Raw genomic sequence first — 144,179 nt, 5'->3', positions numbered from 1 at the left:
TTCCAGTCCTGTGGCTAGTGCTGAGTTTTCCAAATTTGCTGACATACTGAGTATAGCATTTTAATAACATAATATTTTAGGATTTTATATAGCTCATCTGGAATTCTGTCATCTACAATAGCTTTGTTTATAGTCATGCTTTTGAAGGCTCACTTTACTTCACACTCCAGGATGTCTGGCTCTAGATCAGTGACCACACCATCATGGTTATCCAGGAGTTAAGATCGTTTTTGTATAGTTCTTCCACATATTCTTGACAATTCTTCTTAATCTCTTCTGCTTCTGTTAGGTCTTTACAATTTCTGTCCTTCATCCTGCCCATCCTTGCATGAAATGTTCCCTTGATAGCCTCAATTTTTGTGAAGAGATATCTCATCTCTCCCATTCTATTGTTTTCCTCTATTTCTTTGCATTGTTCACTTAGGAAAGCCTTCTTCTCTCTCTTTGGTATTATTTGGAACTCTACATTCAATGGGATATATCTTTCCCTTTCTCTCTTGCCTTTTGCTTCACTTCTTTTCTCAGCTAATTGTAAAGCCTCCTCAGACAACTGCTTTGACTTATTGCATTTCTTTTTCTTTGGGATGGTTTTGGTCTCAACCTCCTGTACAATGTTACAAACCTCTGTCCATAGTTCTTCAAGGCAATTTGCCTACCAGATCTATCCTTTGAATCTATTTGTCACCTCCACCATATAATCATAAGGGATTTGCTTTAGGTCATATCTGAATGGCCTAGTAGCTTTCCCTGCTTTCTTCAATTTAAGCCTCAATTTTGCAATAAGGAGCTGAGCCACAATCAGATATAGGTCTTATTATTGCTGACTACATAGAGCTTCTTCATGTTCGACTATGAAGAATATAATCAATCTGATTTCAGGATTGACCACCTGGTGACGTCCATGTGTAGAATTGTCTCTTGTGTTGTTGGAAGAGGGCGCTTGCTGTGACCAGTGTGTTCTCTTGACAAAACTCTGTTAGCCTTTCCCTTGCTTCGCTTTGTACTCCAAGCCCAAACCTGCCTGTTAATCCAGGTATCTCTTGACTTTCTACTTTTGCTTTCCAGTCCCCTATCATGAAAAGGAAATCTTTTTTTTTTTTTTTATGTTTATTTCTGGAAGGTCTTGTAGGTCTTCATAGAACCAGTAAACTTCAGCTTCTTCAGCATTAGTGGTTGGGGCATAGACTTGGATTACTATCATGGTGAACGGTTTGCCTTGGAAACGAACTGAGAGCATAGTGTCATTCTTAAAATTGCACCCAAGTATGCATTTCAACTCTTTTGTTGACTATGAGGGCTACTCCATTTCTTCTAAGGGATTTTTGCCCACAGTAATGGATATAATGGTCATCTGAATTAAATCGCCCATTCCCATCCATTTTAGTTTAGTGATTCCTAAGATGTTGATGTTTGCTCTTACCATCTACTGCTTGCATATGAGTACTAAGTTGCTTCAGTCATGTTTGACCCTCTGCAACCTCATGGACTATAGCCCACCAGTCTCCTATGTCCATGGTATTCTCCAGGTAAGAATATTGTACATTCCTTCTCCAGGGGATCTTCCCACCCCAGGGATCAAATCCATGTCTCTTATGTCTCCTGAATTGGCAGCTGGGTTCTTTAGCATGAGGGAAGCTCATCTGCTGCTTGACCATGTCCAATTTACCTTGATTCATGGACCTAATAGTCCACGTTCTTATACAATATTGTTCTTTATAGCAGCAGACTTTACTTTCACCACCAGACACATTCACAACTGAGCATTTCCATTTTGGCCCAGCTGTTTCATTCTTTCTGAAGGTATTAGTAACTGCCTTCTACTCTTCCCCAGTAACATACTGGACACCTTCTGACCTGGGGGGCTCATCTTCTGGTGTTATATCTTTTTGCCTTTTCATATTGTTCATGGGAGTTCTCATGGCAAACATACTGGAATGTTTGCCATTCTCTCCTCCAGAGGACCACGTCTTGTCAGGACCCTTCCCTATGACCTGTCCGTCTTGGGTGGCCCTGCATGGCATGGCTCATAACTTCATTGGGTCATGCAAGGCCCTTCACCATAACAGGGTAGTGATCCATGAATGGGATGAATGAGAGTAATGCTCACTAAAATGCTACCCTCTCTGTGGCTTTGTGCTCAGATGTGCTTGGATCAGAACCTATCCTGATAGCTAAACACGGTGTGGAGAAGACATCTGTAAGCCTCAATCTCCATATCTGTAAGGTGGCACCGAGAACAACTGCCCTCTTCAGGTTTTTTTGAAAGTTAAATAGTGGTTGAAAATCACTTACCATAATATCTCATTTTTTAAGCAGTTTGTATAGATCTGACTTTCAGGCAGAGAAGAATCTGCATGGAGGTTCACCTACACCTATGTTTCAGAAATACTAAATCATTCCAACAGCAGGACCAAAGATGTTCTCAACAGGTAACAACTTGCTTCCTTAAAGTCAAGTGTTTGGTTTTATTAAAACAAGCAAAACAAAGGAAACAAGGTCTTGCTTTTAGCTGAGCATTGATGGGAACCTAATTATAACCAAGCTCCATGAATCTGACTGCCAATTTCAAGCTAGATTTTATGGAAGTGTATGCACATCCTGCTGTCCTGTTTGGAACACAAATAACATACAAATGCAGCAGCACTAAAATTCAGAGATCCACCCAGAGGCCCACATAACAAAAGCAACTTCAGGATACAGACTATAAGCCCGGAATCCCCACAACCTTGATGTTTGGCTTTGGTCATGCTGGGCAGGGCCGTCTCTGCTTTCTGATCTAATCAACTTCAGAAAGATTGTGAAGCTGACAGCTGTATCACAGCAAGTGAAAAAACGGATTCAGAACAAAGGGGAGATCCATCCCTCTAGGGTAGCGCCCTCTGGAACATAAGCTAAGCTTCAAGGGAACACATAAATATTTCATTCACTATTTTGTACGACAACCCTCCATGATTTATATACGTCCGAGCCATTACTTTAAAATGTACACTAATGTCCCCTGTCAGTGGTGTCTCCTCTGTCTGCCCGTCTCCCATTTATTGAGCCAGGGGAATCAGAACCTTATGCAGACTCTGTGCCTGTCCTGTATAACATCACAGGGTACCGAGCAGGACCCCGAGGGGCTCCTGGGCACAAAGGCCTTCCTGTGTTCCCCATTTCTTGACTACAGGAAATGGGCTTCATTCAGCCTCCAGGACCTTTCCAGTGTCAGGACCTTCCAACTGACAGATCTGAATAGTTCCTAAGCAGGGAAGAGAGACGTTGCAGAGACAAGGGGGGAGCAGTCATGAAAGAGCAGTGAGGCCTTGGGTCCAGGTCCTGGTCCCCCCTCAAAGGATATGAGTAGGAACAATATAGTTGGGTTGTTTTGCAGGTACTGGAACCCCCGCCAGGTGGAAGAAGTAACTGTATGCAGCCCACGAGCCCTGGGACCCCAGACCAGTCAAAACCAGAAGGTGGATGATGCTGACTCCCGATTACCTCAACACCAGCCATTCAGAAGAGTGTCCATGAGCTGATCACACCCCCTTGAACCATTCCTGTAAAACTCTTTCCTGCCCCCTCCAAGTCAGGACACACAGTTCTGGGGGCATGAGCCTGCTGTGGCACCCTTTGCCTGGCAAAGCGATAAAGCTATTCATTTCTGCTTCACCCAAAACTCTCTCACTCTGAGATTTAATTCAGTGTCAGGGTACAGAGGCTAGATTCAGTTTTAGTGCCAAAATAGAAACTCATGTATTTTCTTTTTGTATAAGTGTACCTTGCCTTGGGGGCTTTCCTGGTGGCTCAGCTGGTAAAGAATCCACCTGCAATGCTGGAGACCTCAGTTCAATCCCTGCTTGGGAGATCCCCTGCAGAAGGGAATGGCTACCGACTCCAGTATTCTGGCCTGGAGAATTCCATGGACAGAGGAGCCTGGCAGGCTACAGTCTATGGGGTTGCAAAGAGTCGGACACAACTGAGCAACTTTCACTTTCACCTTGCCTTGAAACAGCTGCTTCTTCGAGATGTTTTCTGTATTTTGCTTTCTTTCATGATATTTAAGAGGGATGAGATTAGCTTCTGGAAAGATGGCACAGGGAGGAAATGAGATCCTGAATTTTCTATTTTTGTTGGCATCTGAAAAGGAACAGTGAGAATTGGTGGGGGTGGGGCAGGGAGGCAGGTGTGGAGGGAAGAGGAGAGCTGGTGTGAAGTTCTTAGAAGGAGTTGAGCCTCCACTGGCTTTAGTCCCTTCCCATCTCACAGCTGGGCCAGGGGCTTCAAGGACATGAAACAGACAGGATCCACATGGCCTCCAATTACTGACTTTTGTCCTTGTAAATTATAATAAAAACAAATTCTAGTGTTCAAGTGGATTGGAATAAATGCAATATATGATTAAGTATAATCCCCGCCTGGTGATTTTCACTTGCTAATGATGACCCTACTTAGATTTAGAAAGATGTGGAACAAAACACTACAGGGTACCCAACAAGTCAGGCAACGCAGAATTTAAAATATGTTACATTTCTTTAATAAGATGATAACTATGATTTTGGTTAACCTCTAGATATCTTCTCAGGAAAGTAGCTCAAAATTTAAAACAATGGGGGACTTCTCTGGTGGTCCAGTAGCTAAGACTTCACATTCCCAATGCAGGGGACCTGGGTTCAATTCCTGCTCAGGGGACTAGATCCCACGTGTGGCAAGTAAGAGCTCACATGCCAAAACTAAAAAAAAATCCTACATGACACAACTAAAGATTATTCTGCATGCTGCAACTAACAATAAAAAAAAAAAAAAAAATCCTGCATGTTGCAACAAAAATCAAAGATCCCATGTGCCTCAACTATCACTGGGTGCAGTCTGTGTTTGGCTGTATGTATCTATATATACACACACATATATACATAAATAAATAAATGTTTAAAAATAAATAAAGGAAGCATTTAAAAAATCTAAAAAAAAAAAAAAAAAAAAAAGCAATGGGGTCAATTGCTCATCTGGAAAAGACACAATAGATATATCATTTTCCCCAGTACCAGGTATTTTGGAAACTCTCAAGCGAGCCTGGCCCCTCCACTGTTAATGTGAAAAGAGCTGCGCTGATGGAGAACAAATGCTCCTGAGTTTGATGTGTTTCTACTCATTCAGTGAAAGGTTCCCACGCAGGTAGGTCCCCTACCAGGCCGCTCTCCTTTTGGTCCCTTGCTGGCCCTTGGCCCCCAAAAGAGGAGTGCCTTGGCGCACAGACTCTGTTTCCCAGGTTTCTGGGCCTGCTGGCTTCTGCCTGGCTTCCATGTGGCTGCAGACGGGACAGCAAGGAGGAGAAAGACATCAGTCCCTCCCTCTTCCTCACTTTTGGAGACTTTTCGATCAGCAAGGAGCTTCTCTGGTGTTTCAGCTCCTACAACTTGGCACTGGCACTGGTGCGGGGCCACAGCAGTTAAGTTTTCCCATCTGCCTCGGCCAGGGGGATGGTGATGTCCTCATGTTGACAGTCTCACAGAGTCACGTTTGGTTCCTTGGTTCTCTCATTGTCTATATGGTCAATTCTCTATGCCATGATTTTTGTTTTCGTTTTTTTTTTAGCATAGATTCTGGACTCACAGATAGAGCTCCGTATTATCTACAGAGCACTCATTTTTCTTTAATTCATTCATTATTTCTTGAGAACTTGCATGGGGCAGGTATCATTTTAGTTACTAAAGACTTTGCAGTGGCTTTTCGTTTGTTTGTTTTGTATTTTTTTTTTTTTAAATAAAAAAAAATTTAAGTTTTTTTTTTTTTTTTTGGCTGCACCAAACCACGCATAGGATCCTGGTTCCTTAACCAGGGATCAAACCTGAGCCTCGACTGCTGGAAGAATGGAGTCTTAACCAGTGGACCACCAGGGAAGTTCCAAGTACTTGACAGCTTTAGAAAATCACTGTGACCGCATTTTGGGGAGCAGGTTAAGGGAGGGCAGGGTGAGAGTGGAGAGAGGAGTCACCTTTGTTGCCAGGCGACCGTGCTGGTGATGGCTGGATAGGGTGGAGAGGAAGGGCATTCAAACACCGTCAGAAGGGGCAGCACATGGGATGCTGATGGAAAGGATAAGAGAAGAATGAAATGAAACATTCTTTTCCAACATGGTTTATCATAGGATACTGAATACGGTTTTCTGTGCTATATAGTGCATGCATTCATGCATGCTCCTTCACTCAGTCATGCCTGACTCTTTGCAACCCCATGGATTGTAGCCTGCCAGGCTCCTCTGTTCATGGAATTTTTGCAGGCAAGAATACTGGAATGGGTTACTGTGTCCTTCTCCAGGGGCTCTTCCCCACCCAAGGATCAAACCCACATCTCCTCTATCTCCTGCATTGACAGGCAGATTCTTTACCACTAAGCCACCTGGGAAGCCCTATGCTATATAGTAGGACCTCATTTATTCATTCTATGTATAAAATCTCAAAATGACTGTGACGTTTGATTGAATAGTTAGATGGATACTGAACCACACTCCACTCTCCATCATATTTCTGTGACCTTACTTGAGTTAGCGTTCTTTTCTGGAGAAGCATCCATACATGAATAGTAACCAATATAAAATATAAACAAATATTTGTTTCATTCCCCAATGTGTTAGTTTGAAAACTTTCAAATCTCTGGGAATGTTACAAGGACAGTTCTATAAACATCCACATTTTACTTTTCCTAGATTCACCCTTTTTAATATTTTGCTACATCTACTTTGTCTTACCTCACTTTCTCTCTCTGAACTCCCACACATGTACATACACAGATTTTTACTGAAACATTTAAAAGAGGCAGCAAATGCCACTTACCCTCTTGATTATTCAGCATAGATCTCTAAAGAACAAGGACCTTCTGCAGAGCTGTACGATTCACTCCTAAGAATTTTTACTTTCATGTGGCATTCCAATCTAACATACAGCCCCTATTCAAACTCCCTGATATTCCTCCAAAAAGAAAAGACTGTTCCCTGTAGCCCTTGTTGTTGTTTAGTCACTAAGTGTGACCCTTTTTTTTGACCCCATGGACTATAGCCCATCAGACTCTCTGTCCATGGGATTTACTCAGGCAAGAATACTGCAGTAGGTTGCCATTTCCTTTTCCAGGGGATCTTCCCGACCGGGGGATCAAACCAGTCTCCTGCATTGGCAGGCAGATTCTTTACCACTGAACCACCAGGGAAACACTCCCTTGCATGCATGTGTGCTAAGTCACTTCAGATGTGTCTGAATCTTTGTGATGCTATGGACTGTAGCCCGCCAGGCTTCTCTGTCCATGGGATTCTCCAGGCAAGAATACTGGAGTGGGTTGCCACTTCCTTCTTCAGGGGATCTTCCTGACCCAGGGACCAAACCCATTTCTCTTATGTCTCTTGCACTGGCAGACAGGTTCTTTACCACTAGCTCCACCTGGGAAGCCCTTAGGGCACTTAAAAAAAAAAAGGAAACTGAACATCCAGTAGTGAAGGATTACTTGGTCCTCATGTATCTGTAGCCTCCTTTAATTGAACATTAAACTTTATTTTTTTTTTTGTTTTGAACAGTCCAAACCCATTAAAAGCTCCTCATAGGGATTTGTTTGATTGTTTCCTCATGATTGGGTTGAAAGCAAACTTTGTTTGGCAGGATTACTGCTGCTACTGCTGCTAAGTCACTTCAGTCGTGTCCGACTCTGTGCGGCCCCATAGACAGCAGCCCACCAGGCTCCGCCGCCCCTGGGATTCTCCAGGCAAGAATACTGGAGTGGGTTGCCATTTCCTTCTCCAATGCATGAAAGTGAAAAATGAAAGTGAAATCGCTCAGTCATGTCTGACTCTTAGTGACCCCATGGACTGCAGCCTACCAGGCTCCTCCATCCATGGGATTCTCCAGGCAAGAGGACTGGAGTGGGGTGCCATTGCCTTCTCCGGCAGGATTACTACCTAGGTGATATCCTGCCCTTCCTAGAGTATCAGTCAAGAGGCACCTGGATCCGATTATAGGTGATGCGAAGTTTGATCACTTAGTTAAGAAAGTGGCTTTTGGTTTTAACCAACACAATTCTTTTTGCTGTTGTTGTTGAATATTTACTTATTTATTTGGCTACACCAGGTCTTGGTTGGAGCATGTGGGATCTTTAATTACTGCATGGGAATGCTTAGTATGGCATGTGTGATCTAGTTCCCTAACGGGCTCTCTGTGCAGGGAGGTTTGACTCTTAGCTACTAGACTCCAACACTTAACAGCCTTTGCCAGCCTCTTCCAACTTTAACTCTTCTTTAAATTAATCTCTTATTGCTATTTAAAATGTGGGAGTCGCCACTCTACAGAATGTGCAGAAAAAAGGTCCACTCCTTTAAGAACTTTATATTCAAGGTGGATAGCTATTTGGAATTATGAGGAAATCAGTCACAGTGACAATGAAAGATGACAGTCTGTGTGTGTGTCACTCATCTTAAACAGCTGTTTCCATCAGTTGGAATGGAGCCAGTTTCCATCAGTGAGAATTCCTTGGGAGAAGACTAAGACACAGTGTGAGCAGAAAATGACATAAAGACCTGCATTTCCATGATCACAGAAAGTGGATTCTTCCATGCCTAGTGTCAACCATTTGCTTGAAATAAATGCCCCTAGCTAATTTGGGGAAAGAAAACTTACATGTAGTGAGCAAATATTGATGCCAGACAAAATACTGGACATTCTTGTACTTGTTTTCTCAATTAACTCTCAAGAAAATCTTGTTATTTTGTAAGGAGCAATGAAGACTCGGGGATATCCTTTAAGTCTCAGTAGTCCAAATTCTCAAATGTAATTCTCAGTATTAATTCTCAAATACTCAAGGTTAATATGAACCAACTTAGCATTTGAATCTATGTCTTAAATGCATGTACTTTCCAGCCATGCTAGGCAGCTCCACGTAACACATCCTTTAGTGACAATATTTAGAGTCATCACACTTTTCCTTGATTATAATCATGAAAGGGGATGGAAATAAATTAAGAAGTGAATTAGAATACAGAAATAGTTTGCTTTTATTTCATACTTTAAAGAAAGGTGAGAAAAGAAGTTTTTTTTTTTTTTTTTCCTTTCAACTATAATGCCTTCTGAAAAATTATAAATATTACTCAGTGAGAACTGGAATTATAACACTGTGGCTAAAATCTCAATGTATGTTAAAGTATGTTTTATAATGAATGCAAGTGCTACTTAAATTTTTTTCATAGTTTTCTCTGTAAAATTCTTTCCTATAATTTTTAATTCCTACAAACAATCTGTGATAGTTGGTCAGTATTGTTAAATCCATTTAAAGGTTTAGTATTTAAATCCAAAGTCATTGAGTGGTCTATGGAAAATTGGTCCATACAATTGAGGGCAGCGGAAAAACTGTCAGGACTAGTACTTTCTCATTCTTTCCAATTACTACAACTGAAATGTGGGCCAATGATAACTGAGGATAACAGTAACTGTTGAACGTTCTCTGTAAAAATCCAGAGACTAAATGGAATTAAATAAGATGTGGCTCTTATCCTCAAGAGGTTCATGATCTATTTAGCTCTTAATTTCTTGATCCAGGAATAATAGCAAGAACTATTTCAACAACATTTCTTTCAACATATTATGTTAGGACTTAGAAATGACATCATGTCATTTCTTCAATCTTCCTCAACTTTCTCAGGAACTGTGCCTTTTAAGACAAATTTTAAGCAAGTGGTGAAAGTAGAAGACCTAAATGATAAAAGTAAGTTGCATATTTTCTTAGTGCAATCAGTTTGTTTTTTGATATCACTTTCTAACATGTTTGGAATATTACAGCTTCACGGGTAATACAACAATAATAGGAAGTTTTAAGCAAAGGAAAAAAAAAAATAACCCTCACTCTTCAAGTTCCCTTGCCTTTCAATTGTAGAAAATCATGCTTTGCAGTCCTTTGATTTTGCTTGTTTTGACTGTTTGTCTTCCTTAGAGCATTAAGATCAGCAAACAGATAAAGTGTTTATAAAATATTAAATTTTTAATTTAAAAATACAGGAATTTTCCCTCAAGGATTTCCAATTCTTTAAAAAATCAGCTCTCTGGTTATCATAATATCTTTATTTGATAAGCAAAAGGCCAGGGGTTTTGATATTTGGGAGGAATAAAACCTAGATATGCAGACTATTTGAATAAAACTTCCCAGAGTGACACAATAGTCAGAATGACAGCAGGAGAGAATAGGACAAGAGATCAAGACTAGAGAAAGACAGATGGATTCCTGGATTTCATTCTGGACTTTGAGTTCCTGAAATGCCACCCTTTCTAGCCCCTTATAAAAACATTAGCACTAGTTGAAAACTGAATAAATACAAGAAAAGTGAACAGACATGTTTTAAAGAGGAGAAGATATTTGAGCTACATTCCAGCTCAGAAATTATTCAGGTTCTCAGAACTTGGAAAATTCTCTGCTGACCATTATGCCTCTATAAACGAGGGGATTAGACTAACCTGTCTTCGGCTCTAAGGTGTCACTGCTCCAAAGCTAGAAGCTGAAAGAAATTCCTAGTAGCCCATTGCTACTCAGTATAGCATATCTCCAGGGCCTAGGAAGAACCTGAGATTCTATGTGCTTACTTCCTAAGCAGTATGTGTGTGTGTGCAGCTTTATGTAGAAAATATCAAAACTTCATCATCTCTTATCCTGCAATAAATTTAATTTTGACATAAGACTATTGGCAATTGATTCTTGGATCTTAAAACTCCCCATCAGGGACTTCCCTGGTGGTCCAGAGGTTAAGAATCTGCCTTAAAATGCAGGGGACATGGATTTGATCCCTGGCTGGTAAAGCAGGATCCCACATTCCGAGGAGCAACTAAGCCTGAACACAACTCCTGAGCCTTCACGCCACAACTAGAGAAGAATTCCACCCACAACTAAGACACAACGCAGCCAAACAAACAAGCAACTCCCCGTCAGCCAGCCGAGCCAGTTCATCCCAAGCATCCCCGGTCACCCCCAAGCTCTCAATAATACAAGCAAATGTTTTACGCGTTTGAATTTTTGGTTATCACTTAACAATGCCTCGTTAGGATTTTACTAATACGTCTGAGTATGTGTATATATGTATCTCAGCAAATATACCATTAAGCGTGGTCACTTTTCTTCTTTTAGTGTGAAAAGATTCTGAACTGTCAGTAGAGGGGTAAGGAGACAGGTTGTCATTTCAAAGATTTCACTGAATTTTCTGGATGCTTCCAGATCCTTCCTGCTGCAGGAATAGTTCCTGATCAATGGTTTCACACCCGCAGGACATGGGCCAGACAGTCCCCAGAGAGCCATCGTTGCAAAGCCATTAAAGAAAGAAACATAGTCAGATGAAATCAATACATTCTAAAACCTAACTATTAGAAATTCTCACAGACACAATGCAAATGGGCTCTCTGCATTCTCCATCCTAGTTTCTTTCTCAGCATTTTTACAGACAGGATTTTTTTTTCCTCTCCCCAGTTGAACAAGAAAGAACAAAAGTAGATTCCCCAAAGGAGGAATCATTCGTACTAAGTTTCTTTATGTAGGTCACCTCTGATGTGTTCTTGGTTGCATTTCAACTGCTGAATTCCCCATGTCAAACTTTCAGTTCTGATGGCTCTGCACATAAATTCTATTGCTTTCCAAAAGAATAATTAAGTTCCCTGTTTGAAAGTTGAAGGATACTACATGTTCCACAGATGCTCAGTACATTATTATGTTAGTAGTATGATACAAAATGTTGGAACACTTTACATGGAGGTGTCTCTGGGTATGTATGATATGTTAACAGGAAAAAAATATTGTTCATTAAGCTAATTTAAGGAGAGTTACTATCACCTATATTCAAATAGATTGTAGAAGTACCTTCTTTGTTGTGGCCAGTATACCATATACCAGGCCAGCTTCCCTCTTCCCTTTTCCAGATTTATATCTTGCAGATATCTCTTAAGCCCAGGTCCTCTGCTCTATTTCAAATGTCATTGTTTCAGTTCAAATTTTTGGCAACCTATTCTACACTTTCCATCCTCAGATCCATTTTCTGTTTTACCATCAAATGTTTCTTAAAAATCCTGCTGCTGCTAAGTCACTTCAGTCATGTCTGACTCTTGGTGACCCCATGGACTGTAGCCCACCAGGCTCTACTGTCCATGGGATTCTCCAGGCAAGAATACTGGAGTAGGTTGCCATGCCCTCTTCCAGGGGATCTTCCTGACCCAGGGATCAAACCCACGTCTCTTATGTCTCCTGAATTGGCAGGTGGTTTCTTTACCACTAATGCCACCTGGGAAGCCCTTCTAAAAAACAGATCTTGTCAATTTACCTCTGCATAAACAATTTCCCTGTTTCCTTAACCATGAAAAAAGATGTAAACACCCTGACATGGCATTCAGAATCTCTGATATCTCATCTTATTATTTCATTTAAGCCCGCCAACACTCTTAAGAGGTAGGTGCGTGCTAAGTTGCCTCAGTCATGTCTGACTCTTTGCAACACCCTGGACTGTAGCCCGCTAGGCTCCTCTGTCCTTGGGATTCTCAAGGCGAAACACTGGAGTGGGTTGCCATGCCCTCCTCCAGGCATCTTCCCAACCCAGGGATGCAACCTGGGTCTCTTATGTCTCCTGCATTCACAGGCAGGTTCCTTACCACTAGCGCCACCTCTGATAATTACTGTTAATTTATTTACTCAGTCTCATCTATTTGTGTGTTCATAACATCAGTCAGCAATAGGATGAAAGTGCCCTCACTAAAATACTTTGTGCCTGGTAGAATGTAAGCTCCACAAGGGTATGGATTCTGCTTATCTATTTCACTAATATCTACTGAACATCTAGAATCATATGTAAATGAAAAATATTACTGGCCATATCAGTAAACAAAGGGCGCTGCAGCCATCAAGGCCTCACGTTACAGCCACCCCAAAGGTGAGACCTGAGGGAACTCAAGGGAGAAACATAGAGTTGCCATCAAGCCATCACACACTGCAGCCACCCCAACCCCATGGGGAACCCGAGAAAGAGCAGAATAGGACAGCACAGCATACTGGCCCCAGAGAGCCACAGTGCATATCAAAGGAATGATCTCAGCGAGCCCAGACTCGTGCATCTTCCCATACATGGAAAAACGCTAGATTCCTTACCTTGGGATGTCTGATTTTCTTTAATTAATGGTAATCTTTTGACATTCTGACTACCTGATCTTTGTTTATATCTTAGCCCCTCCCTGCCTTCCCCCAGGCCCCCACTCTTCACCTTGCCTCTTTGGAGCAGACTCTCAGAGTGATTACGATCTGAGATGCTATGTCCAAGGCTTAAGTCCTCAGTTTTGTCCACCGAATAAAAAATCTCTCAACTTTTAGGCTGTACATTTTTTTAGTTGACACATATTTGGCATTATGTAAATGCATAATCTATATTTTTAGAATTAATAAATTCAGCAATACTTGCTGAGTGCTTATTATGTGTGACATAGACAGCCTGGAATTAGGGATCTGTGATGAAAGCCACTGTCTCTGTCTTTAAGAAGGTTGGCCAAGGAAATTGACATTTATAGTGAATTCAGTGTGTATCTGTAAGCATCACTCTGGTTTCTGGCTCCTCGCACCTAGGAAGGAGTGAGAATGTACTCATCTGTATACACATTGTTGCGAACTCAAGGTTCGTTCAGTGTCTCCCAGATAAACTGAGGTAAGAACGCAATTAGGCAGAGTGTCCGAGGGTTTGGTAGGGAAATAATGTGCCCCCACCCTCCCCACGTATGTTGTCGCTGTTGTTCAGTCACTTTGCGACCTCATGATCAGCAGCACACTCGGCTTCCCTGTCCTTCACTGTCTGTCTCCTGGAGTTTGCTCAAACTCAGTCCACTGAGCTGGTGATGCCATCCAACCATCGCATCCTCTGTTGCCCCTCTCCTTTTGCCTCTAATCTTTCCCAGCATCAGGGTCTTTTCCAGTGAGTCAGCTCTTTGCATCAGGTGCAAAGTACTGGAGCTTCAGCTTCAGTATCAGTCCTTCCAATGAATATTCAGGGTCGATTTCCTTCAGAATTGACTGGTTGGATCTCCTTGCTGCCCAAGGGCCTCTCAGAAGTCTTCTCCAATACCACGGTATGAAAGCATGAATTCTTCAGCACTCAGCCTTCCAACTCTCACATCCATACACGACTACTGGTAGCTTTGACTACACACACCTTTGTCGGCAAAGTGATGTCTCTACTTTTTAATATGCCGTCTAGGTTTGTCTTACCTTTCCTTCCAAGGAGGAAGCATCTTCTAATTTCATGGCTAGAGTCACCATCCACAGTGATTTTGGAACCCAAGAAAAGAAAGCCTGTCACTGTTTCCATTGTTTCCCCATCTACTTGCCATGAAGTAATGGAACCAGATGCCATTTTCTTAATTTTCTGAATGTCGACCTTTAAGCCAGCTTTTCCACTCTCCTCTTCCACTTTAATCAAGAGGTTCTTTAGTATCTCTTTGATTTCTGCCATGAAGGGTGGTGTCATTTGCAAATCTGAGGTTACTGATATTTCTCCTGGCAGTCTTGATTCCAGCTTGTGCTTCATCCAGCCCAGCATTTTGCACAATATACTGTGCATATCAAACTAGTACAGCCACAATGGAAAACAGTGTGGAGATTTCTTAAAAAACTGGAAACAGAACTGCCATATGACCCAGCAATCCCACTTCTGGGCATACACACTGAGGAAACCAGATCTGAAAGAGACACGTGCACCCCAATGTTCATCGCAGCACTGTTTATAATAGCCAGAACATGGAAGCAACCTAGATGCCCATCAGCAGATGAATGGATAAGGAAGCTGTGGTACATATACACCATGGACTATTACTCATCCGTTAAAAAGAATTCATTTGAACCAGTTCTAATGAAATGGATGAAACTGGAGCCCATTATACAGAGTGAAGTAAGTCAGAAAGATAAAGAACATTACAGCATACTAACACATATATATGGAATTTAGAAAGATGGTAACGATAACCCTATATGCAAAACAGAAAAAGAGACACAGAAGTACAGAACAGACTTTTGAACTCTGTGGGAGAAGGTGAGGGTGGGATGTTTCAAAAGAACAGCATGTATATTATCTATGGTGAAACAGATCACCAGCCCAGGTGGGATGCATGAGACAAGTGCTCGGGCCTGGTGCACTGGGAAGACCCAGAGGAATCGGGTGGAGAGGGAGGTGGGAGGGGGGATCGGGATGGGGAATACGTGTAAATCTATGGCTGATTCATATCAATGTATGACAAAACCCACTGAAAAAAAAATATACTGTGCATATAAGTTAAGTAAGCAGGGTGACAATATACAGCCGTGATGTACTCCTTTCCCAATTTGGAACCAGTCTGTTGTTCCATGTCTCATTCTAATTGTTGCTTCTTGACCTGCATACAGGTTTCTCAGGAGGCAGGTAAGGTGGTCTGGTATTTCCATCTCTTTAAGAATTTTCCAAAGTTTGTTGTCCCTTACATATATCCAGATCCTAATTACAGGTACCACTGAATATGTGCATGCATGCCTAGTCACTCAGTTGTGTCCAATTCTTTTGTGACCCCTTGGACTGCAGTATGCCAGGCTCTTCTGTCCATGGGATTCTCCAGGCAGGAATGCTGGACAGGTTGCCATTTCCTCCTCTTGGGGATCTTCCTGCCCAGGGATCAAACCTGTGTCTCCTCATTGGCAGGTAGATTCTTTACTACTGAGCCACCTGGGAAGCCCCAGTGAAAATGTCCCATTAGATGACAAAGGTGAAAAATTGGCAGATGTGATTACAGCTAAGAAGCTGGAGAGGAGGAAATTCACTAGATTATCCAGGGGAGCATGTTATAGTCACATGAGGCTTTAAAAGCAGAAGAAGAGGGGAAAGCTGGAGTCACAGAAATAGGGCTTGAGAAGGACTCAGTTTGCTATCAGCGGCTTTGAAGAAGGAGACATGGGGAAAGAGCCGAGGAATGTGAAGATTTCTAGAACCTGGGGACAGCTCTGAGCTGAGCTAACAAGGAAACAGTTTCTACAACTAACTGTAAGGAACTGAGTCCTGCAAGCAGCTGCTCAAATGAGCAGGAGCTGGAGCCTCCATGAAGGAACAGAGCCATGCCAATTCCTTGCCTTCAGCCTGGTGAGATGCTCCTCAGATTTCGGACCTACAAGGTTTGTGTTGCTTTAAGCCATTGAGTTCGAGGCAACTTGTTGTGGGCAGCAACAGAAGACACAGAACTCACAATATCCTTGTAAGGCTGGCCAAACTGACTTCCCCTTGGGTTCCCACGACCCAAAAGAAAATGACTATTCTCAAAATTCTGACAGCAAAACCTCAACGGTTTTTGCAAGGGACATACACAGATAGAAAATCAGCTGCATTTACAGATAAACAAAAATGTTCTTTCAGAATGGAACTTAGATAAAACCATTTTCCAAAATGATGATGGCTTATTGAATCTTAGGACATTGAGTGTCCTAGGACAACAAGTTGTACTATAAAAATCTATACATCTGTAGCATTTGAAATGTGTTTCAAATGTTTACGCCCTTGAAGACCAACTGTGACTTCAGGGAGATTTCTGAGTTCCAGTTTTCCTCTCAGTCAGAGATTAGCAGAAAAGTACAACAAGCAATGGCCCAAGAATGACATTTTATAGATGGACCTAGAGATTATGACACCAAGTGAAAAAAGTCAGACAGAAAGAGACAAATATCACAGGCTATCACCCACATGAGGAATTGAAAACATGATACAACTAAACTTATTCACAAAGCCAGAAACAGATTCACAGACATAGAAAACAAATTTATGGTTACCAATTAGGGTTTCCCTGGTGACTCAGATGGTAAAGAATCTCCCTGAAATGCACGAGACCTGGGTTTGATCATTGGGTCCAGAAGATCCCCTGGAGAACAGAATGACAACCCCCTAAGTATTCTTGCCTGGAGAATCCACGACAGAAGAGCCTGTTGGGCCACAGCCCATGGGGTCACAAAGAGTCAGACACTATTGAGTGACTAAGCACAAAGGGGAAAGGTGGATAGGGATAAATTAAGAGTTTGGATGAACAGATACACACTATTACATAAAAAATAGATAATAAAGAAAGACCTACTGTATAGAATAAGGAATTATATTCAATATTTTATAGTTACCTATAATGGCAAAGAATCTGAATATATATTCACAAAGTCAACAGCATCACCTAGAGATGTGCTCTGCAGTGACCCTAAACATAGTTTTGTAGTTTGATTGCCTACAATCCTCCATGCAGACCATCTTCCCTAAGAGGTGGTGTTTTCTAATTCTTACAGTGGCAACAAATATGTTAACAGTGGCTCTGGTTCAGTCTGACAGAGGATAGTGTTGACTTTTTATGTTATCGTAGTCAGATACAAAAAAATGGACTCTAAATCTGGGTTTGCAAATGGTTATGCAATGAAATGAAAGTGGCTTCTGTATACCAATCTCACAAAACCTTACGCAGGTCTTAAGTCTCTGTCCCAAATAGAAGCTAAATAAAATTTCAGGAGTTTCAGGCACCCTTCATGGTGTATCATACAGTCTTCCTCAAGCTAGAAGGTAAGAAAATGGAAAGTCCCATCAGAACAATTCCATTATTCTAAGGATGGAATCCCCTCCAGAATTTTTCTGGTTTGGGTCTTTGTTCAATGCTTTCTTCCTTTTTTTTTTTTTTTTTTTTAATATTTATTTACTTGTGTATTTGCTGCATGGGGTCTCAGTTGCGGCACAAAGGATCTTTGTTGTGTCATGCCTTGTGTGCATGGATTCTCTAGTTGTGGTGTGCTGCCTTAGTTGCTCTGAGGAAAGTGGGATTTTATTTTCCTAACCAGGGATCAAACCTGAGTCCCCTGTATTGCAGGGCAGATTCTTAATCATTGGACCACCAGGAAAGTCCCTTCTGTTCAGGGCTTTCTGTTAGTTGTGCTTTACATTTTGCCCAGAGGCAAAGAAGTGAAGTGAACTGTTAGTCGTTCAGTCACGTCTGACTCTCTGTGACCCATGGACTGTGGCCTACCAGGCTTCTCTGTCCATGGAATTCTCCAGGCAAGAATACCAGAGTGGGTTGCCATTCCCTTTTCCATGGGATCTTCCTGACCCAAAGATCAAACCCAGACCTCCTGCAGTGTTAGCAATATAAAGATTGCCTAATACAAGCTGCTCTACCACACTGGAAGCAGAAATCATTCCTAGCTTCACTATTGGCAAATGTGTCCAAGTGTCACCTGAGGAACCAGATGGAAGCCTTTTTCCTGGCATATGATCCAATCTAGCATTTTCCTGAATAGTACTGAGCTTTCAGGTTTCAAGAATTTAAAAAAATATATATATACGGTCACCCTACTCATAAGAAACATTAGCAAGAAAACTGCATCTTCCAGAAGACAAAACAAGAATAAGGACTCAGGATATTGCAGAAGAGCTTGCTTCCATCCACCTTCTACCACCTTCTACTTCTAGTTATGACCAACCTAGACAGCATATTAAAAAGCAGAGACATTACTTTGCCAACAAAGGTTTGTCTAGTCACACACACTAAGTCGCTTCAGTTGTGTCCGACTCTGAGCGACCCTATGGATAGCAGCCCACCAGGCTCCGCCATCCACAGGATTCTCTAAACAAGAATACTGGAGTGGGTTTGCCAGTTCCTTCTCCATAATGCTATATTAGTAAGTAAAAGTAAAAAGTCGCTCAGTCATGCCCAACTCTTTGTGACCCCACGGACTGTAGCCTACCAGGCTCCTCAGTCCATGGAATTTTCCAGGCAAGAGAACTGGAGTGGGTTGCCATTTCCTTCTCCACCTTCTAGTCAAAGCTATGGTTTTTCCAAGAGTCATGTATGGATGTGAGAGTTGGGCTATAACGAAAGCTGAGCACCGAAGAATTGATGCTTTTGAACTGTGGTGTTAGAGAAGACTCTTGAGAGTCCCTTGGACTGCAAGGAGATCTAACCAGTCAATCCTAAAAGAAATCAGTCCTGAATATTCATTGGAAGGATTGATACTGAAGCTGAAACTCCAATACTTTGGCCACCTGATACAAAGAACTGACTCATCTGAAAAGACCCTGATGCTGGGAAAAATTGAAGGCGGGAAGAGAAGGGGACGATAGAGGATGAGATGGTTGGATGGCATCACCAACTCAATGGATTTGAGTCTGAGCAAACTCCGGGAGTTGGTGATGGACATGGAAGCCTGGCATGCTGCAGTCCATGGGGTCGCAAAGAGTCGGAGGCGACTGAGCAACTGAATTGAACTGACCTTCTACCCTAGGAGAGAGCATTCAGTTTGAAGACACCCTGGAGACAGTAACCTAGTTCTATGTTAATTATGATAATACTCTGCGCAAGAACTCTTTTGCTGAAACGTAATCCCATTCTCTTTCTTATTGTACTTTATGTAAATTGATAGTGTGTTCCCTTCTCCCTTAAAATTACCCTTTATATACTTCAGGAAAATTAGGAAATCTCTTAGTCACATCTTCTAGACTGAATAACCTTAGTTCCTCTTCCTCCAATCAAAAGTACTATTTCACTTCATTTTAATTATTTGCTTTGCTGTCCTTCATGCTGAACTGCATTCCAAATCATTTTTTTGACAGTGTAAATCTGACCCTGTAAACCCAAAATGCCACTCCTAGGTACACACTCAAGACAAGTGAGTGCCTGTGTCCTCACAAAGACTCTGGCAAGAATGTGCTTAGTGGCTTTAATCAAAGTATCCATCCACAGAAAAATGGATAAAGAGACTGGAAGAGATTCAGATGATGAACCACTGCAAAGCTATGAAAATGAAAAGCAAATAAATAATAAATGAAAAAGATCATGGGTGAATTTCAAAATCATGTTGAGTGAAAGAAGCCCCATTTAAAAAATGCGTTCCACATAATTCCACTTTCACCAAGTAAAACATGGCAAACTCATACATGTGGATAGAAGTGAAGAGACTGGGTCACCTCTAAACATGTCCATGTGTGATGTGGGGGCTCAGGGTGGGATGGGTCTCTTTAGACTAGAGAAGGGGTGAAGGAGCTTCCTGGGGAGGGAAAGATGTTTATTTAGCTATTTGGCTGTTACAGGTCTTAGTTGCAGCACATTGTAACTAAGAGTTTGGCATGTAAACTCTTAGTTATGACGTGTAGGATCTAGTTCCCCCACCAGGGATTGAACGTGGGCCCTCTGCATTGGGAGCTGGGATCTTAGCCACTGGACCACCAGGGAAGTCCGTGGAAAGTTCAATATCTGGATGTGGGTGTTGGTAACATGGGTGTACCCAGTCATGTATGTATGGATATGTGTGTGGACCCAGGTGTGTATGCAAGTTTGTCTATGGATGCAAATTAAAGCCAGACACTGTTCAACAAAGAAAGCCCTCCTCAATGATGAAAGACCTCTGAACTTAAATCCGCAGCCTCTGATCTTCCCAGCAGCTCTTTGTACCACTTCCTAACAGAAATGAACACAGAAGAAACAGCCTCAGGGACTCTTATGAAAATAGAGATTGTTTAATAGCAGATCCATGAAAACATCAGCAAGACACTTCCAGCTGGGAAAGTTCATCTGATGGAGCAATCTGTCCACAGATGTTTTATAACAGGTCTGCAAGTGACTTAAAAATCCTCAAAAAATGGTAATTAAATACACCAATGTGACTAATGCAATATCTCCAGGTTTCTGACTTAAAATGCCAAGTTGTCAAGTTGGAAGAGTTGTTATAAGCCTAGAGAAAGAGACAGGGTCTTTGAGGTAGGACAGCCCTGAACAAAGGCCAAGTCTTATCTCTATGTTACCTCATGAAATCCTATTAACCTCAGGGGGATTCATTTGCCTTTTCAGGAAAAATGGGATATTCAGGAAGATGTCATAGCATTCTCTGAGAATTAGGTGAAGTGGTATATAAAGACGGTTTAGTAGAATGCTGGTAGACAAAAGAAAAATTAGTAATACCTTAAATTTTTTGACATAGGAGGCAAGAGTATACACCACGGGGAAAGGGAAGTCTCTTCAATATGTGGTGCTGGGAAAATATGACAACAAAGCATGAGACTGAACCACTGCCTTACACCAAAAACGGAAATAAACTCAAAATGAATGAAAGACTTTAATGGAAGCCTGGAAACCATAGAACTCCTGGAAGAAAACACAGACCATGAATTCCATGACATCAATCTTGGCAAATTTTTGGATTTGACACCAAACACAAGGCAATGAAGGCAAAAATAACCAAGTAGGACTATTTGAAACTAAAAAGCTTCTGTCAAGAACAAAATAAAAAGCAACTTACATTTTATGGGAGGAATAGGAGCAAATATTTTCAAATTATATGTGTGATAAAGGGTTGATATTCAAAATATGTAAACAACTTACACAATAGCAAGCAAAGAAAGAAAGAAAAAAAAAATTAAAAAAGGGCAGAAGATTTGAATAGACATTTTCACCAAGAAGATATGCAGATGGCCAACAGGTACATGAAAAGATGTTCACTAACCATCAGGAAAATGCACACCAAAACCACAATGAGATATCACCTTACACTGTAATAAGGTCTATTTGTCAAAGACAAGAAATAATAAGTGTTGAGGAGGATGTGGAGGAAAATGAACACTTGTGAACTGTTGGTGGGAATATAAATTTGTATAGCTATTATGGAAAACAGTACAGAGTTTCCTCAGAAAATTAAAAATAGAACTACCATATGATCCAACAATTCTGTATAATTATTTGAAGAAAACAAAACACCTACATAGAAAGATACATGCACACCATGTTCACTGCAGCATTATCTACAGAGGGGCATGGGAAGTTGGGGGGTGACAATGATTACATCACTGTGTACACTTGTCAAAACTCATGGCTCTGTGCATCTGCTCAGTCACGTCCAACTCTTTGTGACCCCATGGACTTTAGCCTGCCAGGCTCCTCTGTCCACATGATCTTCCAGACAAGAATACTGGAGTAGTTGCCATTTTCTTCTCCAAGGGATCTTCCTGATCCAGAGATTGAACCTGCATCTCCTGCACTGGCAGCTGGATTCTTTACCACTGAGCCACTTCAAAACTCACGGAACTGGACACTAAAAGGGATGGTATTTACTACATGTAGATTATGCCCTCATAAAAAATAGAAATAAATTACTATTTATATTTCAAAACTTTGCCTTTCTATGAATTTGTTCAAGCATATGAATATAACAAATCTGCTAGGAAAATTATTCTTCTAAAAACAGAAGCAGTGTTTTTAAAATAACATTCTGAGCAATTCTAGGAGTAAAATTTAGGAAGCGAATGCTAGGGAGTTTGGAAAGATAAAGAAAAGAATATAAATACAAAGTATAGTAAGAGCTAGCCTTTGTTACTGTCTTTTTTTAATTTTATTGAAGTATAGCCAATTTACAATGTTGTGTTTAATTTCAGCTGTACAGAAAAATGACTGTTATACATACATACTGTCTTTTTCATATTCTTTTCCTTTCTGGTTTATCACAGGATACTGAGTATAGTTATCTGTGCTATATAGTAAAACCTCGCTTTTTTTTTGTTTTTTGGCCATGAGTTCTCCAACTGGAGAGCAAACTTGTGCCTTCTGCATTGGAAGCTAAATTTTTAACCACTGGACTGCCAGAGAAGTCCCAAGACCTTGTTTATCCATCCGATACATGCTAGTTAGAGCTAGACTTTGAAAGTCATCTCAAAGAAAATAAGGAATGCAAGTGTCCCTATAAATCAATTGACTCTAAGTCTTGGAAATGTATTTAGATAATTCAGTGAAAATGATTCCATTCTTTAATTCATGGCATATACATAAATAGATAATAATGTCTGTGCCATTAAAATATATCACTGTAGTATATTAGCTGCAGGTTTCATGTTGGCTTTGAAAGCGGGAGAATGTGTAGTAACAGAAGTACAGTGAGAAGATAAGGATAATGGAGGGAAACGCTGCATGTTAGGCCAGGACTATCTGAGGTGCCCTCTTCCTTATCTGGTCCCTTCCCTGACACCACCCTACCCAGGCCTCATTACACAGAGCATCAGCGCAAACAGAAGGTCAGGGCCAAGGATAGCAGACAACATATTCCTAAATAGGGAAAGGCAACCCTGCGTAATCAAAAAGCTTCATCTCCACCTAGAAAGGAACCATTATCCTGCCAGCCTCTCCCACTTTTATTGGCATTTCCAAGTCACTTATAAGAATGGATTATTCAGAGTTTTCAAAAGAACAATGCACAAAAAACTATCCTCTGGGTGCAATATAAAAACTACTCATACATAAGCAAAAAAACAAGATCCAGAATTATATCCGCTGTTCATGTTGAGAAATCAGGATGTAATATTTTACAGAGTCAAGAACTCATTGGAGAAAGAAAAAGAACTATGAGGAAATAAGTCAAGAGGCTCTTCTTTCTAAGGCACACTATTTATTATGTTCTTAAAGACTTTGGTATATTGCATAACCATGAGGCCTGAAATCAGAATTTGCCAGCAGCTCTACAGTTAAAGAAGAAAATCTGGTGTTTCCCTAGCTCATGTTCAATTAATGGAAAAAAATTTTTATAGTGATTGGAATATTTTTCTACCAGATTCTTTTACTTGAAGACTTACTTTTTCCAGCAAAGTGTCAGCCAACACTCTGATCAAGCAAGCATAACTCTCTGAATGACAGGCCATGGTGTTTGCTGGAACAAGCTCAGATGGTAGGCTTTTTACATCACCAACAGCAGTTCAAGTCCTCTGCCTCACCTACCTTGGAGCTACCCACTAAATCTCCTTCAACTGATGCCCTGTGAAGGTGATTCGAAAATAGTAAATTTTCACACGAAGTTTCAATCAAGTATCTTCTTGAAAAAAAATAGAATTTACTTATGTGGTGAAAGCACAATTTAGACATTCATCATTCACTCATTAATTCATTTAATTAATATTTATCTTGAGGACCTAATAATATATTCCAGGCACTATTCTAGGAACTGAAGAGAAGCAAACACAGGCCATGCCCTCTAGCAGGTGAGACAGACAAGAAAGAACACAAAATGAACAAAATACAAAAGTATCTACAGGGAAGATAAAGACAACCAGTGGGAAAAAAAAAAAAAAGACAACCAGTGAAAGCTCAGAGCATCTTGGAGCAGCCCACTAGAAGTTCTCTGCCGATGTAGAGCTTTATTTTTCATGCTGCCAGTAAAAGACACGCAGGGCTAACCAAAGATATTCTGCTTACACCTCTTCCTACAGTCACTGTGGAATTCAAATGAGATTCAAATGTGCTGACCTGTCGCATAGTTTACAACAAATCACTCTGAATTATTTTAATATTTCATCTGGAACTGCTAAAAATTCTGCTCTCTCCCATGCTTTCACATTCATACAGGAAATAAATTAGATGATTCCCAGTGTGTTCTTCTCGCTGTTTGGATTTAGCAGTGTGTGTCTGTCCTACCACACCCTCTAACCCGTCTTCTTTAAACAAGAGAACCCCTAGCAAAGCAGCCTGCTCTCAGAGCCTCATTGTTTCAGAACAGCAGGATTACAAGAGGATTAGATAACCGGAGCTGATCAATACACACCCCAGTTCTGGCAACATCAAACGACCTGATGTGTTCACCCTTTTACTCCCCGCCTAGGTCCAATTCCACAAGCCAACCTTATCAAAGACGGGAGGTGACAGGAAGGTTGCTGGCTTTAAATCAGACACCCAATTTGTGGCAGCTTCTTAAGGCAGTCACAGGAATGCACGAGTTGACCAGGTCAAATTTCATTTGTCTTGCACTTTTATCACTCTCAAAGCTGATGCAATGTGTTTGCCATTGAAATAAAGAAAACAAAAATGAACTGCCCCATTGCCTTTTCAGATTAAAAAAAAAAACTAAAGTGGATTGATTTTATACCTTTGAAATAACCAGCTGACTTGAAGACTTTCCTACTTCCTCTGTTTTGAGATTCTTGTACTCTTTGGACTCAAAGAGAAGTATTAGGTTGGACAAATGTAGGACATAATTCTGTTTATGATTATGACAGAGGCTAACATTTACTGATCACCATGTACTAACTAGGTGGTGGGGTGATACTACATGATTTGTGCTCATTATCTCATTTAATACTGTGTGTGCACTCAGTCGTATCAGACTCTCTGAGACAATTTGGACTGTAGCCCATCAGGCTTCTCTGTCCAAGCGATTTTCCAGGCAAAAATACTGGAGTGGGTTGTCATTTCCTCCTCCAGGGATCGAACCCAAGTCTCCTGTGTCTTCTGCATCGCAAGCAGATTCTTTACTGGCTGAGCCATCAGGGAAGTCCATTTAAATAGTTGCTTTAATATTAAAAACAGCTATTATTAAGATTTTTCCTTCCTGTTTGCTTATTAAACTGCTCTCACCCTCCTGAATCCTTCATTCCCCGCCCCCAATCTACTGCTTTCTTCATTATTTTTAAAACTACACTTGGTGAGCTATAACGTCCACTTGCTGCTTACCTAGAAAATCAAGTAATTAACACAAGTGATACACCTGAGAACTAAACTTAGCTGCTTTCCCACAGAAAGAAAGTCAGGTTCCATTGAGGGTATACCATCACCAAATTCAAATAGGAGCACACAATTGATAGGCAACTGTAGTCCACTTCTTAACCAACTCAACTTCTCATCCTCTGCAAGAAACTTCAACCTTTTCTATTCTTCTCAAAGATCCACTCCTAATCCTTCCACTCCCCCTTTCTCCCTTAATCTCAAAAGATGACTCTGTCTTACTTTGGTGAAAATAGTTGTAGTGACCAGATGGAAAAGCCTTCCCTACTTTCTACTAAAATTGTAGATGCTACAGCTTTCTTTGTCTTTGACCTTCATGATTCCTCATGTTACTGCAGTGGGAGGCTCTTCCCATCATCTGAGCCCATTCTTCCTTTCCTTTCCTATCACCCTCTTCCTTCTCATTAACAGTTATGCTTCTTATTTCCTGTAAATTCAATCAATTCTTCTTAACCAAATCATGCCCATCAAAATTTAAATATGCTCACATCTCTCCCCCTTTGAAAGGGTCCTTTCATCCATCACCCCAAACTCCTTCATTCTCTCTTTCATTTCATAGACAAACTATTTGAAACAACTAACTCCAAATTCAATATTTATATCTTCCTTCCATGGGACTTGGTGGTCCACTGTCTAAGGCTTGGTGCTCCTATTCAGGAGATCCAGGTTTGATCCCTGGTCAGGGAACTAGATTCCACATGTCACAACTAAAGATGCCACATGTCAGAATGAAGATCAAAGATCCTGTATGCCCCAATTAAGATCTGGTGCAGTCAAATAAATTTTAAAAAAACTATCCACAATCCACTTAGTACTGGATTCTAATTCCAACTGAACGGCCAAAGCTCCAGCTGGGGCACTGTGAAGCACCTAGAAATGCTCATGTTATAGCCATAGCAGCAGTGAACCTGGGATCTGAACCCACATCAGTTTGATTCTAGCACCAGGATCTTGACTAAAAAATTAGACAACCTTAAAAATATTTCATTCCATTCCATTCACTCAGTCGTGTCCAATTCTTTGTGACCTCATGAACCGCAGCACGCCAGGCCTCCCTGTCAATCACCAAACCTGGAGTCTACCCAAACTCATGACCATTGAGTCGGTGATGCCATCCAACAATCTCATCCTCTGTCGTCCCGTTCTCCTCCAGCATTCAATCTTTCTAAGCATCAGGGTCTTTTCCAATAAGTCACCTCTTTGCATCAGGACACCAAAGTATTGGAGTTTCAGCTTCAAAATCAGTCCTTCCAATGAAAATTCAGGACTGATCTCCTTTAGGATGGACTGGTTGGATCTTCTTGCAGTGCAAGGGGCTCTCAAGAGTCTTCTACAACAACACATTTAAAAAGCATCAATTCTTTGGCGCTCAGCTTTCTGTATAGTCGAACTCTCACATCCATAAATTACTACTGGAAAAACCACAGCCTTGAATACACGGACCTTGCTGACAAATAATGTCTCTGCTTTTTAATATGCTATCTAGGTTGGTCATCACTTTCCTTCCAAGGAGTAAGCGTCTTTTAATTTCATGGTTACAGTCACCATCTGCAGTGATTTTGGAGCCCCCCAAAAATAAACCTAGCCACTGTTTCCCAATCTATTTGCCATGAAGTGATGGGACCGGATGCCATGATCTTACTTTTCTGAATGCTGAGCTTTAAGCCAACTTTTTCACTCTCCTCTTTCACTTTCAACAAGAGGCTTTTTAGTTCTTCTTCACTTTCTGCCATAAGGATGGTGTCATCTGCATATCTGAGGTTACTGATATTTCTCCTGGCAATCTTGATTCCAGCTTGTGCTTCATCCAGCCCAGCGTTCCTCATGATGTACTCTGCATATAAATTAAATAAGCAGGGTGACAATATACAGTCTTTTCCGATTCGGAACCAGTCTGTTGTTCCATGTCCAGTGCTAACTGTTGCTTCCTGACCTGCATACAGATTTCTCAAGAGACAGGTCAGGTGGTCTGGTATTCCCATCTCTTTCAGAATTTTCCACAGGTTATTGTGATTCACACAGTCAAAGGCTTTGTCTTAGTCAATAAAGCAGAAATAGATGTTTTTGTGGAACTCTCTTGCTTTTGCAATGATCCAGTGGATGTTGGCAATTTGATCTCTGGTTCCTCTGCCTTTACTAAAACCAGCTTGAACATCTGGAAGTTCACGGATCACATATTGCTGAAGCCTGGCTTGGAGAATTTTGAGCATTACTTTACTAGCATGTGAGATGTGTGCAATTGTGCAGTAGTTTGAGCATTCTTTGGAATTGCCTTTCTTTGGGATTGGAATGAAAACTGACTTTTTCCAGTCCTGTGGCCACTGCTGAGTTTTCCAAATTTGCTGGCATATCGAGTGCAGCACTTTCACAGCATCATCTTTCAGGATTTGAAATAGCTCAACTGGAATTCCATCACCTCCACTGGCTTTGTTCATAGTGATGCTTCCTAAGGCCCACTTGACTTCACATTCCAGGATGTCTGGCTCTAGCATGGTGATCACACCATTGTGATTATCTGGATCATGAAGATATTTTTTGTATAATTCTTCTGTGTATTCTTGCCACCTCTTCTTAATATCTTCTGCTTCTCTTAGGTCCATACCATTTCTGTCCTTTATTGTGCCCATCTTTGCATGAAATGTTCCCTGGGTATCTCTCATTTTCTTGAAGAGATCTCTGTCTTTCCCATTCTGTTGTTTTCCTCTACTTCTTTGCATTGATTGCTGAGGAAGGCTTTCTTATCTCTCCTTGCTATTCTTTGGAACTCTGCATTCAAATGGGAATATCTTTCCTTTTCTTCTTTGCTTTTCGCTTCTCTTCTTTTCACAGCTATTTGTAAGGCCTCCTCAGGCAGTCATTTTGCTTTTTTGCATTTCTTTTCCATCAGGATGATCTTGATCCCTGTCTCCTGTACAATGTCAGGAACCTCCCTCCATAGTTCATCAGCCACTCTGTCTATCAGATCTAGTCCCTTAAATCTCTTTCTCACTTCCACTGTATAATCATAAGGGATTTGATTTAGGTCATACCTGAATGGTCCAGTGGTTTTCCCTACTCTCTTCAATTTAAGTCTGAATTTGGCAATAAGGAGTTCATGATCTGAGCCACAGTCAGCTCCCGGTCTTGTTTTTGCTGACTGTATAGAGCTTCTCCATCTTTGGCTGCAAAGAATATAATCAATCTGATTTCAGTGTTGACCATCTGGTGATGTCCACATATAGAGTCTTCTCTTGTGTTGTTGGAAGTGGGTGTTTGCTATGACCAGTGCGTTCTCTTGACAAAACTCTATTAGCCTTTGCCCTGCTTCATTCTGTACTCCAAGGCCAAATTTGCCCATTACTCCAGGTGTTTCTTGACTTCCTACTTCTGCATTCCTGTCCCCTATAATGAAAAGGACATCTTTTTTGGGTGTTAGTTCTAAAAGGTCTTGTAGGTCTTCAAAGAACCATTCAACTTCAGCTTCTTCAGCATTTCTGGTCGGGGCATAGGCTTGGATTACCATGATATTGAATGGTTTGCCTTGGAAACAAACAGAGATCATTCTGTCGTTATTGAGATTGCATCCAAGTACTGCATTTCAAACTCTTTTGTTGACCATGATGGCTCCTCCACTTCTTCTAAGGGATACCTGCCCACAGTACTGCCCTCAGATAATGATTATCTGAGTTAAATTCACCCATTCCAGTCCATTTTAATTTGCTCAGTCCTAGAATGTCAACGTTCTCTCTTGCCATCTCCTGTTTGACCACTTCCAATTTGCCTTGATTCATAAACCTAACATTCCAAGTTCCTATGCAATATTGCTCTTCATAGCATTGGACCTTGCTTCTATCACCAGTCACATCCACAACTGGGTATTGTTTTTGCTTTGGCTCCATCTCTTCATTCTTTCTGCAGTTATTTCTCCACTGATCTCCAGTAGCATATTGGGCACCTACCGACCAGGGGAGTTCCTCTTTCAGTGTCCTATCATTTTGCCTTTTCATACAGTTCATGGGGTTCTCAAGGCAAGAATACTGAAGTGGTTTGCCATTCCCTTCTCCAGTGGACCACATTCTGTCAGACCTGTCCACCATGACCCGTCCATCTTGGGTGGCCCCACACAGCATGGCTTAGTTTCATTGAGTTAGACAAGACTGTGGTCCTGTGGTCAGATTGACTAGTTTTCTGTGGTTATGGTTTTAGTGTGTCTGCCCTCTGATGCCCTCTGGCAATACCTACTGTCTTACTTAGGTCTCTCTTACCTTGAACGTGGGGTATCTCTTTACAGCTGCTCCAGCAAAGCGCAGCCGCTGCTCCTACCTTGGACGAGGCGTGACTAAGCATAGTATACTACAATAAGGGATGTCACAGGCTGGGAGAGTCACTTCCGACAAATCCAGTTATAAGCATTAAATATGATAACATTTTTAATTTGCACCTATGAAGCAGGTGCTCACAGTACTTTACAGATAAGAACACTGAGACACAGAGAGGCATGCAGTTTGCCAACGTGACATAGTTAGCAGAACAGAGTGGTTGAGGCAGGTATCATAGCATTCATGTACCTAAAATATTTAATGTCTGTCCCTTTAAACAATAAGTTTCCTCATCTCTTACGTCACAATGCAAACTGTATTTGTGACTCCACGTCAGAAAATATCCCACCCTATGATATACAGAGCCAAGACATTCTTTTTCCTGACTCAATAATGTTACAGCAACTGTCCCTACAAGCCATCCATGGTATCTGTGCTTTTAAATGATTTTGTGCTTGCTTTGTTAAATCATGAAATGCACGTTATATTTTCAAACTGCTCAGAGTCTTCCTCATGTCTGGGGATACTTTGAAATTTAAGAGTAAAAATACTTGATTCTGAAACATGACTGTTATCTGGGGACAGAATGCCAGGAAACTTCAACACAATATTCTGATGAATATTTACAAGCATCCACCTGGCCTTCCTGTTTCCCATGCTTCTTCATTGTCAATGTATTTGTGTCTTCCTGGAGTGTGTGTTTGTGTGTGTGTGTGCTAGGAAGGTGGAGGTGAGGGAGGACCATTCTGAACCCACCTCTTGCAGAATGACCAAGTATGCTAAGTTCAAACTTTTACGTCCTTCCTCCCTTTTATGAACCCTGACTGTGGCTCATCTTTGGACCTTGACAATAGAACACTTTTCTGGATCTTACATATGCACTAGGTCTTCATTCACCCCTTTTTCCTGACATAATTTTTTTCCATTTTTGTTCAGTCATTTCCACCAGCACACAAGCAGGCTGTTTTGACTCCCTCCAGTTTACACTCTTTACAAGAACCCTAATTGAAAGACCTTTCTACATTTGCCCTCTGTGATGACTCTCTTCCATTCTCTCTTGAATCTATTCCAGTCAGGCTATTTGGCCCTGGCTGCCCAACCCACTGAAACTGCTGTTTTCAAGTCACTGGCAAATTCGACATTCAGTTCTCAATGCTTACTCTACTCTACCTTCCAGCAAAATTTCTGGATGTCTATCAATACCTTCTCTTTGTAACACTTCCTTTGACTAATTACTGGGTACTCAATCTCTTCTGGTTTTCCTCCTAGATCTTTGTGTATTTCCTCTCAGCACCTCTAAGTGGTCCAGCCCCATCTCTGACATCTAAACATTAGAGGTAAACATTTACTTTTATTCAACAGACTTCTTATCTTTCTACCTATTTTCTTCTTCTACACTCACTTTCTAGGTGAGTTGATCTAGTCTTATGATTTTATTCTATTTATTTTATTGTATTTATTTTTTCATAAAATACTGGCTTGCAGGATCTTAGTTCCCTGACCAGGAATTGAACCCAGGCCCTTTGCAGCAGAAGGGTGGAATCCCTAGCCCACCAGGGAATTCTCATAGAGTATTTCTTAAAGACAGAAATAAAAGAAAATCATCCTGCTGGAGAAAATTTAAGCAGAGCACTCTGTTGTCTCCTTCTCTAGATTCAGAGATAGCTCAAGAAAAGCCTCTACCTGGATTCATCCTCAGTGGCTTAGAGTCTGACTGAATGCTCAGCGACTTGGAAGGGACAGAACTGGAAGACCGGTGACCAGGAAATCTGGGAAGAAGGTCTGAATAAAGCTCTGTGAGAAAGGTGCATGCAAAGATACTATTGTCCTCTATGAATTATAACCAAATGCCGTCCCCAGCGGAGGAGGCCCTTGGTGATCAGAAGGCGGTGGAGATGCACTCAGTGGACGCCAATCAGTCTCCTTCTCTAGCTGTTCTAGCACTTGCTGGTGTGTTTGTTTAAAAAGCAACCAAGGCAGCAGAGACTGAAGGCACTCGTTTGATCAAAAGCACAGAGTGTCCTCTCCTAAGCTGACATGGCTGTTACCACCACTGAGCAATAACCTGTGAGCATTAGTCACCACACGGAGCCTCTGACAGGATGCCAACTGCAGGGAGACCAAGCAGCCATGTGGCAGAAGCCAACAACTCATTTAGTTGTTTCCAAGAGACAAAATGGTCAAGGTGATGCAACAAGAGGCTCACTGGATTGGAAACTGGATCCTCCCATCCCAATGGAGGCAGCCCTGTGTCTTCATAAACACTTGTAATATTGATATGCATTTCCACTCTGCAATGCTTCTGACAATAGGACCGCCTCACACAACATCACTTCTGACTAAAGAACTCATTTTGCAGCAAAAGTCCAGCCATGGCTTTGGACCCGTGGACTCCAAACTTACCACAAATGTGTGTTAGTCACTCAGTTGTTTCTGACTCTTCGCAACCCCATGGCCTGTAGCCCACCAAGCTCCTCTGTCCATGGAATTCTCCAGGCAAGAATATTGGAGTGGGCTGCCATTTCCTTCTCCAGGGGATCTTCCCAACCCAGGGATCAAACTTGGGTCTCTCATATTGCTGGCAGATGCTTTACCATCTCAGCTACTAGGGACGCCCTTCCACATATACCTTTACCTAGAAGGAGCTGATCCAGCAGATCAGTAGAATCCTCTATTGAAGGCTCAGATATGACACATGTTGGCCATGACACCCGGAAAACTCAGAGTATTTACCTACAGGATGAAGTAGAGCTTTGAAACCAGGGACGTGCTGTTTCTCTCATAGTCAGAATACTATGGTGAAAGGAAGTGTGTGTCCAGTCACTGTTACACCTAATATTCCACTCATAAGGTACTGGCTTTCTGGTCCTTCACATGTTACTCTGCTTATTTAGTTGTTTCAGTTCCTAAGGGAAGAAATGGTCGAGGAGATGCAAGTGGTCCACTGGATAGGAAGCCGACACCATCACCTGCCCATGTGGGGCCACTGGTGACACTGAAGCAGTAGGTGAAGGTGATGGAAATGTTGTTTAGGTAACCGATGTCATTTGCCCAGAGGAAGTCAAGTTGATGTTATATAATGGGGGCAGGGAGGAGTGCGTATAGAACCAAGGAGATTTTCTGAAATATCTCTTAGTCATTTCACATCCAATAGTATAACTTATTGGAAAACTATAGGAAAACATGCAAGCACAGACGTTGATCACTCAAAGGTTTCAAACCTTTCAGAGATGAAGGCCTAACTTAACCCAGCAACTGAGAAACTGTTGAGATGAAGGACTGGCTGATGAAATAAGAAATTGCAATGAGTAGCAGAAGGAGGGTGACAGATGTCAACAACAGCCTTGCTTCAAATGAAAGGCAAAGTCTGCACCTTGGCTTCACAGTCTCTACAAGCTCTGCATTCCAGAAACATCTCAGACCCCATGTCTGACCACTCTCCTCAGGCTCACTTTGCTGGGGCCAGCAGCTCTTGGGACACCCATCCCTACCCAGGGCCATTGCACATGCTCTGACCGCGGCTTGACCCACTCTTGCATTGCAATGTCCTCTTAATTTAAACATGCCTGATCAGAGGGTCTTTTCTGACCACTCACTCTAAATATCCCACGTCACTTCTCCATAATACTTACCTCTCTATATATCTTCTGATCACATACCAGCACCACATGACAGCTCAAATATTTATTACCTATTTATCTATCTAATGAATTGATGCTTTTGAACTGCGGTGTTGAAGAAGACTCTTGAGAGTCCCTTGGACTGCAAGGAGATCCAACCAGTCCATTCTAAAGGAAATCAGTCCTGGGTGTTCATTGGAAGGACTGATGTTGAAGCTGAAACTCCAATACTTTGGCCACCTGATACAAAGAGCTGACTCATTTAAAAAGACCCTGATGCTGGGAAAGATTGAGGCCAGGAGGTGAAGGGGACGACAGAGGATAAGATGGTTGGATGGCCTCACTGACTCAATGGACATGGGTTTGGGTGGACTCTGGGAGTTGCTGATGGACAGGGAGGCCTGGCATGCTGTGGTTCATGGAGTCACAAAGAGTTGGACCAGACTGAGCGACTGAACTAAACTGAATATTATTTTTTAATATTTTTGTTTTACTTAAATATTACTATTATTCATTTGTTACACTTGCTGCTATAATATTATTTAATAACATTATTTATTTGTTTTTCTTCCCTCTCCAGAATGTAAGATCCACAATGGCAAAGTTGTTCTTTTTGCTCACAACTGTACCTCTTTCTACTGCTAAATATAATGTCTAGTATATAGCACCACAATCAGGACACTTTTTATCTAGCGCTACCTATCTACCCAATATTCACTTTTGAAGCAATCAAAGGATTTAATGCTATCATATGTTCAGTTCCTCCAAATATCTGACCTTGGTAAATGAACACATTATTAATTATAGCTCTGGATTCATCACTTGGTTAGTGACACACAACTGCTCTCCCACAGTGCCAAATTTAGCCCCTGAAAACTTTCTTTTGCCCTTCAAAGGATTTATTTATTTTATTTATTAGTTCTTGGATCAGAACCCAATGGAAAGGAATGAGCAACTATGTCCGATCAGCGCTGAAAGGCCAAAGACGTCCTCTCAATATTGTCAGGTTGTCAAGTTCTGGTCTATATTTTATCTCCTTGAGAACACAGTCATCCTGCACTTCTGTTCCTAACTTGAGCAAAATCATGGGCTAGTCCTTGCCAGGGAATGAGGCTATATCTGTAGGCACAGTTGGCACATCTGCTCTCTTGTGATGCTGTTTCCAACACAAAAGATGCCCATACACTGATTAAAGGTCTCACTCTAATGATTCCACATGTCTGTGTTCTGCAGAGATGAGACAAGGATGCATCTGCTATCTCTGAGGACTACTGACACTATTCTCCAACTCAAGTATCATGAAAAGGTAGAGAAGGAATGGACCTTGAACACATTTAAGGATAAATAAGAAGAGTTAATGATCTTTAGCACAGGTTGCTGCTCCCAACAGCTGTTCTCTTTTAACATGCCATTTGAATTGTGTTGATACATGATCATCAGGATAAAACTTCATTTTTCAGCCTGTCTTTGTAAGAAAATACTGCCATATGACCACCTTCTAGCCAAAAGATGTGAGATGAGATGTGTCAACTTGTGACTTATTCTTAGGCCTTTATATGTGATGAAGTATATTTATAAATTACTTACAGTGTTATTATTTGGATGTCTCTTACAACTTTTGAATTGATATCCCATATGCCAAGAGTGATATCAGAGGAAACACAGCATTCTGTGCTCACTTCATGTGTGATACAGTATAATCTTCAAGAGCACAGGCTCAGATCAACTTCTGAATGTGAGTCCTAGTCCATCAGTTATTAGCTGAGGACTTGTGCTTTCAGTAAAATTGGACCAGCGCTAGTGCTACCACTCAAACTTGCTAAATGCCGTGAACTATTATTTCTAACAGGCTCAGAATATAACCTGGCAATCAATAGGCATTACCTAACTTATTTATTTAGGACTGCCCCAAGCCCATTCATTCATTCATCCAAGTTCTTACCATGCAGTGAAGCTTTCTTTTAGTCACACAAGGTTCATTCTCTTTGCAGCTGGTGTGGCAATTCTTGCTGAAAGGAGAACTAAGAAAATGTCTCTATAAGCTCAGTTGAGCTAGGTGAGTTCTGTGAGCGTGGAAAAAAAGGATGCTGCTGCCAAAATTAAAACAAAAAAGACCCTTGATTACACTGAAGAGAGCCAGAGGGATGGTTTTTGGATGCCAGGAACAAAGAAAGAGGGAAGAAGAGAGGAAGGAGAAAAACAAATGAAGATGTAGCAAACTAGAAAGATGGCAGAAGGCTGTGAATACTCAGTGAACTTAAACATGGTCAGAGAGACTGAAGCCATTGATTAAACATTTTTAGTAAAGTTATGATGGAGGTGAATTTCCAATTCCAGTTAATATGAAATAAAACAGAACCTGAGCAAGTAAGAGCATAGTTGAAGATGGAAGTTATTTGTATGGATGTAAAATCTTAGAAATTTGTTAAAAATTCAGGATAAATCTTTAAGTACTCACAATGCTGGGGCCTGGGCAACTGAGTCAATTTCAGGTCCCCCCCTCCAGTGTCTGTCCCAGGGAAGCTGACTCTACATTCTCCCTGGAGTATCCATCGTACCACATACACACCTATTCCCTATCCATTATGTTGTATTGAGTGTTGCTATCTTTTTCTTAATATACCTTTCTCGCCTACTAGAATGTGAATTCCTAGTTCAGTTGCTCTGTCATGTCCGACTCTTTGTGACCCCACGTACTGTAGCAGGCCAGGCTTCCCTGTCCATCGTGAACTACTGGAGCTTGCTCAAACGCAGGGCCGTCCAGTCAGTGATGCCATCCAACCATCTTGTCCTCAGTCATCCCCTTCTCCTCCTGCCTTCAGTCTTTCCCAGCACCAGAGTCTTTTCCACTAAGTCAGTTCTTTGCATCAGGTGGTCAAAGTTTTGGAGTTTTAGCTTTAGCATCAGTCCTTCCAATGAATATTCAGGACCAATTTCCTTTAGGATTGACAGGTTTGATCTCCTTGCAGTCCAAGGGACTATCAAGAGTCTTATCCAACACCACAGTTCAAAACCATCAATTCTTCAGTGCTCAGCTTTCTTTATAGTCCAACTCTCACATCCATACATGACTACTGGAAAAACCATAGCTTTGACTAGATGGACCTTTGTTGGCAAAGTAATGTGTTTGCTTTTTAATTTACTGTCTAGGTTTGTCAGAGCTTTTCTTCCAAGAAGCAAGTGTCTTTTAATTTCACGCCTGTAGTCATCATCTGCAGTTGTTTTAGAGTCCAAGAAAATAAAGTCTGTCACTGTTTCCGTTGTTCCCTCATCTATTTGCGATGAAGTAATGGGACTGGACACCATGATCTTCACTTTTTTGTTGAGTTTTAAGACAACTTTTTCACTCTCTTCTTTCACTTTCGACAAGAGACTATTTAGTTCTTCTTCAGTTTCTGCCATAAGGGTGGTGTCATCTGCATATCTGAGGTTATTGATTTTTCTCCTGGCAATCTTGATTCCAACTTGTGCTTCATCTAGTCCAGTATTTCTCATGATGTACTCTGCATATAAGTTAAATAATCAGGGTGACAATATATAGCCTTGATGTACCCCTTTCCCAATTTGGAATATACAGTTTTCTCAAGAGGCAGGTAAGGTGGTCTGGTATTCCCACCTCTTGAAGAATTTTCCACAGTTTGTTGTAATCCACACAGTCAAAGGCTTTGGTGTAGTCAATAAAACAGAAATAGATGTTTTTCTGGAACTCTCTTACTTTTTCGATGATCCAGTGGATGTTGGCAATTTGATCTTAGCTTCTTCTGCCTTTTCTAAATCCAGCTTGAACATCTGGAAGTTCACGGTTCACGTAGTGTTGAAGCCTGAGTAGGAGAACTTTGAGCATTACTTTACTAGCGTGTGAGATGAGTGCAATTGTGTGGTAGTTTGAACATTCTTTGGCATTGCCTTTCTTTGGGATTGGAATGAAAACTGACCTTTTCCAGTCCTGTGGACACTACTGAGTTTTCCAAATTTGCTGGCATATTGAGTGCAGCACTTTAACAACATCATCTTTTAGGAGTTGAAATAGCTCAGCTGGGTTTTCATCACTTCCACGAGCTTTGTTCATAGAGATGCTTCCTAAGGTCCACTTGACTTCACACTAGGATGTCTGGCTTTAGATGATTGATCTCCTAGAGCCAAAATTCTTGTAGCAGGTGTTATGTTTATGTCTATACCTTTAGCTTGCAAAAAAAATGAAGTACTTAATGAATAAATGAGATAAAGTAACACCTTGATATCCACTTTTCTATTGATACTCATAGATAAAAGAAAAAAAGGTACTGGATTCAGTACCTATGATGAGGAAAGGTCTTGAAAGAAGAAAAACTACAGCTATTTCATCACATGCCTATTATGATGATCACAGTAGCTTATCTACATGTTATATTCTGTCAAGCAAAACTTTCAGTGGCTAGTCATTTTTATCAAGGCAGGATTATTTTACAGAGAAGGGCACAGAATTTACACAAAACATCTACTATTTATGTACTTAGAGTAGCATCTTTCCTTGCACTGATCAATAGAAGCAGGTTATACCTTAGAACCCTATGGGGGTGGGGAGAATCTTTTGCGTTATTCTAATTCATTCCCTACATAGATCATGACTTTTCTACTTCCAAAAGCTTCCAGGTTCTCTTTATTTATTCAGTATTTTAAGATCAGTGAAATCATACTTTTAAAAAAACACAGCAACACATGTTAGTCATCTGGGAATGAGAAAAGTGGTGGGAGACATTTGGAGGGAACATTTAAAGGATGTACAGGTAATAAGAGCAGCCATCCTTCAGCAATATTGATACTATTACCCATAGTTCAGGGAATAAGAATTTTGGAGAGATTAGAGTTTGATTAACATTTTGTGTTTCCAATTTTATCACTGATACATATGTATGAGGATTAATCTGTTAGATTACATGTAAGTGGTGGGAATGCACACAAAAAAGAAAACAATAGGAAGAATTAACAGCATTCTAGAGATTTGAGTTCTTCTGTGAATGAAGCTGGATTTCTTTTGACTTGCTGGGTCCCTGCCTCTGACAAATCCAAGTGAAATCGGTGGAATCTGTTAATTCAATAATTATCCAATGCATTAAACATGATTTTTTGCATTATTCTCATTTTGAAGTATTGCATTTTATTTTTTGAGTTTTAATATTCTTCACACAGGGAGTCCATCTGGGGCTTTTGATTTTAAAATCTGATAGAGTTCATGTATGGCAGAGTGAATGCAAATAAAATTCAACCCAACTTGGGAAGGACAGTATGTGTGGCTTATGAGCAACGTATGGTGGAAGCAGGAAGCCCCAGTGTATTATGCACAGAAGAATCTCATTACTTTGTATTGATGGATTGCATTTCTTGGCAAAACTATTTTGCTCTTTAATAAAATGAGCAGAAGTACCTCAAATCCGAAAAATTTAAGATGGCAGAGAAGGAGACTTGGGAGGCTACATGGTAAATGGATGGGAAATTGCAGTGGACCAAGATGAAGGAGGTGGACAGAGCTACATGAAGAACACAGATACCTGTTCATTTAGCGTGTATAGATCAAGTTTTAATTCACAGTGCAGCTTTTCATTTCTGTCACTCTTGTGCCTTGGAATTATAGCACTTTTAGGGTTGGCTTTAAAAACCACTTAGCCTTATTGACTCCATAGACCCCGCCCCAATGACTATCAGTTACATTTAGAATCATTAAAGATTTGCAAGACATTTCAAGGGCAGTAAGTAGGGGGGAAATGACACGAACAGAAGCTGAAGTGGAGGCAAGTTGGACACAAAGGCTTGGAGGAGCAGGCTTAGCAGGGAGCTTGGGGGGCGTGGTGAAAGCAGCTCATGCCATGGGAAAAGGGCTTCTGCAAAGACACGGGCACCAGAAGGAAACCGGCTTAGCTGAGATCCACACAGACGTTTGCTTAGGTTCCTTGATACACAAATCCTAAACTAGAACTATCAACTCATTGGATTTGTGAAGCCCCACAAATTTTTTTAACAGCTCAGTGCTTAAAGCAGTATCAAAACCTACCCAAAGGATTAAGCTATATAACACAGAATCTTAATCTGATGAGTTACTTTTAATCTTAATTATATTTGTCCAACAGTAACTCAAAGGATTAGAAGTGGGCTTTTACAAAATCCCAGTTAACCAGGCATTTGTTCTTGTTTTCCAATTCAGCTAGATCCTTCTCGTGACACAGTCTATTCGTAAAAACCATACCATGTGATGCTATCTTTCATATATGTCAGTTTCAGGACACTTTGTTATCTTCTAGTCTTTAAACCTAGGTTTCCTCATCTATAAAATGCTGATAACAGCCTCTATCTCATTGCCAATAAATAGAATTAAAGTCACGTTGAAAAAGTTTTGTTCATTGACAAACATAATTAGCACTAAATAAATGCTAGCTGTTGCTCCAACTATTATTATCAGGTTCATGTCAGACACTATGAGTCCAAAGAGACAATGTTCCCACTTGGAAATAAATAGTAAAGAATGAGAAAATCTGTTCAAATGCCACACCACAGAAGACAGAATTCCACACCCCTCCCTCACCACACACACAAAAGCAAAAATAATCAAAAAACTATCAACTAATATTTACTTAATTCCTTTTCCCCAAATCCTGGGTCATCTAAGGCAAGCCATTTAAACCTCTTGTTACTTTCTATCTGTCATTTTTCAGACTGTAACACTGTGTACTTCATGGCATTGTCTTGATAATTATGAAGTAAAGACTTTAAATGGATTACAGAATACTAAGTATTTTTGCCAGACTAAACGATATTAACCAAGAAACATACTTGGCAATTATGAATAGCTTGGATAAAATGGAGGATTATTTAGCACCATACTGCTAAAGATTTTCAGATTACAGCCTACTGATTTTGATTAGTTTTATTATCTCTATCTAAAAGTGATAAAGAGATTAAAAAATATGCTTTCAAATGTTACACTGACACTAACAAAATATGTGAAATAAACAGTGCAATAAATGCCAAGCACCTGTTTTAATGTAATAGGTTTTCATGTGGTCTTTCATAAAATCGTCTGCCTTTCTTTGACTCTTTGGGAATTGAAGACATAAATTTTAACATGTGCTAACAACAGATACTATTACGCATTTCTTTTTTGAAATATACACAAATGAAAAAGTTTTAAAGGAATAGCCCTAGTTTTCTTTAAACTTGATTTGTAGGAAATGCTAACACCTTCTCTCTAACCATCAAAGAAAAAGAACTCCAGGGGAGCCAAAAGGAAATCCATTTTTCAGCCTCAAACAAGGGAGAAACCATCTGTGCTAAATCATAAAACAAATGTACTGAGAGTTTATATCAATATACACATGGGAAAGAGGTTATTTACTCTGTGGAGAAAAAAATCCTCATTATATTTAATCATTATAATTCCACGAGCAAGTAGACTCCTGGAACATTTTTATGCTTAAAGAAAAAACTTAAAATTTTCATCTTAAAGAAATACATTCATTCCACTGTCAATTAAACTCCTCAAATAGAGCCAAGCTCAGAAACGTCCTTATCTCTATCCCAAAATGTTCAGGATTTAAATTCTGGAAAGGAGTATTAGAGAATGAGTCATTCAGTGAGTCAAGTCTTTTCATGTTCTTTCTCTCTAGCAATCTCTCACAGTGCTTTTTTTTCTCATTAACTGATTCTGCCTGTGGATTCTCAAAGGTCTAACACCAGATTAGCCAAAGAAAAAAATGCAAAACACTGAAGTAAGAAAGTGGTAATTCTGGAGAGTATAATTGCTGCTGTTTTAAAATCAGGTTACTAATAAAACATATTATAAATAGATTTGGGTATTCAAGCAATATTCAAATAACAAAAACATTTCTATAGTAGAGTTTGGAATGATGCTTGTCTTGAACCCATACAAAGGAATTGATGCCTGGAAGTGATAAAGGGACCTCATTATAGCTCTATCTCATAGCAGGAGGTCTACATTAGATCCCTGTGAAATTCTAAACTTGGGATAGAAAAAGAAAATAAGAGACTTCCTGAAAAGAAATTGCAATAGAATCCCAAATATTTTGCTATATCTTGAAGATGAAGAGGCTGACTTTATAATTAATAAGCACTTAAGTTGAAGTTTTTACTATCAATATTTTTATCTACAAAAGTGAAAGTGTTAGTCACTAAGTCATGTCTGAATCTTTTGTGACTCCATGCACTGTAGCCCACTAGGCTCCTCTGTCCATCGAAATCTGCAGGCAAGAAAACTGGAGTGGGTTGCCATTTCTTCCTCTAGGGGATCTTCCCAACCCAGGAATTGAACCTGGGTGCCCTGCATTCAAGCAGATTCTTTACCATTAGCTTAAATAGAAGTTTTGTTGCCCTGGTGAGGGCAAAAATGGGTCTCTAACTTGAAAAGATTGTGGAGTTTGCCTGGAAAGGAGCACTTCCTAGAATTGAAATATTTCTCTAAACAATTTAAGGAATAACAGAATTTCTCTCAAAGTTACTCCCAACAATAAGAATAGCCCATCTTGTATAAATAGGCTAAGAGAAAAATGGAAAGACAGAGGCACAAAAGAAAATTGTAAATTTTGGTGTTTTTATTAAACATGGGCTAAATGTATTTTAAGAATTCTAATGCACTGTACCATAAGAATCTGCATAAATGAAGTCCATACCTGCGGTCTACACTGTATTCATCAAAATCTGTTACACATGGAGATAAGTCTATAAAATATATTCATTCTTTGCATTTAAAACTTCACTTCATCTGAATAACTTTCTATTTCTCTACTGGTCTTTATGAATACTTTAATATTCATGTCCATTGTGTAAATTAAAGGCCAGCTTGTCATTTGCTTATGTGCAAGATTCACAAAGCTTGATTTCTAAAATAGCATCACTTCTGAACTTCCCTTCCTCATGCATTGCTGGCTCCAGTCAAGTATCTGGTGTTCTATCTCATCAAGTTTATGATCTTCAGATGAGAACCTTCTCTATCTACCTTGACAGCTGAAAAGTTACTCAAATTATCCAGAGAACTTTTCCCTTTTCACTCAACTCTCAGGCAGAGTTACATATTGATTATCACCTGTGTGACCTCCTAGACTATAGCAGCTAGAATACACACTCAACATTCTGACTCAGCGGTTCCTTCCCTCTAAGAATATACATTATAATAAGGACTGCCGTGCTGCAGTCCATGGGGTCATAAAGAGCTAGCCACAACTGAGCAGATGGAGAACAACCTGATGGACTAGAGGCTATTAGAACATTTGAAGTCTAGTTCATCCACTTGTCCAAGGTACTTTAAAATGAGCTTCCTTTTTGCATACTCCAAATCACTTCTATTGTCTTACAGACATCAGTCTGGCTGTTAAAAAGACAAACCATCAAAGTTAAGGATTTTGCTTTAATGATGTGGATACCCATAAAATGGGTATGTGATGGAATTCCTGTAGAACTATTCAAAATCCTAAAGGATGATGCCATCAGGGTGTTGCATTCAATTTGTCAGCAAATCTGGAAGACCCAGCAGTGACCACAGGACTGGAAAAGGTCAATTTTCATCCCATTTCCCAAGAAGGGTAGTACTAAAGAATGGCCTAACCATCAGACAATTGCACTCTCCCATGCCAGTAAGGTCATGCTTAAAATCTTGCATGCTAGGCTTCAGCATTATATCAACCAAGAACTTCCAGATGTCCAAGCTGGGTTTAGAAAAGGAAGAGGAATCAGAGATCTCTATGTTCGCTGGATCATGAAGAAAGGTAGGGAATTCCAGGAAAACATCTACCTCTGTTGCATTCACTATGCCAAAGCCTTTGACTGTGTGGATCATAAACTGTGGAAAGCTCTTAAAGAAATAGGATACCAGACCATCTTAGCTGTCTTCTGAGAAACCTGTATGTGGACCAAGAAGCAACAGTTAGAAACCTGTATCAAACAACTGATTGGTTCAAGATTGAGAAAGAAGTATGACAGGGCTGTCTGCTGTCACCCTGTTTATTAAATTTATACACAGAGCACATCATGAGGGATGTCCAGCTGGATGAGTTACAAGCTGGAATCAAGATAGGTGGCAGAAACATCGACAACCTCAGATATGCAGATCTAATGGCAGAAATCAAAAAGAAACTAAAGAGACTGCTGATGAGGGTGAAGGAGGACAGTGAAAGAGCTGGCTTAACATTAAATATTGAAAAAACCAATATCATGGCATATGGCCCCATTACCTCATGGCAAATAGAGGGTGAAAAGGTGGGAGCAGTTTTCCTCTTCCCGGGCTCTAAAATCACTGTGGATGGTGACTGCAGCCATGAAATCAGATGTTTGCTTTTTTGCAGGAAAGATATTGCAAACTTAGACAGTGTGTTGAAAAGCAGAAACATCACTCTGCTGACAAAGGTCTGTATAGTCAAGGCTATGGTCTTCCCAGTGGGCATGTACAGTTGTGAGAGCTGGACTATAAAGAAGGCAGAGTGCCAAAGAATTGATGCCTTTGAACTATGGTGGTGGAGAAGACTCCTGAGAGTCCTCCCTTGGACAGCAAGGAGATCAAGCCAGTCAATCTTAAGGGAAATCAACTCTGAATACTGGTTGGACTGACTGGTGCTGAAGCTGAAACTCCAGTATTTTGGTCATCTGATACGAACAGCTGACTCATTCGAAAAGTCCCTGATGCTGGGAAGAACTGAGGGGAGAAGGAGAAGAGGGTGTCAGAGGATGAGATAGCTGGATGGCATCAATGAGGTAATGGATATGAACTTGGGCAAACTTTGGGAGATGGTGAGGGACAGGGCAGCCTGGTGTACTGCAGTCCATGGTACCGCAAAGAGTTAGACAGAATTGGGCAACTAAACAACAGCCACACCCATAAAATGGTGCTCGGGTTTTCAGAGTGCGTTCTTTTTTAATATGTATAATTTTTATCTATTTATTCATCTTTGTCTGTGCTGGGTCTTTGCTGCTGCGTGGGGTTTTCTCCAGCTGTGGCGAGTGGGCTGCTCTCGTTGCAGCGCTCGGGCTTCTCCTTGCCGTGGCTCCTCCTGCTGCGGAGCACGGGCTCCCGGCAGGCGGGCATCGGCAGCTGTGGCTCCAGGCTCCACAGTCCGGTGCGCGGGATCAGCTGCTCCAGGCCAGGTGGGATCTTCCCTGACCGGAAACCAAACCTGTCTCCTCTGCACTGGCAGGCGGACTGTTTACCACTGAGCCACCCGGGGAGCCCTCAGAGTGCTTTAAACAAACAAACAAACAAAGAAACTTCATTCTTTAACTCTTTAATAAGGTTTTTGGTAATTACTAAACTAAACGCAGCCTCTCTAAAGGAAGGGAGATGATGCACTTTCCCTTCCGGATGCCTTTCTCCCCCTCAGCAAGGCTCTCACTGTAAGGACTCTCTCGACACAGCACCGCAAGCACTGCCGTCAACTGGCTAGCTGAAGAAATGAGACCTCTCTGCCATGTTTCACAAACGGGTAAGTTCCCTTCAGTTGAGCTGACACAATTTTCTCTTTCTCCACAGAGACCAGCACATTGCTTTACATGGAAAAGATGCTCAAAAGACCACAGAAATAGAAATCCATAGAAGTCCTAGGAGCATGGGACTTGGAAAGAGACATGAAAACTCCTCTAATCCTAAGACCTTGAGTTATGAAGTTGGGCCCAAGGGGATGGGGATTTCATTAAAAATAACAGGCCTTTGCCTTGCTGTCCTGTTTGTTTTTCATGATGTCTCCCACACCTAGAAACATCTAACTCTTAACTTCCCAGGATTCCATCAAAGGGCCCTTTCTTTTGTATGGTCAGCCCTAGTAGAAAGCAATGGCAGTTATCAGACTTGGTGCTTCCGTGGCACCTTTCAGACCTTTGCGCTTGTCTTGTGATTCTAATGATCTGCCAGTGTCTCTTATTCCTTTAAACAATGAGCTTCTTATGTGATTACATCTTACTCATCTCTGCGCTTTAAGCATCTAGGCCAACACACGGCACATGGCAGATCTCAACAAATAGTAGTCGAAAGAGTGAACACATGAATGAATGAATATATAAGCCATTTTATTTTCTTCTATTAAAAAGATTGTCTGCTTTATTAACTATGCCAAAGCCTTTGACTGTGTGGATCACAATAAGCTGTGGAAAATTCTGAAAGAGGTGGGAATACCAGACCACCTGACCTGTCTCTTGAGAAACCTGTATGCAGGTCAGGAAGCAACAGTTAGAACTGGACATGGAACAACAGAAAAAGGAGTACGTCAAGGCTGTATATTGTCACCCTGCTTATTTAACTTATATGCAGAGTACATCATGAGAAACGCTGGGCTGGATGAAGCACAAGCTGGAATCAAGATTGCTGGGAAAAATATCAATAACCTTAGATATGCAGATGACACCACCCTTATGGCAGAAAGTGAAGAGGAACTAAAAAGCCTCTTGATGAAAGTGAAAGAGGAGAGTGGAAAAGTTAGCTTAAAGCTCCACATTCAGAAAACTAAGATCATGGCAGCTGGTTCCATCACCTCATGGGAAATAGATGGGGAAACAGTGGAAACAGTGGCTGACTCTATTTTGGGGGGCTCCAAAATCACTGCAGATGGTGATTGCAGCCATGAAATTAAAAGACGCTTACTCCTTGGAAGGAAAGTGATGACCAACCTAGATAGCATATTAAAAAGCAGAGACATTACTTTGCCAACAAAGGTTTGTCTAGTCAAGGCTATGGTTTTTCCAGTAGTCATGTATGGATATGAGAGTTGGACTGTGAAGAAAACTGAACACCAAAGAATTGATGCTTTTGAACTGTGGTGTTGGAGAAGACTCTTTGAGAGTCCCTTGGACTGCAAGGAGATCCAACCAGTCCATCCTAAGGAGATCAGTCCTGGGTGTTCATTGGAAGGACTGATGTTGAAGCTGAAACTCCAATACTTTGGCCGCCTATTGCGAAGCGTTGACTCATTGGAAAAGACCCTGATGCCGGGAGGGATTGGGGGCAGGAGGAGAAGGGGATGACAGAGGATGAGATGGCCAGATGGCATCACCAACTCGATGGACATGAGTTTGAGTAAACTCTAGGAGTTGGAGATGGACAGGGAGGCCTGGCGTGCTGCGATTCATGGGGTCGCATAGAGTCAGATACGAGTGAGCAACTGAACTGAACTGAACTGAATGTCAAGGTGCTAGACTGAATCAGAAATATGTGATTCTACTGATGCTAACATTTTACTGTTAATGTAACATTAAACATATAATGTTATAATATTTAATGCTTACTAAATATTATATTTTGAACATGTTTAAATATAAATTATAAATATAATTTTAAATGTAATAACCTTGTAAGTTAAATGTTATAATGTTATAACATTTAGTGCTTTCACCTATGTTATCATAGTTGGCAGAGAATAACAAGTCAAAATTTACAAATGATTTTCCCAGAATAAGGAAACAAGTAAATAGCAGTCCAGACACACATTAGGTCTTCTGATACTATATTCTCTGCCCCTGGTACAGCGTCAACCTTACAAAACATAATAGAAAAGCTGGATGTTAAAGAGGAAATAGCAGTATGTCAGTAGAGAGTACCTGGTCTAAATGCCTTATGTTTTCTTCTAAAAAAATCACTCAGTTTCTTCTTTCAGACATATGAAGTGTTTATATCTGTTTAATCTCCCCTGAAAATAATTACAGAATTCTACCTACCCTGAAAAGAAAAAAAAAATCATCACTTTTCTTTTTTAATCTTTTAAATCATTAATGTATTAGTAGAATGAGGAAGAACACAATTTGCTACCCTGAGATGCGCATGTCATGTGACAATTGCAAAGTTCCACCAACTCAGTTTCCCAAGTCGAGGTTTTCTACACAGAGCAGCTCACTGTAGGACCCTTATTCTTAGTAATCTCACATTACTTATGGAAGACACATCAGTGGCCAACTTCTCTACCTGCACATCTCATGTTGAATTCCTTTCATTTCCCAGGTTTCAAGATTGAGTTTGTGTCTGTCCTCTTAGACAGACAGAAGATGCCATGAGTATAAAATAAAATGAAAGGAACAGGAAGGCATTGAAAAAAAATTGAATGACAGGGTTAGGACAGGAATCTGTGTGATCTTTCATCCTTAATTGGCTGGGGATTTCCAGTGGCCTAGGTTTTAAGGAAAAGATAGATTCACAGTGATTTAACTTATTAATGTAGGCTTCAGAGCACTTAGCTCAACTTAAGGAAAGTTAGATGCCAAGAAAATAGAACAAAAATAGGGGCACTTTGGACAAATATAAATGCTAAAAATAGTACTCTGGATAGCAGGACAAAGGAACGAAGCATGGAGCACTGGATGATCATATGACAAGTTTGGGATAAGGTTGCCATACATTTTAGGAGAGGAGAATATTTGTGAGTAATATTTCTATATTAAATAGTTTGAACTAAGGTCCATAAGTTTTCTTGCATCACAGTAATTGTCATTATTATCATTATCATTATTGATAATTATATTGATAATTATCTGTATTGATAATTAGATATGACTAAAGTTCTTAATGTAAGCACAAAACATACTAAAGAAAATTTAAATTAAGAATATTATGTGTCTTTGTTAAATATGCATTGGTTTAGGAACCATCTCAGTGGTTTTGATTTATCTGAAATTTTAAGAAGGCAGAACACACTGTTCCACATCATTTCAAGCATGAACTAGGAAAAAAGTCCTCAGTGTTGACCAAGAACTTGGAGATGTGGTTTTGGAGCCAGGCTCTGGGATAAATCTGACTCTTCTTCAATGGCTCCTGGACTCTGCAGGGGGTATCTGAACTCCGTGAGGCTGCATTTCCCTGCTTTTTATAGAGAGAACAATAAAATTCACCTACCAGACTTGTAGAAATGATTAAATGAGAGAATGTATCCAGAATGCTTAGCAAAGTCCTCTGTTCTCAGAATCAGGGAAGACCTCCAGGCTCTGTGTGAGGTGGTCCCCTGCCTTCCCTTTCTCCATAGCCTCACCCCCAGTATCTGTCCACAAGTTTCAGCCAGAGCCTCTGTCTTTTCCTGAGCTTCAAACACACTTAGCCTGTCCTGACTCTGCCATTTGCTTTCTGTTTGGACAGCTCTTCCTTAAGCTTTTGCATCACTGACTCTTCCCCTACATTCAGGTTTCAGAATTTTCTCTCAAGAGAAATTCTTTCTCTCATTGTGCTCCTTAGCAGAGATGCCTTCCCTTGGTTGCTTATCCTGAACCCCATCTCCTTTGGTCTTCTCTGCACTGAATTTACCACTGTCTGCAATTCTTACCCACATGCCCACAAACATATCTGCCATCTGTGTGCTGAACCTGAATGAATGCTCCAGACAAGTGAGAACCTCACCTGTCTGGTCTAACATTGAGCACTTCTGGCAAAGACTGGTCTCATGGTCAATCACGTATTTTCTTTTTTTCAAGAAACGTGGCCACATTTCCCAGCTTTCCTCACGGCAGCATGACCCCATGACTGAGTGTCCAACAAATGGGTTGGGGTGACAGTGACCTTTGCCCTTCCAGGCTAGATCCACAAAGACCTCCCAGCTGCAATTCTCTGTTCGCTCCTTAATTCTTGGTGAGCTGGATGCAGAGGGTCCTGGAGCAATTAGGTATAATTAGGTCATGAGGGTGGTGCCCTCATAATGGGATTGGTACTCTTATAGTCAGGACCCGGAAGCAACCTGAGTGCCCATCAACAAAGGAACGGATAAAGAAGATGTGGACTATACACACAACTCGGCCATTAAAAGGAATGAAACTGGGCCATTTGTAGAGGCTCGGGTGAACCTAGAATCTGTCACACAGAGTGAAGTTAGTCAGAAAGAGAAAAAACACCATATATGTGGAATCTAGAAAAATGGTAGAGATGAACCCAGTTCCAGTGCAGGAACAGAGACGCAGACGTGAGGACAAACACGTGGACAGGGCAGGGAAGGAAAGAGTAGGGCAGACTGGGAGACTAGGACTGACAACGTATAAACCATCATGCGTAAGACAGACACCCAGCAGGAAGCTCTGCCCAGCACAGCGAACTCAGCCTGGTGCTCTGTGAAGACCTAGAGGGTAGGGTGAGGGAGAGGGGAGGGAGAGAGCCTCGAGAGGGAGGGGGTGCACGTGTACACATAGCTGATTCACCTCACGGTACAGCAGAAATGACACAACAGTGTCAATCAATTATACTTCAACATAAAAGCAGAGAAAGATCTCTCCCCTCCCTTCCCTCTCTCGTCTCTCCCTGCAGCCCTCACTCCCTCTTTCTCCTCTGTTTCTCAGCAATCATTAAGAAAAAGCCCAGTGACCACACAAGAGGAGAAGCTGGTTGTCTGCAAGCAAGCCTGGAAGACAGCTCTGACCAGAATCCGAAAAGCTGGCACCCTGATCTCAGACTTCCAACTCCAGCTTCCTGAGTGAAACGTAAGCACCTGTGGTTCAAACCACCCAGCCTATGGTATTTTGTTATAGCAGCCCAAGCCGACTAAGACAGTAGGTACATGATAAGTGGGTCACAAGTATCAGGTAAACAAGAAAAATAATTACATTAGTGAAATTCTGTGCCATCCTGTAGGGTCTCTGTGCCTGCCTATGTTGTCTCAAAATGGGCTGAAGAAAACATCACTCTGCCATTAAAAGTTCAATTCAGATGAAGCTAGAAGCTCTCGGAGGGGTGTGCAACCTTAGTGGCTAAGGAAACGACACCTCCCGGGCTTAGCGGTTTAGTGAATATTAACATAAAAAAGCAGCTAAAAGAGGTTTTGGTGTGCAGTGTTGCTCATCTCCTGCACGGACATTTCCTGTTTGGTGTCATAAAGGGAATATGAAGGTCCCATAAAAACCTAAATGAATTGCGCAGTAAATGTTAACTGCCCTGACAGCAGCGCGGAGGCGGCTCTCACGTAGGGTTCCACGGGGGCGTCTCTGCTGAGAGCAGCGAAGCCCAGTGTCAGGGCCAAGGGTGGGCGTTAAACACAGACCCCCCCCCCCAACCCCCACCAGAGGCTACACTCTCCTTCCTGCCACCAGCAGGTTGCTTGGCCAACTAAAGCTGTATTTTTTGAAACGAAATAGAGCTCCCCACCATGAAAAGACTGCTTTGTGAAATATTCCTGTGCATTTTCATTACTCCAAGTGCCGATTATCAGCCTTTAAGCTATTATCTTCCCAAGTGAGTCAGAGGTTCGAATGTGTGACCACACAAAGCCCATGAAGCTTACCTATAGGGCTTGATAACAAATACATTGGGGGAGATTTAAGAAACTCATCATCTCAATTTAAGTAAAAGGTGTGAGCTTCAGATCTATATTATAATAGATGCAAACTCTCAATGAAGGAGAAAAACAAGCTGGTTACATATTTAAAAAACGTCTTACCAGTGGGGTTTGAGGGTAGATTTGTTGAGTCATGAACCATTTCCGTTTTTCATTCTTTTGTGCAGATGCCTTTAAGAACTCTTATTACCTGTGGGGCCACGAGAACTAGAAGAATTCTAGTAATTGCTGTCACTGGCGTGCTGGTCTCTGCCAGGCTGAGCAGCGCCATCCAGGCCACTCAGAGTCGGCACCTTGGCTCCAAGTCCCTGCACACGACGACTGCCAAATATCCTGGCATGCGAAACCCCTCAGATGTGATCATTAAGCTTTAGAGCGGTAATCCTTTTTTATGTGCCACTATAGAGCTGGGAAAAGGCAAGTACTAAGCTTTTAATTTTTAAGAAATATTTTTAAAATATGAGAAATGCCGTATATGCAAATACCGATATCCACATCGCCCAGCTTCAGAAATAGGTATTACCAGGAGAGTTGAAGTCCCATGTATCTTCCCAAATGCCCCTCATATTCTAAATTTTGTAATTTTCCTGGGTTTATTTATGCTTTTCTATGATTCTATCATTCACATTTATAAGTATTTTTTACTAAAAGCTTGATTTATGAAACAGAGCTTACAATCCTGAATATATAATGCCTGTTGAAAAACTTTTGCAGTACTAAATTAGTAAGTATTTTGCTGTGTTTTGCTTTGTTTCATTTATGTCTGCTGATTTTAAAATGTTTAACATTTGACAAATCAGATAAGATAATACTGGTGAAAGAGTTTTGCAAATCTCTTCTTATCTTAAAACACTAAAAGCTCTCAGGCAACAAACCCAAGCAAATGCATAAGTTTTTAGCATTGTTAAGTGATGTTTCAGTTTAGGTGCAAACAGCTACAAAAAAATACCAATTTGCAGGAGATATAAATATAATTCTATTGCTTTTATGATGAAAATACAATGCAGTAAAATGGCAAATATCTCTTCAGTTACTCTGGTTTATAGTATCATTCTGTTTTTATTTAGGGAAGGAGCTAACTTCATTATAGAATTATAAATGGTTGATAAACACTTCAAAAGATATTTGGCCTCTCCAGTGATGAAAGAAATGCAACAAAAAAATAGCATATTATTTTCACTTAGATTAACAAGAGTCTGATGGGCAGTATTGGCTAGAGTGTGGTAGGAAGGCAACCTTGCAGTCAACATAGTAAAAGAAAATATCATTAGTCACAGCAACTGTGTTTCTCTGAACAATACTCAGGAAGCAATCTTGCAAATATATAGGGATATATGTACACACGCACCTATGTACATGTGTGTGTGTACACACACTCACATATTCACTCTGAGGATAATAAAGAACAATGGGGATACCCTAAATGACCCATAATAGGCAAGATTTAGATACTTCATATAAAGTCATGTTATTATATTTTATGCAACAATGAAAAGGAGACAGATTTCCTCTTCTATGCCTTTCCTATCTTTCCTTTTCTATTTCTAGCAAGGAAAGGATGGTCATGATACACTGCTAAGTGGGAAGTTAAGAACTGTAAGCATAACAAGCGTCCATTTCTGTTAAGTTTATTTTGACCTCAAGATAATTCTTGCAGGGATAACAGCACATGTGTTCCAAAGAAATTCCTTTATGGACTTGTCTGGGATAGAATTTGACGTCTCAAGGGGACCTGAGTAAATGCATACTTGTTCTTTCCAAGAGAACTTGTTGGTGGCTCCATAGCTCATTCAGAGAAAGGCTGAGAAAAGAAGCTACCAGAGTGGGGTACACAGCAACCCATTGCACTGAATGTGTGACCCTTCTCAACCATCCTTCAAAAGCCCAATGAAAAAATCCTAAAATAAATAAAATAAAATTTGACTTATTTGTTCCAATTATCGTAGAAGAGGGATGGGGAAGAGAAGAGACAGCCATTGTCTGGCTTTTGGTAAAGAAGAATTTCTCAAACAACACAAAAAAAGTACTACCCATTTTTTTTAAAAAAAAAAGATTAATTAATTTTGCCACATTCAAATTAAGAACAGCGTTCAGCAAAAGATACCATAAAAAATGAAATAGAAGCATCAAACAGAGAAGAAGCTATTTACACAATTATCAAAAGATTATCATCTAGCTGTAGAAAGATATTCCACACATAATGAGGGAAAAAAATCTCAATAAAAAGTAAAGTAAAGGCAGCACAGTTTTTCACACAAGAGGAAATAGGAAAGATTCATGTTCCAATGTAAGTTGGGGTACAGCCGCCATCTGGTATTGCCTATGCAGCTTGAATACATCACACCCGACAATCCAACAACTCTACGCCCTGGTATAGCAACAGGTGTGCTAGGAGACAGGAATTCGGCAGCATTGCTCATTGTGTAAAAACAAGAAAGAGCCCGTGCATTCATCAACATGAAAAAGGATAATGGAGTTGTATATTCAAACGATTTCATAATATATTTCATGAAAGTGAATGAACTCTAGCAAATGACATTAAATCAATCTCAAAAACATAGTGTCACACAAAAATCAAAACAAATTGCAAAACACACGCAGTACATTTCACATTTATATAAAGTTCAAAATTAGGCAACGATATGTTTAAGTACCTAATGGTACTTAATGGGCAAAGCTATGAAGAAAGCAAGGAAATACTTAAAATCCTAGATTATGGTTACTTCCAGGGTTACGAAGAAGATGAATTAAAGGAGCTTCAAAAATATTGGTTTAACATTCTGTTCCTGAAGCTAGCTGTTGGATTTAGAAGTGCGCATTTTGTTACATGTTTTGTGATTATTTCTCCACTAATATTTAAATACACATCTATGTTTGTAGAGTTACTGAAGGAGAGAGAGCATTCACAACCAAAAAGTGTCTGAAAGAACAAATGACTATCTTCTAGGCTTAGGAAAGAAAAAAGTTGGAATTTTCACTTTAAGACACATCCCAAAAGTTTGAATATTTATCCCCATGGTAGCTGTGCTAATCTTGTCATTGAAAAAAAAAGACCCAGCCTTAATGGGTCTTCATACATAAATGATGAGGGAGCTGCTCCAAGAAGCTGGGCTAATAACGCTGAAGCCATCCAAGTTCACTGCCTGTGATCAGGGCAAAGCTTGGCCTTAAGATCTAGTCTGGAACGTCCCTTCATAAAATGATTGATAACATTTGCATTTCCTAAAAGGGTGAGGGGAGCTCATCAGAGCATTTTGTTTTTAAGCTTAAAATCATTATTATTTGTCTTTTCCAGGGGGATTCATTACAGTGGAAGCCTATTTTGCCTTTGTGTCTTTCAAGGACTCAGTTGAACATGTTTATGTTTTAGGTGGCTCAGATGGTAAAGCGTCTGCCTGCAATGCAGGAGACCCGGGTTCAATCGCTGGGTCGGGAAGATCCCCTGGAGAATGAAAAGGGCAACCTACTCCAGTACTCTTGCCTGGAAAATCCCATGGACAGAGGAGCCTGGTAGGTTATGGTCCATGGGGTCGCGAAGAGTTGGACACAACTGAGCAACTTCACTTTCCTTTGCTCACATGAATAACAGAAAACAGACAAGTCTGGTGATTCCTCATCCCCAGCACTTAAAATGTAAACCAAAACCCTTCCATCTCCTGTTCTTTTTTGTACCAATGGCATCACCTTTTTTCCCAATACAATATTTAAATTTGTGTGTCCTATTCCTTGTTATAAAGAGTTTAATCTCACTCCAGTGCTCACAATCAAATCTGAAAGAGGCCGTGTTGCCAACTAGAGTCTTCAAATGGGGTTTTTTTCTATACCAATTGATTTGTTGATGATTTTAAATTTTACTATTTACTGTGATACTATATTGCATTTAATCAATTTCAATGTTAATTTTAAAACATTATCAAATCAGGGAATTGTTTTAAAAAAAAATCAAACACACAAACCTGAGAGATGCTAGAGGTAAGTTTGGGCCTGAGATCACCCAGAGTCCACCCAGAGCCCCTACAGTGTCTGAGGAATTCCAAGCTCTGCTGCAGGAGATACGGACCGAGCCCAGATGCATGGCTGAATCGATTCCCCAGAATGTCTGTTCTGGATGCTCAGAACTAAGTGGTGTCAAGCTGTGTGTTATGAAGGTGGGGTAAGGGGGTTAGAAGAGAGGTGTGGCCATGGGAAAGGAGACCATGGCAGCTGGGACAGGTTGGGAACTGAATAAAGGGCATAAAATACACCAGATGAAACCTCAGCTCAGGGATATATCATGAGAGAAAATAAAGATCAGGATAGAGAAACAGGAAGATCAGGATGCTCAGCTTTACCTGGAAAACACTGTCTTTGGGGAGAAAACTCCATGAAACAGATGACATTTAGGTCTTTGTGTCACTAGAAATGACAGACCCTGGGCAAAGTTATGATGCTGTCCTGGTCTTGATTTACTAAAGCAGGATATTCAACAGCCAAGGACGGAGAAAGGTTGAGATCTCCAGGCAGACACATGTACCAGAGAGGCTCTCTCTGATTCAAACCTTGAGCCCCAAGGTCTTAAAGAAGCAGCCATCCAAATAGTGCAAACTGGGAGCCTGGAAGCCCTCTATGATGCCCCAAAGTAAATTGATTTCTTTCCTATTTTAATATAGCTTCTATTTATTAAGTGATTTATAAGGGATAAGCCTGCACTAAACAGCTATGTATGCATCTCATTAAATTCTCACAATGATCTCATGAAGTAGGTGAAAAGCTTCCTAGTCTATAGAGAAGGAAGTTGATTTAGAGGCTCAATAAGCTTGCCTGAGGTCATCAGCTACTAAGTGATAGAGCTGGGGTATGAACCCAGCTAGTTGGATTCCTGATCCAAACATTTAGCTGTTTCCTCAACCTACTGTGTTACAAGGATCCACATGTAGTATTAATATTTGAGAACCACTGGTTTAGAACTATGCTACCATTATCTAAGATCAGTCTGTTTCCTCGGATCTCTTCCCCACTAGCTTTTAAGCATCTTGAAAATATAGACACTTTGTATTCTTCCTCCTTTTCTACCCTTCCTTCTATCACTATCCCATTCACCACAATGTCTAGTTTACAGAATGTGCTCAATCCATGTTTGTTGAATGAAAAGATGATCTCATTCAACGCTTAAGATGTTGAGAGGTCAAGGATGAGACACAGCTTCTCTAGGTAGCATGCACAAATACCAGGCAACCAACACTATGCAGTCAGGAAGCAAGCTCACTGAGCCCCTGAAGGATTATGCACAAGGAGGAAAGCTTAGTAAGACCAAGAATACATTCCAAGAGCCATGTGCAAATGGCAGTCGTCCACCAGCCTCACAGTGAAGCAGAAGCAGCACGGCTGATTTACGCTTGGCTTTATACATTGTGATAAAGGCAGGAGTTGACTTTCGGTGTATGATTTTTAGAGCTGTGTCCTAAGGAAACTTAATCTTCCAGGGAGGTGCCTCAGGGCATGCCAGGGGAGGCAAGATAACCTGAGTCTGGGCCTCTGTAGCAGACACTGTTGACTGCTTTCCCAGCAGTCATTTGCCTTTTTCTCTGCAACAGAACCTTGACTTTGTTTAGCCCCAGGGGGTGATATGCCTAGCCTCAGGGGATAAATTATAGCTTGTTTAAATAGGTGCTTTTCAAACTTCTGTGTACATATAAAGTAGGGATGTAAATAAAATACATATTCTTATTTCATAGGTGGAAACTAAAGCTGCCACGTGTTGCTTTACCATTGGTTCCCAGACCTAAGTAGTCAGGTTCCAAGCCAATGATTCTCAACTATGATTGCAGTCACGTGGGTAGGTTGGGAGTTAAGCTTGGGATTAGTTATTTTTTTGAAAAAAAAAAAAAGATTCCCAGACGACTTGAGAATGCTCATGGTTCCCATGTTCCCATGTTGGGAAGTCTGTATTCCTTTGCCCTTACTAGTCTAAAATTGAATAGGAAGACCAGTTCTGGTCAATGAGATGCAAGGGCAAATCTACCAAAGGAATTCTAGGGAAGAGTTTCCTCCTCAACAAAACTGGTGCAAGATGAAAGTCCCTCTTGTGGTGACCCAAGGATGAAAGAGCAGATTGAACCGAGGAGGGTCTTAGAAGGCAGGAAGGGAAAAATCAGACCGGATCGTCCTTCCCTCCCCCACATTGTAACTATTAATGGAGCAGTGTAACCTGTCTCCCCTCCTACCCCATAGGGAGAAGGTATTTTGCTTTATTCTTCCACCCACCCAGTATGTGTGCCTCATCCAATCACCAAATGACCTGCAAGACCCCTACCCCACTCCTTGTACCCTGCGTATAAAAGTGGACTAAGGACTCCTGTTCAACGTCAGTTCTCCCTTGAGCTGGCCCGCTGTTCCAACAGCGTCTCCCATTCTAGTAAGCTTTATTTCCCTCTCCTTCAGTCTCATGTCTAGAAATTCTTTTCCAACCTGCACCCGGACCACGACATTTTTGGTGGCCTGTACGGGGACTTGGGGTTCTTCCCCACCTCTTGCTTCTCCTTTCTCATAGGGACCCTCTGTGAACAGGCAAGTGCTGTGGAAGGAACTGAGGAACTCTGGCCAGGGTCACCCTCTGGTGTGTTCCAAAGGCCACTGCTCACCGCGCCCGGTAGCTGCTGGGTGAGGGTGCTGGAACGAGGGTCTCTCCTTTGTGTCGTTCCAGCTGAGGACTAGGCCCAGCGACACTGTGCGGGCACGGGTCAGGGCGCCTGCCACATGAAGACTCCCTTGTGAGGACAGGGGGACTCGGAATGGATCAGGCCCCAGGGCCATCCGCCCCCAGCAAGACAGCTTCCGTGCCCGTGTCAGGCACATAGTGGCTGGAGCCAAACAGACCATCCTCCCCCGGCCACTGCCTCCCCATAGGATTGTAAGGCTGGTTCTGAGCCTTCTTCCCTGTCACTTCCACTTCTTTCCCTTTCGGTCTGGATTGATTTAGAGGAGCCTGGGTGTTGCCTCTGAGCCATCCCAAGAGTGCCCTCCACGTTTCAGGGAATCTCCAAACGGTGAGTCACCCCGTTGCTCCCGAGAATCTTTCTCTGCCCGGGTCACAGGCGCCCTGGCCGCACGGCCCTCAGGGGTCGCCTCTCACTGTCGGACGTGGCTGTTGGGATGGTCGGCCATTTTTGTGCCGGTGGCCGCAGGGAACGATCACGGGGACCAAAGGGACGCCTTACTGTCAATGGCGACTCTCAGTGCCCCCATTCTATGGCGGCAGGCTAAGACTGGTTCTGGTACGTCCTGGGAGCCTCTCTCAGACCCACCCCTTGGCTACATTCTCAGAAAATGGAAATTTTTGACCCTGCAAAAGGCCTGGCCCCAGTACAAACTGGGGGACCAAAAAAAAGCCTCTGAATGGCACCCTGTCTTTTGCCAAAAGCAGTCCTTACGTTCAGTCCTTCACGGCCCTCAGTCAGTCTTTCAGTTGCCTCCCTGTCTCCTGTCCCCCTCTGACTCTCTCCATCAGATTTCCTAGATGACCCCTACTGGCCCTTTCATATCCACATGCTCTCTAGGAAAGGATTCTGGGGTTCCCTTTGGTCCGGGTCTTTCTCCTATATTCAAAAGCCTGAAGGATCAAAAACTCTCCTAACATTCTAAAGAATCCCCTTCTAGCTACACTTATCTCTCAAGTGGGGAGGGAACCAAACTTTTCTCACTCCTGAACATCCTAAAGAATTTCCTTCTAACTACTCCTGCTCCTCAGAGAGGGGAAGGACCCAGCTTCTCCGACTCCTGCAAATCCCCGTAACCCTTCAGATTCTTCTGATGGGACAAAGACCTCACTTCCCACCAGAGGGGCAATCCAAGATTTTTATCAGCTGATCTACCCCTGATATTAGAGTTAATTTGAGCACTATTTGGTCTATATTTTAGCTATAAAACTATTACTGCAGAAAGGAAAGATGACTTTTTGACAGAGGATGACCATGATACTCCTTAGACTTCAGAGAAAACTGGTTAAAACGAAATTTTTTTTTCTTGGAAATTGCAAAACTGGTTCTTTTTACATATGCAATTAAAAACAACTTGCTTGTTTAAAGACCTGCCTAGGGAAAAGCTTGAAGTTAACCCTTTCCATGTCCTTGAAGTACACTGTCCACTTTGTCTGAGATATCAGCCTTGGGCAAACTAGAACTTCAAGCAGGAAAAAAAAAAAAAAAAGGGTCAAAGGGACATTTTAAATCTCAAGCAGAAAACTATGAGATCTCTGTCCATCTGTCTGGATTTATATATGTCTCAGTGTGTGTCGTTTGGTCTTTTTGATAATATGGCTGAAGTTGCAAATGAGTTCTACTTTGATTGGCCTAAAGAAAAGTAAGCGCTTACAAATCAGACAATTCTAAATACAAGAGAAATTAACCTAAATGAATTTCAGATTCATGTGAACTGGGAAATATTCAATATTAAATATCGAGTATTAATGTTTGCTTGCTAATCTAGCAGAAACATGTCTAACAGTCATTAACATTAAGCATAATATTTTCATTGTGCCAAGGTTTATTATAAGTTCAATATTGCTATATTATTATATCTGTTACAAGTTTGTCAGCAAGTACCTCAAGTGAAATAACTTCAAAAAAATGTAAATGAGATATGAGTTTTTATATAAACTCTATTAAGAATAATTATACTTTAGAAATGGTCTGTCTAAAATAGTTTCTCCAGATTTTGGTAACCTGAATTTCTATGGTTGTGGTAAACTAAGTGATGGAAGTTAATTGAATAGCTAGGTCATTTCCAAATAAAATAAGATTGTGAAACATTCATTACTGAACACTAACTTCCTCTTACAGAGAAACTAGAGATTTTGGACTATTAATGAATAATGTTTGATGTTATCCTGAGATGTTCTCTAGAATTATTTTAAGAAATTATCACTGGTATTTATGTTCACCAATCTATAGAATGCTAATATAAAGGTCAGTTCTTGGTTGCTTAAGGAAAGTAGGATGTGTGTTTTCAGTAAAGAAGGTATGAGGAATGAAATTACATTTTATGAAGGGAAAAGAAAGTAGGTCTGACTTACAGGTGGCTGTTTCAGGATGGGAGAACAAAGTAATGGGTGAAGAAAGTGATAAGATTTTATGCAAACTGGACCCCAAGGGAAGAGTTTTGTGCATAAATACAAGTTTTTTTAGATGTTGAACTGGCTTTGATAATGGATTTTAAGTTTCTTTACCTCTGAAGTGATCTGTTCTATGTTTACCTTTGAAATCTTTTAACTTTGGCTAAGTGAATGAATAACTATTGTTTCACAGTGACTTACATGATTCTATCTGACTGAGTGTTATAAATCCTTTTGATATTTATTGAAAACACTTCCTAAATTATCTGACTTCTAGCTAACTTTGGGATGCTTCAGAGGGCCCCTGAAACATCCCAAAGAGAGATATTAAACTACCTGAGTTCATTTGACATGTTAAGTTACGAAATATTGTTGGAGGAGTGATGAATCTTCTCAGGTTATAGTATATGGCTAATGTTACTTATATAGATATCCCGGAAATTACAAATAAATAAATAAATAAATAAATCCTCATCGTTAGACTTCTGCTATCCTGATGTCCTTAAAACATGACAACAGTCTACTCCTAAAAACATGACAACAGTCTGCTCCTAAAAACTTGACAACAGTCTGCTCCTAAATTGGGGAATTAAAAATGGGTGAACAATAGCTGTAAAGCAGAGTCAGGGCCATGGGAAATCCAAGACAGCTGCTTGGGATTTTCCCAGCTCTCTGACAATCCTCATTTTTTTTTAGATGAGTTAAAGCCTTCCCTGGCTACAGGGTTAATGCTCTCATAATGAAAAAAATCATGTTTCACTAAACATTCAGTTCGATTCAGTTCAGTTGCTCAGTCGTGTCCGACTCTTTGCAACCCCATGAATCACAGCACGCCAGGCCTCCCTGTCCATTACCAACTTCTGGAGTTTACCCAAACCCATGCCCATCAAGTCAGTGATACCATCCAGCCATCCCATCCTCTGTCGTCTCCTTCTCCTCCTGCCCCCAATCCCTCCCAGCATCAGGGTCTTTTCCAATGAGTCTACTCTCTGCATGAGGTGGCCAAAGTACTGGAGTTTCAGCTTCAACATCAGTTCTTCCAATGAACACCCAGGACTGATTTCCTTTAGGATGGACTGGTTGGATCTCCTTGCAGTCCAAAGGACTCTGAAGAGTCTTCTCCAACACCACAGTGCAAAAGCATCAATTTTTCGGTGCTCAGCTTTCTTCACAGTCCAACTCTCACATCCATACATGACCAATGGAAAAACCATAGCCTTGACCAGACGGACCTTTGTTGGCAAAGTAACGTCTCTGCTTTTTAATATACTGTCTAGGTTGGTCATAACTTTCCTTCCAAGGAGTAAGTGTCTTTTAATTTCATGGCTACAATCACCATCTGCAGTGATTTTGGAGCCCAGAAGTATAAAGTCTAACACTGTTTCCACTGTCTCCCCATCTATTTGCCATGAAGTGATGGGACCAGATGCCATGATCTTAGTTTTCTGAATGTTAAGCTTTAAGCCAGCATTTTTCCCTCTCATTTTTCACTTTCATCAAGAGGCTCTTTAGTTCCTCTTCACTTTCTGCCATAAGGGTGGTGTCATCTGCATATCTAAGGTTATTGATATTTTTCCCAGCAATCTTGATTCCAGCTTGTGCTTCATCCAGCCCAGCGTTTCTCATGATGTACTCTGCGTATAAGTTAAATAAGCAGGGTGACAATATACAGCCTTGACATACTCCTTTTCCTATTTGGAACCAGTCTGTTGTTCCATGTCTAGTTCTAACTGTTGCTTCCTGACCTGCATACAGGTTTCTCAAGAGGCAGGTCAGGTGGTCTAGTATTCTAGTCTCTTTCAGAATTTTCCACAGTTTATTGTGATCCACACCGTCGAAGGCTTAGGCATAGTCAATAAAGCAGAAATAGATGTTTTTCTGGAACTCTCTTGCTTTTTCGATGATCCAGCGGATATTGGCAATTTGATCTCTGGTTCCTCTGCCTTCTCTAAAACCAGCTTAATATTAAGTTTTGTTAATTGTTAAGCTAAGTTTCTAATTTCGTTAATTAAGGGCCAGTGTTTACTAAGACTCCTTTCTGACACAGTTCCTTGTTGTTATGTTCTATTGCTAAAAGATTTAATTAAATTATTAAAAAAGATACTCTAAGTTTGTTTCTAAAGTTTATCTCAGTAACCAATTTTCAGATAAAGATCAGATGTTCCATGATGTACAACCGGGAGATTAATACCAGGTGATAGGCATTTAACAAGTGAAGTCAAATGACCTGCTGCATAGTGGGCTCTACTTAATGAAGGTTTTTAACTTATAAGTCTTGCTTATGACCTTCCTAATAACTGCTTGCTATACTATTTTCTATGTCATTTGCTTGAGAAGATTGTTTCTTACATTACCAAATGTGTGACTGAGCCTGTGATAAAAGGCTGATATGCAGTTCCATATGCGATCAATGATTGTGATAATATAACTCTAGATATGGGAAGAAGCAACAAGAGGGAATATTTTCCTGGACCAAAAGGCTAGTAACACAGCGATGGTCCAGAGACTCTTGCTACTCACGATGCTTGGTCCAATAACAGCACAGCGAATGGCCCTCAATGGGATCTTCATTAAACCTGGGAATGAGCCTTCCCAGCCCTGCGGGACACAGTGGCCATGAAATGCCCCCAAAGCACAGTCAAATATGTGGCTATGAAGGGACCCTGATCACTGGAAGTCGGCACTCGCCAGCGGCCTCTACAAAGATTACATCATGACCACTGCAAGCTGCTGACCTTCAGCACCCCCTGAAAGGAGCTCAGGGTGGAGATCAGAAATAAGGCACCCTGTACTCTGGGAAAAACCCAGAAGAACCAGCCTTCGGATAGTCAGATGATTTCAGGTAAAGATTTTATGAGTCCAGATTCTTACATCTTCTCGTACCTAGAGAAACACTAATGTCACAAACCAGTGTCTGGTCCTGGTTCTCCTGGCTAGCCCCTGAGCAGCTTTTCTATTTCTATTCATCTTTGGCCATATATCTTTAACTTTCTTGTCAAGTTTGTTTCTTCTAGAATACAACACATCTCCAAGTGATAGTTTGACAAGAATATTTCCTGGCCAACACCCAGACAATGCTGAAACAAGCCACCCTATCATTCCATGGGCTCTCATCTCCCTCCGTAAATGCATCCTGACAGAGAACAGGCAAAGGGAACCCAGAGCCCCACGACATCCTGTACAGCCTGAAGAAGCCAGAGTGGTCTTCGCCCCTTTTCCTTTGAGACTGGGTTCCCAAATGCCGGAGAAGGGAAATATTTAGATAGTTAGACATGAGCAGGGTATCAAAAGGGGCCAGAGAATTGGAATGCGGTGACCCAAGGACGAAAGAGCAGATTGAACCAAGGAGCGTCTTGGAAAAACCAGACCCTTAATGTCCTTCCCTTTCCTACGTTGTAACTATTAATGGAACAGTGTAACCTGTCTCCCCTCCTACCCCATAGGGAGGAGTATTTGCCCTACTCTTCCCCCACCCAGTATACGTGCCTCATCCCATCACCAAATGACCTGCAAGACCCCATCCCACTCCTTGTACCCTGTGTATAAAAGTGGACAAAGGACCCCTGTTCAACATCAGTTCTCCCTTGAGCTGGCCCGCTGTACTAACAGCGTCTCCCACTCTAATAAACTTTATTTCCCTCTCATTCAGTCTCATGTCTGGAAATTCTTTTCCAATCACCCCCCACCAGACCATGACACCTCCTTTCTGAGATGCTGCTGTATTAAGTGACCTGTTTGGAATTGTGGGTGCTGTCTTGTGCCCAAGGGTGAAAGAGAAGAAAGAAAAAGCCTGTGTCATCTTAATGGTGCTCACTGACTGCTGTGCCAACTTAGAAACGCCTCCTGTTCCAGCTGCTATTTCTGAGCAACAAGCCATTCAAGCTTCAGCGATGTAAGACTGCAGCCATCTTGTTTTATGTGAACTGAAAGCTTCCAGATGTATAGTTGAATTTAGAAAAGGCAGAAAAACCAGAGATCAAATCACCAAAATCTGCTGAATCACAGAAAAAGCAAGGGAATTCCATAAAAACATCTACTTCTGTTTCATTGACTATGGTAAAGCCTTTGTTGTGTGGACCACAGCAACCTGTGGAAAATTCTTAAAGATGGGAATACCAGGGAATTCCCTGGTAAGGGAATACCACCTTACCTGCCTCCTGAGAAACCTGTATGTGGGTCAAGAAGCAACAGTTAGAACCGGACATGGAACAACTGACTGATTCAAAATTGGGAAAGGAGTACAACAAGGCTGTGTATTGCCTTCCTGCTTAGTTAACTTATGTGTAGAGTACATCATGCAAAATGACAGGCTGGATGAATGAAAAATCTAATCAAGATTGCCAAGAGAAATATCAACAACCTCAGATATGCAGATGATTCCACTCTAATGGCAGAAAGCAAAGAGGAACTGAAGAGCTTCTTGATGAGGGTGAAAAAGGAGAGTTAAAAAAAGCCAGCTTAAAACTCAACATTCAAAACTAAGATCATGGCATCTGGTCCCATCACTTAATGTCAAATAGATAGAGAAAAAGTGGAAACAGTGGCAGGTTTTATATTCTTGGGTTCCAAAATCACTGTGGACAGTGAATGCAGCCACAAAATTAAAAGACATTTGCTTCTTAGAAGAAAAATTATGACAAACCTAGACAGTGAATTAAAAAGCAGAGAAATAATTTTGCCAACAAAGGTACAAAATAGTTAAAGCTATGAATTTTCCAAAAGTTGTGTATGGATGTGTGAGTTGGACCATAAACTAGGCTGAGCACCAAATAATGAATACTTTCAAACTGTGGTGCTGGAGAAGACTCTTGAGAGTCCCTGGGACTGCAAGGAGATCAAACCAGTCAGTCCTAAAGGATATCAACCCTGAATATTCACTGGAAGGACTGATGCTGAAGCTGAAGCTCCAGTACTTTGGCTGTCTGATGTGAAGAGCAGACTCATTAGAAAAGACCCTGATGCTGGAAAGATTGAAGGCAGGAGAAGGGGACAACAGAGGATGAGATGGTTGGATGACATCAACAACTCAACAGAAATGAGTTTGAACAAACTCTGGGAGATGAAGGACAGGGAAGCCTGTGTGCTGTTGTTCATGGGGTTGCAGAGCCAGACAGAAAGGGTGTGCTGAGAGAGGGCATTCAGAAAGCAAGCTTTTTAAGGGAGCTAGGTGAAAGCGCATGCCCTTCTCTTTCCCAGCTGTATGCACATAACCCTGGGCTGAAGGAGAAGAATAGTCATCTGGAAGGAGGCAACTTGATCTGGAAGTCACTGCAGCATCACTTCTGCCATGTTCTGTTGAGTAAAAGTGAGTCACACAGGCCAGGTTCAGAGAGGGCACTTAGGCCCCACTTCTTGGTAAGAGAATTGGCAGTGTCACATTGAATAAAAGCATGCGAGGTGGAAGTGTTATTGCAGCCATCTTGGTGCACAGAAGCACACACGTCTACTTCCAGACTTTGTGCTAAGACAGTCAATATGCACCTTTCTCTTTGAATTCCCTGCCACTTGGCTTCTCTGTTATCTACAGCAGGAGTGTTCTAGCTGATAAAGATCTTTACCCCAACATCAATGAAGGTAACCATGTTATTATATGCTTTGTATATTTAGTCTTATAGCAGATTTTATGAGTGTGGGGAGACTGATAGCCTTAGAAGTGATATAATATGAAAACAAAACAGATGTGTAGGGATAGGCAATCTTTCGGCCTTTAGAACAACTGAACAAAAAATTTAAAAAAAGAACAACTGAACAAGGCTGAGGGCTGAGTCCTGAGCTGTGAATAGCTTTGCTCACTATGAACAACCTCCATGATATGGGGGGAAAAAAAATTAGTATTGAGTAGAACTCTTTAAACTCTGGTGACACGTTCCGAGAAGAATTTTGAAAATTTCTGTACTCTTTTTCCCATTTTTAAGTTACCTAGAAGTTTCATTATGAGTTTAAATAAAATAGCACAGAGACACATACACAGCTGGGAAATACTAGAAGACCCCCTGCTTTAAGAAGATTGATTAATTATCACATGAGGAGTCTCCTTCATGGGCACCCTCCTGGGAAGTTTTCACATCCTGAGGGAACAGACCAAAGTAAGATTTATGTGCAAGGAATATGCTTTTTTTAGGCTGTGGTGGGGAGACCATAGAAAATATCTTCTCAACTTGAACATTTTTGAAAGCAAAAGGGAACACTAGTTAATAACAACTCTTAAGAAATAAACATAAACCAGGAAAATCAGGCTAGATGGTGACCCAGATATTGGAATAAGGGTAATTTATAGGGCAATCTGTTTACAAAAGAAAAGTCATGGAAGCTGAAGATCTGGTCCTTATTTCACTGAAAACTTCTCAGTTTTCAGTCTCCTTGAAATGTTTTCCATTTATTTCCAAAGTTGCTGGGTTGCCTTGAACACAAAGTCCTTGTGTAGGGGAAAGGAGACTTGGCACATTTTCTAACGTCTTCTGTACAACTCCAAAGAAATGCTTGTCTCTGTCAAGGGTGGGTCTGGGTTCAAGGAGCAACTATTAAGACAACTGGGTGTCATGGACATAGACAGAAAATAAATGCCTTCAATGTGAGCTAATGTCTTCTCTGATAGGTTTGTGAAACCCTCATTTTATTTGACAACTTAATTCTTAATGGAAGGCAGTTGTTCCTGTATTTAGAAACAAAGTTTCCAGACAGGGAATCTCCTGGAACCCTATTCATAACTAAAAGAGAGAGTCCTCTAGCAGGCAGTGTTGTGGTCTCCACCCTTTTCCCGGCAGAATTTTTTTAGAAAGAGAACTCTAGGCCTAGGCTGCCCACATTTCCTCTCCTACCTGTCTGGTATTCTCTTGAAAGAGAGACAGGACCTCAGCAGAAACCTTCACGACTTCCAGGCAGCATCAGCCTCTGAGCACACAGCTATCACTTTTTAATTTACTTTATCTCTTTTTTTCTTTAGCCTCTTTGCTTTGTCTCCATGACTAATAGCTCAGTTGTACCTGGTCATACTGCCTTGTGGTTGACACAAAGAATAATACACAGGCCTCTGGGCTCAGCAGTGAGGATCAGATACATCTCGTCTACTTTTTATCTTTTCCCACTTCCCTTCTCCTTCTCTCCATGTCCCCAGCATCACCCAAATGACACCACTCCAGCTGTGGGAAAAGAAAGGTGCAGGTGAGGAACAGAGGTGGGGTCCTAGAGAGAGAGTGTGAAGGGCAGCCCAGTGAACCCCCTTCTTTTACCATGAACGTGATCCCCAGTCACTTCATGGCTCTCAGGTCATAGGAAGTTGCTGGAAATTTGATGTAGTTCCCTGTGGCAAATCATAAAGCAAACAGGGTTATCACTCAGCTGCTGATGAAAAGCATCAAATGAAAGATCAAAACCAGCACCTGAGTCAATATACTATTTGAATATTATTGGAGTAAGTTTACAAATGAAATACAGTAGAAATATTAAGATTAAGTAAGAAATGTACATGATATATCATCAACATCTGTAGTCAATAAAAAGAGTATGGTATATTTCATACAATTGTCAATTATATTATTACACTAGTTGAACATTTTGAATATTATTTTTTGCCACTTTATATCTCAAGTTGAAGTGGCCACTCTATATATCTGGATAGTTTTTATTCATTTGCCTGATTTTTTCACTAGTGCTATGGATTACATGTTAGTAGAGTTTTAATCATCTTGTCTTCACATTTTCTTTTAAGATATATATTAGAGTCATTATCATCTCATTTTATAAGAAGAAAAACAGTGGATTCAGAACAAATATATGCCAGTGAGTGTCAATAATTTTATTTTATTTATTTATTTTTTTTATTAGTTGGAGGCTAATTACTTCACAACATTTCAGTGGGTTTTGTCATACATTGATATGAATCAGCCATAGATTTACACGTATTCCCCATCCCGATCCCCGCTCCCACCTCCCTCTCCACCCGATTCCCCCGGGTCCTCCCAGTGCACCACGCCCGAGCACTTGTCTCATGCATCCCACCTGGGCTGGTGATCTGTTTCACCATAGATAGTATACATGCTGTTCTTTTGAAATATCCCACCCTCACATTCTCCCACAGAGTTCAAAAGTCTGTTCTGTATTTCTGTGTCTCTTTTTCTGTTTTGCATATACGGTTATCGTTACCATCTTTCTAAATTCCATATATATATGTGTTAGTATGCTGTAATGTTCTTTATCTTTCTGGCTTACTTCACTCTGTATAAGGGGCTCCAGTTTCATCCATCTCATTAGGACTGATTCAAATGAATTCTTTTTAACGGCTGTGTAATATTCCATGGTGTATATGTACCACAGCTTCCTTATCCATTCATCTGCTGATGGGCATCTAGGTTGCTTCCATGTCCTGGCTATTATAAACAGTGCTGCGATGAACATTGGGGTGCACGTGTCAATAATTATAAATTGTCATAGATTATGACAATTTTAGAAGTTTATTATAAAAAAGGTCTTCACGACCCAGACAATCATGATGATGTGATCACTCACACTCACCTAGAGCCAGACATCCTGGAATGTGAAGTCAAGTGGGCCTTAGGAAGCATCACTATGAACAAAGCTACTGGAGGTGATGGAATTCCAGTTGAGCTATTTCAAAGCCTAAATGATGATGCTGTGAAAGTGCTGCACTCAATATGCCAGCAAATTTGGAAAACTCAGCAGTAGCCACAAGACTGGAAAAGGTCAGTTATTATTCCATTCCCAAAGAAAGGCAATGCCAAAGAATGGTCAAACTACCGCACAATTGCACTCATCTCACAAGCTAGCAAAGTAATGCTCAAAATTCTCCAAGCCAGGCTTCAGCAATACGTAAACCGTGAACTGCCAGATGCTCAAGCTGGTTTTAGAAAAGGCAGAGGAACCAGAGATCAAATTGCCAGCATCTGATGGATCATCAAAAATGCAAGAGAGTTCCAGAAAAACATCTATTTCTGTTTTATTGACTATGCCAAAGCCTTTGACTGTGTGGATCACAATAAATTGTGGAAAATTCTGAAAGAGATGGGGAATACCAGACCACCTGACCTGCCTCTTAAGAAATCTGTATGCAGGTCAGGAAGCAATAGTTAGAGCTAGACATGGAACAACAGACTGGTTCCAAATAGGAAAAGGAGTACATCAAGGCTGTATATTGTCACCCTACTTATATAACTTAAATGCAGAGTACATCATGGGAAATGCTGGGCTGGATGAAGCACAAACTGGAATCAAGATTGCCAGGAGAAATATCAATAACCTCAGATATGCAGATGACACCACCCTTATGGCAGAAAGTGAAGAACTGAAGAGCCTCTTGATGAAAGTGAAAGAGGAGAGTGAAAAAGTTAGCTTAAAGCTCAACATTCAGCAAAGTAAGATCATAGCGTCCAGTCCCATCACTACATGGCAGATAGATGGGGAGACAGTGGAAACAGTGGCTGAGTTTATATTTCTGGGCTCCAAAATCACTGCAGATGGTGATTGTAGCCATGAAATTAAAAGACGCTTACTCCTTGGAAGGAAAGTTATGACCAACATAGGCAGCATATTAAAAAGCAAAGACATTACTTTGCCAACAAAGGTCCATCTAGTCAAGGCTATGGTTTTTCCAGTGATCATGTACGGATGTGAGAGTTGGACTAGAAAGAAAGCTGAGCACCGAAAAATTGATGCTTTTGAACTGTGGTGTTGGAGAAGACTCTTGAGAGTCCCTTGGACTCCAAGGAGATCCAACCAGTCCATCCTAAAGGAAATCAGTCCTGGGTGTTCATTGGAAGAACTGATGTTGAAGCTGAAACTCCAATACTTTGGCCGCCTGATGCAAAGAGCTGACTCATTGGAAAAGACCCTGATGCTGGGAAACATTGAGGGCAGGAGGAGAAGGGGACGACAGAGGATGAGATGGCTAGATGGCATCACCGACTCAATGGACATGGGTTTGGGTGAACTCCAGGAGTTGGTGATGGACAGGGAGGCCTGGCGTGCTGCAGCTCATGGGGTCGCAGAGTCAGACATGACTGAGCGACTGAACTGAACTGATCCCTAAAAAATCCCCTCTCACATTATATCTCTCAGTGAAAAGTCTCATAAATTTCAGGAAGCCCTGATTAATTACCTAATAGCTCAGAATTAGCCACTGAGTCACTGAGGAGTATTATTGTGGTAGTTGAATAATTAGTCCATCCACATGTTCAAAACCTGATTCCTGGAAGATGTGTTACCTTAGGTGGCAAAAGAACTTTGCAGATGTCATTAAGTTAATGATCTTTGGGTGAGGAGATTATTGCATTATTTGGGTGGGCCCTGAAGTGTAATCACAAGTATCTTTGTGAAATAGAAGCAGAGAGAGATTTGACTACAGAAAAGGCAGAGTGAAGATAAAAGAGACATAGATGAAGATAAAAAAGACAAAGATGCTATGATGCTGACCTTAAAAATGAAAGAATAACTCAAGAGCCAAGGTATACAAGGAACATATTGCTAGAAGTTGGAAAAGGCAAGGGATAGATTTGCCTCTAGAAGCCCCAGAGGGAGTGCAGCCTTGCTAATACCTGATTTCAGCTCAGGAAAACCCACTGTGGACTCACAACCTCCAGAAGTGTAAGGGAATAATCCTGTGTTGTTTAAAGCCCTCACGCTTATGGTAATTAATTACAGCAGCCATAGGAAAGGTGTACAGTGTACAGAGGGTTTACTCAGTCAGGAAGAGACCTGGCTGTATTCTGAGATTTCTATGGGCTAATGATAGCAAGTTAACTAACCAGGCACTCGGAGGGTATCAGCATTCCTCAGTAGCAGGGGAGTGAAGCAACTACTGACTACACAAACATTGCATTGGCTGACACCCTCCTAACCCCAGGAAACTGAAGAGCTGGAAATCTTCAATCAAACCAGAAACTTAGGAAAAAGGGCCAAACTCTCACAAGGCAGGCAGAACATTTACAGCTTCATTAAAGACTACTAAATTATATGATTCAAGAAAATCATGGGCAGTCTCTTCAGACTGGAATTCCGTTTCTGTGGTTTGAACCACAAAACCCATGTGGATCTTACACTGCGTGGCAGCGGCGGCATATGCTGCCACATTTTGGAGCCCAAATGATTTCTCTAGTATTTTGATTGCAATAGGGACCCGAGTTAAAGTTAGGAGGCTGTCAATGTTTTTGTATGTTGTCATCATAAGCTAGCTTTCCAAGTCTCCCTATATTGGCCATCTCGTTTATTATCAGATAACATCATTTCTTTTATACAGCAGTGGCAGAATTAAATGGGCACTGATCTTGGAGTCAAGAATTCAATGCCATTTGATTAGGGAGAGGAGGAAAATGCAAAAGAAAAGTTTAACTGTGGAAATAACAGGAGAATGTCAAGTAGGCTTTAAAACTGATCCTTAGAGTATCCTTGAAATCAGAAGTACAATACCTATGACTATTTTTTAAAGTATATTCTAATCTTTTGCTTCTACTTTCCATATTTGACTCACTTTACTCCCAGTGGTGTAACAAAAGATAGTATCAGTTTCTGGATTTTGAAGCACAAAAAAGTGGCTAGATATCCTGTAATTATCCCAGTGGTTTCCAAGACAGAATAACACCTATTTTCTTTATTCCAAACTCCAGACCTACAATGCAATATCTTACAAATACAAGTATATCTCTAAGGGGTATTGAGAGGTACATGCATATTTAAATTAAATGACTAAAAAGAGTTGTATCTGAGGTACAGTCACAGAGTCATTCTCAACATGTAAATAAAGACACAGGGACTCAATGACAAGGAATATAATACACATAAAATACAGGATAAGAATGCAGATTGGAAACCTGACTGCCTCAAATTTCACTACTAGTTATGTAACTCTGAGCAAGATATTAGTTTTCCTAGGCTCTATTTCGCTAATCCTTAAAACAATGATAATACTAGTAATTACATCCTGGGTCTATTTTGAATACATGTATGTATATAATATGCATAAAGGTGCTCAGTTCAGAGTTTGAAAAATATTAAGTGCGCAGTGTCAGCTACTTACAGATGGCCTTGAGGCCAATAAGAGTATGACTTGAAATGCTGCATTAAATTATAATTTGTTATAATTTGGCTTGACAAATAATGACTGAAGGGAAAAGCTAAAGAGACAATTTAGATAGGCAACCATTTACTAAAAAAATTTATGTAATATTGTCTTTTGTTACTATGAAAACAAGTTGCAAACGTTTTTGAAGATCCAACAAGTCAAAGTATATCTAAGAAAAAGTCATCCTCTTACTACAGGTCTTCAGTTCCGTTTTACAGAAGTAAACTCACACACGTGTACACAGATATATACATGTGCTTTTCTATGTGTGTGTATGTAATATTAGCCTAATCTGACTTCCTGATTTCCCTCTTTTTCTGTTACCAGAAATTCTTCACTCAGCAGCCGAACTCAGTCCTAAAACATACTAAATCATGTAATTTAATTTCCTTGCTTCCAACACTCCAAAGGTTTTCCACCAGACTTAAATAAAATACAAACTCCCTCTGCATTACAAAGAGCCGCGGACTCTGGTCACCGCCTTTCCCTCAGACCTGACCTCCTTCCATCCTCCCCAGACCAAACTCAGGGCACACGCTCCCTCTGGGTGGAGGACACTCAGGCTCAGTCCTGCCTCAGGCCCTCCACTCTGCTTTCCCTGTTTGGCGTGCTCTGTGCTCTTCCTGGTGACCTCTGCATAGTTAGACCTCTTTCTTTCTAGCTTTTGCCAATAAATTTAATTAATACTAGGCACTTCATTTCATTTCGATACACAGGCAGACAGCAACTCTATTTTTATTACTTCAAGGAATTACCATACTGCTTCCCATTATGACTGGACCAATTTACCTTTCCACCAACAGTGTACAAAGTTTCCCTTTCCCCCATATTCTTGCCAACATGTACCTTTTCTCTTTTTGATAACAACCATTCTAAGGGGTGTGAAGTACCACCCCACTGTGATTCTGACTTTCCTTTCCCTGGTGACTGATGATGCTGAGTACCTTCTTCCTTTGGGTCTGTGTGTGTGCTCAGTTGCTCAGTCTTGCGCGGCTCTTTGTGGCACCACAGGCTATAACCCACCAGGCTCCTCCGTCCATGGAAATTTCCAAGCAGTGCTGGAGCGGGTTGCCATTTCCTTCTCCAGAGGATCGTCCTTGACTCAAGGATCAAACCCTCATCTCTTGTGTCTCCTTCATTGGCAGGCGGATCCTTTATCACTAGTGCCACCTGGGAAGCCCCAACTTTTCCTCTGTCTGTTGGTTACTTTTATGTCTTCTTTGGGGAAATGTCTATTCAGATCATTGTTCATTTTTTAACCAGGGTTATTCAAGTTGTTTGAGTTCCTTATATATTCTGGACATTAACCCCTCATTAGATTATAGTTTGAAAATATTCCCTAATTTATTATGCTGTTTCTTCATTCTATTGATTGTTTTTTTTTCAGGGTTTTGTTTGTTTTTCTATTTGTTTTTTCTTGCTTTGCAGAAGCAGTTCAATTTGGGAAACCCCAGTTGTTTGTTTTAGCTTTGGTTGCCTGTGCTTTTGATGTCATATCCATGAAAGCAATGCCAAGACTAAAGTTAAATTTTATCAGGATCTCAGAGGAAACCTGGCTCCCAACTGATGACATGCTGAAAATACAACTCATGGAGACACCTTGTTCTTCTCCATCATTTCAGCCTATTTTGAATTTCCACATAGCACTGAACCTTGCTGTATTATTTTCTGGTTTGCTTCCTTTTATTAATTCATATGTCTATTTATGTAGTTGCCAGCTTCCCTATTCCCTAGAATGGAAGCCCCCTGAGATTAAGATTTTTTCTTTCACTTCTGAGCCTCATTCAGCTAGAAGAATGATGGAATACAATGACTACATAATCAGGCTTCACGCATTTTTGAAAGCATGGATAAATAAAAGTGAATGAAGCTTGTTCAGGTTCCTTTTCCAAGTACTTGTAAAAAATATTGCAAGCATCATCCTTAGGAATACATCTTGTATATATCCAGTGAAATGCCAAAAATTTAATTATTGAGTCAAAACTATGTGCAATTTAAATTTTGATATTTTTTTCCAAATCATCTTATAACAAAGTTACACCAATTTACATAATGAGTGAATTCATTGTGTCTTCCCTTAAGTGACTTTATGTCATGATATTGGAGACAAATTATCTCAATTTAGAATCTTGGGACACTTCATGATTCCATAACCTTGAAAAGCAAAACGAAGAGCCAAAATGCAGAAGTCACCATTGCCCTTCTGAACACTGAAGAATCCACGTTTACATTTACTGATGATTAAAGGAGTTACTGTGAGAAGCATATAGGGTCTTTAATTTTTTTTAATTGGAGTATAATTAATTTACAATATTATATAAGTTTCAGGTATACAACATCGTGATTCAATACTATACTCCAAATAGCGCTTTCCTGTTAGCTCACTTGGTAAAGAATCTGCCTGCAGTGCAGGAGACCCTGGTTCAATTCCTGGGTTGGGAAGATCCTCTGGAGAAGAGATAGCCTACCCACTCCAGTATTCCTGGGCTTCCCTTGTGGCTCAGCGAGTGAAGAATCCACCTGCAAGGCAGGAGACCTGGGTTTGATCCCCGGGTTGGGAAGATAACCTGGAGAAGGGAACGGCTACCCACTCCAGTATTCTGACCCAGAGAATTCTATGGACTGTAGAGTCAGACATGACTGACTTTCACTTCACTTCATACTCCAAGTAAAGTAATTACAAAATGTTGTCAACATTCCTTGCTCTGTGTACCACATCTTGTAGCGTTTCTTGCATACCTAGCAGTCTGTACCTCTTAATGCCCTTAAACCATCTTGCCTCTCCCCTAATCCCTCTCGTCTCATAGCCACTAGGTTTCTTCTCTGTATCTGTGAGCTTGTTTCCGTTTTATTTTTTAATTCCACATATAAGCAAAAACATACAGTATTTGTCTTTCTCTGACCTGTTTCACTAAGCATGACACTCTGCCCGTCTACCTGTGTTGTCACAAAGACAAAGTTTCATTTTTTACGGATGAGTGATAGTCCATGATGGATATGTGTGAGTGTACCTATCTCACAGCTTATGTTAGTGAACAGTTGCATTGTTTCCATATCTTAGCTATCGTAAATAAGGTTGATATGAACATTAGGGTGCATATGTATTTTTCAAATTAACATTTTCCTTTTCTTTAAATAAATACCCAGGTATGATATGGCTGAATCATGCGACAGTTTTATTTTTACTTTTTTGAAGAAACTTCACACAGTTTTCCATAGTGGTTGCAGCAATTTACACTCTGACCAACAGTGCACAAGATTTATTTTTCTCTACATCTTTATCAACACTTGTTATTTTTGATGATGGCTATTCTGACAGGTGTGAGGTGATAGCTCATTGCAGTCTTCAATTGCATTTATCTGACTATCTGTGATACTGAAATGTTAACGATTCATGTTAACTATTAACCATCTGTATGTATTCTTTTTTTCCCCCCCTTTGGTCACACTATGCAGCATGTGAGATCTTAGTTCCCCAACAGAGAAGGAAACTGTGCCCCCTGTGATGGAAGTACAGAACCCTAACCACAGAACCTCCAGAGAATTCCATCTGCAAGTGTTCTTTAGAAAAATGCCTATTCAGGTCCTCTGCCAAATTTTAAATCATGTTATTTTTGCATTGAGCAGTATGAGTTCTTTACATATTTTGGGTATTAACCCATACCAGACATATACTTTGCAAACATCTCTCGTTCGGTAGGCTGTCTTTTCATTTTGCTGATAATTTCTTCACTATGCAAAAGCGTTTTAGTTTCATGTAGTTCCATTTACTTAGTTTTACTTCTGTTTCATTTGACTAAGTAGACACATACACAAAATATTGTTAAGACCCATGTCAAAGAGCATACCACCTAGGTTTTCTTCTAGGATTTTTACAGTTTCAGGCCTTACATTTATGTCTTTCATTTCCTTTGAGTTTATTTTTGTATACAATGTGAGAAAGAAGTGCAATTTGATTCTTTTGCATGTAGTTGTCCAGTTTTCCTAGCACCACTTGTTAAAGAGATTCTTTTCCCCCATTGTATATTCTTGCTTCCTTTGTCATACAGTAATTGAGCAGATGCGTGTGGGTTTATTCTGAATTCTTTATTCTGTTCCATTGATCAATGCATTGTTTTTCATGCCAAAACCATACTATTTTGATGACTGGAGCTTTGTAGTATAATCTGTTACAGAACGGGATATCTGTAGCTTTGTGTTTTTTTTTCAAGATTACTTTGGCTCTTTGGGGTCCTTTATGATTCCATAGAAATTTTAGGATTATTAGTTATAATAATATGAAAAGTTTCATGGGTATTTTGTTAGGGATTATATTAATTCTGTAGTTGCTTTGGGTAGTATAGACATGTTAACAGTATTAATACTTCTAATGCATGAACACAGGGTATCTTTTCATTTATTTGCATTGTTTTCAATTTCCTTCATCAATGTTTTAAAGTTTTCACAGTACAAGTCTTTTACTTTCTTGGTTAAATGCATTCCTAGGTATTTATTTATTTTTTTTTTGATGCATTTGTAAATGTGATTGTTTTCTTGATTTCTCTTTCTGATTGTTCATTATTAGCATATACAAATGCAAGCAATTTCTGTATAGTAATCATGTATCCTGCAACTTTACTGAATTCATAAATAGTACTACTAGATTTTGGTGGCAACTTTAGGGTTTTTTACATATTTGTCATCTGCAAATAGTGCAAGTTTTCCTTCTTCTCTTCCAATTTAGATGCCTTTTATTTCTTTTTCTTGTCTGAATGATGTGGCTAGAACTTCCAATACTATGTTAAATAGAAATGGCAAGAGTGGACATCCTTTTCTTGTTCCTAATTCTAGAGGAAAATCCTTGAAACTTTTCACCATTGAGTAAAATGTTAACTGTGACTTTGTCATGACTGGTCTTTATTATGATGAGGTATGTTCCCTCTACAATAATTTTGTTGAGAGCTTTTATCATAACAGATGTTGAATTCCATCAAATGCTTTTTCTGTATCTATGGAAATAGTCATGGGATTTTTACTCTTAGTTTTGTTAATGTGGCATATCTTATTGACTGATTTGCAGATAGTGAACTATCCTTACATCTCTGGAATACATCCCATTCGATCATGATATATGATAATTTTTATAGATTGTTGAATTTGGTTTGCTAATATTTTGCTGAGGACTTTTATGTCTATGTGCATCAGGGATACTGGCTTCTAACTTTATTTTTTTTAGGTGCTTTTGTTGAGTTTTCATTTCAGAGTAACACTGACCTTGTAGAATGAGTTTGGAAATATTTAATCTTCTTCCATTTTTGGCACAATTTGAGAAAAAAAGATATTAACCCTTCTTTTAATTGTTTAGTAGAATTCCCCTGTGAAGCTGTTCAGTCCCGGACTTTGGTTTGTTGGAAGCTTTTTGATTACTGAATCAGCGTCAAAACTAGTAAACAGTCTATTCTGTTTTTCTGTTGCTTTCAGAATCAGTTTTAGAATACTTTGGCTACCTGATGTGAGAGCTGACTCATTGGAAAAGACATGATGCTGGGAAAGATTGAAGGTAAAAGGAGAAGGGGGTGGCAGAGAATCAGATGACTATATATAGCCTCAGGAACTCAATGGACATGAACTTGAGGAAACTCTGAAAGATAGTGAAGGACAGGGAACACTGGCATGCCGTAGTCTATGGGGTCACAGAGTCAGACACGACATAGTGACTGAACAACAGTCTAGGAAAACTGTATATTTCTAGGAATTTATCCATTTTCCTAGGTCGTCCGATATGGTAGAATATAACTGCTTATAATATTCTCTTATGATTGTTTGTATTTCTGTAAGTATGTTAAAACTATCACACAATTGCTCTCATTTCACACGCTAGCAAAGTAATGCTCAAAATTCTCCAAGCCAGGCTTCAGCAATATGTGAACCATGAACTGCCAGATGTTCAAGCTGGATTTAGAAAAGACAGAGGAATCAGAGATCAAATTGCCAACATCCACTGGATCATAGAAAAAGTAAAAGAATTCCAGAAAAATATCTACTTCTGCTTGATCGACTGTGCTAAAGCCTTTGATTGTGTGGATCACAACAAACTATGAAAAATTCTTCAAGAGATGGGAATACCAGACCACCTCACCTGCCTCTTGAGAAACCTGTATGCAGGTCAAGAAGCAACAGTTAGCACTGGACATGGAACAACAGACTGGTTCCAAATTGGGAAAAGAGTATATCAAGGCTGTATATTGTCACCCTGCTTATTAACTACTATGCAGAGTACATCATATGAAATGCCAGGACAGGTGAAGCACAAGCTGGAAACAAGACTGCCGGGAGAAATATCAATAACCTCAGGTATGCAGATGACACCATCCTTATGGTCAAAAGCAAAGAGGAACTATAGAGCCTCTTGATAAATGTGAAAGAGGAGAGTGAAAAAGTTGGCTTGAAACTCAACATTCAAAAAACTAAGATCATGGCATCTGGCCCCATGACTTCATGGCAAGTAGATGGGGAAACAATGGAAACACTGACAGACTTTATTTTCTTGGGCTCCAAAATCACTGCAGATGGTGACTGCAGCCATGAAATTAAAAGACACTTGCCATTTGAAAGAAAAGCTATGACCAACCTAGACAGCATATTAAAAAGCAGAGGCATCACTTTGCCAACAAAGGTCTGTATATAGCCAAAGCTATGGTTTTTTTCAATAGTCATGTATGGTTGTGAGAACTGGACCATAAAGAAGACTGAGAGCCTAAGAATTTATACTTTTGAACTGTGGTGTTGGAGAAGACTCTTGAGAATCCCTTGGGCCATGAGGAGATCCAACCAGTCAATCCCAAAGGAAATTAATCCTGAATATTCATTGGAAGGACTGATGCTGAAGCTGAAGTTCCAATACTTTGTCCAGCTGATGCAAAGAGCTGATTCATTAGAAACAGCCTGATTCTGGGAAAGACTGAAGGCAGGAAGAGAAAGGGACAATCCAATGAGATGGTTGGATGACATCACTGATTAAATGGACATAAGTTTGAGCGGACTTAGGGAGATGGTGAAGGACATGGAGGCCTGGCATGCTGCAGTCCATGGGGTTGCAGAGCCGGACACAACTGAGCAACTGAACAACAATGTTGCCTGTAAATTCTCTTCTTTCATATTTAATTTTATTTGGGCACTCACACATTTTTTCTTAATGAACCTGGATCATCAATTCTGTTTATTTTTTCAAAAGACAGCTATTAGTTTAATTGATCTTTGCTTATTATTTTTGTCACTATTTTACTTGCTTCCTCTCTGATCTTTATTATTTTCTTATTTCTTTTGAATTTGTGCTCTGGTTGTTTTTTGCTAATTTCTTTAGATGGAAAGTTCAGTTGTTTGCTTTGCATTTTTCTTATTTCTTGGGAATAGGTCTGTTTTGTTATAACCTTTATGTCTTACAACTGCTTTTCTGCATCCCATAGATTTTAGGAAGTTATGTTGTTATTGTCATTCATCTCAAGGTACATTTTGATTTCCTCTTTGATTTCTCCATGGCTCCATTGTTCTTAATTGCAAGACTCTTAGCCTCCACATGTCTGTGCTTTTTTTTTTTTTCCTCACTCTTCTTCCTGTATTTGATTTCTGGTTTCCTACCCTTGTTTTTGGAAACAATGCTTGACATAATTTCAATCTTAAATTTATTGTGAATTATTGTGTCTTAGCATGTAATCTATCCTGAAGAACATTCCACTTACACTTGAAAAGAATGTATATTCTGCTGTTTGGGGATAGAATATCCAATAGATATCTATTAAGTTTGCCTTGTCTAATGTGTTACTGAAAGCCACCATTTCCTTATTGACTTTGTGTTTAGATGATCTATCCATTCATGTAAACTGGATGTTAAAGTTCTTTACTATTATTGTGTTACAGACAAATTTTCCCTTTATGTCTGGTAATATTTGCTTTATATATTTTGTTTCTCCTGTATTAGGTGCAAACATATTTGTGAATGTGATAAGACTCTTCTTGGATGGACCCCCAACTTTTCATTATACAATGCCCTTTTGGTGTCTTCTTACACACTTTGCTTTAAATTGTACTTGGTCTGATATGAGTGTTGTTACCCTAACTTTATTTCATTTTCCATTTTATGGAATATCTTTTTCATACCTTCACTTTCAGTCTCTATGTGTCTTTAGCTCTGAAGTGAGCTTTTTTTTTTCTTTTTTTCTTGTAGGCAACATATAGATGGGGCTCAGGTCTTCTCTGTGTTTGTGTGTTTCTAGCCAATAAGCCACTCATGTCTTTTTTTTTGGATTATTTAGTACACTGACATTTAAAGTGATTATTGACAGGTATGTGTTTATTATGGTATTATTTCTTATTTTCTGGTGTTTTTGCAGTTCTTTTCTGTTCTTTTCTTCTTTTAGTTTCTCCCCTTCTGATTTGATGATTTTCTTCAGTTTTAGTTTGGGTTCTTTTTATTTAGTTTTATATGCATCTATTGTAGATTTTTGACTTGTAGTTACCATAAAATTCATATATATTGGCCTATCAGTATACTTGTTTTAAACAGATATGACTTATTTTTAAAGGTCTCTCATTCATGAAGAGTCTTGTACTTATATTTTTAGCAGAAAACAGATGTGTTCCTAATCAGCATTCAACATAATTTTTCCAAGCATGTAAGTATAATTTACAACAACAAAAATCTTAGTGTATGAGAACTGGACTGAGACACAGAAAACAATGGCAAAAACAGGTACTCTGTTCTAAAAGGTTCTCAAATTCCATGAGCTTATTTCTTGTCACTGAATGTTTCTTTCCCTTGCCCTTTGAGTCATTTATGCCAAGAACCTCAGAGTTCTGTGGAAAATATCCTACTAATGAATTTACATATGTTAGTATTTGTTTATACTAACAAGGCGAATGATGGAATTGTCACTTTGAAAGACACCCTCGCCAGTGCAAAAACAACAAACTAAATTCATAAGAAAAGCCAGGAGGAAGTCAGAAAATAAAACCAGAGACCTTCGTACTCAGCCTTCACACCAACACCATTCTGAAAATTCTGCCAACCAATTTCACCTAGAAATAACTTTAAATAAGACACCAATTCTCAGCAAAGGTACATCATTTAAATGCTTAAGACAGTCCCCATTTCTCACTGCTTCACTCAGCAGTAGCATATTCTTATTACAGAAGAGTTGTAACAGTGGAAAGAGTGCTCACTTAATAGAGAGATGCCAACTCTGGATTCAAAATGTACCTGCTTAAGCATCCAATTCACTAGATACAGAAAAGTGGAGTACTTACAGCAGGGTGTCCGGTACAGTAGGCATAGCTGGCGTGGGACTGATAGTGCAAGCTTGCTCTTGGAAAGGAGTATGCATTCCAGGCTGGCTGGCTGCTGTTCCATTGGGAGCTGAAGCCAGGGCTCATGGTCACTCGAGATTTACTGGTTTGATAGGCTCTCACCGTGGAGCTGGACTATCAAAAAGAAAGAAATGCAATGTAAAGACAGCTCCATATAGAACCTAAGCCAGCAGTGTATAGCACTGTGCATTCCCATGCATAATCATGGCACAGAATTTGGCTGCTTAAAGGCAATGCCTGATTTCTTAAGGGGAGGCATAAAATAGTATTCTGACTGGGATAGAAGTAATTTCTCACTATTAGAATTTTGACTGGATCGCAAAGCACAAAGGCTCATTGAAATTAATCTTATTGAAAACAGTTTTTCCTAGTCGTAACATGTAACTCCATCTTTCAAAACTAAGATCCACTCTACTGGTGACAGCAATGGTAATATTTTCAATTACATAAATGTCCTTTCATCACAAGGTTCACCTTGGAAATTCACCATTAGTTTTATATGAATGTGGTAAACAAATATCTTAGTTTACAAAGGTTGGAACAAGACACAGGCTGGTTCCTGACTCCAAATGGCCTTTAAATTCCATGAGTCTATTGCTCTCCTATGGGAGACGTCAGCAGAAATCAGGACACATTCCAGCACATCGCTATTACACTACCTAATGACAGCAAAATGATTAAGGATTTGAAATCATCATTTACCCCCAACTGGTCCAATGTAATTAAAAGTAAAGGAACAGGAAAATATCAATCAAATTGCCAAATGTTAAATATATCCAACTGTTCATAATTGTATACGGGATAGAATGGACTCACTTGTGTCTTCTGTCCATCTTCGTCCTCAGATGGCCATGGCATATAAAGCATATAATAGGTCCTTTTCACAGAACACTTTCTATCATCAAATTGCAATAGCTACTTACCCAAATAGCACAGTAACTTTAACAATAAATTCTATTTATAAATCTATGGGCACATGCCAACTCAGTCACTGGGAAACGTGCTAACCTCACTGCCATTATATTCAGGAAACCTAGTGGGGAAGAAATTTTTATCCAAGATTGTGTTTCCCATTGGATGAGGTTGTTATGCCATTAGATACTTAGAGGAGCAACTTTTTTGAAGACAGGCTTGAGCATCTTAAAATAATAATAATAAAAAAAAAATTAAGGACCTCAGCAATTTAAGGGCAGTAGTCAGAATTATTTCACAATGGCTTTAAAATGTCTGGCAAGGAAAAAGAAAATTTAAAGAAATGATCTACTTATAGATGACTTAAAATACTTAAAGCAAAAATTGGAGAACCAGTTAGTTTTTTTAAGATAGACACAAATTTGCCTCTCTGTCCCCAGTCCCATCCCAACCATCAGCCTAACTATGTGCACTACCCAAGTGTTCAAAATGTTAACAGGGAAGAACAAATCTGGCTCCCTATCAGACCTGTTTCTTGTCATACTGGCCCTGCACTTTTTGTGAAAGAATGTTGCCCACAGCCTGAAATATACAGGAGAGCCCATTCTCAGGGTTCCAATCTTTACGATTTCATTCATGTAGAGATTAAAAAGTTACAGAATAGAGAATAACATTTGTCTTCTCAGAGATTTACTGGAACATCATGGCCTGAGCTATGTGGACATCTGTAAGAACAAAGGGTTCCTACACCAAGAAATCTGCAACAACCAGCCATGCCCTCCCTCATCTTGCCTTTAAAAGTGTTTTGCTGAAAACCTTTGAGGGTTTGGTGCTTTTGAAGTATGGACCATCTGTCATCTTGCATGGCCCTGCAATAAAATTTCTCTGCTCCAACTTCTGGCCTTTTGGTTTGTTTGGCCTTGAAAGACGGCAGAGAAGTAGCTGATTTGGAGTACATCTCTCTCCATGGATACATCAAGACTACACCTACAGATGCAACAGTCCTCACAGAACCCTGGCCGCTAGACTGGCAGAAAAGATGAAAGAGATCCATGCATCACTAGGTAGATCAAAAAGAAAGAAGGGAAAAGGAGGAAAGCAAGTGGGACCGGTTTGTTTAGCCTCACTATGCAAGGGGCATACAAACCTGCAGTCCAGTAACAGATAGCTCAATGAGATGGCTGGGTTCCAGAAGCACAGAAGCATAGTCTAACGCACACCTCCTTAGAAGGAAGCTTTACAGGAGCAGTAGTACTGGAAGTTTGCAAAATTAAGACAGTTGTGCTTGGTTCTAGGTACAGAAGCTCCATATTTACATAAAAATTCCCTATTATTTTTACCACATATACAGTCACTTCAATGACTGAGTGAACCCACCAACAAAACTACCTTTGACCTGAAAATGTCTTGGTTTCTGCTCCATATCTGTGGACACTAGGATTAATCACTTTCACTGGCTCATTTGATTCTATAGGTAGCTCCTTCAAGACTAGACATGTTTAGTTACTTTATCTGTTTTCACATTTAGATTAGTTCCTGGATTTTTAAATTAAGAGGAGCAGGCAATATATGCATATGTAAGTGTGTAAATACCCTCATCTCTCAGTTTAATTAAACTCCCAAATAGCATAAGTCTCTACCCAGTGATTTTTATGCATGGGGTCTTCCTCCTACATATTCATTTCTCTCTTTTGCAAAGCTCACGCTCGGTTACACCTGGACTTGGTCAAGCTGCTAATGCCTGCGTCTTTTGCTGACCCCTTGTTTTCCTGCTCTCACGTAGCCATCACAGTGTGGCTCAAACACTGAGGTGGTTATGTTGTTTTGCATTGTTTCCTTTCTCTGTAAATTTCAGCTCTCCCACCTGGCTGATAGCCTAATGAAGTCAAGACCATGTGTTACCTTTTCTCTAGCTCCGAGGACTTCTCATCCTCCTTGAAGCCTCTAACCCATTTGATCTTTGAAGCCTCTAATCATGTTTATCTCCTCATCACTGCAATCATCTTTCCCTTTGACTTCACAACCCTTCACAACACTTCGAGCTGTGCCTCGTCTCAACCCTGCTTCTCTTTCTCTTTGCCCTGAATGTGGTCTTTTGCCGGGGCTTAATTCTTCACTCTATTAGCTTCCTTCCTTTGTGATCTCGTATATGGTCAACAGTTTAAAAAGAGGATTCTCAGATGTCATTTAACAGTACCAACTCTCTACTAAATTCTAGCTCCAGATCTTAAAATATTTGTTAGATACAAAGGTATAACTATTAAAAAAAATCACCACAAAGGGACTTGAAAGTTGAAATTACAGTGTTTAAATGAACTTATTGTTTTACTCTAAGATTTTTTATAATTTCTTAAATTTTGTTAATATTCTGGCAATACTTTGAAACCAACTGCCTTGAAGATTAAAAACAACATTGACTCATTTATCTATTTCCCAAGTTCCATCATCAGTGTCACCAAATCCTATTGAATCTTTACAGTAGTTCTTGAATTGATATTGCCCTTTCCATTCCCGTAAGCATTACACATATTGGGAGTTTTATCAGTTTATATCTGAATCACTAAAACTCCATCAAGAACCTTCTGCTTTTAGCCTTGATTAACTATTCAGAACAACACTGGTTTTGTTTTGTTTTTTTCCTAGAAACCTACTTTATTGTGTTACTTCCTGCTGAAAAAAGTGTTCAATGACTCTCTATGAGACAAAGTCCAAAATCGCTAGTGTTTCCTTTGAAACTCTTTCTAATTTGATCATAATCAACACTGCAAATCTTATTTTTGTCCCTTTTCATATACACTCAGGCTCCAAGTAGATTATAAATCCAAATATGATTTGTACAACCATGCCATTGTTGTAACACACCTCCTTCCTAGAATGTCTTCCTCTCCTTTCAGCTCACATTTCCATGACCCTATCAGATTCTACCTTTTCTAGAAAACCTATTCCAACCCTCAGTCACCAGCCTATAGGGACTTTTGCTTCTACTAGGAACTGACATGACTGACTTTCTGTCATATTCATCTGGTCCTTTCACTTGGGTGGCTACCCATTAAATCAGTGTCATAACTTCTTAAGCACATCATCAACCCTTTTAGTCTGACATATAATTCTTATGTCCTAATATGCATCTTTGGGGAAACTTGTCTCAGCTGTGTTTCCCTAGAAGAGATCACAATCCAAGAACTTGAGTACAAGTAGTTCATTTTGGAAATGATCCTAGAGAAACTAAGTCAGAGAATGGGAAATGTGACAGAGAAAGGAGGAGCTGATAAGTTATTGTCATTGCATAAGTGATTGCTATAGAGAACTAAGGCTCGATTTCATTGAGAGGCCCTAGGAAACAGTGTAGACCACACTTCAGAGTTATTTTACCCAAAGTGCAAGGAAGATGATATATTTAACCTGCAATTCTAATTTGTCATTGAGTGAGGATTGTTCTTGGAGACATTAATCCCCTGGCATTTCGGGCCTGACTCACACATAGGCCAAAAGAAAGTTCTCATGTATAGAGCTCCAGGATGTTGTTGACATGCTTTTGGAAAGTAAGCAATAAGAAAGCAGGCAGACCAGCAGCAGCGTTTGCTGCTGGGTACAGCACCCCATGAATTCCTCTCTATCTGCCTGAGAACCCCAGACACTCATTTTCCTTTCACACAACTGAGAGCAGGACACCAAAGATATTGGTCAAATTGGTTGGACTAAATTATTATTAAATACTTGAAAGAAGAGTGCACAAACATATGTTGGGGTAATGCGTAAGCATGGTAGATGATGCTCCAAATCATTAATCATCAGGAAAATATAAAAATAAAGCTGCAATATGATAACAGTTCATACCTACTAGAGTAGCTGAAACTAACAAAGGCTGACAACTCTAAATGTTGGTGAGGTTATTGATGATCTAGAATTTTCATACTTTGTCAGTGGCAGGGTAAAATGGTATAGCTATTGATTGCTAGTTTTTCTTTAATACAATTAAATGCACTTCTAATACTTTATGACTCAGCAATTCAACACCCAGTTATTTACTCCCAAGAAAATATTTTAACACAAAAATGCTTTTGTAAGGGTGACCCTGGGGACTTCCCTGGAGGTCCAGTGGTTAAGATTCCAGGCTTTCACTACAACAGATGGTGCAGGTTAGATCCCTGGTCAGGGATGATTCTGCATGCCATGCTGCATAGCATGCCCCCCCCCCCCAAAAAAAAAGTGACCATGGCAGCTATGTTCAAAATAGCCCTGAGATGGAATTTACTCAAGTGTCTATCAACAGGTAAATGGATTTTTTAATGGTATAGTTATAAAGTAGAATACTACCCAGTGATAAAAACAAATAATCTTCCAATCCACACAACTACATGAATGATTTTCAAGATCATGCTAAATAAAGAAAAGTTACTTGTGATTTTGTGTATGTGAAGTCCAAGATAAGGAAAATATATATAGTAACAGAAATAAGAAATTGGCTTAAAAGAACAGTGGGGTACCACCTCACACAGGTCAGATTAGCCATCATTAAAAGTCCCAAGTAACAGATGCTGGAGAGGGTGTGGAGAAAAGGGAACCATCCTACACTGGTGGGGATGTAAATTGGTACAGCCACTATGGAGAACTCAGAATTACCTTATGATCCAACAATCCCACTTCTGGGCATATATCCAGACAAAACTGTAATTCAAAAAGGTCCCTGCACACTTATGTTCATAGTAACACTATTCACAATAGCCAAGACATGGAAACAACCACTGATAAATGTCCACTGATAGATGGATGGTACATATATACAATGGAATACTACTCAGCCTTAAAAAGAATAAACTATTGCCATCTGCAGCAACATGGATGCAACTAGAGATTACCATACTAAGTGAAGTAAGTTAGAAAGAGAAAGACAAATACCATATAATATCACTCATACATGGAATCTAAAATATGGCACAAATGAACTTACCTATGAAACAAAAACAGACTCACAGATAAACAGAACAGATGTGTGGCTGCCAAGGGTTGGGGGGGGGCGCTGCGTAGGGTAGAAATGGATTGGGCGTTTGGAATTAGCAGACGCAAACTAGTATATACAGGATGGATAAACAATGAGGCCCTACTATGTAGTACTTGGAACTATATTCAATACCCTGTGATAATCCATAATGGAAAAGAATATTAAAAATTATGTATATAAGTGTATGACTGAATCACTTTACTGTACAGCAGAAATTAATACAACATTACAAAGCAATGATGCTGTGATTTAAAAAATAAATAAGAAAGTGGCTAGTTGGGGAGTGATGGGGAATTGATTAAAAAGGGGAGTAAGGTAATTTTCCAGGGTGATAGAAAGGCTTGCCATCTTATTTTGGAGGGTCATTATATGAAAGCATACGTTTGCCAAAACTCATCAAATTGAACACTTGATATCTGTGCATTTTATTATGTCCCAATTAGATCTTAATCAATGAAAAATACACTGCTATTGCATAAGGCTGATTCTGAATTTTCTATGGTAATGGAAGGCAGAGATGGCCCAGAAAACTAAAGCCCAGTGATCCCCAAATCCTAATTCTTTAGATCCCATAATTGGCTAATCTGAGTTCTGCTATCTTTTCCCTCTTTGGCGCGCCCTCTGAGAGCAATGCCAGGGAACATCTGACAGCCAAAAGGCAGGCAGCCAGAAAGAGGAGCAAAGAGTCTGGATGAAGAGACTCTGACTAACTGGGAGCTGGCAGAATCATCTGGTGTCTGCAGCAGATCAGGGGGCTCGGCACAAAAGAAGGGCTCTCTGACATGCTTGCAGAAAGCACAGAACTCTGGGGAACACTTGCTCTTCTATGTATTCTGCACTAGCAAACAAAAGGAAGAGAAAGAGAGGAGCAGAAGGAGGTTGCACTATGAAAAATGCAGTGAGAAGGTATGGAATAAGCAACACTAAGATTTACAGACATAACTGAATGAGTGCTGTGTATGGAGATAGTAAGACTCAATGTTTACATGCAATGTCTCTCCTATGAGACATGTTTTCAGTGTTTAGTATTTCTACTGCTATAGCTCATGTATTACTGATAGGAGACAGTTTCTACTATTATCTGCATTTTATAGGTGAGGAAACTGAGGCAGAAAGAAATAAGGTAAGTTAAAAACATAAGGTAACAGAACTACTAAGCAGTTGGGTTGAGATTCAAAATCCAGACAAGCGACTCCATAACCCATGCTCTCAACTACTTGACCATTACACTGCCTTAGTTTGGGTTTTCTCTGAAACAGATTCTAAGGCAAGGATTGTTTGCTTATTTGTTTGGAGGGTTATAAAGAATTGGGAGGAAAGAAGAAGTGAGACTGAGTCAGAAAATGAGAATAAAAAATCTGCATGAATGTGTGTTGCTGAGATGAATATTATAAAGTAAAAGGCACTGGATTCTGCTGAAACCACTGGGAAGGGTTCAGAATGCTCCTGAGAATCACCCACAGAAAGATTCTGGAGAGTTTGTGGACTGGCCTCTGTGCTGTGCTGGAAGTCAGCACCCCCAGGATCTTCAAGCTGTGTTAGGGCATAGGAGGCTGAGCTCTCTGGGCAGCAGAGAAGCATCTGGGGCAGAAGGTGGAGAGACCCACAGGTAAATAAGGTAAATAAAATAAATAAGGTAAATAAGACAGATGGGATACTGTCAGTACTTGGTGAGTAAACTGTCCATCACAATTGCAGCTGAAATCAGAGATGAGCCAGGGATGGGTCTGTGGGGATCTGATTGGTCCTCAGAGGAAGCTGCTATAACCACATCTCTAAGAATTTTAAGTACAAGGGAAATGATCACAATAGCAATGTTTATTGACACCTGCTGTTGTATGTCTTTGATGTACTGTCTCTCTAAATCCTCAGCACAATCCAGTGACAAAGGTGTTGTTATCCCCACTTTACTGATGAAGAAACTGGGATATACAGTGGTTAAACAACTTCCCTAAGGACACATTGCTAGTAAGGATACAGAGCTATGGGTGAAAAGTTTGAAGAATACAGAATTAGGGTTGGTTAAGTGATTAACAACTTGTCATCTCCAAAGAATAAGGCTTAGGTCTGAACCACATACTCCATCTGAAAGTGAGACTAAGATAAACCATCATAGGTATAAGTTAATTTAAATATATATAGACAGTCAACAATCCAAAAGTGCATGAAACTGTAGAAGATGCAGGCGCGAGCACTACCCACTCTTTGGAATAACATCATCTTTCCCTGTTGGTGACATCATCATCATGTTAACTCAAGGTTCAAGTTCCATGGTGACACAATAGCCAACTCAAACTGCCCACATTTAAAAGCTGCACAGTCTCCATCAATGAATGTGCTTCTCAGCTGGAAGAAACTGCAAGGTAATTCTAGGAATACCATCAATAAATTTACCCTGAAATTACTTTTGGTATATTCCCATGGTAACCTGAAATACAGCTCAAGTTAGTCTGAAGGAGAATGTGTCCTTTATAACAAGTACTACTAAAATATCTGGAATATTCTGCACGAACTAATGGATCAGAGAGGCCTACAATAATGACTGCAGCAGATGTGTTTCAGCAGCGTGGCAGCCCAGCTGGTCTTCCAATAGGTCCTCCTGAACACGGCATGTGCCTGTGTAGACATGGTTATCACAGGTGACCTCCCCAGCCAGAGTCCGACTGAACCAGCAGTCACTTGACCCAATGCGGGTCAATCAGACGACTTCTGGAAATGAGAAATTCCCATCCAGTGACTTGTGAATCTCCATCGGGCAGTTGAACTAAGCGATGTGAAGGAAGAACAGGAGTTTGGTTGTATGGATACAAAACCAGTCAAAGCCCATCTGGGAAGAGTGAGAGAAGCAACTGTGAAAGCGCGTGCAGGGCTAGGGGTGATGAAAGTTTACAGAGTGATGGAGAGAAGAGACGAGAGACTTGCTTCAGGGAGGTGGGAGGACTGTTTTGGGTCTGAGTGACCTTCACAGCTTTTGGTGCCATTCCCTCAGAACCTGGCTGCACTCCTGAGCCTGTACCTGGGTCCAGATATTAAATCCTTCTTTCCTGTTTCGGTGATTTTGAGAAGAAACTGCAATTAAATGTTCACTGACTAAACAAAGTGAAAGAAGCAGATGTGCAGAAAGGAGGAGAGTTGAGTGACCACTGGACCCAGGTGGACCAAGAAACCAAGGACTGTCTGGGCCAAAATGCCAATCACGTGTTTCACAGGAATCCACTGACATCACCTCTGCCTTCACTCATCTGGGCAATTTCTCTAACAGCCACATGGTTACTTTGAGTGCATGGCCTGCTTTCCTTTCATCAGGGCACCTTCACTTTCTCATATAAAATGCATTTATTGTTCATCTCCTCTGACTTTTTAAGTCAGTATTTCCAGTTGACTTTAGAGATTCAGTGACCCTTCACTGAAGATTTTAAAGTTGCTTCAGACCATGAAGCAAGAATCATACAAATACAAATAAAAAGTGTGAACTGAAAATTACACATAATAATGACATTCCAGGTCAAGCAATTAATGTAAAATGCTACAAACCACATATGAGGAAGCCCATTTAGCACACTGTTCAAGACTTGTTTCATTAAGGGACATCCCTGGTAGTTCAATGGCTGGGACTCTGTGTTCCCAAAGCAGTGGCCAGGATCCCTGGTCAGGGAACTAGATCCCACATGCCACAATTAAGTTGATGCAACTAAAGATCCCACATGCTACAATTAAGACTGAAGATCCTGAGTGCTGCAACTAACACCAGGCTCTGCCAAATAAATATTAAATAAAATAGATATTAAAAAGAAATACATTACCTATATCTAGTTTCTACTCCCAAAGGTATCCACACCTATATATTTTTGTGCTATTTTCCCCCCATTGTTAATATTTTTAGCATCACATCATAAACACTGTGGTCCAGGAGGATTAGGAAATGTTCGCACACGTAGACCTATTTGTGCATGAACACACACACACACAGATGTATATACACCCACACACATACATTTCCTAAGTACCACAATGAACTTTTTGGTGAGCAAATGTCAATATGGAGTTCACAGAAAGGCTAAATGACTTCCTGTGCATGTTTATTTCCCTTACAACCCATAAGGAAGTCTAAAAAGAACAGTTTCTCCCCAATGGCTCTCAGGGTTTCAATAGGTTTTTCAAAGTCCTTTCCCCACCCCATGCTCCAAACAAAGGATTCCCGCTGTGTGGTTCTAAAGATCCCACTTACATGCTGCAGAAAGCAGAGCCTGAATGGATAGCAAACCCAGCCCAAGGCCCTCTCTGCTCCCTGTGTGGGACAAGTGGTGACTTTGTTCACTTACAAAGGCTGAGACAGAGAGACAAACTGCCCTGTGGTCTAAGAGGCTGTTTTCACATCAGTCCTTTTAAGTGGATCTCAATTACGACACTCGAAGAAAGGAGGCTGCACAAGGATGTGGGGAGAAACTTTGAAGTCCTTCCCACACCCCACTACCCCAAAGGAACAGAAAATGTCCTCTTCTCTGATGTCTTGGCTTTTGTTTATTTGTTTGTTTGTTTTTGAACATGAAGTGAAGGGAAAGTCGCTCAGTTGTGTCCAACTCTTTGTAACCCCATGTATATGGAATTCTCCAGGCCAGTATACTGGAGTGGGTAGCCTTTCCCTTCTCCAGGGGAATCTTCCCAACCCGGGGATTGAACCCAGGTCTCCCGCATTGCAGATGGATTCTTTACCAGCTGAGCCTCAAGGGAAGCCCAAGAATACTGGAGTGGGTAGCTTATGCCTTTCTCCAGCAAATCTTCCCGACCCAGGAGTCAAACCAGGCTATCCTGCATTGCAGGTGGATTCTTAACCAACGGAGCTATCAGGGAAGCTCTTTTTTAACGTGGAGATGTACAATAATATTTACTTTTTAAATTTTTATATTAGAGGATAGTTGATTTAAAAATTGTGTTAGTTTCAGGCATACAGCAAAGTGACTCAGTTGTATGTGTACATGTGTCTACACTTTTTCAGATCCTTCTCTCACATAGGTTATTATAGAATGCTGAGTAGAGTTCCCTGTGCCATACGGTAAGTCCCTATTGTTTATCTATTTTATATATAGTAGTGTGTATATCTCCTAATGTATCCTTCCCCCTTACCTATCCCCTTTGGGAACCATAAATTTGCTTTTGAATTCTGAGTCTGTTTCTGCTTCATATGTGGAATCTAAAAAGATGATAGCAATGTATGTATTCGGCTTTTGTAACATCCTCAAAGATGCCTCTGGCATCTCTTGTTCCGACTCTACAGACTTGCTACTCTGAGGAAACTGGGCTTTTTTGGTTGTTTTCTTACTGTTGCTCCCCTGACATGGGGACTGTCTGTATTTTTCCAACACTTCTTTTTTCAGACTTGTCAATATCAAGTATCTGAGGGAGCTTTGCCTATCAGAGGCCCTTTTATAAAACAATCATAAAACATAGTGCTTTCTAGGGCTTCATTCCACTGTTAATGTCAAGCCGCAAGCTTGGGTGGGAACTGACAGAACGTCCTGTTTTAGGGCTCTTGCCAGCTACTCCGGGGCTTTCCCACTTCCAACTGAGGGCTGTCCCTAGACTGTAAGTCAGAAGGACCCCAGGGGCCTTCCTGGGGCAGACCCCTCCCCTATATACTCTGCTTTAGCTCCTCTCTGAAGTACCCAGATGATAGTATCTCATGCATATTTCCTGAGTTTTGGGGATGCTAAAAACACCACCAATTGGAAGAAATTAACTCCTTGATGACCATGAACATGCGGCCCCTAGGCCTACAGAAGCCTAAGGATTGATGATATTAACCCCTGTGACCTCACCACCAACCAATCAGAGAACTCTGCAAGGGCTAATCACATATCCTGCAGTCCCCTCCCTCACCTGGCCTTTACAAATGCTTTGCTGAAACCCATTGGAGAGTTCCAGGTTTCTGAACACAAGCCACCCATTCCCCTTGCTTGGCCTTGCAGTAAACCCTTCTCTGCTCCACTCCGTCGTGTTTTGATTTGTTTGGCCTCACTGTTCAACACAAGCACACAAACATGCATTTGGTAACAACACCATCAAGGATGTACCAGTGACTCCTGGCTCACTTGTGTTCTGGGACCCACCCTGATCAGAGGCTCTCTCATAGACACTGAGAACCACCACTTCATGATGAGGAAGCCTCTTAGGAGAGAATAAGAAGAAACCCTGTCCATGACAAGTACTATTTACAATGACTCAGCACCTTGATGACTGGAAAGAGGGTTTTTGGCATTGAGCCAGGAGGTAGATGCCTCCCCTGCCCCCCCACCCGATCCAGGGTAGATACTCCAAGAAAAGAATAGCAGGGCGGTTGAGAGAGGAGGCTGGGCCCTGCCCAGACCACATGTTTCTCATTTTTGAAGGCAAGCGACCTGCCAACTACAGGTGCACAGAAAGGTTCCTTGGAGGTCAAAAAGGGAGTGGTGCTAAATGATGCTTACTACCCACAGGCCTTTGTTAGAGAATCCATCTTGGCTGAGAGATGCATGTGCACGCATGGGAGGATCCTGAGATAAACCAAATACACACTCAGACCCAGGAAAAGCAAGAAGATTGGCCAAAGGAAACATGGAAAAAATGCCCCATGTAAGTGATCTAAACTATCACGAGGGCACAACTTTCTCTCTGAGTCTGCCAGTGTGTCTACTCACATGTACTCTTTTTTCCCTCCTAATAAACACTTGACTTTTTTCCACCACTTTCTGTCTTTGTGGGAACTCTTTTTCTGCAAAACCAAACAGCCAGGGCCTTGTCACTGACCACTGGTCTAGTGGTTAGGATTTGGTGCTCTCACTGCCGCAACCCAACCTCAATCTGACTGGAAACCAAAGCTCCACTTCAAGTTGCTGCAGGTCAAGGCCACCTGAGATTAGCATGAGTGTGAACAGAGAAACTTCCACGTTCTCTCACTCATTTTCACACACTTATTTGGGAAAGGACCAGGTAAGCCAGAGCTGGGCTCAGCTCTCTCCCAGCTTTCTAACTTTGGGAGGGTCTCATACCCTTAGGATACTGGTGTGTAGATGCAATTCCTGCCAAGAGGAGAGACTGCTGGTACGAAGACTGTACTTTCTTTTCTTTCTTGCTCACATCACCTCAGCTTTTAGATATCCCCCTACTTGATGGAGTGGCCATAGGACCAGGGCTGCAGCTAAAAGTGCTAGAAACAGGGATGACTTCTAAGCAAGGAACTGGTGGTATGTGTGCATGCTTAGCTGTGTCTGACTTTTTGCAACTCCATGGACTATATAGCCTGCCAGGATCCTCTGTCCCCAGGATTTCCCAGACAAAAGTACTGGCGTGGGTTGCCATTTCCTCCTCCAGGGGACCTTTCTGATCCAGGGATCAAATCCATGTCTCTTATGTCTCCTACATTAGCAAGTGGATTCTTTACCACTAGTGCCGCCTAGGAAGCCCTTAGAAACTGTGACTATGTCTTTTAACCTTTACGTCAGAATTTCTAAGGGCCTGGCGGGGTGGGATGTGCCTCCCCCTCACTGGACACGTTTGGGGCAATAGCAGTAATACTGTCTGATGGTGAAAGTGGCCCACCTGCTCTACATCTCTGGGAACTCACCCTGTCTGAATGGGAGTGGACTGTTATGAATTAGCTGACAGACTCGCATTGCTGTCTTCAAACTAGCCCAGCAAGGTGGCTGAACACAGTGTCCCTTCCAAAAGTGGAAAAACTTTGGCATAGACTAGAAAGACTAGTAGCTAAGGGTAGAAGAATGAATAAGTGGTTTTGTAATGAGGGAAATCTAATACTACATTAATACAGCAGAAGAGGCTAAAAGCAAGGGAAGATACTATCTCTTAGACCAGGGACACAAAATGTCTCAAGTTATGAAGTTAGCTGAGACTACTTGTGTTCTCTGGAACCTGACAAGCTCAAACAGAAGCCTGCCAACCCAACTGGCCTCCTCCAGGGAGACAGTTTTCACGCAATATAATGATGGGTTGTACTAATTATTAATGATCGAATGAGGTTCTACAACATGGCAGGAGCTTGTGAGTTGTAGATCACTTTGCTGTGAGAGGTCCATGGCCAGAGACCGGGGGATGGGGATGGGGAAGAGATTGTTGAATAATAGAAAATATATGTTCGTTTCTGCCCCCAGCTCCTGGCCAGGGCTCCTAAACCCCTTGGAATTTCCTGGGTGACAGCAGTGTCTCTTGCTCTAATGAGGTGACTCTGGGTGGGCTCCTAAATGAGGGTGGGTCACCAGAAAGACCGAAGTGTGATGAGAGCCTTGGAACCTTCAGCTCCACCCCTCACTCTCCAGGGAGGGGCTGGAGATGGAGTTAGTGATGGACCATGTGTGTGTGATGAAACCTCCATAACAAATCCCACAAATCCAGACCAGGAAGCTTCTGGGTGGATGAACACATGCAGGTGAGGGCGTGGAGACTTTATGCCTCTCGCCATAGACTTTGCCCTGTATATCTCTTCCATCTAGATGTTCATTTGTATTTTTAAACTAAATCCTTTCATAATGAATCACTAACCTAGTACGCAAACTCTTTTCCTGAGTTCTATGAGCATCTCTATCAAAGTAATGGAACTTGAGGGGCCATGGGCTCCTCTGACCTTCAGCAGCTGGTGAGAAGAACAGGTGACAATATGGACTTGTGGTTGGCATCGAAAGTGTGTGCCGGGGTGGGAGACGGCTTGCAGGACTGAGCTTTAAACCTGTGGAATCTGGCATTATTTACAGGCACACAGTGTTAGAATGAGCTAAATATAGGACATCCAGCAGGTGTCACCAAATTGCTTGGATTGGGAAAAATCATCACACATTTGGTGACCCGAAGTGTCCCAGGTAAACTGTCCTGTGTGAGTGGTCAAGAGGGGACAGGTAGGGGAGCGTGTTTTCCTAATTGCCCTTCCTGTGCCTCAGCTTCCTCCAAGGTCAAGTTGAACTCATAACAGAAACCACATCATAAGATTGTTATTGGTATTAAGTAAGTTAATAGGGACTTTCCTGGTGTTCCAGTGATTAAAACTTCATCTTCCAATGGAGGGGTTGCAGGTTCAGTCCCTCATCTGGGAGCTAAGAGCATCAGATTACTTGCAGCCAGAAAACCAAAATGTAAAACAGAAGCAATATTGTAACAAATTCAATAAAGACTTTAAAAGTGGTCCACATTAAAAAATGCAAAAAATAAATAAACAAGTAACATCTAATAGAGTGTCATGCTCATTAGATGTTACTAGTAATTATTACTGAATTAAAATCCTACTATTGGGAGTTCCCTAAGTAGCCCAGTGGTTAGGCTTCCATGCTTTTACTGCCATGGCTCAGGTTCAATTCTTGGTCAAGGAACTGAGATCTGCAAGCCACATGGCCAAAAAAAAAAGAAAATCCTACTATTTATTTTTAAAATAATACAAGCATATAGATTCAGAGAATGGAATTTATGAAATCCTTCTTTCTTTCCTTCTTTCCTTCCCTTTTCCCTCTCCTCCCTTCCCTTCTTCTTTCCCCCTCCTCCCTTCCCTTCTTCTTTCCCCCTCCTCCCTTCCCTTCTTCTTTCCCCCTCCTTTCATCTTTTTCTCTCTTTTCTCCTAAATGAAAAAGAGTCTACCTAGCAAAAGCTAATTTTCTTTATATCTGAGTAACTGAGTCTCACACTTATCTTTCTTCTCCACTAAAAGTCACTTTACAGCTCATTCCTGGCTCAACGCACACCCAATGAGCCCACCCCCACTACTGCTCCTGCATGAGTGTGCTGGAGGCTGAAATCACATAGAACATCCCTGAACGACCATCCATAGCCCCAGAGTGACTGAGTCTGCAACTGGCTGATTCCCCAAAATGAAATTAGCCTATAAAAGTGACAATAAAAGGAGTGAAAAAGATTCTTACAACTCTTCTAATAGATGAACATCAAGAGGGAAGCTAGTTTATCTGTTTGAAGAGGAATTTCCATGCCAGACAGTGAGTGATGCCAGGGCAGGAGTTAATCATCTCCTTATCTCTGCAACTGGAACCACATCCAGCTCACAGGAACTACCCATCATGAATCATCCATCCATCCATCACACACTTATTTAATGAGGGCCAGGTACTCTGTAGAGGCTGGGGCCATGACAATGAGAAAATAATTAATAGAGATTAATAACTAGCAACAGAGAAAAACATTTGAATAAACACACAAATTATTGATTGTTGTAAAGGGGAAGACATTATAAAATGAGAATATATAGCAGGGGCCTTATTATGACTCGGAGGAAGCAGAGGAAGCTTGTGGCTTTAAACTGGATGAACTGACTTTAAGATAAAATCTGGAAGACAGAAAGGAATGCCTGAGATGAAGAGAGGATGGAGACACTGAAAGAATGGCCCTGAGCTTGTGCAAGAGGGCAGCTCACGTGGGAAGCTCAGTGTGACACCATATATGAAAATAAACTAAAATGCACTAAAGATCTAAATGTAAGACCAGAAACCATAAAACTCCTAGAGGAAAACACAGACAGAATGCTCCTTGACAAAAATCCTAGCAACATTCTTTTTTGATCTGTCTCCTAAAACAAAGAAAATAAAAGCAAAAATAAAGAGATGGGACCTAATTAAACTTAAAAGCTTTTGCACAGCAAAGGAAACCATCGAAAAAATGAAAAGACAACCTACTGAATTGAAGAAAATATTTTAAAAGGATATGACTGATAAGGGGTTAATATCCCAAATATATCAATAGTTTGTATAACGCAATATCAAAAAAGCAATGCAATTAAAAATTGGGCAGAAGATCTAAACATGTATTTTTCCTAAGAGGAAACACAGATGGCCAATGGGCACATGAAAATATACTCAATTGTTAACTGGCAGAGAAATTCAAATTAAAACCACAATGAGGTATCACCTCACATCTGTCAGAATGGTCATCATTAAAAAGAATACAAACAACAAATGTTGGTGAAGATGTGGAGAAAAGGGAAGCCTTATACACTGTTAGTGGCAATGTAAATTGATGCAGTCAGTGTGAAAAATGACCCAAGATGGATGGGTCACGGTGGAGAGTTCTGACGAAATGTGGTCCACTGGAGAAGGGAATGGTAAACCACTTTAGTATTCTTTCCTTGAGAACCCCATGAACAGTATGAAAAGGCAAAAAGATAAGACACAGAAAGATGAACTCCCCAGGTCTGTAGGTGCCCAATATGTTACTGGAAATCAGTGGAGAAATAACTCCAGAAAGAATGAAAGTATGGAGCCAAAGCAAAAACAACACCCAGTTAGAGATGTGATTGGTGATGGAAGAAAGGTCTGATGCTGTAAAGAGTATATGCAGTAATACTGCATAGGAACCTGGAATGTTAGGTCCATGAATCAAGACAAATTAGAAGTGGTCAAACAGGAGATGGCAAGAGTGAACACTGACAATTTAGCAATCAGTGAATTAAAATAGACTGGAATGCGTGAATTTAACTCAGATGACCATTATATCTACTACTGTGGTTAGGAATCCCTCAGAAGGAATGGAGTAACCGTCATAGTCAACAAGAGAGTCTGAAATGCAGTACTTGTATGCAATCTCAAAAACGAAAGAATGATCTCTGTTCGTTTCCAAGGCAAACCATTCAATATCACAGTAATCCAAGTCTATGCCCCGACCAGAAATGCTGAAGAAGCTGAAGTAGAATGGTTCTATGAAGACTGACAAGACCTTTTAGAACTAACACCCAAGAAAAAGATGTCCTTTTCATTATAGGGGACTGGAAGTCAAAAGTAAGAAGTCAAGAAACACCTGGAGTAACAGGCAAATTTGGCCTTGGAGTACAGGATGAAACACGGCAAAGGCTAATAGAGTTTTGCCAAGAGAACTCACTGGTCATAGAAAACACCTTCTTCCAACAACACAGGAGAAGACTCTACACATGGACATCACCAGATGGTCAATACTTAAATCAGACTGATTATATTCTTTGCAGCCAAAGATGGAGAAGATCTACACAGTAAGCAAAAATAAGACCAGGAGCTGACTGTGGCTCAGATCATGAACTCCTTATTGCCAAATTCAGACTTAAATTGAAGAAAGGAGGGAAAACCACTAGACTGCTCAGGTATGACCTAAATCAAATCCCTTATGATTATACAGTGGAAGAGAAAAACAGATTTAAGGGACTAGATCTGATAGATCCGGTAGACTAGACTAGATCTGATAGATCTCATAGACTAGATCTCATAGACGTCCCTGTAGTTAAATGGTCAAGAATCTACCTACGAGGCAGGAGACCAGGGTTACATCCCTGGGCTGGGAAGTTCCTCTGCAGAGGGGAATGGCAATCCACTCCAGTATTTTGCCTGGAGAATTTCATGGACAGAGAAGCCTGGGGTTGCAAAGAGTTGGACACAACTGAGTGACTAACACACACACAGTCTGATAGACAGAGAGCCTGATGAACTATGGATGGAGATTCGTGACATTGTACAGGAGACCAGGATAAAGACCATCCTCAAGAAATAGAAATGCAAAAAAAAAAAGCAAAATGGCTGTCTGAGGAGGCCTTACAAATAGCTGTGAAAAGAAGACAAGCAAAAAGCAAAGGAGGAGAGGAAAGACATACCTATTTGAATGCGGAGGTTCAAGGAATAGCAAGGGGAGATAAGAAAGCCTTCCTCAGTGATCAATGCAAAGATATAAAGGAAAACAAAGAAATAGAATGGGAAAGACTAGAGATCTCTTCAAGAAAAGCAGAGATACCAAGGGAACATTTCATGCAAAGATGGACACAATAAAGGACAGAAATGGTAGGGACCTAACAGAAGCAGAAGATATTAAGAAGAGGTGGCAAGAATACACAGAAAAACTGTCCAAAAAAATCTTGAAAACCCAGATGTGATGTGGTCAGTCACGTAGAGCCAGACATCCTGGAATGTGAAGTCAAGTGGACCTTAGGAAGCATCACTAAGAACAAAGCTAGTGGAGGTAATGGAATCCCAGTGGAGCTATTTTAAATCCTGAAAGATGATGCTGTGAAAGTGCTGCACTCAATATGCCAGCAAATTTGGAAAACTCAACAGTGGCCACAGGACTGGAAAAGGTCAGTTTTCATTCCAATCCCACAGAAAGGCAATGCCAAAGAATGCTCAAACTACCACACAATTGCACTCACCTCACAAGCTAGTAAAGTAATGCTCAAAATTCTCTAAGCCAGGCTTCAACGATATGTGAACCATGAACTTCCAGATGTTCAAGCTGGATTTAGAAAAGGCAGAGAAATCAGAGATCAAATTGCTAACATCATTGAAAAAGCAAGAGAGTTCCAAAAAAACATCTATTTCTGCTTTACTGACTATGCCAAAGCCTTTGACTGTGTGGATCACATCAAACTGTGGAAAATTCTTCAAGAGATGGGAATACCAGACCACTTGACCTGCCTCTTGAGAAACCTATATGCAGGTTAGGAAGCAATAGTTCGAACTAGACATGGAACAACAGACTGGTTCCAAATAAGAAAAGGAGTATGTCAAGGCTGTATATTGTCACCCTGCTTATTTAGCTTATTATGCAGAGTACATCATGAGAAATGCTGGGCTGGGTGAAACACAAGCTGGAATCAAGATTACCAGGAGAAATATCAATAACCTCAGATATGCAGATGACAACCACCCTTATGGCAGAAAGTGATAAAGAACTAAAGAGCCTCTTGATGAAAGTGAAAGAGGAGAGTGAAAAAGTTGGCTTAAAACTCGACATTTAGAAAACTAAGATCATGGCAGCTGGTCCCATCACTTCATGGGAAATAGATGGGGAAACAGTGGAAACAGTGTCAGACTTTATTTTTTGGGGGCTCCAAAATCACTGCAGATGGTGACTGCAGCCATGAAATTAAAAGACGCTTACTCCTTGGCAGGAAAAGTAATGATCAACATAGACAGCATATTAAAAAGTGGAGACATTCCGTTGTCAACAAAGGTTCATCTAGGGAACGCTATGGTTTTTCTAGTGTTCATGCACGGATGTGAGAGTTGGACTATAAGGAAAGCTGAGCACCGAAGAATTGATGCTTTTGAACTGTGGTGTTGGAGAAGACTCTTGAGAGTCCCTTGGACTGCAAGGAGATCCAACCAGTCCATCCTAAAGGAGATCAGTCCTGAGTGTTCACTGGAAGCACTGATGTCGAGGCTGAAATTCCAATACTTTGGCCACCTGATGCAAAGAGCTGACTCATTTGAAAAGACCCTGATGCTAGGAAAGATTAAAGGTGGGAGAAGAAGGGGATGACAGAGGATGATATGGTTGGATGGCATCACTGACTCAATGGACATGAGATTGAGTAAACTTTGGGAGTTGGTGATGGACAGGGAGGCCCAGCGTGCTGCAATTCATGGGATCACAAAGAGTTGGACAGACTGAGCAACTGAATTGAACATGTGAAAAAAGTCTGAAGGTTTCTCAACAAACTAAAAGCAGAACTACAATATGACTCAGCAATTTCACTGCTATGTATATATCCAAAAAAACTCTCACTAATTCAAAAAGATACAAGCACCCCCACTTTCATTGCTGCATCATTTACAACTGCCAAGATATGGAAGCAACCTGAGTGTTCATCAACAAATGGACAGATAAAGATCCTGTGGCATGTGTGTACAACGAAAGGTTACTCAGTCATAAAAAAGTATAAAATACTGCCATTACAGCAACATAGACCCACCTAGAGAGTACAATGTTTAGTGACATAAGTCAGAGAACTACAAACATTGCATTATATCACTTATTTGTGGAATCTTAAAAAGTAATACAAACAAATGTCAATGTAGAAGAGAAACAGACTCACAGATATAGGGAAAAGGTGTTCTGTGACGGCCTAGAGGGATAGGGTGGGGAGGGATGTGGGGAGGGGTTCAGGATGAAGGGGACACATGTATACCTATGGCTGACTCATACTGATACATGGCGAAATCCATCACAATACTGTAATCATCCTCCAATTAAAATAAATAAATTAAAAAAAAAAAAACTTCTGGTTACCAAAGTAGAGAGAAAAGAGAGAAGAAGCAATTTTGGGGAATGGGATTAAGAGACATAAACAATCATGTATAAAATAGATAACAAGGCTATTACACCAGAGAGCACGGGGAAATATTACCATTATCTTATAATAACCTTATAATAGAGTACAAGCTATAAAAATACTGAGTTGATATGTTGTTCACCTGAAATCAATATAAAATTTTAAATCAACTACATTTCAATGAAAAAATGAGAAAAAATTATTTTGAGCAAATTGAAGCTGAGATGTCTATGTGTCTACCATATGGAGAACAGTGGGTTTGGCATTCAGTAGAAAATTCTGGACTGGAGACTCAGAAGTCATGAGTAACTAACAGCATACAAATGGACTGCTTTGAAAAGGCATAAATCTTAAAGCTATCATCAAAGTTATTAGGATAAGCTTAAGGTGATGAGCTAATTCAATTAGACCCAGTATCCAAAAAAAAAAAAAAAGAATTCTCATCAGCCAAAGACATAAGGAGTCGTTTATTAGTGGAAAATTCTATAAAATTACTGCTTCCATGCTGCAAAGTCTGGCAAAGTACCAAGAGTCATTTATCATTGGCATCAAGCTTGTTCTAATATTAATACCACTCATTGAGTTCCCACTTCAAAGGACACAGATGATGGGTAGTTTTCATTCTAAGGAAAACAGTGTACTCTCTACCAGCCATGAAAGTCATCACAGATGGAAAAGCTGGACTTGAGTGTCAGAGAATGAAGGCTGCAGTAACAAATGAATCTTAGTAAAAAGCTGTAATCATCACTCAGGAACTGTATTCCTACCACATCACTTCAGTGGCAATGACCCTTCAATGCATACTTTCCAAGAAATCCTGCCAGACGTTATGCCTCCTCAGCACTTTTACCGTGTATGCTGTGGAATGTTATCATGCATTTGTTACACACTCTTCCATCAGCTATTGAAATAACAGGTATTTATTGTTTACGTACCATGAGCAAGGCACTGTGCCAGGTCCTATAGAGGTCACGAGGAAGTGACTGATTCTCATGCTAGTTATGGTCTTATCTATTTGAATATATCAGTAGATGTGTGTGTGTTCAGTCACTCAGTCCTATTCAACTCTTTGTGACCCCATGAACTGTGGTCTGCCAGGTTCCCCTGTCCATAGAAACTTTCCAGGCAGGAATCCTGGAGTGGGCTGCCATCTGCCAAAGGATATCCCCAACCCAGAGATCGAACCTGTATCTCTTATGCCTCCTGCATTTGCAGGTGGATTCTTTACCACTGTGCCACCTGGCAAGCCATATCAGTAGATATTCAGTAAATATTTATTGGAAAACAAACTGCCTCTGCTAGTCTCTTGTCATTAAACTTACACTGATTTTCGAATCTTCCACTGAAATGTGAGCTGTTCTATGAAGTGTTACTCAATGTGTAGCCTAGCAGCAAATATTCATTGCTCTTACATCTTTATAATCACATCATTTTGGAACTAATAGGTGTTTTTATTTTTATTTTTTTTTGGTTGCATGTATATCAAAGTTCAAAGGTATTAGAATATATGTTCGCTTAAACATTTATATCTTACCCTATTACAGACAGACAGACAGACACATACACACATACACATTCCATCATCTTTTAGATCAGGAGCAGGGAAAGGTTTTTTTTTTTTTTTTTTTTTTTTTACTGTTACGGGCCAGATAATAAATATTACAGTCTTTTGGGCCATACAGTCTTGGCAGCAAGCATCATTCGACTCTGCCATTGTAGGATAAAAGCAGCCATAGGCAATCTGGAAAAGAATGGACAGAGGTATGTGCCAATAAAACTTTATTTGCAAAATCAGGCAGTGGGTGGGATGTGGCTTGCTATAATTTGCTGAACCTTATTTTAGACAGTCAATTTTTTTCATTCTTTCTGTACTTTCCCTAACAACTACCATAATGGTGTGAAACAGAAGGCACTGAAAGAAAGGGCTTTGAATCAATTAATACATTAAAAAAATTTCACTGAAGTGTAGTTGACTTACAATGTTGTGTTACTCTCTGCTTACAGCAAAGTGATTCAGGAATACATATGTATTCTCTCTCATATTCTTTTCCTTTGTGGTTTATCACATGATATTGAGTATAGTCCTGGGTGTTCATTGGAAGGACTGATGCTGAAGCTGAAACTCCAATACTTTGGCCGCCTCATGCGAAGGGTTGACTCATTGGAAAAGACCCTGATGCTGGGAGGGATTGGGGGCAGGAGGAGAAGGGGACGACAGAGAATGAGATGGCTGGATGGCATCACCAACTCGATGGACATTGAGTCTGAGTAAGCTCCGGGAGTTGGTGATGGACAGTCTGGTGCAATTCATGGGGTCGCGAGGAGTCGGACACGACTGAGTGACTGTACTGACTGAATGGCTGGCTGACTGAGCATAGTTCCTTGTGCTATACAGTAGACTTTGTTGTCTCTCCATCCTATATAACGTATTTCTTTGAGTAATTATACAAAGCAATTGATTTTGAGATTCACAGAGAGGAAACGATCACCAAGATGATGTATCTGTAAAAACAGTGGTATTGATAAGCCTGACAGAGAAAAAGAGAACAGTGTCTTCTTGGAAAAATTAATACATCAGATTTTGCTTCATGAATTTGGTGGTGACTGAGTCTCTCAGTCATGTCTGACTCTTTTGTGACCCCATAGACTGTAGCACGTCAGGATCCTCTGTCCATGGGATTTTCCAGACAAGAATACTGGAGTGGGTTGCCATTCCCTTCTCCAGGGGATTTTCCTGACCCAGGGATTGAACCCATGTCTCTTGCATTGCTGGTGGATTCTTTAACACTGAGTCACCAGGGAAGCCTGTTTTTCTCCATACATCTATCCTACTGAAACAAAGATGAATAGGTCTAAACTTAAAGTTGGAGAATTGTAGGCCAGAGTGGTATATTTGTGACCCTGGAGCAAAAGCAAAATATTTGAGATTATTTTATAAGATCATATTCCTGAGAAACTAAGTCAATAAATAAATGAACATGATAGACATAAAAAAGAATCAGAAGGCTGAGAACCTGGGGTTATGTTTAGGGAAAAGTCAATTTTCAACTATGGGACTGCTCTGGATTGAATTGTTTCCATCCCAAATTCATATGTTGAAGCCCAACTCCCCACTAACCATTGTATTTAGAGATTGGGCCTTTGAGAGGTAATCTGGTTCAGATGAGGTCATGAGGGTGTGCGCCCCATGATGGTATGAGTATCTTCACAATATGAGATGCCAGAGAGCTTATTTCCTCTTTTTATTTCTACCAAGTAAGGACACCACAAAAAGGCAGCTGTCTGCAAGCCAGGAAGAGGACCCTCACCAGGGAACAGAACTTGCCTGCATACTGATCTTGGACTTAGCCTCCAGGACTGTGAGAAACAAATTCCTGTTGTTTAAGCCACCCAGGCCAAGATGTCTTGTTATGGTAGCCTGAGCAGACTAATACAGGGATAGAGGAGAAAGCTGGTTAGTTAATATTAACTAGGAAATTCACCTTTAAAGGAATCTCACTCTGTAAGTATAATTAAAAATTTTTATAAGGGTTTCACAACTGTATCTCAGTACTCAACAAAGAAAAAAAAAAAAAAACTTTCAGAGTTTCTTGTTTTCTTTCTTTAGTACTGCCACAAATCCAATTCACACTAGAGACAATGCTTGCAAATATGAGAAATGGGAGTTTAAAGTTTAGGTATCTGCATGTAAATTCACCTGCATGTGTAGATACACAGTATACTATATATGTATATATGGAGTTCCGAAGAGTCGGACACAACTAAGCGACTGAATTGAACTGATACAATTTTACTATTGTCACTGCAAATTAGGTTTGATTCATGCAGAGTTGAAGGCTGAGCATCTAAGAATTAATACTTTTGAACTGTGGTCCTGGAGAAGACTCTTGAGAGTTCCTACAGCAAGAAGGTCAAACCAGTCAGTCCTAAAGGAAGTCAACCCTGAATATTCACTGGACAGACTGATGCTGAAGCTGAAGCTCCAATCCTTTGGCCACCTGATGTGAAGAGCTGACTCGCTGGAAAAGACTCTAATGCTGGGAAAGATTGAAGGTAGGAGGAGAAGGGGGTAACAGAGGGTGAGATGGCTGGATGGCATCATCAACTCAATGGACATGAGTTTGAGTAAACTCAGGGAAGTCTGGCATGCTGCAGTCCATGGGGTCAACAAGGAGTCAGACACAACTGAGCAACTGAACACCACCACCCAGAGTAACGCATAAGGACAGTTTTCTTCATCTCTTCTGTTCCTTCAGATATAATATAGTGAGAGTTTGCTTAGGAATCCTCATAGTTTCCAGGGAATAAGAAAGGAGTGAGTAGGCTCTTGGAAGACAAGAACATAAGAAAAAGAAGTAAGTAAACTTGCAAAGAAGCACCGTTCACTTTATATGTGTGTTTACACATATATGCATATAACATACACAGACAAACTTACAAAAATACACACAGAGTAAAAAGAGATGGAGAAAGTAAACATATTGTCATTGCCTAACATTTTGTAAACACTATTAAATTCATCTCTATGACAACTGTTTTTGAGATCATTGTTGAGGACTCTGAGGCTAGAGCTAGCAAGTAGTGAAAGTTTTAAATATTTTATTGGAGTAGAGTTGATTTACAAAATTGTGTTGCTTTCAGATGTACAGCAGAAGCATTTCAGTTGTACCTATATACATCCATTTTCTTTCAGATTCTTTTCTCATGTAAGTTATCACAGAATAGGGAGTATAGTCCCCTGTGCCATACAGTAGGTCCTTGTTGTTATCTATGTTATATATAGCACTATGTGGGTGTTATCTCCACCACCACACATGCTCTTCGTCGTCTTTGCTATATTACCCCCAGCTCAATGGAGAAATCTCAAAACCAGAAGTAGGAGAAGTAACCAGAAGGATCAAGAAATACTGAACAAATGAGAGAAAGTGAGAGAGAGAAGAAGAAAAATTGATGGGAAAGGGCCCTCAGGAACCAAGTTCCCATCTGAGGATTTACTGTACGGGAGCCAGCGGCTGCCTGTGGCTGGACAGTGCCTGCCAGCCCTGCTCACCCTGTGACGGCAGCTTCTTGGGGACGCTCTGTGCGCACTGGCTGAGGAACTGCTGTTTTCTAACTCTCTGAGCCTTCGCCAGTCTACACCCTCCCCCGGTCTCCAACAGTCCTGCTGAAACGAGGGGGAAGGCGTTGTAGCTGACAGCGGAAGGCCACTCACGCTCTGCTGGCACATTCACGGCTGCAAGGCAAGTAGCGACAGCTGCCTCCAGAATGGCTGCCTTGAGGTTTCAGACACAGTGTTAAGAATTTTACTGAAATATAGTTGATTTACAATGCTGTGTTAGTTTTGGGTTTACAGCAATGCGATTCAGTTATATGTATTATATATCTGTATATATATTTTGGGGGTTTCCCCAGTGGCTCAGCAGCAAGGAATCTGCCTGCAATGCAGGAGTTTCAGGAGACATAGGTTCAATCCCTGACTCTGGAAGATCCCCTGGAGGAGTGAATGGCAACCCGTTCCAGTATTCTTGCCTGGAGAATCCCATGGACTGAGAAGCCTGGCAGGCTGTAGTCCACAGGGTCGCAAAGAGTTGGACGTGACTGAAGCAACTGAGCATCCACGCATATATATATATATGTATATATATATATCTCTATAAACCTTCTCTTCCATTAAAGGTTATTATAAGATATTGAGAACAGTTCCCTGTGCCGTACAGTAGGTCCTTGTTGGCAGACATTAACATAAGGGAAGGCTGGAGCTTACAGGAGGAGCTTTCGAGTGGGAGATTGCCTTGAAAATAAACTAGCAAACACTGGGAAGCCGGAATAAAACTGACAGAAGAGTTTCGGCGAAGCTCCTGTTTGCTGTACCTGCAGCAGATGGTGACTCTGTCAGCAAGAAGAGGATCTGGCAGACGAGACTCGAAGAGGAGGAGAAATGGTCGGATCTTAGAGCAGCCCTGAAACATCCAGGTGAGTGTCTGAGAAAGGCCTGAAAATTCAGCACATCACTTCGAAAGTTGCTGTCTGAGTAGGAAAGATAAATGGGAACTATCTGTATCTCTATAGTCAGAACTGCCAGGACTGCAAAACAATCTGCAGGTTATACATCAGCAACACTTTCAGGCAGAAACTTTGATTTGCTAATTTTATTTTGAAGATTTTTATTTTTTATTCTTCTCTGGGATGGCTAAGCAGGTACTAAAGATATTTCCATCATAAAAGGAAATCTATGTCGCTCAATTAAAGAAGCTGATCTCACATCTCCTGTCATACTGTAAGTCCCAACTTTGTAGGATCAGATCCATAAATTTTAAAAAAATCAAAATAATCTTCAGTAAGTCATGGTTAAAATTAAGCAAGGTATGAATTCTATCTGCATAAATCGAAATTACAAGTCTTTAAATTTAAAAATGGCATATATTTAGTCTAATTGAAAATGTCATTAAGTATTGTGAATATTATGGGTGTATGTGTGTGTATGTGCCCTGACATTTTTATTCCCTCTAGAATACCTAGTTAATTAGTTAATTGTTGTAAAACATTTGAGCTTGTAAACTTCCTCGCTCCACACCCACATACGTAACTGCTTGCACCAAAGACTATGAACCTTTGTCCTTTCTGTTCATCCACTCGTAGTCAGGTTTGGGATTCACAAATGTTTTCTAAATGCATCTCAACTTAAAAATGTTTTCCAAAGGCATATGTTTAGTTATGGTATTACACAAGGAAACAAACAACAGTGTGGAGTAATAGCCACAGTTCCTCTGATGGCCTCTGAGGCCCTCCTTGATCTCGGCCTCCCAGGCTGACCTCCCCTCCCGCAGCTCTCCCTCTTAGTCACTCTGCCCCGGCCATTCTGGCCTCCCCGCTGTCTCTAGAGTATCCTCAGTATGTTCTTGCTTCAGAGAGTTGGTGCTGGCTGTCCCTTTATCCTGGAAAAGACTCTTCCTCCAGAAATCTTACAGTTGTGTTTAAATGTCACTTGCCAGCCTGTATTAAATGACACATTGCTCTCCACTCCCTTATTCTGTGTGGTGGGCATGATGCTAAGATAGTCTTCATGATCCCCACCTCTTGGTGTATGTGCCTTCCATACAGTGTATGTGCCTCCCAGAGCTGTGAAAATGATGGATCTTACTTCCTTGATTAGGTTGTTCTATAGCACAGGAGATTTTAACTGAAGGTAGATTATCTGGGTGGACCTGACCTCTCCATGTGAGTCCTTTAAATCTGAGTCTAACAAGTCAAAGACAGAAAAAAAAAAAAAGCTTCACAGCAGCACAGAGCTTCTCCTGCTTTTTTTATTTCACCATGCAGCTTGTGAGATCTTAGTTCCCAGACCAGGGATCGAAACTCTGTCCCCCTGCATTGGGAGCTCAAGAGTTCTAACCGCTGGACTGCAAGGGAATTTTCTCCTGCTGATCTTAAAGAAGCAACTGCCAGGCTGTGAATGGGACTACATGGCAGGAAATGGTGAGTGGCTTCTAGGAGCTGATGACAAGCCTTGGTAGGCATACAGTGAGGAAACACTGATCTCAGTCCTATAAATGAAATGAACTGAATTTAGTCAGCCAACAACCTGAGTGAGTGTAGAAGAGGCTCCCACCCCTCAGATTCCATAGCAGACACCTTGATTTGCCACTCTAGGCTCCAGACCAAAGGAAAGATGATAAATTTGTCTTATTTCAAGATGCTAGGTTGGTGATAATTTCTTACACAGCCACAGAGAATGAATACAACCTTTCAAAGTTTTCTCCAAAGCACCTATCTCCACCTGGTGAAATATCCATTGACTTTTTTAATGTATTATCTCTCTCCCTTCACCAAAATGTGGAGTCCATGAAGGTACAGATGTTTTTAGCTTTCTTCACTATGGTATCCTCACATCCTAAACAATGTCTACAACATGGTGGACTCTTACTGAACATTTATTGAATAAATGAAGAAAACTGCATTTGAAGAGAATGGACACTTCCTTCAAAAGAGGCAAGGCAGAGTAGCAAGGCAGATGGCACTCAGAAAAAGAGGAAGGGCCCCTTTCCAGGAGCTGGTGATTGTCCCACCATACCTTTTAGCATCCCTCCTCTTTCCTCTCTTTGGAAATAAGGTAAAGCACACCCCTCGCAGGAATGAGACTCTCAGTCTCTACAGCAGATGCCAGAAAGTAAGTGCAGCATTGCTGAAGGATTCACAGGAAGTCTTCAGAACCAAAATGAACCCCCAACCAAAATGCAAATCAAAACCGTAAGAAGTTACTACTTCACACCCACTAGGATGGTTACTGTCAAAAAACCCAAATAAACAAGCAAACAAAAACAGAAAATAACAAGTCTAGCTAAGGCTGTGAAGAAATTGAAACTCTTGTGTACTATTGGTAGAAGTCTAAAATGGTACAATGGCTATGGAAAACAATAGGTGAGTTCGTAAAAAAACTAAAAATAGAATTTCCATATGATCCAGCAATTTCACTTGGGAGTGCATACTCAAAATAGCTGAGAGCAGGCATCAGAGACACATTTTAACATCCATGCTTACAGTGGCGTCATTCACATTAGTAAAGCATAGAAGCGACCCAAATGCTATACACAGATGAATGAATATGCAAAATACAGTTTAAGCACAAACAGAGAACATTACTCAACTTTTAAAGGAGGGAAATTCTGACATATGCTAAATATGCATGGGCTTTGAGGACATGACACTAAAAGAAAGTAGTCACAACAATACAAATGCATCTAATACCATTTAAAAATGGTAAATTTTATTTATATGTGCAATACCACATATAAATAAAAATGACCCTTCAGTTCAGTTCAGTTCAATCGCTCAGTCGTGTCCGACTGCAAACCCATGAACCGCGGCACACCAGGCCTCCCTGTCCATCACCAACTCCCAGTGTTTACTCAAACTCATGTCCATTGAGTCAGTGATGCCATCCAACCATCTCATCCTCTGTCATCCCCTTCTCCTCCGGCCCTCAATCCTTACCAGCATCAGGGTCTTTTCAAATGAGTCAGCTCTTTGCACCAGGTGACCAAAGTATTAGAGTTTCAGGTTCAACATCAGTCCTTCCAATGAATACCCAGGACTGACCTCCTTCAGGATGGACTGGTTGGATCTCCTTGCAGTCCAAGGGACTCTCAAGACTCTTCTCCAACACCACAGTTCAAAAGCATCAATTCTTCAGTGCTCAGATTTCTTTATAGTCCAGCTCTCACAACCATATATGACCACTGGAAAAACCATAGCCTTGACTAGACTGACCTTTGTTGACAAAATAATGTCTCTGCTTTTTAATATGTTAACTAGGTTGGTCATAACTTTCCTTCCAAGGAATAAGCATCTTTTAATTTCATGGCTGCAATCACCATCTGCAGTGATTTTGAACAAATCACTAAACATATATATATATACACACACATACACATGTATATTTATAAATATTTAATCCAGCAGTTACCATAATGCTTGAAACTTAAAAACAAACAAAATACATACCCAGAGAAGCAATGCTGTAGGGAATTCAAGGCTAAAATCAGCAAAATGGGGAAAACTGGATAGATATTTCCTACAGATCAAGGCATAACCTACCTAACAGATGGAACCTTAAAAACTTTAAGTATATACTGACATGTATTTTAAGAGGAAAAATAAGTAAGATGAAAGGGAAAGTGGGCAAATGCATACCAAGACCAGAAAATTTTAACTTGCCTATCTAAGAAATCGACAGATCAAATAAGCCAAAAAATGCGAGTGCTATAGACTACTTAAATATAATAAAGAGGTTAGATTAACAAAGACATGATAATAATTTATGCTCCAAAAATAGAATATACATTTTTTCATAAGACATATATTTTATTGACTAAAATGGACTTTGTCTTAGACCACCAAAAAGAAGAGGGCTTATAAGTTATTCTCAAATGTCACAGTGGAAAGAAAACGGAAATTCAAGCATAAAGATCTCTCCTCTGTCCCTGAAAATCAAGTAAACAAACTATTATAAATAAAATAGAAGAAAGGAATTAATGAGAGAAAGTTATGAAATACATACTCGATAAAAAGTGAAATTTATTAAAGTTGAAAGTCAGTTTTCTTAAAAGTTCACTAAAAGAGAGGGAAAAGAAAACTTGAATTTATTATTTCCTGAAGAAGAAATAAGGATGAAAGACATTAACTTGAGGAAAAAAGAAAAAAGACACAATGAAGCCAACTTTAAAGGGGGAAAGAGGCAAACAACTTATAGAGGATTATTTGAATAAAACTTTTTATAAAGAAGAAAGGAAGAAAAGAAAAATTATTTTTAATTTTAAGCCAGTCTATCAAACAAACAATATTACATGAGAAATATGTATTATATACTATATATACTATTATTGGCTTGCAATGAACAATAAAAAGAAGTAAAACTCTACCTTTCAAGGTCAATAGACCCATGTAGATTTAGATACTGGTTTCATCAAAACTTGAATGAGCACAGTATCTATTTCACATACATATCATTATATCCATATATATATATATATATATATATATATAATCTTATAAAAGAGAGAAGAAAGAAAACTACACAACAGATTACATAGGTTGGTTGCATAGGTAACTGAAATTCACTTCATTTATGAACATAAATTCAAAACTACTAAATGAAATATTAACAGTTTAATCCAGCTATATTCTAAAAGAAGAGCACTTCAAGATAAATTAGGGGTTTCAGAATAACTGAAATCTAACTAATACAATCTACCTATTGCTATTAACCAACTTGGAGACAGAAATGGCAACCCACTCCAGTGTTCTTGCCTGGAGAATCCCAGGGACGGGGGAGCCTGGTGGGCTGCCGTCTACGGGGTCGCAGAGTCAGACACGACTGAAGCGACTTGGCAGCAGCAGCCGCACAAAACAACTATGTAAATTTGAGCAAGTCATATGACAATTTTGTGTTCTAGTTTCTTCATGGGTGAGAGAATAGTCTCTGGCATAAAGAACGCTATACATGTTAGTCTTTGTTTATTACTGGTGATACATCAATAGCTGAAGAATATGTAATACCCTTACTGATGAGACACTCTCAGCAAATTGATATGAGCAGGAAACATCCCTTATTTAATCAATGACATCTACCAGGAAACTAAAGATGAATCTGGATGAATCAAAGGCTGAAAGCAAGATGGCCAGGAGAAATATCAAACTCAGATATGCATATGATACCACTCTAATGGAAGAAAGTGAAGAGGAACTAAGGAGCCTCTTGATGAAGGTGAAAAAGAGTGAAAAAGCTGGCTTAAAACTCAACATTGAAAAACCTGTGATCAAGGCAGCTAGTCACATCACTTCATTGCAAACAGAAGGGGAAAAAGAAGAAGCAGTGACAGATTTTTTTCTTGGGCTCCCGAATCACTGCAGACAGACTGCAGCCATGAAATTAAAAGATGCTTGCTCCTTGGAAGACAAGCTATGACAAACCCAGATACCATATTAAAAAGCAGAGACATTACTTTTCTGACAAAGGTCCATATGGTCAAAGCTATGATTTTTCCAGTAGTCATGTACAGATGTGAGAGTTGGACCATGAAGAAGGCTGAGCGCCAAAGATGGCTGCTTTCAATTTGTGGTCCTGGAGAAGACTCTCAGGAGTCCCCTGGACACCAAGGAAATCAAACTAGTCAATCCTAAAGGAAACCAACCCTGAATACTCATTGGAAGGACTGTTGCTGAAATTGAGGCTCCAGTACTTTGGCCACCTTAGGCAAAGAGTTGATTCATCAGAAAAGACCTCGATGCTGGGAAAGATTGAAGGCAAAAGGAGAAGGGGGTGGCAGAGGATCAGATGGTTAGATAGCATCACTGACTCAATGGATATGAATTTGAGCCAACTCCAGGAGATAGTGGAAGACAGAGGAACTTGGCATGTGATAGTCCATGGGGTTACAAAGTGTCAGACATGACTTAAAGATTGAACAACAACAATATTATGGCTAAATAATACAAGTGATCCCATTTTATTCTAGACCTAGAAAGAATTCTGCTACTTATTCATCACTCAATTGGATATGCCAGAAATTCCAAGACAAGAAAAAAGTTATAAAAGTAAAAAACATCAATCCCTATGTCGATAACATATCCATGCCCGTAGAATTAACTTTAGAATTATAGACATATGAATAAGATGAATGGATTCAGAACTGAGTTACATATACTAATAGTTTTCATATATACTCACCATGTGTGCTCAATTGCTCAGTCATCTTGGACTTTTGGGACCTCATGAACTATAGCCCACCAGGCTTCTCTGTCCATGGAATTTTCCAGGCAAGAATACTGGAGTGGGTTGCCATTTCCTACTCCAGGGGAATCTTCCCTAATCAGAGATTGAATCTGCCTCTCGTGTGTCTCCTGCAATAGTGGGTGTATTCTTTACCAATGTGTCACCTGGGAAGCCCCCATGTACTCACCACATTCAATTAGAAAACTTACTGAGAAAAACAATCTTTTACAATAAGAAAAGGCAGAAAATCTCAGGAAATAAATCTATCAGGAAGTATGTAATACCTTAAAAAGGCAAATTAAAATGCTTTATTTTGGACTTCTCTGGTGGTCCTGTGGTTGGGAATCTACCTGCCAATGGAGGGAATGGGAGATTGATCCATGGTCCCAGAAGATTCCACATGCTGGAAGAAACTAAGTCTGTATACCACAACTACTGAAGCCCGCACACCTAGAGCCAATGCTCTGCGACAGGAGAAGACAAGAGGAGAGCCGCCACAATGAGAAGCCCATGTACTGCAACTAGAGAGTAGCTGCTGCTCACTACTACTAGAGAAAGCTCACAAGGAGCAATGAAGGCCTGGTACAGCCAAAAATAAACATAAATAAGCAAATATGTTTTAAAAAGCCACAAAACTCTAAGAAGAAAATGGGAGAAGAAATAATGGCAACAAATTGTTAAAAAATGTTTTATTTTCAATAGATTTTGACAAAGTAATTATAATATTCCAATAGAAGGAAAAAGATGCAAGAACATTTGAGTAATATTTAAAAGAAATAATGAGTAGAAATTGTTTATCTTAAATAGAACATGATATAAGATTGGTGCAAAAGTAATTGTGGTTTCAGACTGTGAATTTTAAACGTTATAAGGCTGCTCAAACACATCTTTATTAAACAAAATAGGGACCATTACAATCAACACACTTTTGCCACGGCTACACTTCATGGCAACGTTTTCATTGCTGTTAAATACAATAAGAGAAAATGACACTTCAAAATGACAATTTTTTTGGATTTGCGGTCAGCTCACAAGACACCCACTTACTGAACTTTTTCAGTACTTGGATGCAATCTCAAAAACGAAAGAATGATCTCTGTTCATTTCCAAGGCACCCATTCAATATCATGGTAATCCAAGTCTATGCCCCAACCAGCAACACCGAAGAAGCTGAAGTTGAACAGTTCTATGAAGACCTACAAGACCTTCTAGAACTAACACCCAAAAAAGATATCCTTTTCATTATAGGGGACTGGAAGTCAAAAGTAAGAAGTCAAGAAACACCTGGAGTAACAGGCAAATTTGGCCTTGGAGTACAGGATGAAACACGGCAAAGGCTAATAGAGTTTTGCCAAGAGGACTCACTGGTCATAAAAAACACCCTCTTCCAACAACACAGGAGAAGACTCTACACATGGACATCACCAGATGGTCAATACTTAAATCAGACTGATTATATTCTTTGCAGCCAAAGATGGAGAAGATCTACACAGTAAGCAAAAATAAGACCAGGAGCTGACTGTGGCTCAGATCATGAACTCCTTATTGCCAAATTCAGACTTAAATTGAAGAAAGGAGGGAAAACCACTAGACTGCTCAGGTATGACCTAAATCAAATCCCTTATGATTATACAGTGGAAGAGAGAAACAGATTTAAGGGACTAGATCTGATAGATCTGGTAGACTAGACTAGATCTGATAGACGTCCCTGTAGTTAAATGGTCAAGAATCTACCTACGAGGCAGGAGACCAGGGTTACATCCCTGGGCTGGGAAGTTCCTCTGCAGAGGGGAATGGCAATCCACTCCAGTATTTTGCCTGGAGAATTTCATGGACAGAGAAGCCTGGGGTTGCAAAGAGTTGGACACAACTGAGTGACTAACACACACACAGTCTGATAGACAGAGAGCCTGATGAACTATGGATGGAGATTTGTGACATCGTACAGGAGGCAAATTTGGCCTTGGAGTACAGGATGAAACAGGGCAAAGGCTAATAGAGTTTTGCCAAGAGAACTCACTGGTCATAGAAAACACCCTCTTCCAACAACACAGGAGAAGACTCTACACATGGACATCACCAGATGGTCAATACTTAAATCAGACTGATTATATTCTTTGCAGCCAAAGATGGAGAAGCTCTATACAGTCAGCAAAAACAAGACTGGGAGCTGACTGTGGCTCAGATCATGAATTCCTTATTGCCAAATTCAGACTGATACTGAAGAAAGAGGAGAAAACCACTAGACCATTCAGGTATGACATAAATCAAATCCCTTACGATTATACAGTGGAAGTGAGAAATAGATTTAAGGGACTATATCTGACAGACAGACTGCGTGATGAACTATGGATGGAGGTTCGTGACATTCTACAGGAGACAGGGATCAAGACCATCTCCAACAAAAAGAAATGCAAAAAAGCAAAATGGCTGTCTGAGAAGGCCTTACAAATAGCTGAGAAAAGACAGGAAGCGAAAAGCAAGGGAGAAAAAGAAAGATATTCCCATTTGAATGCACAGTTTCAAAGAACAGGAAGGAGAGATAAGAAAGCCTTCCTCAGCAATCAATGCAAAGAAATATAAGAAAACAATAGAATGGGAAAGACTAGGGATCTCTTCAAGAAAATGAGAGATTTCAAGGGAAAATTTCATGCAAAGATGGACACAATAAAGGACAGAAATGGCAGGGACCTAACCGAAGCAGAAGACATTAAGAAGAGGTGGCAAGAAAACACAGAAGAACTGTATAAAAGACATCTTCATGACCCAGATAATCATGATGATGTGATTACTCACCTAGAGCCAGACAGCCTGGAACGTGAAGTCAGGTGGGCCTTAGGAAGCATCACTAAGAACAAAGTTAGTGGAGGTGATGGAATTCCAGTCAAGGTATTCCAAATCCTGAAAGATGACACTGTGAAAGTGCTGCACTCAATATGCCAGCAAATTTGGAAAACTCAGCAGTGGCCACAGGACCGGAAAAGGTCAGTTTTCACTCCAATCCCTAACAAAGGCAATCCCAAAGAATGGTCAAACTACTGCACAGTTGCACTCATCTCACACACTAGTAAAGTAATGCTCAAAATTCTCCAAGCCAGGCTTCAACAATATGTGAACCATGAACTTCCAGATGTTCAAGCAGGTTTTAGAAAAGGCAGAGGAACCAGAGATCAAATTGCCAACATCCGATGGATCATTGAAAAAGCAAGAGAGTTCCAGAAAAACATCTATTTCTGCTTTATTGACTATGGCAAAGCCTTTGACTGTGTAGATCACAATAAACTATGGAAAATTCTGAAAGAGATGGGAATACCAGACCACCCACCTGCCTCTTGAGAAACCTGTATGCAGGTCAGGAAGCAACAGTTAGAACTGGACATGGAACAACAGACTGGTTCCAAATAGGAAAAGGAGTACGTCAAGGCTGCTTGTCACCCTGCTTATTTAACTTATATGCACAGAACATCATGAGAAATGCTGGGCTGGATGAAGCACAAGTTGGAATCAAGTTTGCCGGGAGAAATATCAATAACCTCAGATATGCAGATGACACTACCCTTATGGCACGAAGTGAAGAAGAACTGAAGAGCCTCTTGATGAAAGTGAAAGAGGAGAGTGAAAAAGTTGGCTTAAAGCTCAACATTCAGAAAACTAAGATCATGGCATCCGGTCCTATCACTTCATGGCAAACAGATTGGGAAACAGTGGCTAGGTTTATTTTTGGGGGGCTCCAAAATCACTGCAGATGGTGACTGTAACCATGAAATTAAAAGATGCTTACTCCTTGGAAGGAAAGTGATGGCCAACCTAGACGGCGTATTGAAAAGCAGAGACATTACTTTGCCAACAAACGTTCATCTAGTCAAGGCTATGGTTTCTCCAGTGGTCATGTATGGATGTGAGAGCTGGACTGTGAAGAAAGCTGAGAACCGACAAATTGATGCTTTTGAACTGTGTTGTTGGAGAAGACTCTTGAGAGTCCCTTGGACTGCAAGGAGATCCAACCAGTCTATCCTAAAGGAGATCAGTCCTGGTTGTTCATTGGTAGGACTGATTTTGAAGCTGAAACTCCAAAACTTTGGCCATCTGATGCGAAGAGCTGACTCACAGGAAAAGACCCTGATGCTGAGAAAGATTGAAGGCAGAGGAGAAGGGGACCACAGAGGATGAGATGGTTGGATTGCATCATCGACTCGATGGACTTGGGTTTGTGTGAACTCTTGGATTTGATGATGGACAGGGTAGCCTGGCATGGTGCGGTTCATGGGGTCGCAAAGAGCCAGACACGACTGATCGACTGAACTGAACTCACCTTTCCAATTTGCTTCAAATGCTGAATGACTGTCGAATGTTTGCCGCTGAGTTCTTTGGCAACTTCTCCTGTAATTGTGAGAGGATCAGCTTTGATGATCGCTCTCAACTGGTTGGTCAGCCACTATACTCCTCATCCTCAAGACTCTCTTCTCCTTCCCAAAACTTCTGCATTTTGCACCACTGGGTTCATTAGCAGTTTCTGGGCCAAATGCATTGTTGATGTTGCATGTTGTCTCTGCTGCTTTACAACCCATTTTGATCTCAAATAAAAAATGTGCTCTAATTTGCTTTTTGTCTAACATCATTTCTATAGTCTAAAAATAAATATAAAATAAACAGCAAGTAATAAGTCATTAGCAAAATCATAAAGTGAGAAATTTGCATTAAAATGATGTACAACATAACCACAATTATTTAAGAATGTATTCCAATGCCAAATGACAAAATTCCACAATGCAAAATTTCAATTAATTTTGCACCAACTTAGATTAATTTTTAAAACTATATGACATAGGCACAAAAGTAGGAAAACAGCTTATAGGATCAGACAAGAGTCTGAAGAAGCAGATGTGTACACAAATATTAAGATTATGACAAAGATGCCATTTAAAAATTTAATGAAAATAATTTAGCATTGAATAGTGTAGAAACAAGTGCCTATTTTGTGAAAAAAGTAAAAATAACATTATATTTTACCATTAAAAATATCCTGGTGAATTAAAGAAACAAATTTTGTATGTAAGCACACACACACAAACAATAACAACAACAATTGAAGAAGGGGCTTCTGTCCTTCCAAGGGGGGAGGAATATCCAAGTGTGACATGATAGTACTCAGCCTCCGTGACCTTGAAAATCCTTGAGCTCTGATCAGGATGTGACAGAGGAGGCTTGAATTTATCTCCTCCCTTGGACACACCGAATCTACAGCTACATACAGAGTAATTGCCTCCGAAAGACATTTAGAACTAGTTTGTGAGTCCTACACATCAGGTAAATGACAAAATACACACATTGAACTGGGTCTTGGCATATGCTCCACTACTGGGAGCCCCTGTGAACAAAGACAGAGGCTTGAACAATCCCCTAGGAAGTTCAGTTTGGTATGTGAAACAGATATTGTGATATGCTGCTGGAAGGAAAATGAACTCTTACAACCACTTCAGAAACACTGTGGCAGGTAAAATCAAATTAAAATATGTCATATTTTATTACATCAACTTCCCTTCATTGTATTTCCATAAGAGACACAAACCCATAAATGAACAGGGAAACAGGTACAGTAAGTTTTCACTCTTGCACTATTTTTTATAGCAAAGATTAGATATCATCTGTTAATGAACCTGGAAAATTAAATAACCACATTCTACAACAGACTGTCCAAGCTGCCCATCCACCAGTCAGCACTGTCTTCTTCCTTAAACCAGAACTGCTTTCTTTGCAGTGATACGTGGAGACTCAATGATCTACCATTGTAGATCTAACCCAGCGATAACCACGTGGGTCCCATTCGCCTGATATTCCTGTTCCCACATCCTTCGCAGCTAGTGTAGAGCTGACCCAGTTCTGGTAAGTAAGATGTAAGGGTTCCGGCTTCATGACAGAAGGAGAACTACTTTGTCCTGGCCCTTTGCTCTTGCTCTTAAACGCAGCGTGAGCAGATGCCAAGGCTGTAGTAGTCACAAAGCATGAGGGAAAGAGCTGATGTGTAAGGATGAGTAAGAAGAGGAAGAGTCCCTGGTTCCCAGGGTGATGCTGAGGAGCCCTTGAATCAGGTCTAAAAATACCAACCTTCAGTATTCTTGTAAATAAAATTGAATGTGTCTATATAATTGAATCCAGTTAGAGGAGTTTTGTTTTCAGTACTCTCAGCCAGATGCCTCTCTTAGACATACCATGGAATATTATTTGATAGTTTTAAAGAAAATCTCATTAATCTGTATTTACAAATATGATGTTAATTGTGAAAAGTAAGCTATAAAATATATATTTGTTGTTGTTCAGTCACTCAGTCACGTCTGACTCTTTGTGATCCATGGACTGCAGCACGCCAGGCTTCCCTCTCCTTCACTACTCGCGGAATTTGCTCAAACTCATGCCAACTGAATCGGTGATGCCATCCAACCATCTCATCCTCTGTCATCCCGTTCTCCTCCTGACCTCAATCTTTCCCAGCATCAGGGTCTTTTACAAATGAGTTGGCTCTTTGAATCAGATAGCCAAAGTATTGGAGCTTCAGCTTCAGTATCAGTCCTTTCATTGAATATTAAGGGTTGATTTCCCTTAGGCCTGACTGGTTTGATCTCCTTGCTGTCCAAGGGATTTCTACAGCACCACAGTTCGAAAGGATCAATTCTTCAGTGCTCAGCCTTCTTTATGGTCCAGCTCTCACATCCGTACATTACTTTGGCACAGGCTGGGCAGAGGGACTGGAGGGGCAAACAGGATGGACAGTGGGTATGAGCTGAGAAGATATTTTAACAGTCAAGGCAAGAAAAGATTAGGGCTTGTGTTCATGTATCCACTAGGTGCTCAGAGATATTTGCTGAATAAAAATAATCTGAAGGATTTTTCCACCCTTTACATATTGCAATAAAGGGAAGAGAAAAGAAGAAACAGAAGGAGGGAAGAAACAGGCACGGAAGGAGAAAAACAACCTGTCAGCAGCACGGGAGTCCTATGTCAACTAAAAGTAAATGAGTAAAACGTGAAACAAAATAATTTAAAATAAAAAGTAGTAAAGAGGCAACATAGGCATTTTATTGATGTCAAAGACCACTACCAAAGTGCATCAGATGGTCACAAACTTGGAATAAACTGTGGGCGCAAAGTACTTTCAGTTTCTGATCACATGTGAAGCCTCTAGGGGGTGTGAAAGATATAGTCATATATACTCAGCTGTCCTATGGAAAATGGATTTATCTGTACCAAACAGTCAAAGATACTGGGAAAGACATGCTCTAACCATTTATACACGTGTGGGAAACATACGGTTCCACACATGGGAGGATGCATTTCTCATCAGATGTTGCCATGGGAGGCCTGATGTTGCCCTGTGCTTGTGGCAAGTGCATTCTGAAGGAGAAGGACAGAGCAGCTTTAATGTGTGAAGACTCTTCCACAGATGGTAAGACACATTTTCCGGATCCACCACCACAAGATAGCAGATGGTAATGGTACCAATTACAGAAAATTGTTAAAAGGCATCATATGTTGAATACATTAGGACAATTATTTTCAAAATTAATAATGGAGCCAGACAGACATTAGCTGATAGACAAGAGGAAAAGATATGTTCAAAATGAGACTCAAATGGGATAAAAAAAAACCCACTCGAATGATAAATCACTGTTAAAACACAGAAAAATTCGATTTACAGGAGAAACAATGTGAGCTCTCTCTTAAACTCTGCAAGTCAATGTGGAGGATTGGATTCAACATTCACTGCTTGTCTGTTATGTGCAAAGACTGTGCTGGATACTTGAAATTAAAAACCGGAAGGTGCCACTTTCCTCTTATGGAATTACATTCTAGTTGTTGCAACCAAAGAGTGTCAGAGTGTGATAAATAGAATATCACTAACCAAGCAACGTAGAGAGTGGCCAGGACAAGGAATCATTAGCTTTGCTGGGGAAAGGAGGAAATGAAGAAGTGGTGATGTAGGACTTGGCCAGGTAGCGTGGGCAGCAATGGGACAACTTTGGGGAGCTGAGTGAAACCAGCCTTTCCTGATGCACTCGTGGGAAAGGCCACAGTGTGCCCAGAGTCTGTTAGCAACAGGGCCAGGCTTGCAGGGCTGCTCATGCCAACGCAAAGTGCCTACCCCATGTCCTCGGATGTTGGGATGCAACTGCAATGACAAGCCTAGATTATACTTCGAAATCTTAGATATGCTCCTTACTTTGGCACAGGCTGGGTAGAGGGCCTGGAGGGGCAAACTGGGGATGGACGACGGGGACGAGATGAGAAGACAGTTTGATAGTCGAGGCAAGAAAAGATTAGGGCTTATGTTCATGCATCCACTAGGTACTCAAAGATATTTCTGAAATAAAAATAATCTGCAGGGTTCTTCCACCCTTCACATACTGAAATAAAGGGAAGAGAAAGAAGAGAGAGAAGGAGGGAGGAAAGAGGTAAAAAGCAGAGCCTGTCTGCAGCACAGGAGTTCCATGTCAGTAAAGTGTGAAATGTTGCAACTGAACAAGTTCCCAGTTTTCTCAGTACACACCATCTTCTCTCCTGGTTTCCATATGTTGTTTTAATAGCTTTTACCCCTTAATGCTGTCCTGGAAATGTCTTCTTTTCAGTAGCCAGCTTTCTATATTCATGCCCACTTCAGATTCTCCTTTTATATGAGCTCGTCCCACAATCACAATAACCTATCTCTACTGAAAACAATACTAGGCATCCTTGATTACATGATGTACTTTTGTTTTCCTAGCTATTTATGTGTGCTCATTGCCTTCCTAACTAATGTTAGGCTTCCTAGACTTTGGGGAGATCTCATAATCTGCATTTCAGTACCTAGGAAAATGTTGGGCCCAGAGAAGCATCAAATTTAAGAGTCTTAAGGGACCTAAAATCACTTTATAAAATCTATTCTGTTATATATGAAGAAACCCTTACTCAGAAATATTAAGGGTCCTACTCAAGATTACATTGTTAGAGAAAGAATGAGGGTTAAAACCTTGGAATTTATTCAGTCAAGCATTTTTAGAGAGCCTACTATGGACCAGGGCATTATTCTCAAAAGACAAAAAATGATCATGTGGAATTTCAGACCAGATTGTGTTTCTAATAAGCCCAGATTGTGTTTCTAATAAGCTACTTATTTGACTGGAAAGATAGGCAAGTGGATTTTGCTGCAGAAACCACTAATCCATTAGGCAAACTGGAGTCCCTGGGCCCTGCCGAGATGTACCAGGCAGCTTGCTAACAAAAGATTTAAGATATTGTACCTGAAAACTCCATCTCTTCCCTAATGATTGAGAAAACACATGTGCTAGATGTACCCCAAAAGAAATGGATTCTGATTATTATATAAAAGTGGTCATGATCCAGCTCATGAAAAGTTCCAACCTGAGAAAAGCAGAGTCCATGGTGAATCTGAAAACTCTCAAAGAAAATTCATTCTCTCTCTCTCTCCTGAAAGCAACAGTTAAACTAATTGCAAAGAACTTTAGGCCTTGCACTGAAATTAAATATTCATAGAACTCCACTTATGTGCTGCATTTTGAAGTTAAGAGACTTTAAAACCCCTTCTGCATTCCCAGTAGTCAGCTAATCCATTAGAAATGTGATACCCACGCTAACCTACAGTAACAGGAGGCCAGCTGAGCCTGGAGCTTTTTCAAGAGCTGCAGGCCGGGGCTTGAGGATGCTAAGTCATCCTGGCGGCACCACTCCGGCCCTTCTCCCTAGTGAGGTTTATCACTGAGCAGCTGAGTAAAAGAGCAGCATGTGCTACAGCGGGCAGCGTATGTGGGGGGGCGGTGATCTTTCACTGTGACAAAGACATTATTTTCTTATTTAGTGATGGCGACTGAAGCATATGTGGCCCGGAGAGAAAAACATCTCGTACTCTAGGAATTTAAATATTTCTTTAAGTTGGACTAGCTTGTAAATGTGTTTATACAGAGAGGACTGGTTGTGGGGTAGACAGGTGGCTTCTTTCCCATATTTATTCACTTTGCCTTTCATTAGACTAGGGATTAGTCAATTAGTACATTAGGCTTGCGGGCCCATTCAGACTGCCACCTGATTTTGGAATAATAATAAAAAAAGTTTATCAGAACACAACTATGTCTATTTGTTTTCACAAGGTCAAGTGTATTATGGAGTGGCTGCAACAGAGATGACAGTACAACCCACCCAGACAAAATATTTATTATTTGATCTTTTACAGAAAAAAATTGTGAACCCCTGATTTAGAAAGATGCCAGTGTTATAAACAAAGTTAGAATCTGTACTTCAACTAACCCACAAGGGACTTTACTGCACTTAACTATATTAATTAAACATCCATGCATATACACACACATCAGTTCAGTTGCTCAGTCATGTCCGACTCTTTGCGACCCCATGGACTGCAGCACACCAGGCCTCCCTGTCCATCACCAACTCCTGGAGTTCACTCAACACAGGTCCATGGAGTCAGTGATGCCATCCAGCCATCTCATCCTCTGCTGCTCCTTCTCCTCCTGCCTTCAATCTTGCACATCATCAGAGTTTTTTCAAGTGAGTCAGTTCTTTGAATCAGGTGGCCAAAGTATTGGATTTCAGCTTCAGCATCAGTCCTTCCAATGAACACCCAGGACTGATCTCCTTTAGAATGGACTGGTTGGATCTCCTTGCAGTCCAAGGGACTCTCAAGACTCTTCTCCAACACCACAGTTCAAAAGCATCAATTGTTCGGCACTCAGCTTTCTTTGTAGTCGAACTCTCACATCCATACATGACCACTGGAAAAACCATAGCCTTGACTAGATGGACCTTTGTCGGCAAAGTAATGTCTCTGCTTTATAATATGCTGTCTAGATTGGTGACAACTTTCCTTCCAAGGAGTAAGTGTCTTTTAATTTCATGGCTGAGTCACCATCTGCAGTGATTTTGGGAGCCCCCCAAAAAATACAGTCTGCCACTCTTTCCACATCTATTTGCCATGAAGTGATGGGACCAGTTGTCATGATCTTAGCTTTAAGAATGTTGAATTTTAAGCCAGCTTTTTCACTCTCCTCTTTCCCCTTCATCAAGAGGCTCTTTAGTTCCTCTGTGCTTTTGGCCATAAAAGTGGTGTCATCTGCATACTTGAGGTTATTGATATTTCTCCTGGCAATCTTATTTCCAGCCTGTGCTTCAACCATCCTGGCATTTCATATGATGTACTCTGCATAGTAGCTAAATAAGCAGGGTGACAATATACCGCCTTGTCGTACTCCTTTCCTGATTTGTAAACAGTCTGTTGTTCCATGTCCAGTTTTAACTGTTGCTTCCTGACCTGCATACAGGTTTCTCAAGAGGCAGGTGAGGTGGTCTGGCATTCCCATCTCTTTAAGAAATTTTCATAGTTTGTTGTGATCCACACAGTCAAAGGTTTTGGCATAGTCAGTCAAGCAGAAAGATGTTTTCTGGAAATCTCTTGCTTTTTGGATGATCTAACAGATGTTGGCAATTTGATCTCTGGTTCCTCTGCCTTTTCTAAATCCAACTTGAACATCTGGAAGTTCATGGTTCACATACTGTTGAAGCCTGGCTTAGAGAATTTTGAACATTACTTTGCTAGCATGTGAGATGAGTGCAACTGTGTGGTAGGTTGAATATTCTTTGGCATTGCCCTTCTTTGGAATTGGGATAAAAATGGACCTTTTCTAGTCCTGTGGCCACTGCTGAGTCTTCTAAATTTGCTGGCATATTGAGTATAGCACCTTAACAGCATCATCTTTTAGGATTTGAAATAGCTCAACTGGAATTCCATCACCTCCACTAGCTTTGTTCATAGTGATGCTTCCTAAGGCCCACCTGACTTCACATTCTAGGATGTCTGGCTCTAGGTGAGTGATCACATCATCTTGATTATCTGGGTTTTCAAGATCTTTTTTGTACAGTTCTTCTGTGTATTCTTGCCACCTCTTCTTAATATCTTCTGCTTCTGTTAGGTCCCCTACCATTTCTGTCCTTCATTGTGTCCATCTTTACATGAAATGTTCCCTTGAAATCTCTGATTTTCTTGAAGAGATCTCTAGTCTTTTTCATTCTGTAGTTTTCCTTTGCACTGATCACTGAGGAAGGCTTTCTTATCCCTCCTTGTTATTCTTTGGAACTATGCACTGAAATGGGTATATCTTTCCTTTTCTCCTTTGCCTTTGCTTCTCTTCTTTCCATAGGTATTTGTAAGCCCTCCTCAGACAACCATTTTGCCTTTTTGCATTTCTTTTCCTTGAGGACGGTCTTTATTCCTGCCTCCTGTACAATGTCACAAGCCTCCATCCAAAGTTTTTTAGGCACTTTGTCTATCAGATCTAATCCCTTGAATCTGTTTGTCATTGTCACTGTATAATCCTAAAGGATTTGATTCAGGTCATACCTGATGGGTCTAGAGGTTTTCCCTACTTTCTTCAATTTAAGTCTGAATGTGGCAATAGGGAGCTCATGACCTGAGCCACAGTCAGCTCCCAGCCTTGTTTTTGCTGACTATATGGAGCTTCTCCATCTTTGGCTGCAAAGGATATAATCAATCTGATTTCGGTACTGACCATCTGGTGATGTCCATGTGTAGTTTCTTCTCTTGTGTTATTGGAAGCGGGTGTCTGCTATGACCAGTGCATTCTCTTCGCAAAAGTCTATTAGCCTTTGCTTTATTTGGTACTCCAAGGCCAAATTTGCCTGTTACTCCAGATATCTCTTGACTTCCTACTTTTGCATTCCAGTCCCCTATAATGAAAAGGGCATCTTTTTTTTGTTGTTGTTTGGTGTTAGTTCTATAAGGTCTTGTAGGTCTTTATAGAACTGTTCAACTTCAGCTTCTTCAGCATTACTGGTTGGGGCATAGACTTGGATTACTGTGATATTGAATGGTTTGCTTTGGAAATGAACAGAGATCATTCTGCTGTTTTTGAGATTGCATCCAAATACTGCATTTCAGACTCTTTTGTTGACTATGATGGCTACTCCATTCTTTCTAAGGGATTCTTGCCTACAGTAGTAGATATAATGGTCATCTGAGTTAAATTCACCCATTCCAGTCTATTTTAGTTCGCTGATTCCTAAAATGTCAATGTTCACTCTTGCCATCTCCTGTTTGACCACTTCCAATTTGCCTTGATTCACGGACCTAACATTCCAGGTTCCCATGCAATAATACTCTTTACAGCAGCAGACTTTACTTCCATCACCAGTCACATCCATAACTGGGTGTTGTTTTTGCTTTGAGTGTCTATTCATTCTTTCCTGAGTTATTTCTCTACTGATCTCCAGTAGCATATTGGGCATCTACCAACCTGTGGATTTCATCTTTCAGTGTCCTATCTTTTTGCCTTTTCATACTTGTTCATGGGATTCTCAAGGCAAGAATACTTCAGTGGTTTGCCATTCCCTTTTCCAGTGGATCACATCTTGTCAGAACTCTCCACCATGACCTGTCCATCTTAAGTGGCCCTACATGGCATGGCTCATAGTTTACGGCTCATGTATTGTAAAAGTAATTTTAAAAGTATATAACTCCCTTGCTAACACTATCGAGGGGGGCACTCTCCATTCCCCTTCTGATGTCTGTGTCAGAAGCTTTCTCTGCCCTTTGTCTTACTTTAATAAAACTCTGCTATACAAAAGCTCTTGAGTGATTAAGCCTGGTCCCTGTTCCCAAAGTTAAATCTTCTTCTAAGGTCATGAATCCGACACTGTTCACCATAAGCTATCATCTTGGGGCTCGTCCAGGATCCGCAGGACAAGCTTTTAGCTTTTCAACAGACATTACCAGGAGGTTAACTCCTGACCCAGCCTTTCAGTCAAACAAGCTACTGTTTGAGCCAGGAACTGAGATGGGCCTGAGAATCTAAGTGGGCTTGCTTCTGCTGACTCCAAAAGCCCTGAGTCTGCCATTTGACCCTCAAGACACCGCCTTCCTGTCCTGGCCTCGTTCCTACGCTGCATTCCACAGTCGGTCTAACTGTTGGGTCTGCAGAGCACTCCCCTCCCATCACTGAAGACTTCCCATGGACAAGGGCAAAGAAGCCCCAGCAAGACGGTAGGCACTGGAGTGGTGTCTGCGTGGTGCTGGAGTGGCTGTGAGGAGATATCCTATGTTCAAGGGCAAAGGAGAAGCCGCAGCAAGACTGTACGGGGGCAAAATCATGTTTAGAATCAAATCCCACACCTGCCAGAGACGCTCAGAAGGCTCAAACAAACCTTGTCTGCACCAGGACCCAGAGACCCCACAGAGCCTGAGACAGAACTGTGTTCGAGTGTCTACTGAGGAGGTACGGGTCAGCAGTGGCCTGCCGCAGGGGCTCTGGGTGCAGCAGACCTGGGTGTGGCATAAGCCCTCTTGGAGGAGGTTGCCATTAACCCCACCATAGAGCTGCCAGAACTTACACAGGACTCACACAGAACTTACACAGAACTTACACAGGACTGGGGAAACAGACTCTTGGAGGGCACAAACAGAACCTGTGTGCACCAGGACCCAGGAGAGAGGAGCAGTGACCCCACAAGAGACTGGCCCAGACTTTCCCGTGAGTGTCCAGGAGTCTCCGGAAGAGGCATGGATCGGCAGTGGCCTGCCACAGGGTTGGGGGAACTGAGTCGGGCAGTGCGTGCCTGGAACCTTTTGAAGGAGGTTGCCATTATCTTCATTACCTCCACCACAGTCTGGCCTCAGGTGAAATAACAGGGAGGGGACACAGCCTTGCCCATCAACAGAAAATTGGATTAAAGATTTACTGAGCATGGCCCCACCCATCAGAACAAGACCCAGTTTCCCCCTCAGTCAGTCTCTCCCATCAGGAAGCCTCCATAAGCCTCTTATCCATCTCCATCAGAGGGCAGACAAAATGAAAACCACAATCACAGAAAACTAACCAATCTCATCACATGGACCAGAGCCTTGTCTAACACACACACATATACATACACTGTTAGGAATGTGAAATCGATGATTCAAGACTTAAGGGAATTCAGGGGAGTGAAACTTCTTACAGTCTGTTTCTTCTGAAAAGACACAACAGCAGGAAGTGAGCGTTACAACAAACATCACTGAGCATCAGTGTTTTCTATCCTGTCTTCTTGAATTTCCTGCCATATGTCAGCACCTTTCTGAACTTACTGGCAGAAACCACATTTAACTCTCATGGTTCCTCTCACCTGAGGAGGGTGGGGAAGAACAATTCATGGTGACTAAAGAACTTGCTTGGGTGAATTTTGTTATACAGCCGACGGGCTGGAAAGCTTCATGGAAACAATCCTTCGTAACTTTTTGCTGTCTTCTGAATGCTTTATTATTTACTCAAAGTAAGTCTTCCATGGCACATAAGAAATACATATGTTGCTTCATTTATTTACCTGACATGTTGTTAGCAACTAGAGTTGGAAACCAGCTGAGAGGACAGATTCTTAGGAAAACACCAGGTAAGGAGACCAGAAAACTCAGGCCAGCATGGTGACTGGGTACATAATTCTGGGGTTTTGCAACTCAAATCTTGGAGGAAAAAAAGATTAGGTGGAAATAAATACACTGGGACACTAAGGCTCCCTGTATGCTTGGACCTTCTCTTCTATGGCAGATGAATGACTAAACAGGCAAGCCAATAACATTCTCACCAGGCAAGAAAAAACTGACCAAGGAAACAAAATGGTATTTGTTCTCTTTCTTCTCTGGAGAACTAACTTCTTAGATAATCTGACAAAAGCCACCTTGATCATCTCCTGGGCAGTGGGAATGTGACTCTTTATAAACAGTAAACTTATTTAACCTGACCCTGCTTTCCTTTAATCACAAACAAAAATTGTGCTTTCCATTGACCTTGAGATCACATATCACATTTCTAAACCTGACTCAGTTTGACATTTATCCACTTCCTACTATATAACAGGATACTATGATTCCAAAGATGAATAAGATGTATATCCTACCCTTCATACATTAATAGTTTAGTGGAGGAGAGAGATATCCCAATATATTAAATATATATTCAACAGATTATTCAATATGTTAAACATACATTTCTCAGATCATTTCAAAATAATTTAAGACCCAAGAACAGGTTTAAAAATTACATTCCTGCCTTTAATGATGTTGCTCCCTGACCAGGAAATAGGTACACAAAATAAATGAACTAAAGATATGCATTAAAATAATGCTTTTAGTCATTATTTGTTCTCACCATGAATATTAGCAAGACCAAAAACTCTAAATGCAAAGAGGAAAAAATACTCCCTGGTGCCTCCTGAACACGGCTTTCCAGAAAAGATGGTTCCCTCTTGACGTTGCATCCTAGATGACTTCATGGATTCAAAGTTCCTGAAGAACAGGGACTCTGTGCTGGGAACCTTAGCACTTTCCACAGCATCTCTCTCAGTGTCAGGTGAACACAAGGAGATGCCCAAGGTCCCAGAGTGAACACATGGCAAAATGTGGGGCTGCTTCTCAAGACTGTGCCTTTAATCTCTACCACACTTAGGGCCAGTCCTGATGATTCAGGACAGACCTCAAGTTCCAGAGGGTGGGTGACCCACACAGCAGACAGCTCCTACCTCGAGAGCTGCTATGCTTGGTTTTGTTTGGCTTCTCCTAGAAGAGGAAGGGACGGTCTGTGCCAGCCCTGCAGGAAACCAAGAGCTTCTCACTACAGATCATTCCAGTGCCTGATACTGTCCCCTGCAGTGGATTTTATGTATTTATCTTTGTTTGGTCTTTTTTTAATTATTTACTTCTTGATTTAGTTTTTAACCAATTTTATTGAGATATAATTCACATACAGACTTTGTAAGTTTAAGGTGTGCAGCATGATGTCTGAACTCACATGTGCCATGAAATGATTATCACATGAGTTATTTTATTATTTGAAGACTGTTTAATTTTAATTTATTTATTTGGCTGCACTCGGTCTTAGCTGCTGCATACAAACTCTAAGGTGCACCGTGTAGGATCTAGTTCTCTGACCAGGGATCGAACGCGAGCCCCATGTGTTAGAAGGGCAGATTCTTAGCCACTGGTCCACCAGGGAAGTCCTATTACATAAGTTTATGAACATTTATACAACATTAAGGAGATAGAAAAAAAATTTTGCCCTTGTGATGAGAACTTGGGATTTACTATCACAACGTTCATAAGTATACATACAGTAGTGTTAATTATATTTGTCGTGTTGCATTTTACATCCCTAGGACAACTGAAAGTTTATAATTTTTCAGAGCCTTCATCCAAGTCTCCTCCCTCACTCCCTGCCTTAGTAACCACAGATCTGATCTCTTTCCCTATGAGGGTTTTTTGGTTATTGTTATTGAAGTATAACTGACCTAAAACACTACATTAGTTCCTAGTACACAACAGTGATTTGATATTTTTATACATCCCAAAATGATCACCAGGATAAGCCTAGTTACATCTGTCACCATACAAAGTTATTACATAATTATTGATGATATACCCCACACTGTACACTTCATATCCACAATAATGTATTTTATAACTGGAAGTTTATACCTCTCCATTTTCCTCAACTGTTTCTCTCCTTCCTCCCCGAAGCCTCTCCCCTCTGGCAACCACTCCTTTGTTCTTTGAAGCTCTGACTCCATTTCTGTTTTGTTATGTTTGTTCATTTGTTTTGTTTTTTAGATTCCACATATAAGTGAAATCATACAGTGTTTGTTTTTCCCTGACTTATTTCACTAATATTCCCAAGCCCATTCATGTTGTCACAAATGACACATTTTCCTTCTTTTTTATGGCTGAGTAGTATTCCATTTCATACTAAATATTGTTTATCCACTCATCTATTATAACTTTGTATGGTGACAGATGGTAATCAGATTTACTGTGGTAATCATTTTGTAATGTATACAACTACTGAATCACTATATTGCATGTCTGAAGCTAACATAATCTTGTAAGTCAATTATACTTCAATGAAAAAGTAACCATAATAAAAGCTCAGAGTTCTCTTTTATTATGTTGTTTTAATAAAGTAGGTACAAAGGATCATACTATAAAATACACTTCCATCTTTTAATATTTTTAGCAACGCCTTAGCTTTTTTCTCTCCCTTTCTTCCCCCCCCCCCCTTTGTCTTGTTGCAAAGAGTGCAAAGAGTCGGACACGGCTGAGCGACTGAACTGAACTGAACTGACTGATGTGCACATGAACACGTACCTTTTTTTAAAAGAAATAAATGGTTGGGACTTCCCTAGTGGTCCAGTGGTTAAGAATCTGCCTTGCAATGCAAGGGACACAGGTTCGATCCCTGGCCAGGTAACTAAGCTCCAACAAGTGGCAGAGAATGTAAACCTGTGTGCCACAGCTAAAGAGTCCATGTGCTGCAACAAAAGATCCCCATGAGGCAACAAAGACCCCTCGTGCTACAGCTAAGACCTGACATAGCCTAAAAATAAAAATAAACAAACAAGATCAATGCTTGCCCTGAGGATTTACTCTGAACAGTACCACTTCTTAGTGTTCTTTTCTGAATAATAAGACATAACACTGAAAGGAGAGGAGTAAAAGAATGAAATGTATAAATATAAACAAAGCTGATTTAAACATTATGTCAGTTCTTACCAGTATAGCAGGAGTTTGATAAACCTTTAAAAATACACCAAAGGAGTACCCAAGGTCACATATATGATTTTTCCAAGTTCATGAATTCATAGCATTAATTTTATAACTTGTTGCTAGTGCACATTAAGATTTATTTTTAATCATCTGAATCCCTTTCGGTAGAAATGAAGTTATAGAAATAAGAATCCTGGGGCAAAAAGTTCAGGGCGGAAAGTATCTCATTTGTCATTGCTCTTAGTATTCTTAGAGACGGACTTTATTTAACTTGACCAAGAATTAGCTTTATGAAAAAAGTGAATTATATTTGCTTTTCTCACCCAAATATTCATTCATAAAACTCACGGGTTTAAACAAATTAATTAAACAAAGGCACCGCTCAAGAACATTCTTCACGTTTCATCCCACTGGTCTTATATATCTAAAATTCTAAAAGACAGTATACTATAATTCAAATACTATTTTAGAATTTGTAACACGTAAATTGTTCTGATTTCAAGCTCTGCCTCAGCAACAGTAGAAACTGAAGCCTTATTGGTGATTCAGATCTTATAAGAATGAAATAACCCTCTTGGAAATATTAATTTACTTTAAAAGAATGTAGTAATACTAGCAGGTTGGTGATAGCTAAAAGGTCATCTTTTGGAGCTCATTTCCAGATAAATGAGCTGGGCACAGAAAGTCAAGGAATGCAAAAGCAACTAACACGGAGACCCAACCACAGCCAGCCAGCCCGGGGCCCAGCCTCCCAGGGGACGTCTGTGATTGCCACTGTGGAGGGGGCTGCTGGCGGTCAGCAGAGAGAGGCCAGGGGTGCTGCTGGCCGTCCTGCTATGCACAGGGTGGCCTCACGACCCAGACCTGCCTGCCCGAACAGGTGAACAGAGCCCAAGCTAAGGACTTCTGTGCCTCCCCTGTGGTCCACAGCCTTTTAGGACCTGCCACACGCTATCTTTTCAAAACATGCTTCTTGCCATGTGACATATATTCATCCTACAAATGAAAGTCAACAAAAGTTAATTTTCTTTGTACTGTTTTTGTAACACTCCTTAACGCAACCAGAGACTCCACCTGGTATTGCATAACTGGGACTTGACTCCTGGTCCTAGCTCAGAGCTGACCCAGTTAGAAGGAGGCATTTTGGCACTTCTCAAAAGTAAGGAAGGATGGTATTGTGTTTCCCATTTCATTGCCAATTCCTCAAAAGCCTTTTAAAAAAGTTTAGAACATACACGCTCATAACACTTAAATCAGAAAAAAACAGTTTTTCATCTCGAAGGAGGGAAAGAACATTTTATAAAGGTGAAAGTTTCTTTAACTTTTGATTTTATCTTCCTGGGGAATTTTCCACATTGACAATTCTGGGGTTGAAGCAATGTATTAGGCTAACAAAGTGCTACTTAATTTTAGCCTCATAAAGCAGAGAGCAGAGCAAAGGACCAAGAACGTGTCCTAATGTCAGGACTCCTGCAGGACCTCTCTGAGCCTGGGAAGGTGAATATGCCCCGTGAATCTCCAGTGCCAGACCAACGTCTCACAGGGTCTCCTAAACCATGCTCACTACTTTTAAATATAACCCTTTATTTGGTTGCATTTTATGGGACTGGCATTCCATAGAGTATATTTGGAAAGTGTGGAATGGTAAACCTGGTCCCGTCCCAAGGAATCTCTCTGCATGTGGAATAAACTCAGTGGCCTTAGCCAGCTTATCTGATGGTTTTATTAGCTAGCTTGTCTCTCATTTAATTGAACCGAGTCAAGCCTTAGAAATGCAGTTCATTAGCCTGTCCTAATGGATACAGATTGGATTGTTCTCTCTTTAAGAGCCTAAAGCCTTCCAGAGCATCTGGTCACATTCTATAGAATACAAAGCACCCTAGGCATCTCTGAACCAATGGATTTTCTGTTTTCTTCCTCATTTAAAGAAACACTGCCCATGTATTGCTCAATATATATTTAAGGCAATGAAGCCACAGAAAGAACAGGGATACACGTTATCATTGCTTTCAAAATGGTGTTGCTTCTCTAAGTTGAAATGACCAGGGTTGTCTATGTAAATATCTACATACGTAGAGACGTATAAATATAGGTGCAATACTGATGCAGATTTGCAGGGTTCAAAAGGCAGTTTTCGTTGACTGGGATGGACTTTGTATCCCGTATCATATTGAATAAATCATAAATATTTCTTAGTGTGTTGTCCTTCACTTTCTCTATAACACCATTTATCCACATCCAAAGGATACAAGCTATAAGGACCATTTTCAGTTGCAGGGAAGGATTTATTTTGATTTGTCAATATTCTCTCTCCTGGATCTTCTTATAAAGAGTAAGTGTTTGCTGGGCTGTTGTTCACATTTCAGAGTTAGGTCTATTGCTGTCAGAGTAGCCAGTCCACGGTAAATTTTAAACAATAACCTCATTTTGTTTAACACAAGATTTTTACTGACTGAGTGAATCAGTCACATATAGGGATATAACTTCATTATACTGAATGGCATCATTTTTTACAAAGTATATGTGTTTGTACCCTAATATGGGTACATATTTAGAAACTAAAATGTGCCCACAAATCTGAGGTAATACCAAAAAAAAGTAGAGGAGCAACATAATTGAATGACATTCAATTTAACATTTTGTTGTTGTTGTTGTTGCTCAAAATATAAAAGTAATGGTACTTCCCTGGTGGTCCAGTGGCAAGATTCTACACGCTCAGTTCAGGGGGCAAGGGTTCGAACCCTGCTCAGGGAACTAGATCCCACATGCTGCGACTAAGAGTTCACATGCCTCAACCAAAGGGCTAGCATGCTGCAACTAAAAAAAAAAAAAAAAAAAAAAAAAAAGGATGCTTTAAGATATGGCAAAAACCACTACAATATTATAAAGTAATTAGCCTCCAACTAATAAAAATAAATGAAAAAAAAAGGTATTCAGATGGGGACAAATAGATGATTCTTTCAAAGAGCTCACTTCATTTATTTTTCCTCTTTACTAATTATAAAATTATCTCCATTTTAAGTGGTCTGTCTCTTTCTTTCTCCCAAACTCTCTTTTCACTTCACTCATTCATTCACTCAGTCAATGTTGCTTGAAACCCCACCAGACATTCTATTAGGAGGAGTGTGTGTGCGTGCTTAGTCGCTTCAGTCTTGTCTGTATCTTTGAGACTTCATGGACTGTAGCCCGCCAGGCTCCTCTGTCCATGGGATTCTCCAGGCAAGAATACTGGAGTGGGTTGCCATTCCCTTCTCCAGGGGATCTTCTGACCCAGGGATCAAATCCGTGTTTTTTGTCTCCTGCGTTGGCAGGCCTGTTCTTTACCACTAGTGCCACTTGGAAAACCAGGTGGTATTAAACTCATGCTAGAAAAGACATTAGAAAAGAGTGGTATCAGGTCTGATTCATAAGAGATTATGGGTACTTCCCTGGTGGTCCAGTAGTAAGGACTCTGCACTCCCAATATAGGGGATCTGGGTTTCACTCCTAGTTAGGGGACTGGGTCCCACATGCTATAACTATGACCCGGCACAGCCAAATAAAAAAATAAATATGTATGACAAAAACCACTACAATATTGTAAAGTAATTAGCCTCCAACTAATAAAAAATAAATGGGAAAAAATAAATAAATAAAAATTAACTTAAAAAACGAGACCTTACAGAAGTAAATATAAAGGAGAGGAAACTAAAAAAACAACTATTGGACAGAAGCTATGCTTAAACTTGATGTTTTCAGTACTTTATTAAAACTACCCTTTTCATATACTTCAGAGGTCAACAAACTATACATAGCTCGTGGATCAAAATCTAGTCAATTTTTGTTTTTTGGACTGCTCACAGGCTAAGAATGTCTCTTTACATTTTTCAAGAGGTTGGGAAAAAATCAAAACAATAATAATACTTTGTGATGTGAAAATTATATGAATTCCAGTTTCACAGTGTTCACAAACAGAGTTTCATTGGAACATGTCCATCCCCATTAGTTGATATAATGTCTATGGCTACTTTGGTGTTATAACAGAACTAAATCATAATGGAGACTTTATAGACCACAAAGCCTAACACATTTACTCCCTGGCCCTTTAAAGAAAAGGTTTATGAGCTTCAGATGTCATAGGTCTGAGAAAAGCATTATGTGCTGATGCTGCAACTTCAAATTCTGTTATATTAAAAACAATCAGAACTTCCCTACTGGTTCAGTGGATAGGAATCTGCCTGCCAATGCAGGGGACATGGGATTGATCCTTGGTCCAGAAAGATCTCACCTGCCGTGGGGCAACTAAGCCCGTGAGCCACGCTCCTGAGCCCGTGTACCTAGAGTCTGTGCGCTGCAACAAGAGAAGGCACCGCAGTGAGAAGCCCATGCACCACACGAAGAGCAGCCACTCCTGCCACAACCAGAGAAAGCTGCGCATAGCAACAAAGACACAGTGCAACCAACAAAGAAATACATCTAAAAATCTAAAAAATACAGAAAAATCAATAAAAGAGTTCTCTATTTAACTATTAAATATTAATATATAAGGGCTTCCTGGTGGCTCAGTGGTAAATTCACCTGCCAAACAGGAGACGTGGGTTAGATCCCTGAGTCAGGAAGATCCCTTGGAGAAGGAAATGGCAACCCACTCCAGTATTCTTGCCTGGGAAATTCCATGGACAGCAAAGCCTGGTGGGCTACAGTCCACGAGGTCACAAAAGAGTCAGACAGGACTTAGCAACTAAACAACAACAACAAATTAACATATAAAATAGGCCGGAAAAAACAGATGTTCTATCTAAATCCATACGTAAGTATGTGAAGAAAGGATAAAGGAATCACAGTGGCCTATGGTTTTGTAGTGATTCTAGGATCTAAAAATAAAAATCCATCTACCCTCTCAAGTCAGCATTGCCTTGATCCTACTAAAATACTAAGTCTGGTTTAAATAAAGAGTTCAGAAAGAATTAAGAGAGAAACAGGGAAGTATAGAAGGCTAGCAATTAAAGTAGAAGGACAAAGATGAAAGAAATCAGAATAATTTAGTGGGGAGGCAAGTGATTTACTACTAGATTTTAAAGGCAGAGGCAATGATCTTGAGCTCCAGTTGAAGGCGCTGAGCTTTCTCATGAGGGAGATTTCTGTAAAGTGTGTTGTTAATCATGGAACTGTGTTATCTAGAAAGACAATTGGTTCTTCCAGCCTGGAAGCTCTGAAAACACAAAGCTGACATTCATTCATGCTATCTTTTAGAGAAAAACTGGTTTATGTACATAGGTGGTATAAAATAACCTCTTAGGATACTTGTCTTTCTGATTATTCTAAAACTATTTCTGCAAACCTAAAAATGTTAATAATTTTCTTTTTCATTTATTTATTTTTATTTACAAATTTATTATTATTGCCCACATCACGCACATGTGGGATCTTAGTTCCTTGACTTGGGCGCAAATCCAAGCCCCCTGCATTGGAAACAAGGAGTCTTAACCACTGGACTACCAGAGAAGTCCCTAAAAATGTTAATAATTTTCAACAGCAGTTGGGAGAAAGCAGTGAGATGTGATGAGCACACACATAAAGATTACTGTGTCTGATAGTTGTCCCTATAAAATAGGGGTGGGTAGAGTAAAAGTCTTACTGTGTATCTTTGCCGCATGAGCTCAAAACAACTCAGGTCAAGATTCTTCTTGCCAAAAGCAAAGCTTTCCAAGCAGTTCTGATATTTTTGGCCTTGATTTATACTGATCAACAAGCATATGTCTGTAGGGATTAAATTAATTAGAGGAGATTTTCTGGATAATGTTCAAAGACAATAAAATTCCTCAAGGTTTACAGGCCATACAAGTTGGAGCACAAAATGGTACACCTTGGGGGAGGATTAAGAGGAACTAATTTTGGACCCAAAGGACTGTCATTTTCTATCTTTATGCAAAAGGGAGACTTTGCTTCAACATGTTTCCAACTGGAGAACTAGGTTAATTACTATAGAGTTACATGTGTCAGGAAATAGGTCCTGAAAAGATAAACTTAGGGAAAAAAGGATTATGTGAGGAAGCATGAAGTGTAAAAGGCAAACAGCCTCTGTCCAAAGCTTTATTCAAGTGTCCAAAGGAAAGGGAAAGGATATTAAGCTGTTAGTTTCCATTTTGTGTGTTCTAAAATCAGGATAAGAGAATGGTTTGCCTTAAATAAGCCATAGGATAAACTGACAGATGAAGAGGACTGTTAAATTTTGAATAAATTATTTTTAAAACTGTAGACTCTTTTAAAGTAGGATTATTTTCTAAAACACAAATGAATCTATCTGCAAAACAAAAACAGACCCACAGACATAAGAGAACAGACTTACTGTTCTGTCAAGGGGAGTTGGGTGCGAGAGGAATAGTCTGGGAGTTTGGGGTAAGTAGATACAAACTATTACACATAGAATGGATAAACAAGGTCCTACCGCATAGCACAAGGAAATAGATTCAGTATCATGTGATAAATTATAATGGAAAAGAACATGAAAAAGAATGCATATATACATATATATAACATATAAATATATATAACAAACTCAATCACTATTGTACAGCATGATTTAATACACTGTAGATCAAACAATACTTCAATAAAGTAAAAATAAAATAGGATTGTATTTTATGGGAGTATGTATGTATGGGAGGCTGTGTGGGAGTATAGTCCTTCCACAAGGCAAGAGAAAGAGCTACAGAGCATGACAGATTTATTCCAGTCCCAAACAACCTGTGGAACAAGTCCCAGACAACAAAGTTGGGACAGGTGGCTGCCTGTCTCTATGACTCATGGATTACTGAAAGGCTCCTGCATGAAGATATCTCCTTTAAGCTCCTGACCCTCTATCATTAGGATCTGTATTTCTACCAAGTTCCAACATGATGTTCCTACTGCTGGTATGAGGACCACACTACGGGAAGCACTAGTCTGAAGTCATCTATGTTTTGTTCAACATCACTTAGAGGGAAGACACCAAAGACCCAGCTCTCTGGCTAGCTCCTGGCTTTACACCCAAACACAAACTTTTACATTAGGATCGATTGGCACTTTCTATAAGATTTATATCTAATTAGTTATTGACAGTACAATCACATTCAGTCATAGCTCATTCTACTGAAAAAAAAAAAAAAAACATTCAAAGCAACCAATTTGTCCAGGTCCTGAGAAACAAACTTGTAGGAAGAAAAATATTTATTTGGTTGATTGAGAGCTAAATCCTAAGATTCTATCTAGGTCCCCCAATACTTAGTGTCACAAATTCAATAAAAATGGAATAAAATAAAATAAAAAAGCTTTTTCAGATTACAGTTGGCATTTAGTCTTCCACAGGCAATGCAAAGGAGAGCAGAGATGTAATGACACAAACAATTAGGAAGCTTAATTCAGAGACTTTAATCTCAGGAATACGAAATGCAAGAAACTCATTAAGACCTTGAACCAAGAATTTATGCCAATATATGACTTTCAAATCCTATTTTCCCCAGGGTTCATATATACCCAACAACAAATATGCTTAAGTTTATCCTATGCTAATAATGACTGATTTTCAATGTTGTTGCTAAACCTATACAAAGGACCATCTCTAAGGCTGCTTGCTTTATCCAGTCAATACTCAAGGACTGGCTAAGAAGCATTTGTTGTTCTCCAGCTGCTAAGTCATGTCCAACTTTTTGCAACCCTGTGGACTGCAGCACGCCATCCTTCCCTGCCCTCTGCTAGCTCCCTGAGTTTGCTCAAATTTCTGTCCATTGAGTTAGTGATGCATCCAACCACCTCATCCTCTGCCGCCCCTTCCCCTTTTATTTTCGATTTTTTCCAGCATCAGTGTCTCTTCGAGTGAGCTGGCTCTTTGCATCAGGTGGCCAAAGTATTGGGAGTGTCAGGTTTAGCATCAGTCCTTCCAACAAATATTCAGGTTAATTTCCTTTAGGATTGATTGGTTGATCTCCTTGAAGTCCAAGTGACTCTCAAGAGTCTTTTCCAGCACCACAGTTCGAAAGCATTAATTCTTCAGCACTCAGCCTTCTTTATGGTTCAACTCTCACATCCATACACGACTACTGCAAAAACCATAGCTTTGACTATACAGACCCAGGTTGGCAAACTTGGCAAAATTAAAAATCTCAGCTTTTTAATATACTTTTTTGTATAAGCATAACCTTATAGCAAAGATACTTTCTAAAATATTTTGAGCTAATTGTGCATACATACGTTGAATCAGTTTACATATAGTAAGGATCTTAGTCAAAGTAAACATACAACAAATAATTTGATCAAGTTACATAATTTTAAGCTAAATAATTTAGCTCTTTAGTTAGCACTGGTAAGTTTTAGGTTTGATGTAGCAAACGGCACGCAAGAAGCTATGACACAATAATTTTACGCTCTTTGGTGAAGGGCAACCCTTACTTTCATGAAATCTGACCCCTTATTATTTATCTAACTTGAGTAAAAAAAGAACAAAAAAGAGACACAGGAGACAAAAGAAAAGGGGTGGAGAGAAGAGAGGGAAGTGGAGGAGAGAGAGAGAATACATCTTCTGCCTTTTAAAGGGAGGAGACTTTAAGCTCCACACTTTGAGATTGCTCTCTGAAGGGTCAGCATAAATAACCACATAATCAAATGCTGAGAAGCTGGTGGATCCCAGCTAAGGTTCTGAAACATGCATAGCATCTGCAGTGCCCTGTAGGTACAACTAACCAGTTCTCGTTCAATGGATTTCAGCCAGCGACATGAGAGGGGGAAATATTAGGATTTAAATGAATTGTTTCATCTTGATGTTTTCAAAGCATCTGACTTCAAGTTCTTGTAGATTTATCCATGTGAATATTTTGTGATCAAAATGCTCCAGAGCCCAGCTCATAAAACATATTTAAATGGTTACACTTTCCAAGGGGAATTAAGAATTACCAAGAACTCTTAAAGAGCAGAGCTAGGTCTGACTTTCTTTAATTTTTATAACTATATAGCACAGCCACTTCAAATGCTTGCATACTCATAGAAGTTTAATAAATCTGCTGACTAGCACTGAGAATATTTCACATACAGTGAAAACAGACTGGCAGATAGTAACACGTCCTGTTGTGAAATGCAGTTACTTTAGATCTCCATCTGTTCCCAGACATTAAAAGTCTGGGGGTTTTCTCAAAACCACCGCAAAAGATTTGCGTGTTGTACCAACAGAATGCAAACATTTTATAAGCACTGGACTAGATAACCATTTTAAAATAAATCCCTATCCTTATAACCAAAAAAATTAAAACAGTAAAAATTTCTCCAACCTACAACGAAATATCATCAGCCCCTGATATCATGGGTCACTGTTTATCTTTTTCCAACCTTCAACGAAATATCATCAGCCCCTGATATCATGGGTCACTGTTTATCTTTCAGATGCATTGCTCATTTTATGAAAATAGAGTAATAAGCAAATAGCCAGTTTTCTCAGTCTGCAAGCATATTTTCAGAAATTTGCCCTTAAAAAAGGTAGACTCTTCTGTATTGTCTCAACAAACTCATTTCAACCACTTTCTCGCAATTTTCTGCAAGGGAACACCACAAGGCAAATATGAGTGATCCAACATCAGGCAAGGCTTCTTCCTTGATAATAAATATGTTAGTTTGGAGCAGGCTCACAAGGAATCCAGACAGCCTGATCTGGCCTTGTTCCAGCAGTGAAGCCTCTGGTGTGAGAGGAAAGCCTTCAGCTGCCTCTCAGATGTGTACTTCTATCTACCCCTGCTGTCTGCAGTGTGAAACAGAAGTGGTGGCCACGAGAGACCTGTCTTCTGTGAACGGGTGTAAACTCCTTTCTCAGCACAGTGCATAGTCCACTGAGAACATCCTGCATTTACTGGGGGTTGATGTTTTGCAATTGTGTGACATATGTCAGGGAAGATACTAGAGAAGTAACAGATTTAGAGGCCAGCATTTGTCAGAATTAATAGTCAAAATTATAGCATTAGCATACAACCTCGAATTCTTCTTGAATTTACATCTAGCTCCTGGGGAATTTCAGTATGTGAGCCTGGCCCCAGACTAAGACTTTCTTTTGTATAAGTTGCATGATCACAGCTGAGCCAAAAGGAGGAAATGATGAAGCTTCTGCTATGACACCCTAAATAGTATTCTGGAAATGGCAGGAATTCAGTTAGTGGTTGGTGAGAGGGGATAAGCACATACCTTATTCCAATGCACAAAGAGACAGTGGCATTCAGGACGGAACTGGTGATAGATTTGCTTGAGCAGTTTCTGAAGAATGACTCAAATGTCACAAAAAGCTGATGAGGTTGAAAAGGAGACACAGTCCCCCGGGTACTAAGAGTACAAAGGTTGAGTGCTATGAAGGCCCTGAGTCAGCAAGTGGGCTGAAGAAGCAGGAGCCGCAGGGCCGCATGTGGATCCAGCCCTGAGCCAAGCAGTGGTGCAAGAAACATGCAGCTCAGGGACCCCCTGGTGGGCCAGTGGCTGATTCTCCATGCTTCCAAGACAAGGGGTCCAGGTTTGAACCCTGGTCAGGGAATTAGATTCCACATGTTGCAACAAAGAGTTCATATGCAACAACCAAGGATTCTGCTGCAGGCCAAGCATAGACGATCCCACATGCTGCAGCTAAGACTTACTGCAGCCAAATAAATAAATAAAGTACTTTCTAAAAAAAAGAAAGAAACATGTGGCCCACATGAGGGTCACATAGCCAGTGAGAAAGAAAACCACCAAGACAAACAGGGATCACACAAGAAGGGGAGAAACCAGGGCCACTTTGGACCTGAGACACTGATGCTAAAGTCAAAACAAGGGAGGAGGCGAGGAAACGATTAAGCTAGAAACAAGGGAAGGGGCAGCAAGCATGCCTGAAGCTTGACTACCTGTGGGTGCCCGTAAGTTAAACACTCAAGCACTCATCACAAACTCAGACAACTGCAGGGCCAGGCTGATCACATGGAAAGGGAAACCTGGCGGTGGAGAGCAAGACTCAAGGCAGTGGCGAGGGGCGCCCTGGTCAGCCCCAGAGGAAGAGGTGGCTGCTATTACATGCTGGCCGCTGAGCTGACCTGCCAAGTTGTGTCTCAGAACGGTCACTGACGTAAGTGAAGAAGCTGGGAAGACCAGAGGTCAGAAAGAGATCTGGTGGACTGGAGTCACCTGCTTGAAGATCAAGCCAAGGCAAGC

This window comes from Dama dama, chromosome 24 (assembly GCF_033118175.1).
Source record: "Dama dama isolate Ldn47 chromosome 24, ASM3311817v1, whole genome shotgun sequence".
Taxonomy (NCBI): Eukaryota; Metazoa; Chordata; class Mammalia; order Artiodactyla; family Cervidae; genus Dama; species Dama dama.
This window is presented reverse-complemented; position numbering follows the sequence as displayed.